General features: G+C 27.5%; 10 protein-coding genes across 17 annotated transcripts; 6 read left to right on the top strand and 4 right to left on the bottom strand.

Moving 5' to 3' along the window:
* Nucleotides 1-1,409: 1,409 nt before the first annotated feature.
* On the bottom strand, nt 1,410-31,449 carry LOC129968594 (tetratricopeptide repeat protein 28-like). The gene is made up of 23 exons (XM_056082651.1): nt 31,433-31,449; nt 30,974-31,067; nt 28,712-28,963; nt 26,522-26,669; nt 24,365-24,637; nt 22,979-23,137; nt 20,298-20,740; nt 19,225-19,773; nt 18,294-18,473; nt 15,601-15,804; nt 14,668-14,928; nt 14,132-14,344; nt 13,610-14,048; nt 12,807-13,084; nt 12,441-12,681; nt 11,477-11,712; nt 9,376-10,401; nt 8,632-8,841; nt 7,554-7,785; nt 6,799-6,875; nt 5,694-5,811; nt 5,501-5,608; nt 1,410-3,655 (listed from the first exon to the last, which is right to left on the bottom strand). Exons 2-23 carry the CDS (start codon nt 31,004-31,006, stop codon nt 1,638-1,640), a joined length of 7,698 nt encoding a protein of 2,565 aa, XP_055938626.1. The 5' UTR covers nt 31,007-31,067; nt 31,433-31,449; the 3' UTR covers nt 1,410-1,637.
* A 255-nt stretch (nt 31,450-31,704) lies between these two features.
* LOC129969054 (TBC1 domain family member 10A-like) lies at nt 31,705-49,096 on the top strand. Of its 3 annotated transcripts, none has more exons than XM_056083463.1 (10): nt 31,705-31,788; nt 34,527-34,735; nt 37,004-37,103; nt 37,199-37,306; nt 37,856-37,962; nt 40,437-40,617; nt 42,683-42,757; nt 42,964-43,078; nt 45,440-45,594; nt 47,673-49,096. In XM_056083463.1, the coding sequence occupies exons 2-10, from the start codon at nt 34,593-34,595 to the stop codon at nt 47,820-47,822; spliced, it is 1,134 nt and encodes a 377-aa protein (XP_055939438.1). In that variant the 5' UTR covers nt 31,705-31,788; nt 34,527-34,592; the 3' UTR covers nt 47,823-49,096. The 3 variants fall into 3 exon arrangements, with proteins under 3 accessions (XP_055939438.1, XP_055939437.1, XP_055939436.1); XM_056083462.1 differs by lacking the exon at nt 31,705-31,788 and adding an exon at nt 31,795-31,883; XM_056083461.1 differs by lacking the exon at nt 31,705-31,788 and adding an exon at nt 31,824-31,942.
* A 10,824-nt stretch (nt 49,097-59,920) lies between these two features.
* LOC129969158 (uncharacterized) lies at nt 59,921-62,687 on the bottom strand. Of its 6 annotated transcripts, none has more exons than XM_056083587.1 (3): nt 62,531-62,687; nt 60,758-60,914; nt 59,921-60,491 (listed from the first exon to the last, which is right to left on the bottom strand). In XM_056083587.1, exons 1-3 carry the CDS (start codon nt 62,584-62,586, stop codon nt 60,336-60,338), a joined length of 369 nt encoding a protein of 122 aa, XP_055939562.1. In that variant the 5' UTR covers nt 62,587-62,687; the 3' UTR covers nt 59,921-60,335. The 6 variants fall into 6 exon arrangements, with proteins under 6 accessions (XP_055939562.1, XP_055939568.1, XP_055939565.1 ...); XM_056083593.1 differs by lacking the exon at nt 62,531-62,687 and adding an exon at nt 62,020-62,107 and having other exon boundaries at nt 59,922-60,491; XM_056083590.1 differs by lacking the exon at nt 62,531-62,687 and adding an exon at nt 62,020-62,101 and having other exon boundaries at nt 59,922-60,491; nt 60,758-60,976.
* Nucleotides 62,688-62,890: 203 nt separating this feature from the next.
* On the top strand, nt 62,891-63,969 carry LOC129969080 (peroxisome biogenesis factor 2-like). The gene has a single exon (XM_056083490.1). The coding sequence runs from the start codon at nt 63,050-63,052 to the stop codon at nt 63,932-63,934; it is 885 nt and encodes a 294-aa protein (XP_055939465.1). The 5' UTR covers nt 62,891-63,049; the 3' UTR covers nt 63,935-63,969.
* Nucleotides 63,970-68,351: 4,382 nt separating this feature from the next.
* Nucleotides 68,352-69,725, bottom strand: LOC129968245 (uncharacterized). Its single transcript, XM_056082100.1, has one exon. The coding sequence runs from the start codon at nt 69,723-69,725 to the stop codon at nt 68,352-68,354; it is 1,374 nt and encodes a 457-aa protein (XP_055938075.1).
* A 3,310-nt stretch (nt 69,726-73,035) lies between these two features.
* Nucleotides 73,036-74,090, top strand: LOC129968244 (uncharacterized). Its single transcript, XM_056082098.1, has 2 exons — nt 73,036-73,963; nt 74,080-74,090. The coding sequence occupies exons 1-2, from the start codon at nt 73,036-73,038 to the stop codon at nt 74,088-74,090; spliced, it is 939 nt and encodes a 312-aa protein (XP_055938073.1).
* A 46-nt stretch (nt 74,091-74,136) lies between these two features.
* On the top strand, nt 74,137-75,885 carry LOC129968243 (uncharacterized). Its single transcript, XM_056082097.1, has one exon. The coding sequence runs from the start codon at nt 74,137-74,139 to the stop codon at nt 75,883-75,885; it is 1,749 nt and encodes a 582-aa protein (XP_055938072.1).
* A 567-nt stretch (nt 75,886-76,452) lies between these two features.
* On the top strand, nt 76,453-77,327 carry LOC129968125 (uncharacterized). The gene has a single exon (XM_056081946.1). It carries the CDS (start codon nt 76,488-76,490, stop codon nt 77,268-77,270), a length of 783 nt encoding a protein of 260 aa, XP_055937921.1. The 5' UTR covers nt 76,453-76,487; the 3' UTR covers nt 77,271-77,327.
* An 11,606-nt stretch (nt 77,328-88,933) lies between these two features.
* LOC129968142 (NADH dehydrogenase [ubiquinone] 1 beta subcomplex subunit 8, mitochondrial-like) lies at nt 88,934-94,682 on the bottom strand. The gene is made up of 5 exons (XM_056081963.1): nt 94,450-94,682; nt 91,921-92,138; nt 91,449-91,516; nt 91,276-91,366; nt 88,934-89,059 (listed from the first exon to the last, which is right to left on the bottom strand). Exons 1-5 carry the CDS (start codon nt 94,553-94,555, stop codon nt 89,000-89,002), a joined length of 543 nt encoding a protein of 180 aa, XP_055937938.1. The 5' UTR covers nt 94,556-94,682; the 3' UTR covers nt 88,934-88,999.
* Nucleotides 94,683-94,905: 223 nt separating this feature from the next.
* LOC129968523 (cold shock domain-containing protein E1-like) lies at nt 94,906-113,325 on the top strand. The gene is made up of 16 exons (XM_056082503.1): nt 94,906-95,034; nt 95,376-95,627; nt 98,921-99,076; nt 99,655-99,751; nt 100,194-100,342; nt 101,078-101,326; nt 101,415-101,498; nt 101,871-102,037; nt 103,111-103,279; nt 106,813-106,956; nt 108,289-108,621; nt 109,528-109,703; nt 110,075-110,304; nt 110,964-111,130; nt 111,602-111,792; nt 112,177-113,325. The coding sequence occupies exons 2-16, from the start codon at nt 95,607-95,609 to the stop codon at nt 112,439-112,441; spliced, it is 2,598 nt and encodes an 865-aa protein (XP_055938478.1). The 5' UTR covers nt 94,906-95,034; nt 95,376-95,606; the 3' UTR covers nt 112,442-113,325.
* Nucleotides 113,326-118,376: the final 5,051 nt, after the last annotated feature.

Here is a 118,376-nt window from a genome sequence, read left to right as displayed (position 1 = left end):
AAATCAGTAACATTAAAGCCTTATTGAGTAGAACAGTTAAGAAATAACTAGATCTATTCAAATATAAACAATACTTTTGAGTTGAGTGCAGAAGATATAAAATATTTTAATTTCTATACAATTGCAAAGTTATAAAACTTATCTAACTGTATGTATTTTAGAGAATCAAGTCATTATTACCAATGTCTAAGTTATGTTTTTAAAAAATTCATCTGAAATTATTTTTTCAGTTAACTTAAAATAAACACACTGTTTACAAATATCATATGTTTTGCTATTTCCAATATTAAATGAAAAAGTATTAGTTTTAAATTCTTGAAATGAATATCACTTCAGGATAATTTTATCCAACAAAGAAATGATGCACATATTTCCTTGCCAGGCTTTGATCATCTAATCATTCAATGCATTTTTGATCAGTTATTTTTCTTCCGATGGTCAATTTGAAATATTTTAATTGAAAATATTATTATTGTTTATATGGCTATGTCAATTTTGCAGATTATTTGTGGTGGTTATGTCACCTAAATCTATTAATAATTATTATTAAATAAAAGGTTAATCCTATTGGTTGAAATTAATGAACCTCCCTATTTCATTGCCAGAAATTTCTGTATTTCAGAATAGACATTTACATCTGTATTTCTATTTGAATGAAACAAAAAATGTTCAAGGCATTCTGAGTATATAAAGATGTCACAGATTTGGCAGAAGAAATGAATTGCTGGCTTTGGGCAATATGTACAATCTTCTATGTAAAACAAATTGGATTGAACATTTTTTTTATTATATTATGCTGCCTTTAATATATTAAATTGCTTTTATTTACACGAATATATATTCTTTTTCAAGAAAAATGCACATTCCTTCTAATCACATCAAAATATTTACCTAAAAAATTCTACAAAACGTTTCCCACGAAATTTGCAAGAATCATCATATTTAAAGTAATATATATTTATAATCTTATATTAACTGACATAAATGGGAAAGCATTTTCAAGAATCTAATTGCCAATTGAATTGTATGCTTCAATCATGAGTGCAACTGTTTTAGATTTCAAAATGACTAATTAATAAAACAAAATCCCAACTTAATAATTAGTGAATTATCCTAAAGGAAGCAGACTTTCAATTTAGGTCTATAATGATAACTATTAGGATAATGGACCTGTTTCAACACTTGCATAAAAAACACTAAGGGATAAAGCATCCTTCAAATTAAATGTAAAAAATTTCTCAATTATAAAAGCTTGCTGCATGAAATCAAAATATCTGGTTGGTTGAAGGATTAAACTACATATTCCTCTATAAATTAGGCTGGAAAAAGGGAAAGAAATGGAAGAAAAAGGTGTAAAAATAACAAGTTTAATAAATATAAAAATTCAATTTACAAAAATTTAGCTTCGATATTAAATGGATGGAATCGCTACTGTCTTCAGTCACAATGAGAGTAAATAGTTATAAAAATACAAAAATGCTTTGTGTATAGTACAGTATAAGCTTTAAAAAAATTAATACATGTAAAAAAAATGCTTGTAAAAGAGCTTGATTAAAAATTCACATAATGTACACATATTTATAATTGTATACACTTATTTAACAAAAAACAATAAAATCACAGGATGTGATGCAATGTTAACAAGTTGAAGGTTTGCAGGAAGAATTTTCAGGAACTTTACTACGAGACGACAATATATGCTTTGGGTTCCTTTTGACAGTGGATATATTTTTAGGGGAATTATCCATATCACTGCCTTCAGTATCAGATGTTGTGGAACTTGTACAAAGATTTCGATTGGTATCCAGTGTCCACCCATCTTTTTGCTTACCAACAGGATCTGCAGATAAAATTTCAGGACCAGAATCTCTGTTTTCAAAATCATTATTATAATATGAAAAAGCTTTACTACCATCAGATTTACGGAGAGATTCCATAGATGAACAATCATGAGAATTTATCACATTAGATTTAAAAGGTATACCTAAACTGTCTGTGACTAAATCTGATTTCAATTTCTTCCCAGTTTCTTTGCTATGGCCATTTGAACTTTGATTATCAATATTGTTCAAGAAAGAAGAGAATACCTTTAAGGATGGAGGAAATAAGTCTTGATTTTGACTGGGGCAACTTAAATCTGTAAATGAGCCCCCATCACCTTGATCTCTAATATCACAGTTCACTGAGCTGATGGGATTTTCAACAGAAGCACAGTTCATTGTTTCCCCCTGGGAATCATCAGTGGAAGTCCTATGATCACTATGAGAATGATTATATGGTATTGGAATACGCTTAGGTGGTAATGGAGGCTTTGGGCGTGATGGGAGATGCTTTTGATTGTTGTTGATGTTAGAGGGTCTTGAATGAAGGTTATTTTCAGGAGAATGTTGATCTTCTGTAAGACCACTAATATTATCTGCAGCTAAAATTGTAGACAAAGATGGAGCTAAACCTAAACCTACATTTCTATCATGATAAACATCTGGTAATTCTTGACTTAAATGCCTGAGCTGTGTATTAAGCATGTGCTTTCCAATGTGGTCCTTTTTCCCCATTAAACTGTTATGAAAAGCTTGTGGCACATACAATGATTTTTCACGAGGATTGCAACCAATGGTTGATGGCACTCGAATTTCATGAATGTCAATATTTTCTTGGGTTTTGCCTTCCAGACAAGGAGCATATATACCAGTTTCACTTGAAGGATAATGTTTGCTAATAGTTTCAACTTGGTGTACCTGAGCTTTTGTTTCTACTGTATGACCCAGAGTGGCCGATCTTTTATAATAGCTCCTATCTTGATCCAATTTAGATATACCTTTTCTACTGAATTCCTTACCCATTGTCTTATTTACAACAGTTGAAAATAAACAGGATTTCTTTTTCATATCACCCTTAACATTAGATGATGATAAATTAAAATTTGATATTTGAGAAGAAAGGTTTCCTAAATCAGAATTACTTCCACAAAAATCGAATTCTGAATTATTTTGAGATAAATCATTATTGTCCACCAAAGAGCCAGTAGATGATTGCTTAGTGTGATTTTCATGAAGAGGTAGTCCATAAGCATTCTTTTTCAAGCCAGTATAAGGATGTAAAGTATTTGAAACATTCAACTGATCATTTAATGGCTCCATGTCTCTAGATATGGTTTGTCTTCTCACAGTTGATTGTCCAGAATCCCAATCAGTTGCAGAACTAGCAGAAGAGGAACTATCAGGGCGAGCACCATTATTGTCACTTGGTGGACTATCATTATACATACATCTAATTTTGCTTTGGTGGGATAAATTAATAGCTAGATGTGGACTTGGTTGAGGAGATTGTTTTTGAATTTTATTAGCAATTATTGGCTTCATAGTATCCACTGGACTTGGTGTAAAGGTGTCACTTTCTCTACCCTTTTGATCACTTCCCATGGTAGCTGTTCGCCCATCGGGTTCACCTCGAGTTCGTGCGTATGTGCTAAAAGCACCAGTGCTGCTCCTACCCAAAATCTGATTTCCAATCACTGGCCGCCAAGTTGGATAAGACAATGTTGGAGTAGCAGCTGGAGGTGGCGAAACAGTTCTAGTATCACTTTGTTCACTGTCAAGACTTTCTAATGAACTAGAATTTTCCAGAGTAAGGCTCTTTGGAGCTTCTTGGGTATCTAAGGAAATAATTATTAAATGTATTTAATTTACTAAAATGAAAAAATCTGAGTTATTAAGAATTAGAAATACTACAAACTAACATTAGCTAAAAGTTATTTGAAACTATACTTAACATAAAAATGTTCATTAGCAGATGTTTTTTGAAGAAATTATCAAATGATCACAAAGATTAGTTTGAATATCAACATTATCCATTTTTACTACAAAATTTTGTCAAAAATTGAATATTTACTTATATATCTAGGTCATTTTAATATTTTCTTCATATTAAAAATAGAAAAAAGTTCAAATAAAAAAAATAGAAGAAATATTTTTTAATTTAACTAATTTACAATATTCATCACAATTAAAATTCACAATATTTTATGCTAGTAATAAATATAAATATTTTATACATTTGAATTTTTTTTTTAAATATAAATCATAAACAATCTGTGATACTAATAAAGATGAAGTATGTCTATGAATATATTCTACCTGCAGAACAAAATATTGTACTTAAAGCATATTGGATGCTGAAGATGTATATTTCTAAACCCCCTTCCTTTTTAAAAAAATATTTATAAAAATTATATCAAAATTAAGCCAGATTTCAGTGTTCTCAGTCACATTTTTGACAATAATTTTTAAAAGAATTATTGTATGAAAATGATTTTTAAATAATTTTAAAGTGCAAACAATTATCTTTCCAATGGTGTATAGATTTAATTATCATTATGTACGATCTAGGTCCCTAAAGTGGATTGTAAAGCATTACTACTGAAGAAAGGGAGAACATGATAGAATTTAGAGACCAACAAGTGGAAATTTTATAGTTTTCTGCTGGAAACACTCACTGCCCCCCCCACTAAAAATTATCAAAATTTTAAATGGCTGTTAAGCAAATGTTGACTTTTATAAAAATTTTCAAATGCTTTCATGGATTCTAACCATATTTTCAGCATAAAGCACTTTCTATACAATTTTAAAAAACACAAATGCAAATTAACCTTTAGATTGATAATAATTTTAAAAAATTTTTTTAACCATTTTAACAATTTTTTATTTTGATTCAAATTTTACATAAATTAATCTATTATATCATCTAAATCTATAATTATATAAATTCTCTAAGAATAGTACAAAAAGAATGGAAGAGATAAAATAAGCAATAAATTAAAAATGCAATTAAATAGTCTTCTGCTTTGTGATTGCACATAATTATCTTTGAATATTTTCTAATATAAGCTCGAGAAAAGCAATTACTGTATTTACTACTTTAAACAAATTTTTTTATACCAAATATCAATACAATTTTTTTAAACAATACCAAATTAAGTGGCAATTAAAATACATTTAAAATTATTTCAATAATGTACCAAGAAATTCAAATCAATATTTGAGAAATGACAGCAAATAATTGCATTCATTTATAATTCTATTAGTATTAGATTTTTAATTTACCAACACACAAACTGTGAACTGCCTGGATTGATATAACTGAAAATAAACTATTTTTACTATTTAATTGAGGATACATTTAAATTACATCTTTAATTACAGATTAATATCACTGAAAAAAGCATAATTTTAAACATTTTACCAGTTATGTGTTGGAATTTTCATAACAAACTTATTATATGGTCAGAAATTACAATTGAAATTATTTCATCAGATATTTTAATTAATGATTTGGAATTAAAACTAAAACTATCAATTAAAAATAAAAATGTTATTGAGGTTGTTGCTGCTCTATTTTTAAGCTCAGTGAAGGCAGGTAAAGTTAATAAAAAAATATAATTAATAATGTCAATTTAGTTATACATTTGACACATTTATAATATTGAAATAATGTTTATTACCAAAAACAGCAAGAAGTGCTTGTAAAGCAAACTGAATTGTTCTTCTATTTGCTTGCTTTCCCATTCTTAACATAACTTCATCACGCCCAACTTCCATTAAATCAAAACCTGCAAAAAGATAGGGAATTATGTATTGAAAAAAGTCTTTAAGCTTAAGTAAAAAGTGAGGTCAAATCAAGAAAGAAATTATTACCTAATGAAGCAAGAAGCTCATGACATCCAGGAATGCTCCAGAGCCTAACACTAACAGAACATTCAATATTATCTGCATCCTGATCTTTGTGAAGAAACTGAGACATCACCTGACGAATCTACATTTAGAAAAAGAAAAGTAAAAAAAAGATTGCCTTCTTTTATTCAAATACAATAACAATACATTCCAAACCATTGTAAGTAAAATCTATTTTTCTATGATAGAAATTCAGCAAGTTAATTATAAAAGTTAAATTTGAAAAAAAATCAACTTTTTTTAATCTTTTACTTTAAAAAAATATTGTCAGCTTGAAAGTTATATTTCAAACCATATCTTTGTTACACTGCATTACTAATTTAACACATGTAAACAGCTCATATATATTAATTTATATTCAGTTCACGACTCAAAGGAAATGTGTAGTTTCAAAGAATAAAATGCTTTTATTTTGTGAGGAAAATTAACATTTACAAATTTATTTACTGGATAATTGGTTCAAATCAATTTGTAACATAAACCTAATTAAAGAAAATACTTTGAAACTTATTTGCTCAAATGTGGTAAATCTAAAAAAGTAGCAAAAGAAATGCACTTTAATTTGAAAATCATTTTGATATTTAGAATATGTTAAAAGACATGGAAGTTTCTCACTATTCATAGAATATAGGAATAAAATGCAGTTCTGGTGAGAAAAAAATGTTTATAAAGATTCCAATTGAAATCTCAAAGATCAAATCAATAGTTAATATAATTTATAAGATATAATTTATTTCTACTTGAACCAATGCAAAGAATATACAAAGCTACTAAATTAAAATTCTTTACCTTACTAAATCACTTTAAAGAATGTCTCTTTTTAACATTAAATAAAGGCATTTATTAAAATGATATTAAAAGAGCTACAAGATTTACAATTCTGATCAAGAAGTTATTTTTATTCTTCAAGAAGTTATATTATCAGGAATAAAATTGGTAATGAATAAAATGTTATTCCATATCATTAAAATGCTTCAAAATCATTACCATAAACACTTATTGAATTTCTACACTTTTTCATATTTTGCTTGATATGAATTGTAAAAACTTAATTTGAAATAAGACTTACCAATTGTATAATATCATCTGCATATTCTGGACTACACAGTAGTTTTGTGATTGCACTTAATGAAACAGGAGACAAACCTTAGGAATAAATTAATAATTAAAAGTTTGGTCACATTTATGAAGAAATTTCATAATAAAAGTTCTATCTCAAATCAATAAAATAAATAATATCAAAATAAAAGTTCTAGTTTAAAATAATTAATAGATAACATAAACAAAATGCATACTAATCCTTAATAACATGTGAATTGATTTTTTTGATATTCAACTTTCGTTAAAAGAAAAAAAAAAAAAAAAACGTATTATCCTATGTTTTCTTAAAAATCTCCAAATTAAAAACTATGAAAATTATTATTAGTCTATTAATTTGTCATTAGAGCCAATTTGGTAACTATTGTTTATTAAACAATTTATTTTCAAAATGAAATCAAAAGAAGTGAATATACAAATTATTAACAAAAAAATTTAAAACAATTTGAACAATTAACACAGATTAATATTTTCAACATTTATTTGAAAAATTATGGGACTATTTATTTTAAATCTTCTGTAAATTTTTTATTGAGCAGTTTTTGAGAGAAAAATAAATTCCTTCTTGAATATGAATATAATTAAGACAATTGCTAAAATCTTTCATTATGTGAGAATAAAGAAAGGTTACAAGAAAATAAAATAATAAAAAGGAAGAAATGTTAAATAATTAACACCATATAAATAATCAGAAAAATATTTTTGAATATTAATAGAAATATATACCTAAGAGAGCTTGCAAGCTAGCACTACACTGTGTCAATCTTTCTCCTGGATCTGACTGTGGGAAAAACACAGATGCTGGCAGTCCATTTGAGGCAGGCTCAAAACGAAAGCCAACAGATATTAACAATTCTTTCCAACCATTAACAGGGCCAACTTTATTTTCAATACTCTTCTGTGTTGTATACATAGCATTTTTATGTCCACGATGTATTCTTTGCAATGACTTTTCAACCTGTAATAATTCACACATCTAAATAATTTATTCAACAAATGCAATAAATAAATCAAAAGGGATAAACATTAAAAATAATCCATAAGATATTTGTCAGTCTTAAACACATTCTACAGATTTTTAGAATTTTTATTATTCTGTCAAAAGATTCTCTTGCATTAAATATGAAGTTCCATTGCTTTCTTCAATATACTTTAATAATCTACAGAACATTAATTAGCATTTATGAATTCTGTTGATTTATCATCATCAGCTAAATAATACAATTTCTAATTTAAATTCTCTTTAGTTTTACCAATAATAATGTAAAAGAAAAAAAGTTTTATTTTAAAAGACATGATGCCAGGAATCAAAATTAGGAGGTACTTTTTTAAGAACTTCTTTCTAAATGGTAAAATGAAGGGCAATAGTTGATTATTTAATCATGACACCAAAAATTTTAATTCTAGAATGCACTATTTCAAATGTTTTCAATTATATAGTTAGAGAAGCAAGTAACACAAATGCAACACTGTCTCTCTGATGAAAATATGTATTAATAAATTAATTTTAATCGAAACTGACTGAAAAAAATAATAAACTACTTTACAGATTTACAGTTATTGCAAATTTTATAGACAACAAAGAAACTGAGATCACAGCACTAACATATTAAACCACAATATATTAAAAATATTAATGACAAAAATACAAGTACCTTAATTTTTACAGGACAATAATATAAGGCAAAGGAAAAAAAAACTGATAAAAACTCTACTACTTGAATTTTATAATAACAAAAAATAAATGGGAACAAAGAAAACAAAATTGAAGAAATAAACAATAATATATAAAAAATAAAATTACCAAATGCAAAACCACACGCAAGGCAGCAGTGCACTTATCAGGAGTCTTTAAGAGATCTGACAAAGCTTGTCCCATCAATGCAACTTGATTACTCAAATGAACATCACTCCCTACCAAAACAAAGCTTGCCCAGTTAGCAGGATGGGCAAAATGTTTTGTTGTTTGAATAGTTCTCATAGCTTCAGCCAAAGCTAAACTTACTTTACTCCCCTGAAATTATAAAAGTTTAAAAACATAAATAACTTAGCAAAATAATAAAAACTAACAGACTACATTTATAAATAAGTAAACCAGATTTAAAAGAATTTTCACATTGAATTTAGAAAAGAAAAGTTCTTAAATACACAAAATTATCAGTTGATCTACGGTAATGTTGGAAGCATGTTTATTCATGATATAAACATGGGAACATTATCAAGTTTTTTAATAGAATTGTTTATATTTTCTATGAAAAAATTCAATTTTCTAATATTTTTCAATTATATCTGATAGAAAAGAATGTAATCATCATGCAGCAATAAAATCTAAATATTTATATTAAAAAGCAAAATTGCAAACAAAAAAACAAAAAATCATTTTATCAATTTTCAAAGTTCCTTACTATATATTTTTTCAAAATTTCAAACCAGAAATTTAAAATTTTTCTTCTTTTTAATTAAAATAAGAATTTTGTTTTCAAAAATATATTAAAAGAATTAAAAATACTGTTATGAAAAATTACTGAAACTGTTATGGAAAACATACCTGTAAAAGTGCTGAGTAAAATGTTCGCAACAATATTTTTACAGCTGCATCTGGGACAGGCCAAAGTGAAACCAAAACACACTGTGCACCTGCTGCTAAAAGTGCACGAGTAAGTCCTACAACTCCATCAGAATGAGCTCGACCATGATGATTTCTAGTATGGCAAGAACTGATAACAACTAAACGAGCAGACAATCGAAGATTTAAAATATCAGCAGCAGTAAGAAGGAACTCTGACAATGGTGGCAAATCTGTTGAAGATAGTTCTGATGTTGGTTCTTCAGAGTAATCATTGTTCTCATGACCCGTTTCTGATTGTGAACTATGTGCATAATGGCGGGAGGATTCCATGAATTCTCCAGGAGATAAAACAACAGCAGACAATTTCCAAGATATATGTGTGGCAAAATGTATACATTCTGCCTGTGAAAGTTGGCTAAGAATATTTTCTTTAGTAGCAGCACTTCCACATATGGCTTTTGTTGAGAGGATTTCACCTACTAATGTAGCTTCCTGTTCTGCATGTGGAATATCATTCCAGCCCCACTGTTCAGAGACAATAGCAGGAATTTTGGGATTGCCAACAACCAAAGCAGAAGCTATATCCTTGCTATTATTTTGTCTTATAATTTTAGACCTCTGGCTTGCTTTTAAGGCACTTATGGAAGGTAAAACAGTTAGACTAAATCGTTCACACAAATATTCATCACAGCTACTATTTTTCAGTATTGCAAAAGGAACTAAATAAAGATCTCCATCAAGAACAAGTAACAGTTCTTGTAAATCAGGATCTCTAGGTAAGTATTCTTCAATAGGAGCAATCAACAGGTCGTATAATGCATGTAGAGGTGCTGGTCCTTGCCATTGAGAGCGACGAGATCTTATGCTACCAGGTCGACTAGTTAACCCACTAGCAATGCTTCCACCTAAACTTCCTACACTGAAAAGACTACTTAAACTGTAGTTGCTGCTGTTGAAAAGATGATTTCTATTTACCATTCTCAAGAAACCAGTTCTGTCATTTTCCTAATGTATGAAAAAGAATGACATTAATCACATTGAAAAATATCAAAATAAAATTGAAAATTCTTTGAAAAATACAAAAATATAATTATTTATAATGAAATTCTATGCCAAATGGAATCAAAATGTAGAAGTCTTATAAATACTCACTAATACAAAGAAAAAGAAAAAAAGAACATGTCTTTACTTAAAACTGTAAGCAAGTCTTTAATAATCTAAGTAAATTTAATAATATTTTAAGTGATACAACATTTTACTTAGAGACATAATATAGGTATCAAAAAATAAATTCTCATTACTATCCTGTTTAATCATATGATTTATAACTGTTAAGAACTAATCAATGAAACTAGAAACAGATTATCAAATAAACAACTTTCGAAATGGGATTTTTTTTTTTTTTTTTGCATCATTTTTAGAGCAATTTAATTGTGTACTTTCATATAGCAAAATTCACATAACTTAATTATAAATAACTTAAACTTATTTACATTCCATTCATGTATTGCTCAAATTTCACAGTATTATTCTATGGGTCTTTTTTCCATTTCTTCAAGTTTGTCTAAACATGGTTAAACTCCCCTCCCCTTTTGTAATTGCAGTTGGCCAACTGACTCAGAATTCAACAATTTTTACAAACTTCAGAATATTTAAACTATGATAAAATGGTTTGTAATAGTTTCCGTTTTTCATTTCAGATTACTTTTATTTATTTATTTATTTCATATGAAGGATACAAAGGCCATCTTTTTTTTTTAAAGCAACCTACCTGCAATTAAAAATTTTAATATTTTTTTCATAAAATTTGATACTTCAGTATTCATAAATGGATCAATTTAAAATTTTTTTTTTAAAGGAAATTCCGCGAATTGTGAAAGTTCTCAAAATAAAGTGCAAGTTATGGAAGTTCGAATCTTGTCTATCTACTGGTCAATACAGAATTTAACCTGGCCTGAGTGAAATCAAATTATTTTCCAAAATTACTTTGAATATAACAATTAGAAACACTTATAAACAATTTTTTGAATGAATAATTTCTACAATAACTTAAACATATGAGAAATCAAAAATAATTCACCTGATTAAGCCGATCTCCCAATTCTTCAAGTTGTTGATTCCACAAATCTCCAGCCTCACTTTCAGTTTCACTAAGAGTACCATTCTGAGATGTGGGTATATCAACACCTAGAGCTTCCCTTACATGCATAATGTACTGTTCTAAAAGAGAACTAGCTGATGGTACTGCTGCATTGGCATCTCCATTACTATCATTATCCATATCAGAAATATTACTTTCATGAAATTTTACTATTCCTGAAACAAACAAATAATACATTGTTTAAATAAGTAAGTAAAATTAACTTAAGAAGATAAGAATGAAATTTTATTTTAATTTTATGAAAATTTGGAATTATATTTTATGCATATAATATCCTATCTTCAATATTACTTTTTTTATAGCTTTGTGTAATGTTTTACACATCTGACATCATTAGATTTAATTGCTCTAAAATTATGAGCTACAAATAATCAATTCAAGAGATACTAATTTCTTTTCAGTATGAAAACAAAGTACGTCTATTTTCTGATGGTATACATATGAATAAATGCCATTGTATACATAAAATAAAATAAACTATATATCATTACTTAACCATAACACATTACCATTATTTACTGCTAAAACAAAAATTAAGAATTTGAATATCTAATTATAAATCATTTTATAAGGTATACTTCTCAAAAGTTTTTGTGCTTAAATATTTTATTTAAAAATGTTTATACATTTGTATTTCAATATATACATTATGACTGCAATAGAATATTTAGAGGAAAATAATTTAAACAAAAAATAAAAATTATAGCGAGCATAAGTTATGCATACAGCAAGTAACATTATCTATTTCACTCCAAAAAGGCAGATTCATCCACTACAGTACAAATATTAGTAATAATAAACTAGCAATGATAGTTAGTTTGGTGGCATTACAATTGCTTAATAGTATATCTCCTTTATTATAAAATATGTGACTTAAACATACCTTTATTTGGTACAATCAGCCAAGTGTACAAATATCCAGCAGCAATACTATAATATAATACTGTAGCCTTTTGCCTACTAACAATATCATAGATTTGATCTACATTAGCTGGATTGAAATTTAAGATACTGTGAGAACTGCTAGTTTGTCGTTCAAGCAATAAATCAACAAAGGCTCTTGTGCGTCCTCTTTCTGCAACAACTAAAGCTTCCTGATATCTGCCCAAGCCTACTAGTACTCTCTACAAAGATTTTTAAAAAAAATGAATTAAAAATTTGTTTTTTGAATATGTACATTTAAAAGTACCATAAAAAGACAAAAATGTATATAATTTCAAAAACAGATTTAAAAAAAAAAAAAACTTACCTGTAAAGCTTGATAAGATGCAGTTTGCAGGTCAAAGAGTGATAACTTATAATCACTTGTTCCTCTGGCCTCTCTCCTGATGGTTTCGAACAAGTCTGTTGCTCTATACAATTGCTGCTGAGCACCTTCTAAATCATCATTACCCCACAATGCAAGTCCCAGTCTGTGTCTTATTCTAGCTTCATCTTCCCGCCTTCCCAATTGTTCAGCAATAAGTAATCCTTGTTGTAAGTAAGCTACAGCTTGAGGAGTATTGCCTAGGGCATGATGAACTCGGCCTATAACAATGAGATAATTAATGTTTAGGAATTATTTTTGGATGTGATTAATTGAAATATTATTCAAAACTTACAAATTATAAAAATTTTGAACTTATATGTATATTTTTTTTAATTTCAAGCGAGTAAATCTAAGAAATATTATTAAATATATAATATGTAGAATGAATAATTTTCACAAGAATCATCAATGAAATATTAAATCCATGTAAACACTTCATAAACATAAAAAATTATGAATTATATGTTTTTGTTTCATTTTAAAAGAAATATCATAGACAAGCTAATGATCAAATAAATAATTACATATATGCAGTTAATATTAATTTATGACAAACAAGAGGAAACTATGAATACATTTCACAAAGATTAAAATGACAAATCTTCAAAACTATAAAACAAAAATGAGTATATCAACTGCATGTAAATCAAGGAAGAAAATCAGATATATAAATCATAGAAAATTCTAATATTTTCATTAAAAAGTATATATATTTATTAAAACACACAAAAAAAAATTCTTACCAAGACTACTATAAGCAAAAGTTTTTGCAACTTTGTCATTAATTTGTGCAGCTATACTTAAGTGTTGTTCTTGATATAAAATAGCTTGTTCAAAGCTTCCTAAAGACTCATGGGCTACTCCAAGATTGCCATAAGCTCGCCCTTGAGCAGCCATATTATTTGTTTCTTCAGCAATGTCCAAGTCCATTTGATGATATTTTAATGCTCTTTGTTGATCACCCATTTGTTGATAAACTGTACCAAGTCCACAAGCAGCATCAGCTTCAGCTGCTCTATCATTCATTTCTCTAGCTAAGTTTAACTGATGTTCCAGGCAAGCTATTGCTTGTTCAAAGTTGCCTAAGCTGCTATGAATGCCTCCCAATTCACCATAAGCAGCAGCTTTAGCACTGATATTTCCAAGTTCATGGGAAACTACCAGGCGCTTCTCAAAACATACCTATTAAATGAAATAATTAGAATAAATATCCATGACTCATTAATAAAATAAAATTATTTATTAAGATTAAGAAAAATACAAACCAAAGCTTGCTGCAAATTCCCTATGCAACGATGAGAATTTCCTAAACCTCGGTAAGCTCGCTCTTGATCTCTTAAAGATTGCCCTTTCAAAGCAATTGCCAAATACTGCTCATGACATTTAACTGCTTCTTCAAAGTCTCCAAGAGCATCATAACAATCACCCAGATTTCCATAAGCTCTTCCTTTATCAATCAAAGCATTGTTGTTTCCCAACTATAAGAAAATATTTTTAAAAAAGATTTATTCATATGGAAGTGCATAAAATCAATATTCGGAAGTATAGAATTATACCTAATTTATGGCATTTATGTTTTGTATAAAGTAGTGATAATAATTATTATTAAACTAAAAATAAGATCTTGTCAAACTAAGCAACTTTATTTTGATTCAAATTTATAAGAATTCCAATTTTTTTGAAATGCATAACTTGACTTAAACCATTTTATTGATGATATATATAATTACATTCAAATTTACAGAAATTTGAGTTCTAATAATTAAAAATAAATTTTATTGCAAGAAATAAAATAATATACCTGTTCTAAAAGAGCAAGCTGCTGTTCAAAATAACCTATTGCATCTTCAAAATGACCCATATTCAATCTGGATATACCTAAATTACCAAGAGCTTGTGTTTCTAAAGCACAATCGCGAAGTTCTTTTGCACGTTCTAATTGTTCCTCGTAACATTTCATTGCATTAGTATAATTTCCCAAGGAAATATGTACAGCTCCTAGATGTCCATGAGCTTTACATTCTCCTCTTACATCACATAATTCTTGCCTTAAAGTTAATTCCTAAAAAGAATGAAAGTTATTCAAAGTCATTTCTCAGTTACATACAAAAATATTGCAGAGCTTTTAAAAACTACCTTTCTTCAACATTTCTTTCAGGTTAAGATGCATAAATAACTCAGATAATAATTAAAAAGAAAAACAAGATATTTATCTTTGACAATTTTTTTTCTTTAAAAGATGTATAGGATAACATTCAAATCTTTCTTCTTTAAATCACTTTTTATATTGCTACTTTAATAAAAAATCAAGTTGCTGCACTAAATATAAACCCATGATTCAAGAAACCTAATTAGAGATGATAGTTTCAATAAGATTAAATTTCAAAAATAAGTATAACCATAATTATTTCAAAATTGTCATAACTTTTTAATTATTTTCATACATGCTTCTAGTGTCAATATTAGTGCAATTTCAAAATCTTTTATTTTTCATTTATAATTTTGTTCATAATGAGAAGGCTTATTATAACATTTAACAAAAATATTTATTTTTATTTGCTAATCTTCCAAAAAATTTTTTAAATTGTCTTTAAAAAGAGAAATGTCAAAATTGTGAATGTTTCAAAGAACAGAATTAGAATTTATTAACAGTCAAAATAAATTTTTATATAGCATATTTCATGAATTAGGAATGAAATATTAACACAACATAAAAACTAAGATTATCACTCACTTGAGTATGATATCCCAAAGCTTTATCAAAACACTGCATTTGTCTATGACAAAGGCCAAGAGCTCCATATGCAACAGCTTCTAAAGATCTGTCTCCACTTTGCTTAGCTAGAATCAACTGTTTTTGATATACTTTCACAGCTTGGTTAGGATCTTTCATTTTCATTAAAACATCTCCTAAATTTCCAAGAGCACGAAATTTCCCCTGTAACATTGTTGAAGACATATAGTAAGTAGTAAAGAATGGATATCAGTTAAGAGTATCAAAGCTGTTAATGTAACAGGCTTATGGTACAAATCTATAAATTGAATCATACATGATAAATACAATAATTAAAAATTGCTATTAAATTAAACCTGCAGTTGCTTCTTGGGTAGTAGACTTTAATTAATCAGAGTTTCGACATTTTTCCTTAATAAAAGTATTGTAACATAAAAATTACACCAGCCTGCAAAAAAAAAAAGAATTTTTTTTTTGTTTGTAAAATTTTAATTGTTTTATATCAGCAATGATGATGTCATGCCAAAATGCAAACTAAATTTTATGTAACACGTAAGGATTTTTTACAAATGACGATGAAAAAATTAACAAAATGCAGTATAATGCATACAATTGCAACTGTAGTTACTATTAACTAAACACAATAATGCTGTTCATTTACAATATTATGATAACTTTTGTGTTTTTCTTGAAGTCAAGAAGCTTCTTTTTTGAGTTTTTTCATTTATGGTCCACATCACTGTCTCTTTTTAAACACCAACGGTAATCGGCCATCATGTTAACATCCCACCATCCTTGATATCTGTGTTCCATCTCCTTTATATCCTGGTAGAATCTTTCACCTTGCTCGTCACTCATTTTTCCTAAATTGTCTGGGAAGTATTCCAAATGTGAGTGAAGGAAATGAATTTTAATGCTCATATTGCACCCCAAAATATGATAAGCACGTAATAACTCAGTTACAAATTCTTTGCAATTTTCTTTTCTCTCATTTCCCAAAAAACCTTCTACGACATCTTTAAATGCAACCCAAGCCTGCTTCTCTCTATTTTTCATACATTGTTCAAAATTGGAATCTTTAATTTCTTTATTTGTGTTCCATCAAATACACCTTCTTTAATTTTAGCGCTAGACAATTTTGGGAACTTCGATATAAGATACTCAAAACATTTTCCACCTTTATCCAAAGCTTTCACAAACTGCTTTATGAGTCCCAATTTTATGTGAAGTGGGGACAATAGAATATTTTATGGGTCTATTAAATATTCATTTAAAATATTCTTCTTACCAGGAATCCATTCTTGTCTTTTCGACCATATCATTTTTATCCAATGACTTTCTGTGTCCCTGCTATCCCATTCACAAATAAAGAACGGAAATTTAGTAAATCCACTTTGTTGCCCGAGAAGCAGACCTATAACCTTTAAGTCACCACATATTGCCCACTTGTGTTCAGTGTATCTTATTTTAGTGAGAAGCATCTCCATACTTTCATATGTTTCTTTCATGAAAACGGAATGTGCAACTGGAACTGATGCAAGTTTAGATTCGTTATGCAATAAAACTGCTTTTAGACTCCTCTTTGAGGAATCTATAAATAGTTGCCAATCATGCGGATTATAAGGAATATTATCTTCTAATTCATGTAACAAACCAGGTATGTCAGCAGAATAAACCAAGAAGTTATCAGATTTGAAAAATGATAAAAATTGCTTTTCTCGATTCCTGTACCAATTAAACGGCGTATGTGTCATTAATAAATTTTTCTCTTTTAACCGAGAGCCTAATAATTTTGCATTTTCTTTAGTTAAACCTAAATCACGAATTAAGACATTTAATTCGGCTTTATTAAATTTTTCAGGTACTTCATTTTTCACGGTGAAATTCAACTGCCATCAATGTTTTAAATTTTAAAATAAAAGGTTTTTTTTTTTTTTTTAAATACAATTATAAGTATTTATTCAATATAAATGTATTATTTACTTTCAATGAAGTAAGAGGTTTTCAGAATTTATTTAAACAAATAAACATACATACTTTATTAATTTACCCTATCCAAATCACAAAAAATCTGTGTATTTTTACTTATTTAAAAAATTTACTTTTCAAAAAAACTGTACGTGATACGTAAAAACTGATATTATTTTTGAAATAAGCATGCAAAAATACATAAAAAACAACTATTACTTTTAAAACAAGAAATTGTTGCAGGCTGGTGTTATTTTTATGTTATTTAAAATTCAAAAAGAAAGTTTTACAAAGATACCAATTTTATTCCCATGCTATCTTATTTCCTAATTTTAATAACTATTTATGAATATGCTTAAGTAAATTTTAAGTTAATGGATTTATATTTATAGGCTGCAACAAGTAATAAGTAACTTTTTTGTATGTCAATGTTCTACAATTCAGAAAATTTTAAAAATATAAACCATGCCTAACACATTATCATGCTATAGTGAATCTTCTTTAAAAAATAGCATATTTTATGAAAAAATTTATAATAATATAAATTAGAAATAAATATACAATTCAAAATATCAAGAACAAATAAAAATATAAATTTAAAAATTTAAGCAATCATCCATATAAAAATTGTTAAATTTCAAAGAATTATTAAATACATTAATTAATCCTAACAAGGTTTGTAATACGAATATTACTGTATAAGAAAAGAAAGAAAGAAAACTCACCTGTAAATGCTTCATCATTTGAGCAACAGCAAGAAAATATCTTTGACATTCTAGTGCAGCTTGGAAATCACCCAATGCTAAATGTGACAAACCTAGATTGCAATAAGCTCTACCCATACTTAAGCGGTCTTGTAAGCCTTTGGCCAATTCAAGGTCTTGTTCATAATAATGTATAGCATCCTATTACAATTAAATATTAATTAGAAGAATAAAACCTTTAAATTTTGAAAAAGAAATGTGCATATAATGCATAGCCTCCTATTACAATTAAATATTGATTAAAAGAATAAAACCTTTAAATTTTGAAAAAAAAAAAATGTGCATATAATGTACAGCCTTCTATTACAATTAAATATTGATTAGAAGAATAAAACCTTTAAATTTTGGAAAAAAAATTTGCATATAATGTATAGCCTCCTATTACAATTAAATATTGATTAGAAGAATAAAACTTGAAAAAGAAATGAGCATAAACTAATATCTCTCTACCTGAATTATAAAATACCACAGAACACTCTTTGAAATTTAAATAAGGAAAAAGGAAATTTTTATGTCATATCAAAGTTGGAAAAGAAATGTCTGTGATAACTTTTTAAAATTAAACTAGTACAATATTTTATGTATTTAAACAATAGCGTTATAAAATTTTCAAATAATCCACAATTTCTGAATTAACAAAATAATTCAACTACATAAATTTAAATTTTATGGTATCCTTTGAAAGAAGCCCTGGAACTAACCTATATAGATTGAAATTTCTGTTATAAACTAAGAAACTAAAACTAATATTGAAAAAAAAAATTACAAAAAAAAAGAAAATTTAAAATTAGTAATGGAAAATTTTTAAAAGTAAACTATTCACTTTCTGTTAAAATTGAAATGTAGGGATCAGAGAACATTAAAATTTGCACAATAACAATTTAAAACTTACTTTGTAGTTTCCTAGACAATAGTGAGCATATCCTAAAAAATGGCACGCTTTGGCTTCACCTTCAACATCACTTATTTCCTGACAAAGACGTAAAAAGCTTTCATAATATGGCACTGCTTGAGAAAATTCCCCTCTGGAACTGTGACAGTTACCTAAATTGCACAATGCACAAGCTTCACCAGCAGTGTCTTTTAATTCTTGTGCAATATTTAAATGACTGTGATAATGTAAAAGAGCCATTTCATGCATTCCTAATGCTTGATAGGCTACAGCTAAGTTGCCATGAGTTGAAGCTTCAGCACTTCTATCATTCACTTCCTTAGAAATTGTAAGTTCCTGCTTATGAAATTTTATGGCTTGCTCATAACGTCCCATAGCACTGTAAGCATTGCCAATATTACCATAGGCACGTCCCATGCCTGCTTTATCACCTAAGGCACGAGCAATATTTAGATGAGCCTGATGCAATTTGTGAGCAGCATCAAAATCACCAAGAAGCTGATATACAATACCCAAGTTTGAGCAGGCTCGTCCTTCTGACACTTTATCCTAGAAAAATATGCAATAAAAATTATTAACAAAATGTACTCCATTTTTACAACATTAAGTAATATATTATAGAAAATTGATCATCTTAAACCTGACAGCAGATGCTTTTTTAAAGAGTTATATACAATAAAATTTTGACAGTTTTATCTAATATTAATGCTTTCACCTCACCTACCCTAATATTCTAAATGCAAAGAACTTGTTTGTCTACAAATGACGACAATCAATTTTAAGCAATCATTAACAGTCAATAATTACTTTCTATTGTCAGGAATATCCTCAGTGGATAAAAATGCTACCAAAAAGAATTTAAAAAAAAAAAAAAAACATCTTATTCAACTTCATAATAGAACGGTAGGTAAAAAAATTTGCATGTAAAATACCCAAATGAAAACTATTACATTTAGTTACACAAAATATAGAATTATAATATTTAATATATAAAAAATTTAATAATGTAATCAAAAACATACTGATATGTTTTTGATATTACAATTAAGTTTCAGATTATTAATATAACTCACCTTAGTACTTAAAGCCATATCAAGTTGCTTTTCATGCCATTTTTTAGCTTGTGGATAATCACCTATACATCTGGCAGCATGGCCTAAACCTGCATATGCTCTAGCTTCAATAGTTTTATCTCCTAATTCTTGAGCAAGTCTTAGTACATGGTTATGAAAAGTTATAGCTTGTTCAAAGTTCCTTCTGTAATGATGTGAAGATCCAAGATTGCTATATGCTCTTGCTTCTTCCACTTTATTTCCTAACTGTTTGGCTAATCGAAGATGTTCTAAATGGCACTCAACAGCCTGATCAAAATCTCCCATTGCTAAATAGACTGCTCCAACATTGCCAATTTCACGAGCTTCTTGCAGTCCATCACCAATCTGTCTAACTAATTGAACACATTGCTTATGGCTAGCCAAAGCATTTGGATAGTCGCCAATTGCTGTATAAACATGCCCTAAAAATGAAAATGCATATATATAATCCCATTAATAATACATTCTATGTTTCAAATAATGTCAATCCCTTCTTTACATACATTGGTTTTATTTGTTGTGAAAATAATGCAGTCAATTTCTATCAACATGCATCTTAGAATGTATAGATAAACAATATTTGAATTTGTAATGATATTAGGGGGGGGGGAAACCCTCATAATTCTGAACAATGACAAAAAGTCCAGATGACAACTCATTTACAAAATTTCTATACAAAATGATTTTGATGTTAATATGTTGTAAACAAATGAATTTTTGTAGCAGTGACTTCATTGATTTTTGTAAATCTACAGTGTTATCTAATCCTTCAAGTAGCAATAAAACTCTCGTGCTTTTTGACTCAATGTCTAAAATTCCGTCATTTTCTTTACCGTCATTACTATGGTAAACCAAAATTCCTTCATATCATGAATTTAATTGCCATGAAATATAATTCTATTAATATTGTTTGAGTGTAAAACTGAAAATGCATGTACATTTATTCCCTCCTTCAGATTCACTCCCTTTGCTAAAAACACAACTCAGTAACACTGAATGATTTTACAAATTGATTAGGATCACTTAAAAATTTGTAACTCTTAACTGAAACATTACATAGTAATTAAAATATTATTGGAATGTGACTGTGCAGATTAAAAGGTGTGCATCATACAAAATAAGAGTGGAGCTAAAAATTAGAATTAATGTTTAAAGAGAAAAAACTACAAGGGCAAAAATAAAGAAGCAAAAATTTAAATAAAAGTATAAAATTTATTTGAATTTAATTGCAAATATTAATTTTGAAAATATTAATCAATTTTTTTACTAGCAAAACTGCAAGAAACTATACAGAAATTGAATTAGTATCATTAAAAAGATAGCTATTTGCTCTTTAAGATGGAATATAAAACATGTGATAATTTTAAGAAACCATGGGTGAAAAACCAAGCAAAGATGCCAAAATTTCACTTAATTCAAATAAAGCAATTAATATCTTAAAAGGTAATAAACCTTGTAAGTTGAAAATAAAATAATTCATTTTAAAAAAATAGATTCTAGAATGGACATCAGTAAATTTCATGCTGCTACTGCTTATCATTTTGAAATTCTTGTAACGAACAAACAGATATGTGTATGTTCTGCTTTATAGATTTAAAATCAAAATCAGTATAATTACTTTCATACCTCTTTTGGGATATATTTTTTTATCTTTCATTTTGATAAATATTTCTTTAAAAGGAATATGTGAAATACAAGATAACGAACAAACAGTGCTAAGTAAATCAAATAACTTTTTTTTCAGGAATTTTTTAATATAATCTATGTTCAAATTATAATTGGTACAAAAAAATGTTATATTAATATTATAATATAATATACAATAATTATATGATAGTTATTTAATATTAAACTAATAATATTTGATACTACAATTAACATAATATTTATTAAAAATCCATTGAGAATTTAATTGATTATACAGAGTAAAGTCACAGTTATCTCACATAAATAAGAGATTACTGATGTTGCATAAATGAAAATGATAGCGACAGGAAAAGAGAGAACTTTATGTAAAATTCTCTAGATCCATCTTATTATAAAAAAGTTTAAAAATAAATCAATAAAAAAAAATTAATTTGAGATAAAACTTTCTTTTAAATTAACATCTTATATCTGCCATCTCAAGTACTGATATATGTCTTTATTTCATCTTTTTTCAATCTATTGAAAGTTTCTTTATTAGTCTCTTCTCCCCTCTAAATGAATCATTTTAATATTACTGACTTCACTTTTTGTGTGCGCTCTTTTTCCAGCCAATCCAATGAAGCCAGCCACAACCTCCTCATTTTTTTTGTTGTCATAATAAAAAGGATAATAGAAAAATACAGATGATACTAAATTATTAAAACATTAAAAAATGTATAAAATTAACAATAAATTAACTATAAAACTTGTGTGATCTTATTTGCTTGGAGTCTAGCAAATAATTGCTGCCCAGCTGTATCTATATATGCTTAATCTCAACAGTCTATGAATTGTATAATAAATATCTACCTTACAATAAGGGGGAAAAAAATTGTGGCATTTTATCATTAATTTATTTACAACTGAAGTTGGTTTAATAAATTTCAAATAACAAGATTTTATTTGCCATTTGATATGTATTTGTTTATGTACTTAGAATTTACATTTGTAATTTTAAAAAAAAAAATTCATACCAAGACTAGTAAGAGCAGATGCAGCTGCATATGTATCTTTGCACTTCATTGCAAGCACTAATTGATATCTATGGCTAGTTAAAGCTTCTTTATAGTTGCCTTTTGAAAAGTACGCTGATCCCAAATTTCCATGTGCACGACATTCACCAGCTTGATCTCCTGAAAAATAAGAATTATAGAATGTTACATAATTTATAAACAGAACGAATTCATTGAAAATAATTAACAAACAGAAAAAATTGAGCAATTATTTGAACAGCAAATATTAGAGAAATCGTTTATTTAATCTAAGATTTGAAGTTAATTACATCAATTGTCAAACAACAATTGCACATTAAACTGCATGAAAGCCCTTTCAGAATAAATTAAAGGAACAGTTATTACATTAAAAGCAATAATTATTGATATATAAAAATATTTCAGATTGAAAAGACTAATTGATTAAGAAAAAAAATAACGATCACAAAATGGGATTTTAGTGTAATCATTTTAGGATCCTAAATAATAATTTTTGAAACCGTTAGCCTAATTAATTATAAAGATCTCATTATCAATGAAAAATTTACTTAGGAAACATTTGTTGTTATAAAGCTAGACCTTGGTTCCCCGGTCTTTTATTCAACACTTCTCAGTACTTTTCTACAAATTTTTCACAAATTGCATAATAAAAATATTCCAAAAGATAATACTAAAGTTAATCTGTTTAATAAAAGAAAAAAGTTTTAAAGAATCAAATTCATGCACTTTTTCATAAACTGCATAATAAAAAAATTCCAAAAGATAGTATTAGAGTTAATCTGTTTAATAAAAGTAAAAAAGTTTTAAAGAATCAAATTCATGCACGGTTATGTATCACAATAAGAAAACAGGTGCAAAAAGAAATTAATTTTAGATTTAATATCTCTGTAGAAGAAGTAATTAATTTTTTTTCTATTAGATATAAAATAAACTTGCATATATATTTCTTTTTTCTTAATTTCAATTATTTTTTCTGAATAAGAAAAATGATGAAATTTCCATGAATAAAAAAAATCTAGGACATTTAAATGGAAATTTAGCATCTTTCCCACACTTATGACAGAAATCAAAATTCTATATTGCGATTTTAGTAATTTTTGACATATAAATGCTCAAAGCATTCCTTTCTTAGCAATACCCATTCAAGTTTTATTCTATCCATCAGAAACCATAATCCTCTACAATTTTATCTATAAAGAATTTTTTTAAAAAAATTAGCAAGAAAAGGAACTAATTTCAAGAAAAATTTTTTAATAATATGACAAAAAAAAAAGTTATTGTTTATGTCTATAAATAAACATTAAAAATTACACAAATTCAAAAACTGAACATTTAGTAGAAAATTTATAAATAAATCAAATTGCATACCTAATGACTTGGCTACAGCTAGATCTTGTTGCATGTATGCAATGGCACGATCTAAAGTGTTAAGAGCCCAATATGCACTACTCAAAGCAGAGAACACTGAACCCCTTAATTTTAGACTACATGTTCCAATACGAAGTGCAGACTCTAAAACCACTACGGCAGCAGCATGATGTCCTGTAGCTAGAAGCTCTTGACCCACAACAGAAGTAATAACAAATGGTGATTTATCCAAACGCATTGCTTGGAGTTGCCTGTATGTTGGTTCTAAAGTAGCTAAGAGATAATAAAAAAAAGCAGCTCCAATTACCTCTGGAAATCATATCAATAATAAAATTACTGGCACAAATGACAAAATAAATATTCCATTTCTTAAACATGCAAAACAATAATTTGACTATATAATTAGACAAAAAGATAAGTTAAAACTAAGACAGATATAAAGGTATTTAATATTTAACAGTATTTCATTTTTAGCTATAATATTATTTGAACACATATGGTTAAAGTCTGAAATCACACTACATAAAGAAAAATTTAAAATTTAAAATTATATATTTGAAGAAGTAAAAGAACACATATATAAAAAATACAGAGAACATAATTTTTACACACAAAATATTTTTTAATTTTAATATAAATAAAAGTCAATATGACTATTTATGTATGTATGTATATACTTCATTTTAAGTCATTTTAAAAGAGATGTTGCATATCTCCTTTGGAATGACTAAGCCAGTTTCAAGAAAATTTTTCATGCTTATTCATTAAGACAAGAGAAAGAATACTGTCAAGTTTTGAAAGTGCAAAAGTTAATTAAAAATTTAATTCATTAAAAATTAACAGAAATTTTATAATTTTTCTGCAGTAACATCGAAACAAATAATCTTGAAGAAATATTTTAATACTATCTTTAAAAAATCAAAATTTTACAATTTCAGCGATATCAATTTCATTTTTTTTTTCATTTATTTCAATTTCTATAATTTTCTAAAAAATTTAAATACAAAATTAATGTTAACCTTCAATTATTCTACAACTATTTCTTAGTTCCCATTTTATTTTAAAAAGAACCTTCTTGCCAGATTTTTATTTGTTTCAGTACATTGATTTAACAATTAAGCAAACAATTCAATAAATTCAATCACTGAATTGAAGGCAAGAAATGTAGACTTTGAAAGAAAATAAAACAGACAAAAGTCGATCATAATTGTATGAGGTGAGGCAGTGAGAAATTAAATATTTTGCTTTCATTATACAGATTTTTCAAAGGACATTAATTTGAAATATATTTAGTGTTATAAAATTTTGCAAATTTACCTTTCCAGTAATGCCAATTTTATTTTTGAGAAATTTTTCTTCAATTTTTATTAATTCTTTAGAAAATTCAATGCAACTAATTTTGAAATAAATAAATTTGCAGGTATGTACTGCTTTGCTGGACATCGTTCAAACTTTGAACCAAACCACTATCATTATTTTCTTAATTATATGTACTTCAATACATGTATCATTAAAAAGAATTTATATATTATAATACTTAATACAAAAGTTTCTGTATTAAAAACATTCTGCATGAAAGGATTTTAATCTCAAGCATAGCATATTTTATTATTTACTAGGTATATCAGCTAGTAAATAGTAAAATCTATTTCTTCTTATTAATATATTGTTAAAAAAAATCCAATAATATATCATAAAATAAGCCTAAGACCTTGATAAAAAAAAATATTTTCTAATAAAGTATATCAACATGGTAATTTTTTTGGTTGATAAACTAAAATTTGGTAAATTGTATGATATAAAAATCATTTGTGAAAAAAAAAGGAAGAAATTAGTACTATAAAGAGTTGTTATAATGCACATACACAGAAAATCAGGTATTTTTCTGTATATTAAGAGAAATAAAAATCATTGAATGTAACAGCAGACATAATTAAACTGATGAATCAAACCAAAAACACTACTTGGTTACAATGATTCTGACTATATATTAAGATAGTTTTAAATATAAGTTCGGCTATTAATATTCTCAACTACATATTTATTATTAAGTATTAATTACATATTAAACATTAATTACAAATTACTAAAATAAGTCTTCTTTCATATATGACAAGAGAATTTATTAAAAAAAGTAAAGAAGAAAAATAAATTTACCTCTAAGAGGAGATTTCATAGCTGCTTCAACAAGACCAGCTAAAAGATGAACGTTTTTGGAATCCTGAGCTAACCCGGAGGCAAAAGCTGCCAAGGAATCTGCATGGCGCCCCAAGCATTGCAATGCCACACCTTGTCGATAATAGGCCTTAAAATAATTGAATATGATATTTCAAAACATCAGAAGTAAAAAAAATCAACTGAATAGAGGTATTAAAAACAATGCCAATTCTTTAAAAAAATAAAAACACTTTGTCTTTATATGGTTTTAAAAAGTTAACAAAATTGTGGTCAATGAATTCAATCTACATTCTTTTTTATGAGCAAGATTTTTAATATATTCAATCTGAATGAAAAAGGGGGAAAAAAGAAGCAGCATAACTAAAAACATTTTTAAGTCATTTATGCAAATAAATTTCAAATTCACTAGACTTATTATATCAGAAAACAAACTTTGAAATACAAATTCAGAAAAAATTTATAATTATCAACATTTCAACAGAGGATAGACACCTTTCAAATGCTTATAAAAGTAATTTTTGCAGACATCCAACATCCATAATCAAGTACAGTACACTCCCGATTATCTGCGGAATTGGGTGGCGCGGCCGCCGCGGATAACAAAAATCGCGGATAATCCGAAAAAAGCTAAAAACAGGTATAGCAAAAGAGAAAACAGTCATTTTAACTTTTAAAAATCGTTTTATGTACAGTAAAACGTAAAATAAACAGCAGGAAATGTTTAACTAACGCTCAATATTTTAGTATATCACTAAAAACTAACCTAAAATGCATTTTGTTAATGAAAACAGAAAAGTTCTTTGTACTTACGAGAGGCGTCAAGGATACACAGAAAAATTAATACATATGTATTGTTTTAATACTGTAATGTATTATGTAATTCCAAAAGCGTAACTGTAAAACTACACCTTTTTGAAGAAATCAGTCATTTGCATTTGCTTCTTGCTTTGGAAGCATTTTCTCTTTGCGTGGAAGCAAAATAAAAACTTAGTGCGGCAGGCGCGGATAAACCGCCCGCGGATAATCGGGAGTCTACTGTATGCAAAATTTTTATATCAATGAAATAGAAAAAGTAATAAATATCACCAATTTATTATTTAAAAAAGAAGGGGGCGGGGGTAAATACACATTAGGATGTTTTCAATAACTAATAAAATTTTACCAAATAACAATTAATAAGAAGTATCCATGAGTGATGTTTCAAGCCAACAGGATTCTGATATTTATTAAGAAATTAATATGCACCTCTAATCTCCTAAGAGATTTCCCATGCATCAGCCAGATTTTGAAATCAAAGTACCATCATTTTGATTTTTTTTATTATATGTTTGTATCGTTGTATTATATGTATGTTGTATTTTATGTAGTTATATGTTATATATGTTAATTTAATTTTAAAGTAAAAGTTATATTTTTTAAAAATTTTTATTGCATATTGATGAAATAATCTTGAAAATAAATTTTAGCGTTTTAAATAAATTTTCTTTAAAAAAATTTAATTCATGATTTAATTTTAATACACAATTATCTTGGTGGAATATAGTTTAAAGGAAAATTATAGAACTTTATGCTTTAAATTGAACAATTTTCAAGTTCTAAAATTTTTTTAAGAAAGACCACATGTCACTTAAAAAAAATTTTTTACATAATACTAGCAATGCATCATTACAGAACAGTTTTATATTGTGATCTGTATATGCCAAATTCTATTATTATAAAATAAATTTTGGCACGGGTCTTTTTATAATAAATTATATGCAAGCAATAAATCTTTGTCAAATTGTTTCACACAATGAATATATTTGGTTTAAACTTTACAACAAATATCTCAACACACATTGAATTTGGAAATTATTCCACTAAAAGAGCTCCAGAAAGATTCTGCCAACTCTTAGAAATAACTCATTAAATGATCATTGCCAACATTTAAACTTGATAAAACTGGAATTCTGCTCATGGATTAATACCCTTTATCATATGCCAAATAAATAAAAAGAATCCCAGAATTGGGACATTGATATTCCATACTGAGAGCAGTGACAGATGAATTTATCTTTTTAAGGCATCTTATTTGCAGATAAAGTACATAATCCTCAATACAAATAGTTTTTTTAAATAATTTTATATTCTGGTAGATATTATCCAACAGAGAAGGGAAAGAAATTTTACCTTCGGCCATTTGGAATGTAATTCCCGAGCTTTAATGGCATCTTGTAAAGCACGACCATACTTCCCAACTTTGATGTATGCTGCAGAGCGATTGCTATACAGCACATGGTTGCCAGGATCAAGAACAATTGCATCAGTATACAGCCTAATGGCAGTATTAAAATCTCCACTTTGGCAGGCAGCATTAGATTGGCGAACTTTCTCTAAGAATAGTGATTTATTTGAAGGTTCTGACTCAAAGTTTACCTCAACCTATATGAAAGAATAGTAAATTATATTAAAAATTTCACATAAAAACTATTCATAAACATTAATATTAAAATATTTTACTGATTTATAGTGAAATCTGCTAATACAAAATATATCCCACAATAGTCATTATAATATATTTAAATAAAAATATGTTTATACAGGGAAATACAACCGAAGTTTATGAAGTCTGAATTGACATTTTTAATACTTAATTTTAAAGATAACCAGTTCATTTATTTTCATAAGACTGGGGGCATATTTTTATAAAAACAAATTTTAAATCCTAATTATAAATGTTTTTATTAATTACTTATTTATAAATGTATAAAAGAACTGTATAAATGAAATGTATAAAAGAAAATGTAAAGAAGAAGAATGTATAAAAGAAAGCATTTCTTTAAATACAAACATTTAAATAGAAGCAGGATTAAGAAAAAGAGTTATTTCCAACACATATAATATCTATTGCTAATTGTATATAATTATTTATAACTCTTTGCAATGGATTAAAACATACATCTTATTATTACATTCATAAATTCTATATTTATTTATTTTAGAATCTAAGAATTTAGTTTGCTAAATGTTATGCACTCAAGGGCATTTCATAAAGGAAACTTTCATAAACTTCCAGAAAGAAATGCCAGAATTCAAAATTACTTTAGAAAAAATATATAAATACTTTAAAAATTATAAATCTTGATTAGTATTAAAATAAAAACCATAAAATCAATATAAAAAATAATTCAATCCATTTAACTTAAAACATAAGTTGTTAATCACAACATAAACGTTTTTGTTGTTTCTACTGAATGTTTTGTTGATATAAGAAAAACTGTGAACTAATTACTATTCTCTCAATTTCTCGCTCGCAATCTGTGCTAATAGGTCTCAATTCCCATACTTTAGAAACATATTAAGTGTTTTTATCATGCAAGAGTTTATTATTCCTCATTAAAAAGAGACCTAATTAAAAAAATACCAAAAATACATACTGCTCAGCTATCACATTCATTTTATGCTTGTCTACAAGAATATACTAAAAAAGATAAGTCATAAGAAGAATGAGCAGGGAAAAAAATCTCACAATGGAATTTTTAAAAAAAACAAAAAAATATGTAATGAAAAAATTCACACTTTTCAAGGATTTTATAAGAAAGATTTTTTATCAATACAATTAATTGACTTTGAATCTCAAATTATTTAAATTCTATAAATTAATTTTGTTATAGAAAATACTAAACACAGAATATCACATCAACTGAGTTTTTAGGATTAGTTTCAAAGAACTTTATCAAATTTTTAGGAGGATCATCGTTTGAAAAAATAAGAAGCTTAACTTAATACATGAATGTAACATTCAAAGCTTTATGAATTTACAACAGTTTTAACTAGAAAAGAATATCAAGAATTCTGCATTACAAGATAAATAAAATTATCAAAACTTAAAACTATCAAAACTCAAACTAAACTAAATTTCAAAACATATCATATATTTTCCATCTTAGACATAATTATAAATAATTTCAATTGATAATTCTTTAATTAATTTTCTATTACTTCATTACATTATGATTCTAATAAAATTATTATTAAGTACAATTTATATGAGTGGCAAAAATGCACCTATTAATTAAGAGGAATTTTCAATTATAAAGCTGTGCTTATATTACTATATTATAATTAATATCATGAATTATAGTTCCTTGTTAATTTTAGCTTCCAACTGAACATTAAAATTTTAAATATTCTAAACAAATTGTGGAAACTTACAGAATGAAAGTTTTCTAAGAGATAACTATAATAAGATAAAAAAAAAGGTAACATTTTGCATTAAATACTTTTTAACACTTATTTAAAATATACATGAAATAATGCAAGTATATAAACATTTTAAAATTTCAAAAAGACTGCTTTCTTAGTAAGAATTTTATGCACAAAAAGGTAAACAATAAAAGCGTGCAACGAAATAACTTAAAATAAATTTTTAGAAATAGATATATAACTCACTTCTTCGGGATCTCTCTGATTTGATAGTTCCATTCGTCGATTTGTTGTAGGCAGCAATATTACGTTTCATTGCTTCACTTTTAAAAATTGCCAACTATTAAGAAATTTAAATTTCCTCTTTAACAAAACAATCCAAAATTTCACTAAAATAAAATATATGTTTTTCACCTGTTATTAAATTTATCCACATTATCATTCGAAGTCGAAACTCATTAATACTCTCTGTTCATTCATTACAATAAAAAACAAAAACCGCAAGCAATAGTACTAAACACAGACGGCAATGGAATGTCTGGAATGACATTACACATTAAACTCACAATTTGGCAAATCAGATAGAGAGTTCACAATCAAACAGGCAAATCGCAAACAGCAACTTGCAATATAACTACCTTTCTGTACAAAAAAATAACATAAAAAAAATTAAAACTTATAAAATTACAAAAGAAAATAAATTACAATGCTAAATAATAGAAATGATTATAGGTTTCTGTCAGCTACGGTTAGTGAAAGGTTAAGTTTTTTTTTCTATATAGTGGTTAGAAAGGGAATAGCCTAAAGCATTTCAAAAGGAATTTCGAACAATTAATAATTATAATATCCAATAAATAATTTTTGATTATTCAGAGATATTCATTCTCAAAATAATTTAATTACTGATTCCTTATTTTATATGTTTATGTTTTTCAAACATTCTTATCTAACTGTAAAAGAGCATTGAATGCTTATGCAAGGCCTTCAGAATTTTTTTCTTTTTCTTGCTATATTTTTGACAGAGTGTTCATTTCAAGTTAACGGTAAACCGCAGATATGAGGTAAATATGTTTCAATTTAATTGTAAGCGAGGTAGTAAATGCTTTAAATAGATCTGATGATGAGTTAATTTGTTTTTAAAAATTATTGTCCTTGGGTAAGAATCTCGTTTCTTTAAAAATAGGCGGGTTTGCATTATTTACTGTAAAAGAATTGGTTTGTACCTTGTATATCGTAATGTACCTCTTGTTTTATGAAAATAATTTTGTGTTTACTTTTTTGTTATTTTATAATTAGAAATTAAATGCATAATTGTGGATAAAACATAAGAAATGTGCTCATATTTTTATATATAATTATAATTAAATTTGCTTATGCATATTAACTTGCATAATAATGAAGAGAAATGCTTCTTTGATCATTTTTCCGCATATATGTTAAGTGGTGCTTCGTATACAAAAATATTACCATTTTATTTGCACAAACTAGTTTCTTTTGCTTTTCTGCCGTCGTTTATTTTTCAGTAATTTGTGAGGTCAGATTTACACACATTATTGTATTTATATAATTTTTAATATTTTTTAGTCTTTATGTAAATTGGTTTTGTTGTGAAAATTTCATTTCTTATGAAGATATTTCTTTGCTGTTCCCCACACATATATTTATTACTAAAACTGATTCGTTTGCAAAGAATTCATCAATTAATTGCTAATATTTTCTGCTTATCATAGAAATCTGAAATATGCTGATCAATATATATTATTGAATGTATTTTAATCAGATTATTGCAATAATTTGACAACTGCTGTTTAAGTACAAATGGCTTAATATTATACTTATGACTTAAAAGTTTATTTGATAGCTTCTAATCATGTGTCATAAAAAATTATTAGAATAATTTTTTTTTATTTATTTATAAGTTTTACATGAAACATTCTATTAAAATATGTTGAAAAGCAGGAAATGAAAAGTTGAAATTTTTGTACTTGCTGATTTCTTCAACACTATTTTTGATTTCATACCTTATAAAATCAATAAACAAAAAGTGAATAGCCTTATGATGTAAGAATTGCAAAATTCATTTTAAATTCTTAAAATATTCCTTGATTCACAATTTATCCTGTCTTTATTAATTTAATAATAAATCTGAAAATGAAATCAAGATTTTGTTATAAAAAATATGAAAAAGTTTTTTATTGGTGAAATTTATATGCATGTATAAGAGATATTTTCACTTTCTTCAACTTTAGAAACTTTTTATTTGCAATAATTTCAGGGTTATTATTTAGCATTTCCATTTATGTATTTTTTATTGAATGACAGCTGATTAAATGCAGTATATATATATATATATATATATATATATATATATATATATTTTATGGAATAACAGATGGTTAAATGTAGGTAGCTTCCATTTTAGTTAAAAATTTGTATAAAATAAAAATGTAATATGAAAGCATTTTAAAAATATCAAACATTGCAAACTAATAACTCTCACTGTACAACATTTGTGAAACAATTCGTTTTAAAATATTCATCTTTAATTTTTATACTTTTACTTTATAAAATGGGTAGCTTAAGAAAAGTATCATTTTACTAAAAGTATATTACATGATATGTCGCTAGACTTGCAGTTGAGATAGGGGGGAGCAAATCCTCTAATCCAGAAGAATAAAACGAGTTAAGTTAATTAGATGATATTAGTTATATGTCTCGTTACTTTTCCTACACTCTCTAATTCCCTATATATAATAATACTAGCATTTGTAATACCTCTGTTTATAAAGATTATAACATTGTTATGTCATCAAAAAAAATTGACGGAGAAGGTAGAAAAAAAATTTTAAATATCTTATATAAAATAAGGATGGATGTTTTTAATTGCAAATTACTTCTTATGATTATCTTATATTTATTATGATTATTTTATTAATTAGTCAGCATTTGCATGATATGGATAATAAAAACTTCCATCTGTCTGTCATAATTAAATTTCCTGCCAGTCATGTGTAATCAAATTAGCATAAATTAACATAACTTGGCATATCTATTGTTGAAAAATATTTCTTGAGCCAAGTTCCAGATAATACCTGTCAAATCTCAACAATAAGCTGCTAACAGAATAGTGTTTCTGTTTAAACTTGGCAATAATTAAGGATCTGCAAACAGAATAGAATATGCAATATTATTATTTACTGAAGTTTTTTAATTTGCATTGAGTGCTATTAAATTTTAGAACAATATTTAACATTTGGATATGGAGTTCGTTTAACTTATAACTAATTATTAACCTTTATAATTCATGAATAATACTTGTGTAATATTATTCTTTGCTATTTTAAACTGTATTTTTATGAAGTCGTCAGGTTATAATTTCTCAACTAAAACAGCCATATTAAATGTCTATGAAATTGTACTAATATTATGTTATTACTTAAACTTCAATATACAAAACATCTTGGCTGAAGATATCCAAACATAATAAGTTATATCAAGAGAATTACACTTAATTATGAATTTATGAAAAGTTAAATTCTTCAGTCTTCCAACTCAGCATATGTACAAAAGATAATCAGTTTGCTACTAAGTATATCATTTAAAATGTTGTTAAATCATCTGCTATAGATAATTGTTTCAATCCTTTTAAGTAATTAGTATTTTCATGATGGACAATCATTTCAATGATCAATCAAATAGTCTTTTACTCAAGACAAGATATTGATATTCACCTTTATATTCTCCTTTTTTTCAACTAATTATATATATATATATATATTCCTGATTTTTTACTTTATAGGATGTAGAGAAAATGAATGAAATTTTGCTAATTCTGTAAGTGAAGTTAAGGCTAAAGATATGTGTTATGGCCAGTTCTTCTAATGTTTCTATTGACGAAAGTGATTGTGATACTACATATAACAGTATTACTCCTGAGCAAAATGGTGTAACTGCTACTGATGGAGTTGTTGATCGATTTGGTTTTATTGGAAACAAAAATCCAAATTAGTAAGTTAATAAATATTTTTATTTGTAATAATTTATTTTATTAATATATTAAATTTTTATAATAAAGATAATTTTTGTCTTCAGAATCAATTATTATTGTAGTTATTAGTAATTATTTTAGACATTGCTATACTTATAAGAAAAATTACAATGCAGTAAAGATTATTCTATCAATAGATATCTGTATAACTTTCCAGTAGTACAGATCTAATAGGGTAAAACATTTTTTTTAATGAAAACAGTCTGTATATGTTAATTTTACTATATACAAAACATTCCAAAACGATAGAATACTTTTCAATTTTTAACCTTTTGGGGAAAAAATAAATGCTGTTTATTGCAAAAACAATCTAGATTAGGTTTAGGAATACAGTTATGCTAAAGAAATATTTGCTACTGCTATCTAAAAGGTTGTGTTTTTAAAATTTTTGCTCAGCCTTCCTTGGTAAGATTGGTCAATTTTTCCTTTGTTGACCATCTATAACATTAAACTAAACTACATATGCTGTTATGTTTAATTGAAAATCACTTCTATGAAATGGGACTGTTTGTCAAATTAGAAACAATAAAGTATAACAAGGAAAACAAATATTAATACCGGTGGAAAATTTGCATAGTTGATTAAATACGTGCTTGTATTTAATAAGTGTATTTTTAAAGGGTGATTTTATATGTGAATTTTTCTTTTGAATGCAATAAAGTCAATGTACCTGATCAATATAAATGTACCTGATCAATAAAATGTTTTGGACTAATTTGTTGTGAAGATACACTCATAGCAAAAAAATATATGCAATGTATTGTAAGTGGTCCTCTAATGTTTTTTCTCTGGTTGATGTGTGTGTATATATCTGGTTGATGTGTGTTTGTTTGTTTGTTAAACTGGCTAAATAAAAACTTAAAAAAATAAAACATTGTGTTAATCTGAAACATAGAATAATTTTTAGGCCTCCTGATTTAATACTGCTTTATTTTTACATAAGAATGGGTTTGGTTCAAAATCATTTCGTACTATTCACAAAGTAATTGTAGTTAACTTTAAATCAAATGTACTGATGTTTTCTGCAATATTAGTAACAATTGTCTCTGAAATATATAGATTCTTTATTAGGCAAATTTTACTGCATCTATCACATGTTATGTATAATTTTTTTTAGTTAAATATGTTAATATTTGCTCACATTTTTTTTCTATCTAAAGACTATTATTATCAATTTATATAAACTTTTTATTTTCATTAGTGGAAGAGCAAATTAAATTTTAAATTATAAGGAAAAAATGGTATGTGTAGGTGTTTTCCTTTATAATATCAACAATTCTAAAAATCTGGATAAACAGTTTTTTTTTTTTTTTTTTTTTTTTTTATTGTTGCAGTAAAATGAAAATTTTCTAATTTACCAATTTTGTCTTTGAGGTCTCATATAATTTTAATGAAATGCTTCTGTCATTAACATCATTTTATTTCTTGCTGTATTTAGAATACTTTTGCAATTTATAGCATCTACTTATCTTCAATAAATAAGAGATTAATATTAATTTAACCTTTGTGAGATATCCTCAATAGAAAGGAATATAATAAGAATTCAGGATGAAATGTCAACAGATGAATTATCTTTCATTTATTTGAAATGATGTAAATGAAATTTTTTAAAAAATGTTTCACATTTGATTAAATTTTATTTGTTTTTTGGGGTCTCAAACTTCTCTTTATTTGTAAAAAATAAAAATTTCAGTTTTATAATCATATATATTTATTTTATTTTTGTTAGATTGAAAATCTTTATATCCAAATGAGATAGGCTGATCGAACATTGCAAACTATCCATATATGCACTTTGATTTGGTTGGATAACATTTCAAAATATTCTACATTGATGAATTTGATTTTACCAGTTCTGAACAGTACATATTTTCTTATGAAATGAAATTATTAAATATTGCTGAAATTAAGTCTTTTTTTCTTCTTTTTTTTTCATGGATTTGTCTTTGTATACATGCATGTAGGTTTAGATAACTTTTCCTACATTTGTTCCAAAAGAGATTTAATAAAGTTCATTTCTCCAATTTATGCTTGTGAAGTAATTAAGTAATAACTGTCCATTTTTGTGATTGATATAATTAGGTTGTTAATTACTTCAGTAGTTTTGATAAATTAAAGGGAATTTTAATATTTATGATATCTAAAAGATAAACTTTTTAAAGACATCTTTTCGATTTTTATATTATATTTAACAAAATTTATTTATTTGTTATTTTTTTCTTTTCCAGTTCCACTATTTTGCCAGTAGAAGTTCTAAGGCATAGAGAACTGAAATGGCTAGAAATGTTAGAAAATTGGGACCTTTTTATGACAAAAAAGTATAAAAAGGTGAAATACATTTTCAAAGTGGTTTCTAAAATAAATAAACTAGATTGAATGTATCTAATATATTTAAGTATAATATGTAATTCTATTTGCTCCAGGTGAGGGAACGTTGTAGAAAAGGAATTCCTCCTGCTATTAGAGCTAGAGCATGGCAATATCTATGTGGAGCGAAATTCTATATGGATAATTATAGACACAAATTTACTGTGAGTATCACATTGACTTCTAAATTCATTTTTATGTCAGTTTAGTACTGAAATTATCTTTTAATGTATTAGGCTTTATCTTTCAAATATTCAACGATAAATCTTAAAATCCTATGATAACATATGAAGCATATTAATTCATGCAAATATAGAAATTCAAAAAAATATAGAAAAATTCTCTATATGAAAGCAGTAAAAATTTCCCATTTATTTTTAAAAAATTGTCTTGTTTCCTTGGATTATCAAACTGATCCAAGGAAATTAGTATATCACCATTGTGTGTGTATTTTTGTTGAATATGTTATTATTTGGACCTCTACAATACATTTTCCAACATGAAAATTTCATAAAAATTAATAATAAATATCTAACCAAAATGAAGTATAGTTTTAATAAATAAAAAAAATTTAATTTTAATTTCTTTTTAATGGAATTGTGTCTTTTCACTTTGTAGCCAATTTCAAAGAAAAATAGTATTCTAATAAATTAATAAAATTAGTGTATTCATTACAAAATAGAACTAAAACTTTTTTTTTCTGTATGTATTAGGAATTAGATAGTGCTGCAGGAGACCCAAGATGTGTTGATGATATCAAGAAAGATCTTCATCGTCAGTTTCCATCTCATGAAATTTTTGTTAAATCCCAAGGTCATGGGTAAGCTCAATTTTCTGTGATTTTAAATGCTTGGCTAATTTCTTAAATAATTATATATATAATACACATTTTGACATTTATATATATATGTATGTGTTATTATGTATAACACATTTATATATGTATATGGAATACAGTGTATAATTTTGTTTGTCTTGAAATGTTGCAATCATGTTTTGAAAGTAACTATGAATGTAAAAACAATCAAATGCAAACAAATAAACTCTGTAAAATACATGGATTGTTTTACAGATAAAAAATTATGTGCAATAAATAAGATTTAGAAAGGGAAAAAGAAAGAAAAAACGTTTGCTAAAAACAGTCACGTGCCTTTTCCATATGATGAGAAATATTCTTTATACATTCAATCAAAAATAATCATTTGCTTGCAATTTTGAAATATAAATTTGTTAACATTGCTAATTTAAGGGGGGGGGGAAGGGTCAGTATTTGACTTTACAGAGGGACATAAAACAAAATTCTGAAGAACCATTTTCTAATATGCCAAAAATTGAGTTTTTATATAAAATCTAAATATCCCCAAATGCTGCAAAGAAATTTATTATACATCTGAATATTATATGCATCATTAAAATAATGAATATTTTTTATTAAAAAAGAATTGGATTTCTTCATATCTTACCTAGATATTACAAAATAAAAGTTTAAATGCATTTTTTAATGAACATCATTTAAAAAGAAATAAGTATTAATAAATAAATGCTGTATTTGAAAAATGATATTCATTATAGCTTTATCACAAGTATGTTAAAAAAAATGATATGTTCACTTTTATATCTATTGATAATTATAAATGAAATATTCAAAAGGGCTACACATAAGATCTTAATTCCAATATTAATTAAGAAAAGCAAATCATGTATCTCCCTCAAAGTAATTGAAAAATCAAATGATAAATTCTTATTCTCTCTTTTTAATCAAATGAAGAATGACTGTAAGCAGTAATTAATTTCTTCAAGTGTTTTTTAAAATGTTCATGGTAATGTTTTAGTTCTTGCTGGTTGATGCAGTCTTATGGCATTTGTTTATAAACTTCAAAGTTTTTCAATAATATATTTTGAACTTTGGAATAAAAGTTATTCTGCTATAATAATCTTTTTATCTATAATTGCTTTAATGTGCATTATTTCATCATTTTTGTCTAAAGTGTGAAAGGAATTCGAATACATTAACTTAGATTACAAGGACTTTTCTTTGTTTCCCAGTTTGCTGAGATTTTTTCTCCATAAATCATGTACGGTTATGTAAGGCTTTTGAGAATTCTTCCAAAATTTGAAATTGGTGGGGAGCAGGCACTCATTAATGATGTAGCTAGAGGGCTTGAGCTTTCATATAAAAAAATGTCAAAAATAAATCTTTTAAGGGAACTGAGAACTGCTTCATTGGTTTTCTAATTATTTTAAATATTCAATAGATTTCTGTCATAACAAGTAAATATCTATACTTTGAAATCAAACTTTGTATTTCTATAAAAAGCTGCTATAAAATATGTTATATTTAGTCATGTTCCTTGCCCTTCCTAAATATATCTCTTATAAACCCTTGTGCCTTTCAAATATAAAATAAAAATTAAGGCTTATGCAGAATACTTTGTCTAGCCTAAGAAAGAATTAACAAAAAAGATTCTGCTGTGCTCATATTTTTCCAAAATGCCTCATTTTCTTGGAAATGAAGTTGTAATATGATAGTCCAAAGTAAAGGTTTCTAAATAAAGTGCATTAGTAAACCAAATGCCCACCTTATGTAATTTTATATTATGTGAAAAGCATTTGAGAAATGTGTTGGAACCTTCTTTGAAGATCAATGGTATTTTTTTATATGTATTTTAACATATATTTGTGATTATCATTTTTATTATTTCCAAATTAATAAAATCTTTCTCTCCCCCCCCCCATCAGAAAATTCTGTCAGTGTTAAACATGAATAACAAATTGGTCTTTACTTTTTCCCATCAAAATGAGTTTCTAGAACTAATTTAGTATTTTAAATAATCTAGCTTATATTTGATTCAAATCTTTGAAATTATCTGTATGTTACTTGTTTTACATGAAAAATAATTTTCCAGATTTATGAACTGTTACTGTGTATTAAATGATTAACTAAAGTTAAGAGAAGAATTAAATTTAGTTTTTATTGAATTTGAGATTAATTTTAGTAGCAGCCAAAATTAAAAGACAAAGTTTAACAAACTATGTTCCCAAGTGAGATAAATATGAAGGAAAATATTTAATTGAAAATTTTTCATTGTTACACTGATAGAATGCAGTTAAAGTTTTAAATCCACATTAAAGCAAAGCAAGAATAAAAAACAGTATACCATCTTGCTCTGAAAAGCATATTTTAATTTACTGCTGATTAGAGTTTTCTCATTTACATTAATTAACTAATGTGATCTTTCATATTTTGCATGAAATATTTATCTTGGACTTATTATAGTATATTTATTTTTACAGCCAGGCTGATTTGTTCAGGATATTGAAAGCATATTCTTTGTTTAATCCTACTGTTGGATATTGCCAAGCACAAGCGCCAATTGCTGCTGCCTTATTAATGCATATGCCAGCAGAGCAAGCATTTTGGTGTCTAGTAGCCATATGTGAAAAATATCTGCCTGGTTATTATAGCCCTGGTTTGGTAAGCTTGATTTTATTGATGTTAATCTGTTCAGAGTTTTTAAATCATTTATACTGTATAGGTTTGGTGCAAAATTGAAGTGTTCATTCAAATAAATTTGTTCCGGTTTATCAGAATACTTTTCATGTGAAAGGAAAAATATGAAGTTCTGAAAAGGAATGGACAATATTTAAATGTTCAGATTAGGAGATGTGTCATTACATTATCATTAATCTATATGATAGATTTTATTTATTATCCTCATTAGAAAGTAAAAAATGATATTTATCTATGCTGAATAATAAATATCATACTTAATAAATAAATTCATATAGATGTTCTGAACTTCCAGCTAAAGAATAATAAAGTACATACAAAAAGAATTGATGCAATTAATTTTCTATTTAATTTTGAAAATAGTTAATGTGATCTGAAGAACTAATTACTTAAGAATCCAGGTAGAAAAATTTTATTTCCAATTTATATAGTTACCCTTATAATATTAATGCAGCAAAATAAGTCATATCACTTCATTAAGATACATATTTAATTGCAGTTAAGTGGATGCAGAAGTAAAAACTTTCAAATATGCTAATTTATTGTGCAGTGTTTCTGATGATCATTTGTTGTATTCTGTTTTTGATTTGTTCTGGATATAAACTTAAGGATCAAATTCTTTATCCAATCTTGGTTTTACTTCATTGTAATAAAATGCGTATTAAAAATGAAATTTTTAAGAATATTACAGCTAAGTAAATATATTAATAAAAATCATTTTGCATTATCACATGCTTTATTAACTTTAATAATATTTAGTTTTCAACTTAAATTAACCTTTTCTGAGTATTGCATATTCTCTATTTTGCTGAAGTCTGTATTAGATATGTTTTGAAAACATTTAAGGAATGGATTACTTAGTGTCAGCTGAATTTTTAACTTTATAGATATACATAGTTTCTCAATATATTTTATAGAATACTTCTGAATATTTAAAAAAGAATTTAATATACGTCACATCGATATTATTTAAAAATAGCTTTACAAACTGCATTTTTATCATTATGAATGTGAATTGTAGTAATCTTGTGCAATTCTAAAATATTTTTATTTTATTTGTTGAAACTAAGTAAGTAATGTTTTTTATGCAATTGTGCCTAATTTGTTTTGTACTTTTTAACAATTCTTTTACAGAAGTAGTGAAGTATTTTAAGTAAAGAACAAAATATAAAGCATTTTTATAATGAATGTTAGAGGGAGAAATTCTACTTTTGAATTAACTGAAGCTTTGTCTGTAATTATCTAATTCTTGTGTCTTCTTTTTTCTTCGTATGTTAGTTTTTTGGCTGTTGGACAATAGGCTGCTGGTAATGATCCAATTCTTGATGGGTTATTAATACATTATTTGAAGAAAGTTCTTTGACTTCTGAGTGAACCTAAATTTGGCTCAGATGAAGATTTTTCTTCTCCTGTACACAATCTAAAATGCATTTAATAGACAATTCCTTCCATCTTTTTTCCCCCATACTAAGGCTCAGTTTGCTGTTTTCCAACATTAATTAATTTTTTTAAAAATTGTTAATAATGTTCCATAATTTGATTATATGTCCTTTATTTTATTATTATTATTATTAATAGTAAGTGGTGAATAATATTTCCATATACCAGCAAAAAAGAGAGAGGAGAAAAGAAACTTGCAGTCTATGAATAAAATAACTACTTTAACAAAAAACAAGCTTGCATAAATTTTTAAAAAAAATTAATTTGAGAATTCTTTGTATTATCCCTTAGCTGATATGAACATTGTCAAATTATTTTTAAACCTTACTTTACACTAAGGAAATAATAGTTGTTCCATAATTAATAATAGAAATTACTTCTGCAATGCATGACATGGGACTTCATTTTATTTATTAAAATAGATTATAGTTAGGAAGGCTATTGGATGTTAATGTTTGGCTGAATTTCACTTTCAACAGTATGCATTTGTATTTTTTTTAATTCTAAATTCATTTTTATTGCTTTAAATTTTTTAAAAAATGTTTTTAAGTACTCTAATTAGTGTTGATTGTTTTTGTTTCATTTCTAGGAAGCTATCCAAATTGATGGTGAAATTCTGTTTGGCCTTATGAAAAAAGTTTCTCCCACTATCTACAAACATTTGGTAAAACTTATTTATAAACATGTGTTTGTTATTTTAAAAAGTATTTTAAAATTTTTAAATGATCAAATAAACTTGTAAATTAGTTCTGCTTCAAATATCCAAATTATCTTCAATAATATGCTTTAATTGTTTTATGCTGTAAATCTGAAAATTAATCTTTCTTTCTTAATTAAAACATAATTAATTACAAGAAAAAATTCTCATAGAAAAAGCAAAGGGTGGAGCCTATTCTCTACATGACAGAATGGTTCATGTGTGCTTTTTCAAGAACGTTACCATGGTCTACAGTGTTAAGAGTGTGGGATATGTTCTTATGTGAAGGTAAATTGTTTATGCTTGATATTATTTTTTCTACTGTAAAATCTTTAGTTTTTTTATTAAAAAATGTCATAATATGAATTAATCTATAGCAAAAACAATTTATTATGTTCATATTATAAAAATTAACATTATCTATATTTGAGTTTAATTGTATTGATTTGTATTAATATTAGTAATATTTATTTAAAAATAAAGTCCTTGCTTAGTTTGTTTTAAACAGAAACATTTGAAACTTTTTCTTAAGAATACATTTTTTTTTCTTTGAAATGATTGCAAATGATTTAGCATATCTTATTCATAAGATTCCCCAATTATAAGATATTTCAAAAGATACCCTGCCTGTTTGATGATGGAAATTAAGATCCAAAATCTGATGGTATCATAGAATTTGCTGTAAAATTCTTATTCAAACAGTAATTTCATTACGATCTAAATTTTCTGTTAGAAATTTGAAAACATAAATAATTTTCACTGTGCTTTTAAATGAAGATGTAATTTAGAGTTATGGGACACTGGATAAATATAGTAACCATAAAATAATGTATGAACACAGTTTCATTAAGCTGAATTGAGGCCTTTAAATTCTAAATTTGGACTCTTCACTAAAGTTAGACTGACATAAGAATAAGAAGAACTCTTTATTGAACATATTAAAACTAAGTATTTTGATTTCAAATAAATAATGATTTTATTTAACCATTAATACACTATTATTCCAGTTAAAATTAACAAAGTTAAGAATTTTGGTTTGTTCTGATGAGAAGTAGAACTTTTCTTTATATATCAAAAAAATGATCTAAAATATCTATTGAGGTGTGTTTCCAATTCACGTGTTGAATGCTGAGGTTACAAAATAATAAAGAATTAAACTTATTGAGATTCAGCCAAATTGAAGGAAGCTACATGGGATTTACGATTATCTTTTTCAGTTATCAGGTTATTTTCAGCAAGGTTACTGCATACTTACCATCTCCTGGGACCTATTCAATTTCTGTTGTTCATTCCATCCTCTTCAGATCTCTCATCTCCCTTTGTTAAAAAAAAATCCTCACTTTCCAAAGCAATCCCTTTGGCCAAATGTATTCTTACCTGTTCACTGTTTTTCACATAACCCCTTAAACAAGATAGATTACTTTCTAAAATCGACTGGCCCTCCTAAGGGGACTAAAGAACAATCTCATATTAATTTTACAACTGAGATCAGATGTATTGCCTATAGAAGGAATTTTCTGATTTGTGCCTCTGAATTCTTCAATTTTTCTTTCGCTGCCTATTTTGACAAAATAGAGTATGAACTTTAAAATGGACAAAAGTTTTGGTACTTAAATATTTTATGCAATGCAAGTCTTGCCATTTAAATTTCCAAACTCAAATTTCTTTTTTATTTTATTAATTTTAATATCTATGTAAACAGCTTTTAAGTAGCAGATATCACAATGAACTGAACTAACAAAGACTTTATTATAGACCATTTACAAAATTGTTGGTTTTAGCATCAAGTGCATTAAAAAATTTTATGGGAAGGGTAATTTTTAATAAAAGGGCAAATATTTTTTACCAATACAAAAATATACTTAAGTTTGCTATTAATTTAAACAAAATATACTGATCTGCAAATGTATTTAAAACTATAAAAAATATGCTAAAAATAGTATTTTTAAATTTAAACAATACTTGTTTTTAGATAAAAATCTAAACACTAGATTAAATTATCTTGTAAATATTTCTTCTTGTAAATATTTCTATAAAAATCTAAATACTAGATTAAATTATCTTGTAAATATTTCTTCTTGTAAATATTTCTATAAAAATCTAAATACTAGATTAAATTATCTTGTAAATATTTCAAAACAGATTTCAAAATTTTGGAGCTCTTTAAAATTGTTCTACTGAGTCCTACTCTACCTGTTTGATAACTTGGCTTTATATGAACAAAGCATTAATACTGCCACATAAGTTATACTGTTATATAACAGGCAGTAATATCTCATAGCTGAGAAGAGATGCACTATCATAATATTAGTGAGGAAATGAGAAATGTACCTCTCTAGAGTTCTCATAAGAGTCTCTCAAGAATATTTTTAATTACTTTATGCAAAATATGAACATTGCATTCAATTACTATTGATAAATTAAAAAAATATATGAAAATTAAATTAATACACTAAATAGAACTGAATATTACAATATTTGAGTTCTACCAATTGCTTTTGTAATGTTAGAAATTTATTTATACCAATAACAACAATTTTGAGTATTTACTTTGAGTGTAATGTGAAAATATTTAAGTATATATGGTTTTCCTTTTTGTAATAACTTTTATATTTTACTAATGAGTAATTATTATTATTCTCTTTCCAGGAGTCAAAATATTGTTCAAAGTAGCTTTAGTTATTTTGAAGACAGTTTTTGCAAGAGCAGAAACTTTAAAAAATTGTCCTTCTATGTATGAAACTCTTGAGTGCCTAAGACATATTCCTGTTGAATATTTACAAGATGATTATCTTATCTATCAGGTATTGTATTGCATAAAATTATTATTTATAGAATGCTTAGAAAATATCTGGCAAAATTTTAAAGAGAGGGTAGTGGGGGACTATAAGGGTATGACTAAAAGGGTCGTGGGGGACAATAAGCATTTAGTGTTGTAGAATATGGAACTGGTAATGGCATATTTAAGGATCAGTGAATAGGGCAATTTATGGCTATTGATATCATCTGGAAGTAAAGAAGCATTTACTCTTTGGCATTTAGAATATCATGTATTGCTTTTCATATGCAGACTTGCAGATATAAAAATCGGTATAGAGGCAGTGGATGGAAGCAAACTATGATTAGAGGCTGAACAGAAAATTATTTCTGAATATTCAGCTGTCGAATAAACAAACTTCTGAGGATGCTAACCACTAGCTCTGTGAAAATAAATCTTTCATTGCTAGCAGACATGATGTGGGATATAGAAAAACTACAAGAACTCTTGTTCTGGAAGAAATTGTTTCACTGAACTGAATCCTTCTACAAGCATATGAGGTATCACAACCTGAATTTAAGGTGTTTGCGTGTATGAGAGAGTTTGCATGTCGAAGGCATGCATCCATTTCACCTTCAGAAATCTGTTACATGCAAAATTTACTAGCTGGTACTTTTAACAGAATTCATTTCAGTCGATCTTCTCCACATACTTTGCATACATTCTATTCACCAATGAAACAAACATCATTAGACAAGAAGGATTGTTTAAGGACCACTGTGCATGTTTGAATGCTTAGAAATCCACATCAACAAGCCAGCTTACATTCCAACAGAGGTACCAATAACAATACCAATGTTTGGACTAGTATGATGCATGATTATCCGATTGAACCTCCTCATTACTTGTATGGATACAACTTCCTGCAAATTGCATTCTTGCTTTAATCCTGCCTTAATGGCTAACTTTAATTCCTGTTTCAATTCGAAGCAGAATCTGGTTGCAACATGACGGTGCCCTCATATTTTATATTTAATGTCTAGAATTATCTAGATGAGACATATGCAAACTGCTGAATAAATGGAGGTGAACCAGTTTGTTGACCATCATGATCACCAAATTTGTCATATTTAGATTTCTATTTGTAAGGCATTTAAGAAACATCATTTTCAATACCCCATTGATTCCTTAAAAGATGCTGGAGACTGTTGCTGATAGACCATGAACTATCTCTCTATTTATTATTTGCTCAATTCATATGATAGCTTCTATTATTTTTACTTTTATCATATATATATATATAGAGAGAGAGGGAGGGAGAAGTAATAAAATCCATTTTATTATTTCAGTGTAATAAATGTGTATATATTTTTTTTATTTCTGTGTAATAAATGTGTTTTCATATTCATTCGTTATTAAAAAATTATTTAATGAAGAGGAATTATAAAATACTTCCATATTAATATGTTTCTTTGCTAATATTAAAGATTTTGCAATTCCATTCAATATTTCACATTGTTAAAACTGCTCATCACATTATTTTTCTCAGTTACAGTATAAAAATATAGACTAGATGATTTGACATAAATATATATGTCATGATTAATTTTCTTCTTTTTCTTAAATAATTATTAATTTTTTTCCTTGTCAGATAAATTGCATTTAAATACTAAATAAAAAAATTGCTCCACAAATTTAGAAATCAAATTTATTTGAAGAAAAAAAAAGCAATCTTTAATTGGAAAAAGAAACTTTAAAAATCACATTCGCTAATCTTAATTTTTAATTTACTATAATTTTTTAACTATATTATTTCTGATTAGTTTCTTAAATTCAAAACAGATTTTGCAGATAGCTGCAATCATGAATTTGCTGCATTATAAATATATGATTTAAATAAAATAGTATATCCTTTGTCATGTGATTCTAGTTTATAACACACAAAAGTTTTGTTTTGAAATATTATGCATTTTTTGTTATTACCTGGCTCTTTTGTTTGTGTTACCTATCTTTTTTTTTTTTTTTTCTTTTATAATTCTTTAGTTTTTCAAGAATCTTCATTATAATTTTCTATTTTGTTTTACAAAATTTAATCTTAGATTTTTTTTTTTTTCTTTCTTTAAGGTTTTAAAACTGAATATAACTGAGCATGATATGGAAAAAGAACATCAAAAACAAATAGCTAAAAGACGTGCTTTGAGAGAACAGCAAATGATGCAAGAAAGTTTGAATGGAACTTCTAAGAAATCAAAAGTGCCCCACAGTAAAGATTAAGTCACCTCATTATGCATTTTTAATGAAAATAATATTGCGACTATTTTTTAAAAATCATTTCTCTTATTTTCACTCCATATTTTATATTTTCTATTTCTCAGCAATATATGGTTTACAACAGGGCTTCTTAAACTTTTTTCACTTTTGTGCTTTTGCCTATCAGAAAAATTTTGCAGTAATTTCATTACTAGAATATTATAGAATAAAATATTAAATGATAATTAAAATCTTATTTAAATATAAAAATGTTTCATTTTTACTGAATTATTTTCAAAAACGATGATTTTTTAATGTATTCGTACTTCAAAATGTAGTAGAATCAGAAAAAAGATCCATGAAAATTTTTGTGACCATCATAGTTTTTTAAATGACTACATTTGGCAACATTATTCATAGTTTAAGGAGCCCTAGTTATGAAATAATTATTAGGTGTAAAGACAAAGAAAATGTCTGTTCTCCTAATAATAATAATTGTAAATTTTCGAATAATGTATAAATATTCAGATTTATATTGTTTTTATTTGTAACAAATATGATGAATTTCAAGCAGCGTTTTCTTCTTAGAACTCTTGGCATAAAGCTGTTGTAATTTATGATTTTTTAAAAAAATCTTTTTCTATAAATATCACTGGTGATTTTTTTTCAATGATTTTAATCTAGTCTAAGTTATGTTTTTGTTACACATTTTTATATTTATGGTGAGCACAATTTGTGTACTGGTTTGTTTTCTAAATAATTTTTTCTGCAAAAGTTAGGGTGTATATGTTTTTTTTTTATTATTATTATTATTATTTAATTCATTTTTTGAAAATCATTCTAAAACTCTTGTTTGATTATTATTAGAATCAGGACTTTGAATTAAGACAAATCAATTACTTCTCTTTTATATTCTTCAAGATTTTTATGCCATTAATTATCTTTTTAAAAAGTTCTTTGCTATTTTTTTTTCAATCTTTATAATAAGAAAAATAAGTCAGTGACAACTCAACTTGGACTGTTTGAAGAAAGCTACTAAGTTTATCCAGGTACCTAAAAATAACTTACATATTTGAACAGAATTTATTTTCAACTCTAGCAATTAATATTCTAGATGTTGTAGATAAAACTTTATATTTAAAATGAAAATTTTTTTTAATTTCCTGGACTTTTTTTGTTAACATGAGTAGAAACATTCCCATCAACTTTTACTAATGATGCATTGATTTATAACTTTCTATATACTGACAAATTGTGTTGTCACAACTCTACAAACTCAGTTATTATTTTTATTTTTTTAACTAGATTGTATATTTTGTAAATCAGAAACTGTTTTCGTTTATTTTATGTACAATAAATTCTATTGAAAGTTGGATTTTTTAAAAAAGAATATGATTATCATATTTAATAATAATGTGTTATGATTGTAACTGAGTAATTTTGTTGCTTTTTTTTTTACTGTAATATTCTTAATTTTTCTTCTGTTTTCTGTATCTGATAAAATTTTTGATATTTTGAGAAACATGATTCAAAGGTAAAAGCTTTAATGTGGTTCTAACTTTAAAAGTAATATTGAAAGTAATAGAATTGAATTGAAATTTTTAGAATAGTAGGTTTTTACTTTATTTAAAAACTGAAAATTTTATTTTTATTTGCTGTTTTCTAACAAGAAAAGAAAACTGATTATTAAATTGCAGTACTGTACAATTCCAAAATTGTCTTATTTGCTTGTGAATTGTGTCCTTCATATGCTTTTATACACTATTTCATAAAATTAGCTGTGTAACTATGAATTATATCTTTTTGTATTAGGAATTTTGTACCAGATTTAAGCACTTAAACAGTATTTTCAGTTTTATATAGTAATTATTCCTCACTTTTACCATAAATTGGTATTGATAATTTTTTTTAATTTTCTGAGTTTTTTTGTTTTTTTCCCTTGTATATTTTTAAGCATAGTGTTTGAAGAAACTTAAAAACACGTGACAATTTAACTTCACACATCAAAATTTAAATGAAATTGCTCTCTGAGAGTAAATATTTAATTAATTATCCAGATCATTTTCTTTTCTCAAATACTTGGCTATGAAATTTTGTACTGAAGTATAATTTTTTTACAATTTTTTTTAACATCATTTATTATAATGTCTACTTACACATTCCAAAAAATTAGTCTATTTATATTGCATAATAGTTGTGTTAAGGATAAGTAAACAAATGGCACTGTATAATTGTAGATATGCTGTATTTAAAATGATTATATTTTATAATTCTTAAAATGAATGATTATATGCAACAAATGGTTCTAAAGTTGATTTCCATTATTTTTTAATGTAAATATTTCATAGCAGAAGTTTAAAATTTTGTACTAATATTCTTTATCTTGATTTAAATGTTATGAAATCTTTATATGTATTGATATAAACTGTTTTAATAGTTGCACTTTAGTAGTAAGTTATAAAAAAAACAGTATTTCTTTAAGTGTGAATATGCTTCATGATAATAAGGCATTTCTAACTTACATTAAGCATCTTGTTGAGTAATACAGCAAATATGAATAGTTATTTCAAGTAACAGTATAATATAAGTTAGAGAATTCGAACATGCAACTTTTTAAATATTGCCTGAAATCAAAATACACCTTAATTTATGACGGCTGTAGGGAAAATGGAGTTTTGTTTTGGAGTACAGAACATTTGTTATGTGGTTATAAAATCTTTGTTACATTCTAAGAAGTCAATCTAAATTTTAAATGCATGTGTTATCTTTATTACTGTTGCTGCTGTTATTAAAAATAGTGTATAAAAAATGTTTATCTAAGTGTAATTAAAGTAGAAAAAAATTATACATTACATTATGAGCTATTTTAATTGTATTATGTGCATACACAAAACTTTATTAGTCTAAAAGTGCGCAAAGTGCTGTGTTTTCTAAATAAGTAGGAAAATTTTGTTATAAAGATATTTGAGAAAAGGGAATATTTATCCAGATTCTACTGGAATTAGGAAGATTCTACTGGATTTTAGGAAGTTTAAATAGAAAATATTTTTAAATAGGATTTCTTAAAAGTATTTAGAGCTTAAAATGTACTATTGAAGTGGCTAAAATCAAACATTAATACATCATATTGATTGGGGGGTTGATATTCTCTTGAGATTCAAGAAAAATTTGAAAGATTTTGAAATGTTTATATTTGGGATAAAATGAGCTTAATTATCCTCTCCTAAAAGTCCATTTTTTTGTTTTCAAATTATGATTTTAATGACAAAATAAGCAATATGTAGTTTTATTTTGCATCTTTTTCAAGAAAAATTATTTTAATTAAGTTGCTTACTTACCATATGACTGAAATAGTTTTTTTTTTTTTAAGTATCTTTTTTACAAATATTGTTGTTTGCATATAATTCTTAATCACTTTAGTTAGTTCATTTTTATTATTGAAGTTTGTATTTTTCTTATAAATTAGCTTATTTCATTTTTGAGTTATTTTTATAACTTTTTTTAATGTCATTTGGTTGGAATGGCATTCTGGATAAAGAACCTCAAAAAGCATTGCACATATGTCACTAAATATTGGAGGTAAAAAACTTATTTATTTGCACAAGCAATAAATATTGAAAAATTGACATATATGCAATTATAATACTAATATAATTCGTTATCATGAGACAATCATATTAATTACTTGTAATTTTATATTTTTATTGGTTTATCCTTTAGGCATTTTTTAAGTTGCTTTCATATCATAATCTTATTTTTAATTTGTGTATAAGAACCATTCAATAATCTGTATAGTAGTGTAATAATTATTGCCTTAAACAAATTATATTGCAATGTGGATTCTATTTCAAAATTGGCATTTTGAAACCTTTTAATGTATAAAATAATCAATTAGAAATGTTATTTGTTGAGGGTAATTTCTATATATAAAATAATTTTGTTGTAGACATATGCTTTTTTTATATTAATATCTTATTTTCTTTCCTTTTTGTAATTTTCTCTTTTTTTTTTTTTTTTCTTTGTAAACGTTTAGAGGGCACATACCTATTTTAGCATGTTTCCATTCCATTTTTAAATACATTTAATACTGTAATTTGATTTTTTTTTAAATTTATTTATTTGAAGTATTTTATGGTATTTCTTACGATCCAGAAGATTAATAGTATTACTTCTTAAGTTTTCCTATGATCTCTTTTTGAATGACTCATAGTAAATTAATTCTTGTTGAATCCAATTACTATTACTGTTATTAATTCATATTTTTTTATGTATATCATTGTGAAATAATTTGATATTTTTTGTCTATTAGCAATATTTTTAAAGTCATTATTTTAGTAATTGAAATAGTATCTGTGGAATCTGGTTGTTAAGTGCAGTCGTTAAACATCCCATCTCTATAAAATATCCATTTTGTTTATTATTCAAGCATTCATATTAAATTTTAGTTCTCTATTTATTTTTGTTCAACAATTTGAAGTTGACTTTTTTTCTTTTTTTTTTTTTCATTCTATGTATTTAAAATGAGATTGTATATAATGTTTCAGATTAATTTGCATTTATAAACTCATTTTTGTTGCCTAAAATAGAAATTTTTTAGTTTTTACTGTTACTTGTCATTGGCATGCACCATTTTTTTAATTGCCATTCTTCTCAGGAAGTGTTTCTGATTGTGTATTGTTAATTTTTTTCAATGGATAATATATTAGAAGGATTTTAAGGTGGCATGCAGATTTTTGAGAATTCTGTCAACTTGACTATTCTGTTCTCTAATTTGATAATGTATTTTGTTTGGGGAATGAGTTGTTGCAATTTATCAGTGAATTTGTAATATGCTTGAGATATTTATGTTTTTGATATAAATTTTATATCAAATTACCCCTATGGTTAGGAATTTTAGTTTGTAATTTAAAAAATAATTTTTGCATGATGCTTTAACAAATCAGTTGAGTTTTTAAAGATAGGTCTAGCTAAAATTTCAGCTTATTGTAATCTTTTTTTCTTCTTCAAAATAGAATAAATTGCTTAATAATATTTATAGTTTGATAACCTGATTTTATTTCAAAAAGTAAACATTTAAAATTCTGGTTTTTCTTTTATATTTTAAACATCTAGCTTTTGCCATAAAATTTCATTTTTATGCAAAAAAAATTAAATAAATAACCCACCTATATTCGTACCCACCTTTTCGCTATTTGGTTAAAGAATGCTTGGTCATGGTGTTTAATGCTTATTCCAAGGAAATCAGCATTGTCTTTTTTTGTGTGATATTTATTTTTCTTTTTAAAAATCAATGTTGATTTGTAACAAAATCATTAAATATCTTTTTTTTTTTTTTTTTTTCTTTCCTTGTCCTTTGAAATTTGTTTTGTCTGCTGAAACTCTTTCTCTCTTTTTGAGTACTGAAATTCAGTGCATTAAAAAAAAAAAAAAGAATATTGATGCTTCTGAAAAATGTTTCTCACCTAACCAACATATTGTTTCAAGTAACAAAGATAGTTACTATTTCATGTTGCATTGATGAAAAATTTTTAGGATGAATTTAATAAGATTATACCATTATTTGTAGAATAAGTATATATCATTGTCAAATATTTTTATTTTGGCAGCTTTCAAGACTTTAACTCATGGTGTTTGAAGTCTGGTAAAATTTTGCAGCTGTTTAATTGTTCTCATTGCTGAAGTGCCTACATTTCTTTTTGGCTTAGTATTAATAGTAGTAATAAGAAATAAAAAGTATAGCTCTATATATATGTGTGTGTATATATATATTAAAGTTATGCTGAAATATATGTAAGAATATTTTTGATAAGTTAACTTTTGAAATTAATGCTGTTACTATGGTAAAATATATATATGTGAAGTCAAAATACTCCAAATATGAAGTCAATGATACAATTATTCAAAATCCATAGTTCTTATATATTAAGATGTATCTGAAATATATTATTATTTGTTTATAATTTTTCATATAATGTTCTAAAAAATAAATTTTCTTTAATTTTCAGAGCTATCTGAATATCAATTTCTTTTCATATGAATAGTTAAAAATTAATTTTAAAGCCAATTATCTTGGATCAAAGTACTTTTTAATAAAGTTAAATAGTATCTTACTTTAAACTGAAAAATTTGAGTTACAAATATATTTGTTATTCACTACATGATTGTAGTTGAAAAAGTGTTGTGAATTATCTTACAGTATTCTATTTTGAAATGTCCATATTTGCCATGTACAGATTTTTTTTCTTTGCTCTTATTACCTTTTTTTGTTGTTGTTGAAAATATATATATCATGGCGACTTGAAGTGGAGTATTTTGTAGTGATAAACTTCATTGCTTGCCTTGATATTTGTAGATTGATACATAGCAAATTTTAGTAAAGTATTAAGCACTGTTCCTGTTTTCATTGTCCAACATTTATAAATGTACATATCATGCTACCATGAATAAAATATTGTACTGAAAATCCATGATTCTCTTATTGTATCAATCAATAACACATGAAAAACTAATTTAGTAGTTCAAATGTAAGAAATACATCACTATGATCTTCTTACTATATAAAAGATTTAAGTAAATTTTCATCTATTCAATTTCTTTTCTTTAAAAGATGATTGAAAATGCTCATTTATATTATATCAAAAATAATAATATAGGCTCATCTATATCAAACTTTGCAAATAATTCTTCCCAAATAGATATATCCTGGCAAGTACACAAAAGATTGTTTAATCTTTAGAAATTAAGTTTACAAATATTCTATGTTTATTAAGGAACTAACCACCATTGGCGACCTGCTTGCTCGCCGGGATTAATGGTTGCTAAAAATTAAAAGTTTTGTGGAACTATGTCTTAATGAATTCCTTAACAAGTACTTTTACATTATTAAACATTTACAACATGAAATTTGCACATGCCATTCTGAGATCCATTTTCTAGGAAACTGTGATATTTCTGCTATTTATTATTTTTAATTAATTATTTCTTAAAACATTTAATTAAATAATCGAAATATTGTCAAACTTTAGTACTTTTGCTCGACTTTAAATTTATTTCATCTTACAACTTATGAAATAATTATTGCAAAAAAGTATTTTATATGCCAGCTTAAAGTGTAAATACTTATCTTTTAAAGGACTTTGGTTTCAATATTGCACGATGCATCGTTGATTTTTAAATCGACCTTTTTAATGTAAGGTCATGTTACATTTCTGAATTCTTCTCTTACCAATAAGGGAAATCTAGTGGGCTCTGATGACCAGTTGGTTCTCTGGCGATATTTGCCATATTTAATTTCGGTTAAATCATTAGATACAACTTTTATGTTTTATAATTCTCTCAAATGTGTCAAATATTAAAAGATTGTTTTTTCGAAGATGCTGGTTTATATACTATAGGCTGTATCGTTTCATAGAGTTTTAGATCTTATTAGTGAAAAGTTATGTGACATTAGTGAGTCCTTCCCTACCAATAAAGGAGATCTAGTCGCCTTTGTCGATCAACTGGTGTGTAAGAATTATTGGTTACACTTAATTTTAATTAAATCATTAAGCATTATTTTATGTTCTTGATTCTGGAAAATTATCAGACATTAAAGTCGTGTTATTTTATTTATCTTACATATTTTCCGCTTTATGTGTATATAATTTTTAATTAAGATCAATCCCATGACATCATTGCACTGTTAAAAAAGTAAATGTCCTGTCACCTGTTTTCTAAATTTCACAGTATTGCACCTTCAATTTTTTTTTCAAACCCTTCTCCTAAACTATATAGATATTAAGCAAAATGTTTCTTTAGCTTTCAATAATGGATGAAAATCGAGCGATGTGATGGTTGAAGAAACAATGTAAATGATTTGTATACCAAGACAGAAATGTAATTTATTGTTGGAAATTAGGCACACAAAAAAAAAAAAAAAAAAAAAAAAAAAAAAAAAACCCTGGAAAAAAAATTGTACGTTTATTAAAAAGGCATTTTTAATAAAATTTTGAAATGGTGTTAAATTTATTTTGTAAAAAGTGTATTTTTATGTGTAATAATATATTCAGAAACTCCAAAACTCAGTTTTAAATTAACTAAAAATTCAATAAAAATCGTTACAAAGTGCACATTTCCTCCTCCATATATGTACCAAATTTAGTAGCTATAGGCGAAATATTCTGGCCTGTAGAGCATCAAGTATACGCCACACAAATTCATCATTATTATTAGTACAGATACGCTTCAAAATACTAAAACCATGTTAAATGAAATAGTGTGAGTTTTAGCTCTCGAGAAAGTGGATCATTACCTCGGTTACACAATTTGAGGCATATATTTTTAGAATTATTCTAAAGTATTTATTGGAACTTATTCTAATTGTTTTTTCATTGATTTAAATAAAACTACAATGGTCTTTTAGGTTTTATGTCAATGAGTTTCAAAGAGAATATCACCTGAAACTTATTTTTGCACATGAAAAAAAGCTATTTTCAGAGGTATCAACTTCATTTGTGATGCATATTTGAGATTCCGTCTGCACATTATGATAGTCATTCAAATTCTTATTTTATTATTTATTTTGTATATGTGTAATATCAATTTTTTAACAGTTGCCTTGCTTATAATAATTATCATTTCTATTACACATAATTAGAGCAATCAAAATCCTACATAAATTCAGCACAATATATTTATAAATTTTTATGACTGATCTTATTATTCAGCAAATGAAACATTCCAACAAGAATAATTAATAAATTTATGAAAAAAATTAATAATGCAGTGTATAAATTTCTGAAGATTAATATTACTAATATTGTATTTTACCATTTGTTGAATTAATTACCTGCTTAGTATAATTCAAATACTAAATTTTTATGTATCTTATTTGGATTATTTTGAAAATGTGTCCACAGTTGAGATTATGAATCCTTCCAAAATCTACATTTTAAAACTTAAATTATATTTAATCCTCTAAATGTTATTTTAAGAAAAAAAAATTGCTATTAAAAAATAATATTAAATATTTTTCAATCAAGATTTTAATTAAAATTTATGAATGGAAAAAAATGTTTTGATTGATATCAACATTCTCTTTAAATGCTTCTTTTATTTTTTCTACTGAATGCAAGTAATGAAATTTGGATCATCAGAAATGTAAATCCATTTACTGAAGGTCAGATCTTTTACAATACTTTAAAAAATGAAAGTTTATTTATTTCAAAATGATTAATGATATTTAAACATTATTTCATTTAGTTTGTAAGATAAGCAGCAAATTGCTACAAAAGTATAATTTCTTTCAACATATACTATGGATCATCACTATCTACAAATTTTACAAAACAGATGTTACTCACCTAATGACTAATTAGAATGATAAATAAATAAGAATATTATTTCTTTGAAATTGAATTTTCTAAGAAAGTCAACTCTACAAAAATCCAAATTTAATATTATTAATCATACCTTTATAGTGTCAAAAAAGAAATATGAAAAGCATAAAATGTAATTTCAGGGTTGTTGAGAAATCTCTAGAATCAGTTCTAAAAATGTCGAAAAATATAATTGTAGTAGCATTAATTAAGTGTACAGCATTGATTAAATTGTCTCAATGATAAGATAGGAATTGAAGCCTTTGTAATTTGTACCAAGTTTTTTTTAAGCAAAATATGTTTTAATAGTGATATGCATGAATTTAGCATAAATTTTCTGTTTAAAAAAATTGTTATAATAGCAATTTACATTTATTTATGCTCTAAATTCTCTTTATATTAAATAATTAGCCATTAAATTTAATTTATTTTTTGTTAGGCATATTACTAGTTCAGATAAAATAATTTTTTAATAATAATATTTTTATAGATTAAAAATGTGGAATGTAGTCCTACAATATGTATAATATATATTTTCGTTCCTATTAAAAAGATATCATTTTTATTTACTTTTTAGCATAAAATGTAGTTTTGGGGTGATTCATTCAATCCATGCTCATAACCAGCCACAATTACTTTTCACCTTATTGAGAGGTACATTCTTGGAATAGTTATTACAGAAAGATACCCTGTAATCATACAATATGCCTCAACTATTTTTAAATATGTGCTTATTAACTAATGGTTGAAATTTCTTCCTTTCAAAATTTAAGGAAATGTAGTCAGTTTCTCATTTCCCAAAGATGTAGGGTTATTCAACTATTATTACTGAAAGAAATGGGGATATTAAATATTTTTAATTCTAATTTGAAAAATGATCACTTTAAAAATTGTGATTTCAAATATCACTTAGATTTATTTCTGAAGTTTCCAAAATCTTAATATATAAAATTTTAAAAAGTATAAATTTTATAGACCTATATAGAAACATAAACATATAAGTATTGGACATTATGAATTAAGATTCTTGCTAAAACCATAACATAAAATAAACAAATTACAGATTAACAAAGAATTGATTAAATGTTGTCTGAAATAAGTATTTCATACACAAGAATATATTTTATAAAAGAATACTTTTTCTAATATAGCTTTTTACCTGTTTTGTGTATTCGGTATAGGGATCTTCCTAAAGGAATCATGATACTATTAAATAACTGGCCCAATCATCTAATTTCAAATTGCAATTTATTTATTTATTTATTTTGCATACTGTAATTTTATTTTTCTCTTGTAAACTATGTACATAAAAAATAGTCTTTCTTTATTACTTAGTTTTCAATAATGAAAGAAAATCAGATGATTAAATATTTGATAAAAGAATAAAAATTACACAAACATATATTTAAAAGAAAATTATGCAAATATATATATATTTTTTAAAAATTCAGAAGAAAAAAATTGCATAGCTGTATTCATTAAGGAGACAATTTCAAGGTGATGTAAAAATCATTTTTATACTATAATATTTTTTGAAAGTTGCTGTAGAAAATGCGAAAATTTTGACTAATTAAAACACACACACATTCTGAAGTGCATATTCCAACCCTCCAAAATAGATTGTGCCAAGTCAGATGATCTGGCCTTAAAATACCAAATAACAAAACAAAAAAAAAATCTCCTTTATTATTGACACAGATAAAAATAGGCATTTTATGCCAAAATATATTAAATTAAATATCCTAAATCAGGCGATGAATAATCTCACAGACATTCTTTAATCTTTTAAAATGACAAGCAATTCATCCAGAATTTATTAATTTAATTCAGTTGCGCAGTTAAAGTCCAGTTCTCTTCCAGATACTTAACATTGCTTGATGTAAAATAGGAAAATAAAGTTGATATTAAAATGTAATTTGGCAAAAAAAAAAAAAAAAAAACTTGCAAATATATTATTTTTACTAGTTTATTCAGATTTTAATTTGAATTGTTCTCTTGTTACTAAATTTCCAGTTTGTGATTTTAAAAAATAAGAGAATAAAAACTCAATTTTTAGATTACTTTTTTTTCCTTATTATTTCCTTTTTCCTCATTTTTAATGACTTTAAAATTTCTCATCATTTAACAAAGATAAATAAAGTTATATGCTCATACATTAAATCTTGCATCTATCTTTAATAACATTTGATCTTAAATACATTCTAACTTTTATAAAATATACATTATAACAGTAAACATGTTCAAGTGTATAATACATTATAACAGCAAACATGATCAGGTATATAATCCATTTTCTTAATTTCAGAAGTATTAGAAACTTTATTAATAATTATGTAAATTATTAATAAAATTATGTAAATGGAATTTAGATTATTGTTCAATCAATAACTGTCAGAAAATAATTTTTACTTTTTGCTTATTTGAAATTTTTTTTTATTTTCTCTTCTGCTATACACATACAGTAGAACATCTATAACCAAAAGGAGATGAATAAGCAATCAAACCGCATTATTATAGTTTCAAAATAAGAAAATATTTTGGGAGGCAGAATCAAAGTAAAAAGAATAAGAAATCATAGAAATCTTTTTTTTTTTTTTAGAGAGATTTACAATCTACATGTTATGGAGATTCTACTGCATTGAATATGTAATGAAATGATAACTTCATTGATTTTAAGTGTATATATGTCCTTATTTTAAAATATTTTTCATAAAATAAAACATTTAGATAAAAACAAATGTGAAAATTTTTATTGCAATAACATAATTATTTTAAATACATAACACTACATACAAAAACTGTTAGAAAAGTTAACAGACATTTTGTTTCATAAATAACATGGACACAACATTAAATACTTTCTAGTGAGCAACAACTTTAACTATATATCTTAAAAATTAGTCTTTAAATGACTAGTACATGGCACATTGCACATTTTAGAAGGAAAATCTAAGCATTTGTTCATTGCATAAATCTCTTAAAACATAAGAAAGATTGTCAAAGAGCCATATATATCATTTTGTTATAATATATATGATTGCAAAACTACATATCTTCAACAAATGACAAAGAATATTTGGATGTCTGATGCTTGTGAAAATAAATAATCTTATATGTATAAGTAAAACATGAGCATTTTTTGCATGGAAAGACAGTAAATGGAGTTTATAATGAGCTTGTACTATTCTTGACGGGGTCTTGCAATACTCTCACTAAAACTTTTCCATTCATTTTCAAAATCACATGCTGAATCATAAATTAATTCAGCATTGAGTCTTGTTTTTACACCTTTCAAAGTAGCAGCAATAGCTAAGGCACTCTTCAAACTAGAAGCATGCTATGATTAAAAATATATATATAAAAATCAAGAAGAAAATTTTACAGTATTTCTAAATAATAAATTACTTCATGAAATCTGTTTCGATTAAATAATATTATAGTTAGATTTTCTTTTTGGAAAATTTTTATACTAAATGTCAAAACAAATATGCGACTATAAGCGTCAAAAGAAAAACATCTTTTAATATTTTATATCAGTTTCACTTCTACATGCATCAACTTTCATTTATTTTAAATGAGAATATTAATTTGAATTTAACTTACATGCTCCAAAGCAATAAGATGCTCTAATTTACCAGAACCAGGTTTGCTGCCCAAAAGACCTGGTCCTGCACCTGGAGGACCAACATATGGAAACATTATAGTTTGCTCTGTATTATAAGAAAATGATGGCATTTGATCATCGCTAGAGTTTTCTTGGCTGGAGGATAAATTTTGCTTTTCAGTTTCATCTTTGAGAAACATGATTAATTTTTAAATCAGCTTCATCAGCCCAAATAAAAAAAGAACATTTAATTAAAAAAACATAGTTTTAACATAGCAAAAAACATTCTTAAAGACAAATTATTAATAAATAAAGGTATAGAAAAATATGCTCTTAACAAGAAAGTAAAGGTTTCTTAAGTTTGCATAAAAGTTAAGATCATGTGAATGAATCAATAATTCATCAATTATAGAATCAAACAAAGAGAAACAAAACAATTAATATTTCTATAGAAATTCTGGAAAATTTGAATAAATGTATTACTCTAAGTATTTATCTATGAAAATTAATAAAACAAATATAGAATCCACAAAATAAGAAGCTTAGCATTATATCATGATCAATTCATCCATATATATCTTAAAATGAATCTTACTTTCTTTCATCTAAATATGGCAAAACCCATTACATTGTAGCGACATTAAATATGAAAATTCTTAAAATATCCTATACAGTAAAAATTATAAATCCAAGCATTAAAAAGTACAAAATATAAATGTTTCTATCACATAACTCTGTTCATCAAAGAATAATTAGTTTTCAAATAAAACATAGTATAAACAAATACACTTGCAAATTTTAAAACAAAAAAAAAATAGATTAAAACAGTAGTGAGTTGGCACAAATTGAATAGTATGTTTGTACTATAAATGATTATTACATCTACTTTGATAATTTTTATAAATAATTTAATTGCTATAAGTTAAAAAAAAATTTAAGCAAAACAATGAAAATAAATTATATGATTCTTAGTATATAAAATTTGAAGGACAAACTACACAATTTAAAAGAATACCAGTAGTTAATTCAAATTAAATTAACATTTTATATATTTGATATTTAAGCAATAATCCTAGATGGTGTTTCATTTATTTACTTGAATTTTGGCACATAAGAATATATATATATATACTAACTAATCTGGCAGTTCTTAAACAATTCAACTTAGTTACAAGCTTTCCACCTTGATATATAAAATTATCACTACATTATTCTGCAAAAGAATTTTGAAAATTGGTATAATCAAAGTAAAAATAATTACTTAGACTATGATTTTGAAACAACTTTTCCAATATAAGTATTTAGATTTCAGGTTATCAAGATACACATGAAAAATGGCATTAATTATTTTGCATCAGAAAAAAGAATGCATTAGAATCTATTTCATTTTAGATTAAAATATTTCAACTTAATCAACGAAAATTCAGAGATAAAAAATATAATTATAATGGTTTAAGTAAATTTATAATTCGAATACATCAGAAACTGAAATTGGTTAAAAATCATATTGAACAAAATTTTATATTAATTGTGAAATAACATTTCAACATTAAATTTTTACAAATACCAACAATATAATGGAAAAGAATTTTTTTTTATGAAATGACTGCAATTCTATAAAACAAAACATTAAATAAATGTAATTTTTTTAAATTGAATTTATTAATTTATATAATCAATTCTTTTTAATTTAAAAAGAATGAATAAAATCTTGATTTTTATAATCAACTTTTTTAATAAAATAACACTAAAAAATTGCAATGTTGCCTTACTTTAGCACCGATAAAATATTAACTGTTATAGTATTTGTAGTTAAAAAGTCTTTCATTCCCAACTTTCGAGCTGAGGCTCAAAAATCGAAAAAAAATCTGCTGCAACTGAAAAAACAAAACAAACGAACAAACGGGGTGAAGTTATTATGAATGTCATTGATATATATATTTAATCTTCCTCGTTTATTTTATTTCAATGTCTCATAAATGCTATCAGTTATTAACCAAATCTAATTTCATTTTATTTTTTATTTGAAACTAGACCTCGTAACTTAAAAAAAGAAAAAAGTATTAATTATTGTCCTTTTACATTCAGCAATAACTGTAATATTGTAACTGTAACCATTATAAGATGTAAAAGTTTTGTTTTCCCCATTAAAAACAAAACATTTCAATTTCTAATCTAATTTAATTTAATTTATGTTCTTCGTAATTTTCGAATTTAAAGTGTGCTATTAGCAATATTGAATCCACTTCTTTGTTATATCATCGCAGCAATTAGATAAAAACATTTTAATTATGGCAAGTAATTTTGTGCGAAGAGTCGATCAACTCGATGCTAATGTTTTGGATGAAGAGTTACTTCATCTTCTTAATACGCAGTATAGAAAGGCTTTCATATATTTACCGAATTCAATTTTAGCCCGTTTAGGACCAGAATTGGATGTTTTATTCAAGTTTCTTTTCAAGTACTTGCCGTTGAGTGTATTGAAATGTACATTCGGCCAAAACCTATTTCAGTTACAATATCATCGGAGTGGTTCGCATCAGTTAGCTTCAAATAATAGATTATGTACATTAGCTTTTATTAGTGTATGTGTTCCATGGTTGTGGGATAGAATTGTTCGTAAAATTATTCTAACATGGCCAAACAATGAACTGTCAAATAAGACACTTGATGCATCATATGTTTTGGAACGTAAATTTTCTGCAGCACACCAGCTTTTTGCTTTGATTAATTTCTGCATATTTTTACAAAAATCTACTTATTTGACATTATATGAGCGTCTTCTAAAGGTGAGACCTTTGTATTCTGTACAGCAGAATATTCGATCTGTTCAAAATGATAATATAGATAGAGAATTATTATGGCATGGATTGTCGGAATTTTTAGGCTTTGCCTTACCCCTGATCAATGTCACTAAAATAAAAGGATTCTTTAAGAGAACTTTCATGCCGAAATCTTACAAAAGCCATTACAAGAAATATTTCATTCATAATAATTTATGTTCAATTTGTGGTGACATTCCGAATTTCCCTCATACATTTGGTTGTTCTCATGTGTTTTGTTATTATTGTATATCTAGTATTGTTTTAGCTGACCCTGCATATCTTTGTTTAGATTGTGATATTAAAGCTAATGGTATAGAAAATCTAAAACCATTAGATTCTGCTAAAATGTAAATAATTTACTTTCAAAATAAAGGTTTTTATGTGAATATATACATATTAAGTTTATATATTTTAAATGTTATGCTTTTCTGCTAAGTCTACAGAATTTTAACTTTCTTACCAATATTTTTCTAGCAATATTTCATTATTTAGTATAAAATGTAAATTCAAATTGCCTTGATTATTGTTTCATATTTTTTCGCATTTCATTATATTACTTAAAAGTGTATTGTGACATGTCATATTTTCTCATTTTTTCAATGTTCCATTATTTTATTTAAAAGTTTTGCTGGGGAATACTTTAAAATCTGAATAGTTACTCTTCATTATATTGGTAACATTGCTGTATAATTTTTTATTAATAAAATATTTATTTTCTGTAAAACATGCAAACGCTATTTCAATGTACTTACATACCATAGCATCAGAGGCTGCAGTAGTGTAGGCTATGGCAATTTCTATATACAGTAAGAAATTGGGAGTTTCATTGACAAAAATCTGTACTGCATTAGAATAGTGGTGTGGCATGCTGGATATGGTACAGATATGATAACTTAAAATCCATCTTATAATTAATATACTGTAAATAATATATATTTTTTTAATCCTTGAAATCAGCAGAATGACTACATTTGATAAAATAACTGACACAGCAGCAAATGAATGACATGCATGTCATATTTTGCTGACTGTGTTTGGCTTTTCAGCTATTATCATTATGTATGAAAAATTCAGTTTTTACTTTCATCCATTATTTCAATTTCCTGTTTGTGAAATTATTAAGAAAATTAGATCATATATATTATACATGAATAATAGGGAATACAATAGGTTTTTTTTTTTTTTTTTTTTTTTTTTACTGATTAAGATTTCATTGAATAATTCAGTTATGAAATGACATTTTATCCATTCCATTGCTATTTCCTCTTCAATAAATCTGCAAGATTTTCAATTTATTTTACTTTATTTCATTATCATAATTCTTTGATTAAAATGAATTTTGTAAACAATAATTTATTAAGATTTTACTAGTTTTCTTTGCAAATGACAATTTTGCTACTTTGAAGTATAACTAAGCATCCAGAATCCTTATTGTATAATATTTGCTTTTATTATTGCAACTATACTTTATTATATTTTTGTCAAAAAATATAGTTCATCAAATTTGACTGACATGACTAAATTATTAATACTATCCTTATTAGTAACATTCATATAGTCATATTGATGAAGTTGATAAAATGCTTCTTATCCATACAAATGAAAATGCCGTTATGATTGTATTATAATAACAAAATATTCTAATTGGTTATCTGTGCTAACAAAGTGGCATGAAAATTTGAAATCAGTCCGATTGAAATTGAAACCTCTTTTTATTTTATATTTTCAGTATTAATATTCTATAATATTGATAATTCTATTCTATAATACATATAGAATTTTGAAGTCAAAAGGATGACCTTTAATGACCATTTAGGAATTGTGAGCTTTCGTATGAAATCAAAAGTGGCAAATTTGATACATTAGATATTTTATTTAGTGATTGTAATTGGTGAATTCTGTCAAGGATTTTCCCCCACTGAAAACGGTTCAATGAAGTAATGCTTTTGAAATATTTCTCAAAAATGATATAAAAATAGAAAATGATACTTATTTGATATGAAATTCATATAACCATTGATGGCATTAATTTCATCTCTACCAATAATGAACATGAATATGCGTGTATGTGTTGGTACCCTTTATGTTAGACCGTTTGACCTGCAGCTATCCAATTTGGAATATTTATACCTTGGAGGGTGGAAATGTGCACTTCAGAGTAATTTTTTTAAATTTAATTAATTTAAATAAAGTTGAATTATGGTATTTTTTGGTAATAACTCCAAAAAATATTGCACGAAAAAAAATTGTACATCGTTTCAAAATTTTTGCTGGAAATTTATCACATTTTTTATTGTTTTTGTTTTGTTTAATTTTCAACAACAGATTAAACTGTTGACTTGAAATTCAAATTACTTTCATTGTTTTAACAATTATCTGATTGCATGATTTTCTTCTATTATTGAAAGTTAAAGAAGAAGGATTTTATTTGACATTTTTAGGACAAATTTTTAAAAAGTGAAATGATAACATTATGAAATTTAGAAGATAAATGAACTGCATAATTATGTTTTTATTAGTGCTACAATGTTATGGGACTGTATACGTTAAAAAGGCACATGCACACAATAAATGGAGTTTGAACATGCTTTAATAATGGACAATTTAGCAAAATCATGAAGTTATTCTAAACAATTTATCTAAAAACAAATGTGTAATTAATATTCCTGGCAAATCAGTTGGTTGATTAAGACAAGAGTGAAATAAAAATTGGCAAAATTTGTGACTGGAATATTTATTCTTTGGTTTTACCAATTATTTTAGATATAAATATGATGAGCAGATAGCACTAGCTGAAGGCAGTTAGTGCTATTTTAAATTGTATTTGCTGAATAAACATAGAACATTCTGGGTGATTAGCTATACTTGTGAAGAGATGAATAAGACTATTAGAATCAGGCCAGTTGTTAAACCTGGAAACTCTGTTTTGCCACAAATGAAGCTGAAGATGATACACAATCATTGATGACATATGTAAGAATCATAAATTTTAATATGAAATAAAAATCTGTGGAATCATTACAAATTTTATAGCCAGAGGGCTAAATCACCCCCCTTTTACTGAATAATATTTGTTTCTAGATCTCTAACAATAAAAGAGTATTGGAGTGCAAGTAACCACAGAAGACTAGGAATCGTGAGCTTGCATTAAAAAAAAGAAAAATAATGGCAAAATCGCAATGGTTTCGACAGGGCTGAATCTATGATTTCACTTTTTATTTTACAAATACTGATAAGATAATTCTTTTCTCCTGAAGAAAAAGATTAAATTAATTAGGAATTAATGAATAATATTTAACCTAAGCATGGCAAGAAATTAGAAATGCCAATCTCTATAAAGTTGATTGAATGATGCATCAATGTTTATTTTTAAATGCTTATCAAATATATATTTATGCTTGTTAGGTAGATTTGGTATAGGAGGATTACTGCTGTGACTTTCATATCATGATTTTATAAAAATTTCTGCACAGTTTCTCCAATTACAATTCCACCTACTCAAAATCACTCCACATTTAAAAGTTTCCCCTCTATCTTTATGTATATATATGATATCAGTATTTAATCATATACTAGTTGCCTCTGGCGACAAGCTAGTTCTACAGGAATTTCTTGATATCCCTGATACCATGAAATTGCCAGACATTAAAGATGTGTTATTTTAACTGTGTTGCATATGCGCTATTCATCATATACATAAATCTTTCTAAAAGACCCTAATCCCCTGATTTCACGGCATTATTAAAAATGCAAATATTTGATTCATCTGCCTTATAGATTTTGCGATATTGTAACTTCACTGTCTTATCCGTCTCTTAAACTACACAGATATTAAATAGAATCCTTTTTTTTTTTTTTTTTTTTTAAATTTTTGACAACAAAAAGAAATACAATGAGATAGTTGATGAAACAATGAAATTATTTGAGTTTCAAGGCAACAATGTAACCGATTGTTGGAAGTTAATCAAAAAAAATTCTTAAAAATTGCCAAAATTCAAGAAAAATGCGCATAACTATTAAATTTGATACCATAAAAAAAGATTAAAAATTTCGAAACGATATAAAATTTATTTTTTTGCAATATTTTCTGATATCGCGGAGAAACGCCAAATATTCAGCTCCATGTTTAGTTAATTAAAACGTCACCAAATAAAATCGTTCCGTGCATATTCCCACCCTTCAAGATGTATATATACCATATTTGGCTGTTGTAGGTCAAACGTCTGGATTGCAGAGTGCCAAGACACACACACATTCATTTTTATTATTAGTAGGAATATATATATATATATACTGTTTGTCTACCTGAAGAATAGCTCCCGCCAATATGTCTACGATAGTCTGTTGCCGTGGAAACAAGACCTGCTTTATTTTCAATAGGGGATTTAAAAAGAAAGGCATCCATGTTGGCTTACTGATCGCCTTGATGACGTATTGGCGATTTTTTTAATTGATTTATAAAGAGTGAAAAAATTGTTTAATATATTAATTATATAATAATATTTAAACTTTTAGACATAAAAATGAAATATTAATGAATATGCAATAAAGATGAAAATTATTACAATAAAGTAATTATTTAACTTTTTAATAATTGTTTAATATTTTCATAACTATCAATAATTATCAAGGACTTTAGATTATAAATACAATGACAGAACTTCGTTGATTATTAAACTTTCAGCATGTATTTTCCAACAATTTCTAAGGCAAAACAGTTTTAAAAGTAAAATAAAATAAAATACCGTCTAAATTTCGAAAATAATGTTCATTCAAGCATTTTAAAATCCTCTAAATCACTCTCACAAGTTTCGGTTTCTTCTGAATCAGAATCATCATTGGTGTCAATTTGAAATGACAGTTCGTCCACTAAATCTTCTAACAGTCCATCTTTCTCCCAATAATTATTTTCAAGCTTTTCTACGTGTTTGCAATGCGCTGCCCATTCTGCCGAAGTAACTTCAGTGATAGCTGTTTGAAGAAGAGATTTCAGATTGTCCAAACTTAAATCGCCAGTAACATTTCGTTCCTTTATTATTCTTTTTACAGATGACCACACAAATTCGATTGCGTTCAAATCGCAATGATAAGGGGGTAGTCGGATAACTTCGTGTCCTTCTTTCTCTATTAAATTATCAATTTTATAGACAATTTTCTTTGGACGATTACTGTCTATAAGAGAGAACAGTTCCGCTTTTCGCATTTTTTGATCGCAGGGTATTCTGTTGTTTTTCAACCAGTCTATCATAACTTTTTTTGTAGAATACTTCGTTGGAGTGGGGTTTTCGACAGTCGTATGATACGGTGCATTATCCATGCATACGACACTGTTTGGTTGCAAATTTGGAAGAAGTTTTTCCAACACCCATTTTTTAATGTTTTCATAGTTCATTTGCCCGTGATAGTCGCCGCTTTTTGTTGATGCTTTATATACTAGTAAAGCACCCGTAAGGAAACCCGTTGATGACCCAGCATGAACAACTATAAGTCTATTTTTCGAATTAACATTTGCTGTAACTCCCAAAACTGTGTCATCTTGCCAACATTTCTTAAATGTCAAATTGCTGTCTACCCAAGTTTCATCAATATAGACAATCGGTCGTCCAGCTTTCCTGTGACATCTCATTTCTCTCAAATATCTGTGTCTCCAAAAAACAATATCTGGTCTTTCCATGAGTACTTTTCTATTATTCACGCACTTCTTCCATCGGAAATTCATTGAATGTAAGACTTTGCACAATGTGTCTTTTTGCCACGAAAATCCAATTTTTTCTTTCAACACGGGTAGTAATTTTCTGAGGGATGGTACTTTCCTTTCTTTTATGTAAAAGTCTTGAATTGTTTGCCGTATAACACACTTGTCAAAGTCGTCTATTTCACAGTTTCGCTCACTAGGTCTTTTACGGTGTTTACCGGGTGATTTTAAAACTGTCGATGAGCCGGATGATGAAACTTCCTTTCTTATTTTTTTTATTGTAGCTTCAGAAATTCCAGTTGCTTGAGAAGCCCTTTTCAGAGCTTGTGGGAGTGGAATTAACGCAGATTTCGATGAAGCTTCATTGGAACAAAATTCCGCAACATTATATACAATTTTACGTGCCTGCGATTTCAAAATTTCACCCTTCCTTAACTTAAAGGCCATCTTGCAAGTTTAGCAAATTAGCAAAATCAATTAAACCAGTAAGGAATAAATAATTTTAAAAGCAAAAGCAAAATAAACACAAGGATAAGATAACGCGTGCAACTCTTTTAAATCCGAGAAGACGAATGACCGTGATGTAACCTTTAATTCCGCCAATTCCCTACACGCTTAATCCCCATTAGAAATGAACTAGTCTTGTTACTACAGCGACCGCCACTAGACAGACTTCTTGGCGGGAGCTATTCTTGTGATCGACAGACAGTATATATATTGCTTGTTGCCTTTGGTGACCATCTGGTTCGACTGAATTAATATTCGCTTAAATAGTAAATTAAATATTTTATGTAGCTTGATTTTTTCATAACTTCTTCAGCAAAATATTTTTCACGCATCAAATTTTTATAATCAAATACTCATGCTATTATAGAAGCCTTAAGCCGTTCTGTTCCAATGTACTGGGTGTCTCTCTAATTTTTTGTCAGCTCCTGTAAAATTTGAATTTCCACCTTAACTGAAAGTGATTAAACTTCAATTAATACAAAAACTTTTTTTTTCTAAACCAAGCATGTTTAAAAAAAAAAAAAAAACAGAAAATTTTTTTTTGCCGTTGAAGTTTTTTTTTTTTTTTTTTTGTCCAACACTGAACAATTTTCTTAATGAATGCAATATTTCAATGAATTTTTCAATAATAATTCAGTTTTTAGTTTTACCTTCAAAAGGATTTAATGACGCTAATAATAATATTTTATTTTGTTTCAATCAATAAATATAGATCTAAAAATATTTTGAAATCTAAATTTTATATAATCGTTTGGTCTCAAGGAAACAGTAGTATTAGTATGATCACAGCTGTATCAGCATTTCTCGTACATGGTATCAGAAGTGAGGCACGGTCAAGATATTCAATTTTAGTATATCTTTTTTCTATATATTCCAATTTGAATTTTCTGATTAAATTTTCAAAAATGAAAGAATTTGAAAGACTAAACAGGCTTAAAGTCTGTATTTGGATATGCCGAGGATTCTTATCATTTCGATGAACTGCAATGCAGTTTTATCATTTAGACACTATTCATTTCATAACTAGTGCTAAGTTGACGTGGAAAGCGAGTTTAAAAATTAGTAAAGTTGCTTCTAGGTAATGTAAACGAGTATCTATGGTTTAAAAGCAGTATACGAAGAGGTGTTTGTTTGTCATGACAGAGACATACAATAGCAAACAATCCTTATGTGCCAGAAACCTAGAATGAAAAGTTACTATCTAATTATATTTTGGAATTCGATGCTAATAATCTGCATGGATTTGCAATGAGCCAATCTCTTCCTGTTGGACAATTTCGCTGGCTCGATTCTGATCAAGTATCTAAATTTAATGTTTCTCAACTCGGTTAAAGATTTAGGCATAAGCTACATATTAAGAAGTAGATCTTCTTTATCCAACGCATTTACATATTATACATAACGATCTTTTACTGGTCTCGAAATATGTACTAATAACATATGATATGTTATTGAATTACTCTATAGAACTTAGTCCTGAATTTGGTTTAAAGAGTACTCTTCCTAATAAAAAGTTAACTCTTAATTTTTACCTCAAAACAAATTATATAACTTATCACATAAAATTAAAATGTTATCTAGAGCAAGGTAGGATTTTTGACTAAAATACAGAGAATTCTAGCGTTCAGACAAGAACCTTGACTGAAAAGTTATATAGATTTTAACAGTCGAAAGATAATAGAAGCAAATAAATAATTTCAAAAATCGCTTTGTAAGAAAATGAATAATTCGTTTTTCGGACGAACTGTGATAAATATTTGTCGTAAAACTTCTATTAAAGGTAGTTTAGCAGTTGAGAAATGAAGAAAAAAATTCTAGACCCTTGTTAGTTTATTTTGAACCTATGAATGATAATCTCGCATTTTTCAAAATGAAAGAAACTAACTTGGTTTTAGATAAACCAATTTATATTGGTTTTTGTGTTTTAGAGTTATCGAAGCTGCAAAAGTTTGAACTTTATTATTCACACTTTAAACATCATTATGTTCGAAAATGTATGTTTTTGTTCACGGATACTGATCCTCTATATCTAAATATCCAAACCGAAGTCTTGTACAAACATCTAAAAATGAATTTTTGATGATTCAAATAAGGGAAAATTAGGACTTTGAAAGAGCGAAACCACATTATCTATTAATCAGACTAAAATGTAAGATGTATGTATGTATTTAGTTATGGTAATACCTTAAAAAAAAGTGCTGAATGTGTTTAAAAAAAGCTACAGGAGCTTTTAGAACATCTCCAATTCAATTCAGCCCTTCTTGGAACTCAGATTGAAAGACTTTGTTTATCGTACTTTTATAAATTAAAAGTGTTGAATACCATCCACTGTGCAACAGGGTTCTCAATCCTATAAACGGATCGTTATTCTCTGTAAAATTTACTTTTTTACGCCAACTTTGGATTCCTCATAGGAGAGATTTTGCGATCATTCAAAACTGAAGACTTCCCGATTGTTGTAAATATTTGTGGTCCACCTCCAAAGCAGGAAACATCCTTTAATTTTATAGAGGATTTTATACACTTCTTGAAACCATCAACTTCAGATGTGATATTTCAGAAATTTTTTTATGAACATAGACAACAGTATCGTTCTTTTCTACCTGTTAATACAGATGGGTCAAAATGTGGTAATCATGTCAACTGAACAAATGTAATGTAAACGTGAAGTTTATCGGATTTCTAAATTTAACTTCATTTTTATCCATTCTATAAACTGTACACATATAAATCAAAAACCCTTCTGTTTTGTAGCTTTTGTAGCGATCGTTCTAATTCTCTCAGAGAAAGCGCGCCAAAAGTTTGATGTACGTTTCATCTCCATTAATCATAAATTGGCTGTAGCGTGAATCCGCAATCTTCGACGAAGCGAGTAACAACTCAACTCCGTATTAAAAACAACAACAACTTGGAATCAAACTTGAAAAACGGAACAGCGTTGTGATCAGCAGCTGAAAAGATTCTGAACTGTTTACTTTCGGAAATGCAGTCATTTTAACTTAATATGTATATAGAATAGCTTGTCTTGTCGTAGAAATAAATGTTATAGTTATTTTTTCAAGGAGAGTAGTTTTTTTTCAATCACAGTAAAAGAACCCGTGTACCATAGGCGAGTACACGACATGGCGTCCGCGACAGGACTGTGATTTGAAATCAACGATTCGAAAGGCAAGTGAATTTTTTTGACGATAAATTATTTGTTATTAGAAATTTGTCGATACTTTGAAGAATAACTGTTTCAGAAAAAATTATGGAAGCTTTAAAGCTTAAACGAAAAACAGTTAGATCTGCATTTACTAGATTGTTTAATCATTTAGATGAGTCAGCGAAAACGGAAGTAAACATTGCAGATGATTTAGATTGTTTGGCAACTTTCCAGCTGCTTGGCGAGAAAAATAATGAACTTTTGCAATTAAATGAAGATATTTTGAATCGTTTGTTGATGTCTGAAGAAATAAATGAAGACGATATTGAAAAGGAATCTCGTTCAGCAGATGAGTATTCACTCAATTTTAAAAGAATGAGTTTATTAGTGGATCGAAAAACTAATCCCGCTGTTAACGCTGATACATCATCTTCAGTTGGCGGTGAAAAGCGGAAATTCAAGCTGCCTCGTTTGGAACTGAAGAAATTTGGCGGGGAAATTAAAGATTGGCTGCCATTTTGGGGACAATTCAGAAAAATTGATGAAGACAACGATATCGATGAAACCGACAAGTTTCAATATTTAGTCCAAGCAACTATCCCGAATTCCAGAGCGAGGGAATTAGTTGAAAGTTTTCCCCCTACCTCCGGAAATTATTGCAAGGCGATTGATTGTCTGAAATCTAGATTCGGCAGAGATGATTTATTGGTTGAATATTACGTTAGAGAATTGTTAAAATTGACACTCGCATTTAATCTTAAAGAGAAACATGTTGAATTATCAACTGTTTATGATAGACTTGAAACCCAGCTGAGATCATTAGAAACTCTTGGCGTTACTACAGCAAAGTATGCGGCCATGTTGTTTCCCTTGGTTGAGTCTTGTTTAAGTGAAGAAGTTTTAAGAGCCTGGCGGAGAAATGATAGAGGATTGGATAGAAAAGATGACACAAAAGAATCTCGATTGGAAAGTTTGATGAAATTTTTGAAGAACGAAGTTGAAAATGAGGACAGGATAGCTCTTGCTATGGAAGGCTTCTCTTTGAAAGAAAATAACAAAAATATCAAGATTAAAAGAGACTTGCCGACAGCTGCGGGACTTTTTTCAGGAAACAAAAAATCTGTTTTGAAGTGTGTATTTTGTGACAAGAACAATCATGAATCCAAAGAATGTCATGTTGCTCGAAATTTGGATTTAAATGAGAAAATGAAACAATTGAAGAAAAGAGGTTGCTGTTTCAGATGTCTAAGTAACGGTCACGTGTCAAAGCTATGCAGGGTCCAAGTGAATTGTGGAATTTGTGGTCAAAGACATCATGCTGTGATGTGCCCTGATAGAAAGAACGTTGAGTCTTCTAAATCTCAAGAAGCAACGGAGAGTTCAATCAATTTTGGACAGTTCAATACATTGGCCAATCCCACATGTTCTACGAGTGTGTTTCTACAAACCCTGGTAGTGGTTCTTCGGGGAGAAACACAGGATTTTGCTGTGAGGGCCCTCATAGACACTGGAAGTCAGAAATCTTATATTACGAAAGAAGCTGCTAAGAAAATGCAGTATCATGCATTAAAAGAAACAACTCTTGTTCATACTTTGTTTGGAGGGATGCAAAATCTCCAGAAACATTCAGAATACAAGATTTTTGTAAGTGATTTTAACAAAAATTATCATTGCACTTTTAACGCATTTGACCAAGAGAAAATCTGTGCCGAAATTTGTCAGATACCAACCGGATTTTGGTCAAAGGAACTAGAGGATAATGGAATCCATCTAACGGATCAAGAATGTTTACCATCTTGTTCTTCATCAACAATCCATTTGCTTATTGGTGCTGACATAGCAGGAAAATTGATGACTGGAAAAATCCTCAATGTAACTTGTGGATTAACTGCCACTGAGACTTTGCTTGGTTGGACACTTATGGGAAGAGCACCAAGCAATTTAGACTCTATAAACATGACAGTGACAAACTTACTTATAAAAGATTGTAATATAAGTGACTTATGTAAGTTAGAAGCCATTGGAATTACTGATCCTACTGAATCTAAAAAGAAGACTGAAATGCATCAAAGTACTTTAGATTATTTTCGAAACACTCTGACGATTAATGAGGAAGGGAGGTACGAAGTCGCCTTACCTTGGGTGTTAGAATCTTCCCGGCTCCCTGACAACAGACAAATGGCCGAGAAACGACTTTCTTCTGTTTATAAAATACTTGTAGAATCCGAGAGAGTTGGAGTATATGCAGATATCTTTAAAAAATGGATTACTGACGGTGTCATTGAAGAAATCGAAGATAAAAAGGAATTGAATGTATACTATCTCCCGCACAGGCCTGTATTTAAAGAGAACAGCATTACTAAGAAAGTGAGGCCAGTTTTCGATGCATCCGCACTTATAAAGGGTACACCCTCACTGAATGCCTACTTAGAAAGTGGTCCTAATTTAATTGAACTTGTTCCTTCCCTACTGAATCGTCTCCGGAAATTTCCTGCTGGAATAGCATCAGACATTGAGAAGGCATTTCTTCAGATCGGAATCAGAGAGAGGTACAAGGATTACCTGCGATTTTTATGGAAAACCAAAGACAAGGGAATGAAAATCTACAGACATCGTAGAGTTGTGTTTGGTGTCACCTGCAGTCCATCCCTTTTAGCGGCAACTTTGAATTGCCATCTGGAAAAAGCACCTGAAGAGCTCTTGGATACTGCGGAAATTTTGAAGAATTCATTTTATGTGGATAATTGTGTCTGCAGTTTGAAGAATATAGATGAAGCAGATAAATTTATAGCTGAATCGCAAGCGTTGATGTCTTTAGGAAAATTCAATCTACGAGGCTGGGAATCAAATGCTTCACTTGAAATTATCGATCAACCCGACAAATACCATGAAAACCCGTTTCGGCCGAAAGATTCAAGTTCCCAATCGGCTGGACCTGTGAACTGTTTGGATTAAAGAACATTTTGAGTTTTCTTGAAAAGAAAAACCCCAAAGGTGGGAGTGTAGCGTGAATCCGCAATCTTCGACGAAGCGAGTAACAACTCAACTCCGTATTAAAAACAACAACAACTTGGAATCAAACTTGAAAAACGGAACAGCGTTGTGATCAGCAGCTGAAAAGATTCTGAACTGTTTACTTTCGGAAATGCAGTCATTTTAACTTAATATGTATATAGAATAGCTTGTCTTGTCGTAGAAATAAATGTTATAGTTATTTTTTCAAGGAGAGTAGTTTTTTTTCAATCACAGTAAAAGAACCCGTGTACCATAGGCGAGTACACGACATTGGCCTTGAATGCGCAGCACGACTCAGTTTCCCGCCCCTCGGGGAGCGGAGAAATACATAACGAGAGTAGCTCCGAGGGACAGAGCGTGCGATGTGGTTGTGTGTCTAATAAAGATATATTTTTGATATAACCGAAGAGTGATTGCTTCCAAACCCTTACATGGAGTCAGATCATGACAAATAACATTATGGACTAATCGATCTTCCTCAGTGGTGACCACGGACTTTAATTTAAATCTATTTCGTTGAGAATTTAAATTTCCTTATCAATATGGCTACAGCTGAAACAGCGGCGGTAGTAATCCCGCCATTCATAAAGCCGGATCCTGCACTTTGGTTTCATATGCTCGACTCCACTTTCGAATTGGCTTCTCCGAAAGCCATTACTGAAAGCAAGACGAAATACAATTACGTCGTGGCTCACTTACCTCCCGAAATTGCCACTGTTGTGCGGGATGTAATAATTCAACCGGATTCCACGGATCCATATTCGAATCTCAAAACGAAAGTTATCGAACGCTGTTCCGAATCAAAGACGCAGGAAATTCGACGACTTTTGGCTGGTGAAAGCTTAGGTGATCGGAAGCCCAGTGAATTGCTTCGTATCATGAAAAGGCGAGCCGAAAGCCATAACATCGATGATTCCTTGCTGTTTGAATTATTCAATCAAGCAATGCCAGTACCTGTGCAAACTATTTTGGCCTCCATTTCACCGATTTCTTCAGACAAGGCAGCAGATGTAGCTGATAGAATTCTGGACATCAATTCCACCTCAGTTAGCACTATTTCTTCCGGAAGTGAACGCAACTCTTCATCTGTGAAAGAGCTTAAATCGGACATGGATTTGCTTCAAAACGAAATCAAGGAATTGCGCAAGGAAGTGGCTGATCTCCGACGTTCTCGCCGTCGATTTCGGTCTCCTAGCCGTACTCGTCGTGCTCGCTCAAAATCAGGGGGCAATAGATACTGCTGGTATCACTTTCGATTCCACGAGAAAGCTACAAGGTGCATTCCGCCTTGCTCTTTTAAGGGAAACCCTGTTCCGGAAGAGTAGCGGCGGCGGACTCTTCCTCTGAATATACTTCTCGTCGTCTCTTTCTACGTGAACATAACACAGGTATTTCTTTTTTGATTGATTCCGGCAGTGACGCCAGTTTAATTGTTGCTTCTAAAAGAGACAGACAAATGCCTGTTATGCAAATCTTTCGTGCCGCAAATGGTACTACAATAAATGTTTATGGCAGAAAGTCTATAACTGTAAATTTTGGTTTACGTAGAAATTTCACATATTCATTTTATATTTGTAATGTTTCTTGTGCTATTAGTGGTGCCGATTTTTTGTACCATTTTAATTTATCACCAGATTTAAGAAATAAACGTTTAATTGATAATGTTACTAATTTAAAAGTGCATGCTAAACTACATCTATGTTCAATTTTTTCTGTAAAATCTGTATTTGTAAATAATGTTTATGGAAAATTGTTAATGAAATATCCTGCAATTACTAAATTGCCAGACCCTAATCAGTCTGTTAAGCATAATACCGTGCATTATATCAATACCAAAGGTCCTCCTGTCTCAGCTAAACCTAGAAGGTTAGCTCCAGACAGGCTAAAAATAGCCAAAGCTGAATTTCAGCGCATGATCCATCTCGGTCATATGAGACCTTCTAAAAGTGCATATTCTTCTCCTTTGCACATGGTGCCTAAAAAGGGGTCTGTTGAATGGCGACCTGTTGGTGACTATTGTACACTTAATGCACAAACCATCAAAGACAAATATCCTATTCCTTGTATTGCTGATTTTACATCTGAATTGCATGGTAAACAAATGTTCAGTCACATCGATCTCGTCAAAGCATACCATCAAATTCCTATCAACCCTGATGATGTGCATAAAACTGCAATATGCACTCCATTTGGTCTTTTTGAGAGCTTGCGAATGCAGTTTTTTCTTTGTAATGCCTCATCAACCTTCCAGCGCTTTATTGACGAGGTCACTAGGGACTTACCATTTGTTTACGCTTTTGTTGATGACCTACTGGTTGCTTCTGAAAATGCAAATGATCACTTACAACATTTAGATATCTTATTTAAAAAATTAAATGAATATGGTTTGTGTATAAATGTTGAAAAATGTCAATTTGGGCAGTCTACAATTGAATTTCTGGGATTCAAGTTATCAGGGGAAGGAATTGAACCTTTGTCTGATTGTGTAAAATGTATTCTAGAATTTCCCCAGCCCACAACCTTGACTCAATTGCGCCGTTATTTAGGACTTTTCAATTTTTATCGCCGTTGCATTCCTAAAGCTGCTGATATTCTAGAACCCATTGTAAAATTTCTTGAAGGGCACAAAAATAAAAAGAAGCACCCTCGTTCCAAAGCTCCCAATTCGACTGAGCAATTACAATGGAACGATGCAGCAACAATTTCCTTTAATGCTTCTAAAGAAGCAGTTGCTAAAGCAACGCTTTTGAGGCATCCCATACCTGGTGCTCAATTAAGCTTGTGAGTAGATGCTTCAAACGCAGCTGTTGGCGGCTCTTTAATGCAACTGCCAAATAATCAGTGGGAACCAATAGCATTTTATTCTTCAAAATTGAGTAAATCTCAAAAGAATTGGTCTACTTACGACCGTGAACTATTTGCTATATATTCCTCTGTCAAAAAATTCCGCCATATGCTTGAAGGTAGAACTTTTGTCATTTACACTGAACAGAAACCTTTAACATATGCCTTCCATCAAAATACTGAAAAATGTAGTCCTCGCCAATTACGCCATTTGGATTTCATATCCCAATTTTCTACTGATATTAGATACACAAAAGGCTCTGAAAATACTGTTGCAGATGCACTCTCACGAATTGAAATAGATGAAATATCCCCTACTGTAATTGATTTTAAGGAATTCGCTTCTGCTCAATCAACTGATGTGGAACTACAACAACTTTTAAAGTCCAATAATTCATCCTTAAGAATTGAGGAACAGTATTTCCCTCTTGAGGACGTTCATCTGTACTGTGATGTATCTCAAAAACAACCCCGACCTTTTGTTCCTAAAAACATGCGGCAACTAATTTTTAAAACGCTCCATTTTTTCTCTCACCCAGGAATTGCAGCCTCAATAGAATTAATCGCTAAGCGATTCGTATGGCCTGGCATGCGCAAAGATATAAAATCTATGGTTCGCAGCTGTGTTAAATGCCAACGAGCTAAAGTGACGCGGCATACAAAATCTTCCATTGGCACATTTGCCCTACCAGATGCCCGCTTTTCACACATACATATAGATTTTATAGGTCCTCTCCCTTCTTCCGAAGGCAATCAATATTGCATGACTATCATTGATAGATTTACTAGATGGCCTGAAGTAATCCCAACGCCTGATATGACAGCGGAAACAACGGCTCGTGCCTTGGTGAATGGTTGGATTTCCAGATTTGGATGCCCAGTCACAATTACAACTGACCAAGGTACAAATTTCCAATCGAATCTGTTCAGAGAACTCACTCGCATATTGGGCTGCAACAGAATTCGCAGCGCTTCCTATCATCCTCAGGCGAACGGGATAATTGAAAGACTTCATAGGCATCTTAAGAGTGCTCTTAAGGCACATAACAATAGGAAATGGACCGAAATACTTCCAATAGTATTATTAGGTTTGCGCTCAGCTCTTAAGGTAGATATTAAAGCTACCTGTGCACAACTTGTTTATGGCACTACCTTACGATTACCTTCTGATCTAGTGACAAGCGGTTCTATAAATCAAACCATTAACACCACTTATGTGACTAATTTAATAAACACAATGAGGTCTTTGAATCCTGTTTCCACTGCCCTTCATGGCATCCTAAAAGTTTATGTCAATCCCTCATTGAAAAATTGTTCGCATATTTTCTTAAGATCAGATAAGGTAAATCCTCCACTGACACCACCTTATACTGGACGCCACTTGGTTCTTACCAGAAATGATAAGAATTTCATTATTGATTTAAATGGAAAACACATTACAGTGTCAATTGATCGAGTAAAACCTGCCTATCTACTCGCAGACGATACTGATCAACCAGAACCTTCTCAATCTCAACCAATCCTTGAGAAGCCTACTGTTCCACCAAACCCTACTAAACCGTCCACTATAACTAGATATGGCCGTACAGTCAGATTTCCTAAGCATCTAGTTACTTATATTGTATAAATGCCACCTGTATTTTATTATTATATATTTTTACATATTCATGTGAATTTTGCATACATTATTGTTCTCTATATTCTTGCATATATTATTATTCTAAATACATTGCATATATTATTTTTATTCATTTTGCATATCCTACACATATTTCTAAGTTGTACCTATGTCAATTTCGCAATGTTTATAATTGTTTTTCATACATTGGCATTGTATCCTGGTTTGTATATATTGTATATATGTTATCGTGACTTTGTCACTGGGGGCATACTCTGTAGCGATCGTTCTAATTCTCTCAGAGAAAGCGTGCCAAAAGTTTGATGTACGTTTCATCTCCATTAATCATAAATTGGCCTTGAATGCGCAGCACGACTCAGTTTCCCGCCTCTCGGGGAGCGGAGAAAAACATAACGAGAGTAGCTCCGAGGGACAGAGCGTGCGATGTGGTTGTGTGTCTAATAAAGATATATTTTTGATATAACCGAAGAGTGATTGCTTCCAAACCCTTACGTGGAGTCAGATCATGACAAATAACATTATGGACTAATCGATCTTCCTCACTTTCGATATTGGAATTTATTTTACAGAATAATGAATATATTGTTGAATATTAGAATATATAAACTAAAAAAATTGCGAAAACACTAGAAAAAATTGCACGACTTTTAAATATATATTTTTAAAAACAATTCTTTAAATTTCGAAACAGTGTAAAATTCCTATTTAGGCAATAACATTTTCGGAAATTACCGCAGAAAAACGTCAAAATTCTACTTAGTATTTTTAATCAATTAAAAATTTTTTTAAAAATATACCGAGGGGCACATTTCAACCCTCCAAAGAATTTATATCCAAAATTAAGTAACCATAGATCAAACAATATGATATGTAGAGAGCCAACACAGACACATTCATCTGAATTTTTAGATGAGAGAAATTTCACAACGCAGTCTTAATTTAAGAGATGAGTACACTTTTCGCTTTCTTACTTTATCATTTTTTCAAACATTCTGAAAAACCTAGATTATGAGCTATTTCGTTTTTTATTAAGCTCGGCACTGCACACTCTTACAGTAATACTATAATGAATTATTCCAACTTGTTTACTTTTCATTTTCAGATGATTTCAGTAATTGAATTTAATGTTTTGGGTTTCGATTGTACGTTATTAGTTTAAATAGTTGTTAGCGAAAAATTTCGCTACTTTTGGGAAAACGCGAAAATTATTTCGGTCGTACTCGTCACTCTCCCATCAGCGTTGCTACCACTTTAATATATTTCAGAATATTTAATTGAACAGTCTGATAAAAGCAGATTTAGCTCCCCTGTCTTTCTTTCTTTTTTTATTTATTTACACTCTTAGCAAGAGTTGTTTCGTATTTTAAGCAGTGACACTGTGTCATTTATTAATTTTCCTATTTCTTTAAACTTTAACAAAGTGATCTAAGTGCTGTGATAACACTTGATTGCGCAAAATAAGCAAGATAAATTCGCTATCCACAACAAAAAATTTTCCACTTAAAAGATGTAACAATATATTAAGAAAAGGGCTTTTTAAGAATTTATTACCTTAAAACTTTTTTTAAAGTTTATAATAATTATATATAATTATTAAGATATCATATAAAAAACAGTAAACAATTCATAATTCTAATGCTAACTTAAAATACATTCTTGTATATTTTAAATATTCATAAAACACAAAGAAAATGCAAGGTGAGCAGTCAAATTTTTTTAAAAAGCACTTTTTAAACATCTTTATAGAAAATATAAAAACAACAAAAATATAATAGATATGTGTTACGATGAAATTTACTAAGGTAGGCAAAAAAGCATCCAGTTTTTTTATACAAACATCGAATATCCACAGTAATTGAGGAATATTTTTCACAAATATTGAATATCACGCCGTCATTTCATTAATGTTTCAATCTCTTGAAAGAAACCAGCCGGAGTGATCATCCTTTAATTTTCGCGCATATCCTTCAATAAAGATCTTATCTCCTACCCCCTCTAAAAATTATGGACTTTGAGTAAGGCATGGCATTGGTGAACAATAGTTAAAAAATATAGATATTGTTTCAAATCTGTAATGTTGCTTCCCAGCACGGTTAGTTCAATCACTGGAAAGACCGTTTTACGATCAACTCTATTGGATGTTGATCGGATGCCGAATCAGTGATCTCAGGGCTAGAGATGCATAATCCACGATTTTTTGAATAACAAATAATTTTGCTATTGTTATTTTTAAACATTTGTTCCAAATATCTGTTATTTCAATCATATTATTAATTAAAAATTATTACTTAATATTAAATATTTGTTTGTTTGTTTGTTTCTTATGGCACTTGCCACTGACAAGCCCGCTGTTACGAAGACAGCGACTTAAGCCTAAGGGGAACGTCTCTTATTTTTTATAGCAGCGCCAACTAGGGCCAAGAGTACGATTTTGCCACTCACGCATCATTCATTCGCTTGCACAACCCCTTTTTACAGGAGGGCACATTCACACATCTCACAGATAGAACAACCATGCCCAAACCGGGACTCGAACCCGGGACGCCCAGATCACGGGGAAGACGCGCTACCCCTATGCCAGGACGCCGGCATTAAATATTTAATTTACTAATTTAAGTAAAGTGTGATTGAATTAATTTATCTATTTCAGCTTACTTCTTTAATTTGATTTTTTTAAAAAAAACTATTTATCTAATTTCTTTATTGGAGTAAACCATTTTCTAAAAAATTTGAATTAAATATATATGTCATTTCTTTCAAATGTTTACTTTAGTTCTCAATTCTACCAATAGATGGCGCCAGCAGTAACGGAATATATGCAAAGTCAAGTCACAAAGATTTGTATTGAACAGTGCATCATCAAATGTGAATATTGGAAAGTCAAGGTTACTCTCATGAAGTGGAGCGGCGACTTCACACTTCCAGTGAAGTCACCGCTCCGACAAATTTCAGTGATATGCAATTCAATGATACGATACGATAATTCCAATAACCGGTCCGTTCACTTTTCAATCCAATCACAGATTTCTTTCGAGAGCTTCCATTGGACAGATCGTATCGATTGTTACTTTCCAGTGAAGTCACCGCTCCGGCAAATTTCAGTGATATCGTATCGATTGTTAGTTTCTATCGTGATCCAAAACCTGCAATCGAAATATCATCAGTAAGATTGTATCAAGGATTTGAATCACACCCCTCTTTGAAAAGTATTGATCACTTGTATTTGTGACTTTTTGATATTGGTTACGTAATAACCGCTCTTAAAATATTCGTCATCCCTACTCAGAGCTTGGTGATGAATTTGGCGCCAAAATAGATAATACTGGAATATGCCAGAATTTTGACGATAGAGCCAATAGGAACCGAAATATGTCTAATTGGTCCAGAAAATTCTCTGCCCGGCTCCGGGAACTAAACAAGGCTGGCAGTCTTAGCTGACGTGTCATCGACGTGTATAGAGTCGTCGAGAGGTTTGGAGTCGTATAGCAAATCAACGGTGGAATAGTTGGTTTAGTCTAACGAAGCGCAAGAGTTTGAGTGGAGCTCAAGCGATTGCTGACATTTGGAGAGCCGTAGAGAGCCACTATGTAAATTCCCTCCTCCTGCTGAATTCTGTCTAACCGCTTTGTGTACTGTAGTTGTTATTCTAACGATTACTACTTGTAGGCTACTATTTGTTGCAAGTGTACAGTTGTGTGTGTACGTCTTGGCTGTGTATTCGTTGGTATTTGTTTAATAAAAGTCATCGTTGTTTGCCATTGAATCTTGTTGATTATGTTACACTCACTACAAGCGAACCCCCTGACATTATGGACTTAGTGGAGGATGCTCCATGGGTATGGGTGGGGTCTAGCACTTTTAGTGAATCTATCGTATGAATATGTATATCTCGTACGTCCTTTTTGCTAACTGATTGAAACCAAAATTTGACTCAGAACTACAGTTGTAGCCACAAGATAACATACCAAATTTCATTTATTTAAATTAAGTGCCTTTATGAAGTACTGCTTTTACAGGGATGTACAGCTCGAGACATGATCAACCTTTGGACTGATTTTGTTCAAAATTTGATAAGAACCGATATTTTAGATACTAAACTTACGCACCAAATTTTATCAATCTAGCTCTTTGCGTTTTGTGGTATTGAGTTCACATGCTCTCTAACAGAAAGACAGATTTCCTGTGAATGGATTTTGTTCAGAATTTAACAGAAATCTGCAAATTTGGTCTAAGTCCATAAACTAAAAAGTCAAAACCGAGGAGACTAGTCAAAATTTTGACTTCAAATTTTTTGATGATTATAAACACTTCATCTGTACTTCTTCAAGAAGAAAGTAAAAAGGTAAAGGTCATAAGTTGTTACCGCCTTGTTGGCGCCTTTGTAAGGAATGTAGCAAACCTACGCTGACTTGGCTTCAGCGATAAAATTATTGTAACCCTGCTGACATGGGATCAGCTTTCAGAAACAGTTTTCGTACTGAGTTCGTTGCGGGGTCGTCGAACCTCGATAAAATAAAAAGTTGGCTTTTGAATTGTCGTTTGATTTTGAATGAGAATACAGTCCACTTATTAAAAAATTGAAATGAACCAGCTTAACTTATGGTAAATTCGTACCATAAGTTATAAAATCTAGAATAAACAATTCTGTAAATTTTATTAATTGTGAAAGTAAAATTTCTTTCTTTAAAAAAAATTTATTTCCTAATTATTCAATTTTTTGACACAAAGCTTTTTGTAATACATTAGATTTTGTTATTGAAGAAAAGACCCCCGACTTGCTGAGCAAGTGCATTAGCTTTATATTAAATTTCTGGGATTTCCTTTACTAAAAGGGATTTGTTTAAATGCAAAAAGATCAAGAAATCAGTTTTTATGATTATTATTATTATTTCTTTGCGCCATTGGTAGCAATTTTTAAAGCTCAATTTCTCCAAAAATATAAGTTTGCTGATGTTTCTGATAGTTCAATTTATAATAATGCTTATTACTTACTTTTTTTTTTATTTTAGCAAGCCTTGTGTATTTACTTTTGTGTGTCCACAACGAATGAAATACCTATTTTTAAAGCAAAATATAAAAAGTATTTAAAATTTGCGAAAAAATTTCTACAGTAAAAATTCTTAAATAATTCACTTAATAATATCGAAATACAATAAAGAAATACTCTATAAAGAAATAATCACCTACAGAGGGGCAATAAAGAGCTGGAGTCCAAAGCTCGTGTCATTTCCTAGAAAACTTAAAATTATTCCTGAAAAGAAACGATTCTTCACCCCCCCCCACCATTATTATTCGTTCCAAAAGTGATGAAAGATTCAAGTCAGTGAAAGAGACATATTTTCTTCATATTATTGGTATTTTTTAAAACTGAAAGAATCTTTACACTGACCTTCAGACTCATTCGCATTTCGCCAGAGATGATTAATATCACAAGCAAAGTTTATCTAACTATATAATATATACAGGGTGTCTCAAAAATCTTGCCCGCTCCTTTTATTTCTTAAATATTGATCGTAGACATACACTGTAAACTACAAAGTTGCGTAAAAAAAAGTGCAAAATGTTATGAAATCGATTAAAATTTTCAGGGGATTAAACTTCAAAAAATATATGATTTAAATGTTTATACGGACCCCGTACAAAAAAAAAAACCCAGTGAGTATAATGTGCCCCATCCTCTAATAAGGTCATATACAAAATTTCAGAATTTTATCATGAAAATTCTCAGATATGTTAAAACGAAGTTGGAGAAGGATCAGCCACAAATTAAAATGCAAATATTTACAGCTTCAGTGCAGATGACGCGACGCAGGAATGCATCATAAGAAAATTAAATATTCTTAAATATCTTTTAAATACAAATTTTAAAATCTATTCTTCTTGAAAAATAACTTAAAATTTTATATAATGAATTACAGAATATAATTTAAAAATAGCACAATCAGTGAACTTATGTAATCTATCCTTTAAATTATTATTTCTACAAATTTTAATACCTTTGAACAAATAAATAGTAAAATTTTATTTATTTATTCAAGCATTACTTTCTTTGTTAATTTGTGTACGACCCCTAAATGAAGAATATCCGACATGATTTTTTCTCTTTGCTAACTTTTTCTCTATCCAGGCATCGAAAAGTGGTTTAAGTCAGCATTTATGTAGTTTCATATGTTTGAAAGTTTTTGTGATAAAATGGTGAAATTTCGTACATGAACTTATTAGAGGATGTGGCACATTTTACTCATTGCGAATTGTTTTGTATGAGGTCCGTATAAAAATTTAAATTTTGTATTTTTTGAAAGTAAAATCCCCTGAAAACTTTAATTGATTTCGTAGCAATTTGCACCTTTTTTACGCAACTTTGTAATTTACAGTATATCTCTACGATCAATATTTCAGGAATAAAAGCCGCAGTTAAGGTTTTTGAGATACTCTGTATACATACATACATATATTATATAATTAAATATTCAATTGTTTGAACCTTTTACAATTCCACACCATATGATAGATTCAAAGGAAATTTGATACACATTTTCCTTAGCATCTAGGATTTACAGCACTATTAAAATCTTCTAAACCCTTCTAATAGAAATGAAACGGAGGATGAAATATTTTACATTTTTGTCCCTAATTTCTGAATAGATCATTGCACACAAATCACTTTTACACCATATAATTTTTTTTAAAAAAATTAGCTTTTCAGCGATATAAATTTTATTTCTATATGGCTATTTCCCTAATTTTAATCAATTAAAAAATTAATTACACTTTATAACAATGTCCTTTCCCCTCATTAAAATATTAAGTCCATTTTATCTTTTAATTGCATCTTCCATTTCCGAACGTTTGATACTGTTGAAATAAAGTAATTTTCTTTTGCTTCTGTTATGCAGCTTTTTTTTTAGTTTGAGAAGAATTTTTTATAGAATACCTTTTGATATGTATTTTAAAGTTGTTGTAATTTTATTAGCAAACCAAGTCTTTTTTTAAATTGTTTTTTTTTTACTTGAATTTATTGACAATTCTATTAAAAAATAAATAATTATAGTATTTCCAAAATAGTTGTTCACATCTTATCACATAGAAATTATTAAGTGACGCATTATCTAAATTTTGTAATTACTGAAAATTCTCTTTTAGTAGTTGATATTAAGTCTCCTAATTAATATAATTAAAGATTTTGTAACAATCCTTCTTTTATTGCATCTATCCCATTAATTACATCTTTTGATGGCCCAAATAAAATAATAATACTATTACGAATCTGTAATGTTGCTTCTCAGAAACAGTTCCAAAGTAAGAAAGACATAAGCTACTTTTTTCTGCCTGCATACATTTATATTAACCACTGAATGTGGAAAATTAAATTACTAGTATCTTACATAATGTTTAAATGCCTATTACAGAATGTTTTTGGAAACAACTAACTAATAGATAAAAAATTCCATCCTTTTTAGCAAATATCCCAAGCATGTGCTATGTGCAAAGAGCTATCTTAGGTAGAATAATCAATTCCATTACGCCTCACATTCTTCTCACCAGGAATAATTGAAATCTGACTGGTACATTAAAAAGATGAAAATGGATGTCAGTGTGGATTTTTTTTAAAGGGGCACAAAATTTTAAAATATTTTTTTGGGGGAGAGGGGAATACATATATTTGTTCAATATTTTAGGTTTTCTTATTGCAGTCAATACAATTGTATCTAGAGAGTAAAACAAAATGAAATATTTCTTTTATACCTAAATTTAATCTAAAGAATTATTAGTTTTATCTGTGAATTAATATTTCACTTGAAATATATGAGTTGCCAATTGAAATTATAAAGCAAAAGCAACTGTTAATATTATTTCAAATTTATTTATTCTTTTCTTCATCAATCCTAAAAGATATTTTAAAGATTTTATGTAAGTACATGGCACAAGGATTTTGCACCCTTTTAGCAATATTGTACAATATTAAATAACATTGTATAATATTTTATATATTCTTCTTTTTGAAAATTATAGATAAAAAATAATTTTTAATCACAAATTGCTTACAGGAAACCTTATGTAAAATCTCATCAAGACTGCATGCTGTCATTCCTTTCCGCAGCTCAAAATTCAATTAGCCCATATATTAAAAATATGTTTAACTGAGAAAAATAGTGTTATTGGAATTGTAGTGACAAACAGCCTGTTTAAAAAAAAAAGCAGAATTTGATAGTTTTCTATCCTTTTATATTGTTTCCTTTGGCTTTGCTTTTTAAATATTTCCTTCCTAAATATTCACACAGCTTCCAACTTACTATGTTTGATTTAAATGTTTTATTTTTCTCCTGATTTAGATAATAATAAGTGTTTTTCAGTGAAGAAAATGAAAAATCTGATGCATATTTGAAACCAGCATTCCTACCTTAATGGGAATGGCAAAATAATATAGATATAATACTCGCTAAAATTTTTTAATAGCAAATAAAAAACAAACTGAACAACCTTTAATAGGAAACAACAACAACCTGAAATAATGTTTTAAATTTATTTTCCGTCTATCAATTATGCAATATATGTAATGTACTAAATTATTTACTCTGCAGCTTCAAAAGTATAATGTACTTGTCCAGAATAAGGAAATTGCTTTGGAATCTGAAAATAAACAAAATAGGATTTGTATTTTGAATGCATGCTATTCAATTTACTTAAATATATATTTAATAAAAGAAACATTTTTATTCCAAAATATTATAAAAATTTATAGAATCAAAATATGATCATGAAATTTTTAAAACTTTGAAACATTTTCCAATTACAAATTTAGAAAAAAATAAAGAAAAAGGAATTATAAATCCAAATTACAATTAAATAAAAACATTTAAATAGCATTAAAAATAAAAAAAAAATATTAAAGAAATATTTTATAATAAAGAAATAATCATACATATGAATAAAATTTAAATGAGTGATACAAATATCTTCAGTATTTTTTAATATAGCATGGCTTATATACAACAAAAACAATATATGATTCAATCTTATACACTTGGAACGTATGAAAATGTTTCAAATAAATTTCTATCCAAGATCAAGCATATACATTTATTTAATATGAAAATTGTTACAATTGTTTTTAACTGTATTGTAATTGCTTGCATATCTGGATTTTTGTGGCATAAGAGATTACTTGAAAAATAAAGCATTTAATACAGTTCTTAAATTCTATGCTTAGAAGCTACAATTTTGCTATTTAAGTATCTAAAAACGCAGTTTTGAAAATTTAGTAGTGCTAATAAAACCATTTATACTTTCCTTCTATTTGCAAAGAGAAAATAAAATTTAATGTAAAAAAAAATAGAAAATGTTTGCATGAATTTTAAATATTATTCAAAATGATTTTTTAATTTATCAAATTATTTTTTTCTCAGGATGTTTAAAAATTTTCTTCTATGTCGGAAGAGATTTTGATGAAGGTTTGATATTTGCATTTATAACCTTAGGTTGGTGAAATTAAAATATCATTTTGAACTTATACAAATGTAGATTATAAATTTGAATTGTGCTCGGATAATGAAGCTGATCATAATCGGCATCCCATTCTTCAAATTTTTGTGTGATGCTAATAAGAACCCCTCCACTGAAAAATGCAATGTGTGCCAGGATAAAAAAATATAATGGATCCTTGCTGAAATTAGATTCCAAACTAATGATTCTCTGGCCACACAATGCAGGGCATTGTAGCTCTATTGTTTTTTAGCAGATTTTTTAAATGGAATTTGAATTACTTCGTGATAATTAAAATTTGTTTCAGTCTTTTTGCATTTAGTTACTCAATATCATTTTGTAAAATAGTAATTCAATAAATCAATTCTGTTTTGATAACTTGTTACCTTTAATCATTTGTAAGAAATTATGACTGATATAAATTTTTAACAACAATAATAACAAAAAAAAAAACCCTTCATAAAATTTAATAATAATTAAAACGCTAAATAAAAAGCATTTAAAGAATTCAAAGTTTTTTAAAAACTAAAGCTTTTGTTTCTTTTAACCCTTTTGGGATGGGAGGCCTATATCCTAGATACATGCATGGGACGGAGCATACGTAAAAGGAATCATCCCACAAGATGGGGATTTTGCATCGCTAAGCATAACTTTGGGGGAAAAAAATCACAAAAAATAAAGTTTATGTCTTAATATCGTCATTTTTGCTACCTTTTTAGATTATTAGTTCATTCATATTACAAACACATTCTTCCTCTGATAAATAGTATTTTTTTTTTTTTTTTTTTTTTTTGCTATAACAAACCAAAACCAAAGCTTTCCATAATAAAAAGAGAAGCCTATGAAATGCATCCGGACGCTACGCAAAATACAACAGAGTTACAGTTATATATATATATATATATATAAAGAATTTGGAGAGAGACCAGAAATAATTATATCAAGTGGAAAGTTACACAACTCAGCTCGGTTTATTTACATTACCTTACTCCCAGCCCCACAACAGCTGATGAGTAAAATAACAAAGCAAGCCTGAATATGAGCAAACTGAAAATTAGTATGCTAAAATTATATTCATTTCAAAAGTAACAGACATAGGGAGTCATCTTGTGGAGTTTAAAGATTTTTCCAGTTTAAAATGCATATATGCATTGCTGTTCCAAGAGTTCGATTTTCAGAAATGCAAAGGTGGTACACCCGGCTGTGAAACATGTTCGTAGGCTATGCATATGTGATAAACCCATCATGAAAGGGTTAATAGATGCATTTAAAACAATTAAATGCAGAAGACTAAATTATACAATTTTTATTTTACCACAAGTTTCATATCTAATTTTGCCAGAATAAGGAAATAAGCATATTACCCTTCTAGGATCAACAGGGTTGTACTCTCCATATAAAATAAGAGAACAATATAGAGTAACTCCAGTCAAAACGTAAAGTAACTGTTTCCACCTATAATACAAAATAATAACTTAAATTTATAACAACAAAATTCTTTGAAAGTAAATGTTATTCTATTAAAATTGATACTTACGGAGGCGTCCAGTATTCAGTTTGAAAATTTACTTTATCTTCTAGACATATATCATAATCAGGATGAAGCTACAAACAAAAATTCAAAAACATTTAAAACAGATCTTAATTCATCAAAAAATTATTGTAATTTCAAAAATTGAATAAAGCATTACAAATATTTTAAATAATATATAAAGAACATTATAAGCTGTAATTTGACATCAAGAAAGCTACATTACAAGAATAAGGTATCAAATTTTTAGCATGAATAAATGTTATACAATTGATTTAAAAATCCTAAGTAAAATTAGAAGTTAAAGTGAAACTGCAAGATTGTATTTCAGTAAAGCCAAATAAGAAATACAGGTAAACATGAATTCATTCATACAATATTTTAATATTGCAACATCAGGAGTATTAATTTCCTATTTCAAATCGCATCAATTTGCTTAATGAAAAAAATTAACTCAAGATATTCAAATTCTACTTACAGGTTCACCATAATTTCTCTTTAATTCCGGATAGTCGTAAGGTTCAAATGGATTACGACTTTCCATGTGAAATTTTTTAAACATAGGATAATCTCCAAATCCTTCTTCTTCTGGATATGGTTCATAATCTTCTGGTAACATATTATATTTTTTAGCAGCAGCAATTCGTTCTTCTTTTGTTCTAGGATATGGGCCTGGTTTCCAATCTTTATTCCATGCTGAATGAAAAATTGAATTTTAACTAATTAAAAATGTACATTACATACATGAAGAAACAGACATGATTTTAATCAACTCATTTTTAATGTAACTCTTTCTCTACAAAGAATAATCAAACATGATGGCAGCTATTGTAATAATATATCATAGTTACATAGGAGGAATAATGATTCAAAATACAAACTGCGAGAGAAGGTAGAAAACAACAAATTTAATAAAAACAATTCTTAAAAGCATGCTTTATTAAAGGACTGAAAAAAGAGAATTTTTATAACAAACACTTTTTAATTTTTAGTCTTCATTTATAATTAATTCTTTGTAATAAATATTATGGAATTTAAAAATTAAATATTTTTAAATTTACTACCAGATTGCAACACTCAAATGACATGAAATTTAAATAAAACCGAGCAATGAATTAATGATTAAGTTCTGAAAACATTATAATAGTGTATTACTTTTAGGTACACATTGATATAAAAATTTCAGAACTCTAAAAACATTGAGAGATGAGTAAAAAAAATATCTATTAAAAAATTTCATATTTCCAAACAAGTTAAATAGAAGTATTTTAAAAACCTGCCAGACTGACATAAAGATGTATTGTTTGAAATATCACATATGAACTAAAGACAACTTGAAAATATAAAAATGAAAAGCAAATAGTTAAATGATAGTTAAATGTTAAATGAAAATATATAACTGAGTTAAAATATTTTATTTGATAATAATTTAAATTAGATAGTATGAGTACAGATAACTGTTGTAGAATGTACAACAGTTAAATTTACAGATCCATACTGTAAATTTAAAAACATTTAATGATGCAATATTCATGTCTTTAGGTACCTTTTCAGATACAATCATGCACTGCACTTTTTGTAACCATCAACTATCCACATAAAAGATATATGTCCACTTTCTCAACAACTGTAAAGTGTTTCTCATTTGAATTTAAAATAGCTAACACCAAAATTTAATCATAAAATTGGTGAACATACTCTCTGGCACTGTTGACTGATGTTTCTAGTTGTGTTTTTCTTATATATTATTGATCTGCTTTTCAGTTTTCTACCTCTACAAGTTGATATAAGACTTGTATCTATTAATAAATGTAGAATAGACAATAATAGATGTAATAAATAATGTTTATCATAGCAATGTAACATTTCAGTAAAATTTTAACTCTCCCTACATTTCCTATTTCAACTGTTAGTATCAATGAAATAGTGCTTGTGACAAGAAAAACGTTATAGTAAAGAATTCAATATACTATAATATTGTACTTAGGACAATTTATACTTTGATTTTCTTTTCTTTCTTTTTTTTTTTTTTAACAATAACAGCTACAAACAAACAGACAAAAAAAGCAACTTTTAGTAAAGACACATTATTTAAAAATATATGGAAAGCTAAATAAAGTTTATTTATGAAGATACCTAATTTCTTCATTTATTAAATTATTCTCATTGCAATACTTTTCGGCCACCTGGACAGTAACGTATTTGCACTATTCATTTTAATTTGAAATTGCTTTTATGTTTGTGCAGCCAGAAACATCAATCTTATCATAAAAAATATTTTTATAATTTTCTACCCAATTAGCTACACAAAGATAATTTTTTGACACAAAATGGCTGATATCCAGCAAAAGTAATATTTCCAGTCCATTTTTTCTGTTTTCAATGAGGTTGAATAAAGATGTAATTATAAAAGCATTAATATGTTAAATGAATCTTGCTTTTTCAATGAATGATGTAAAAGGATTAACTGTTCAACAAGATTTCAATAAGATTATATCTTGCTGATACAAAGTGAAGTATTACAAAGAGGAATTGATAAATTCACTTAAAGTTTTAAACTCAATCAGAAAATAACTGACAAAGAGCAATGCAAAAAAATATATAAAATTCAATAGCATCATTGTCATAAACAATATTTCAAATTTACAATAAAACGTAATATATATAACTCAAGAAAACTAAATAAAATAATGTACAGCAAAAATGAAAAGGTGCCTATATGTGAATCAAGTTAAAGGTGATATTGTTAATCATATTTTATAATTAAAAATTAGACTATAATATAAAAGTTTAAATATTTTCTAAAAAAATAAATACCTATATTGTTTTTCTAATGTAGAAAAAAATGTATTAATCTATACTAAGGAAATGCAATAAAGGAAAATAACATAAAAGAATTAAATTCAGAAAAAGAAAGATCACCGATAAAAACACACAGTATAAAATTAAGAATATTTAAAACAAATTCCCCGTTAATGGAACTGATTAAATTTAAACAAAAACTAACTTGTTATGCTGGAGTTGCGAACTACTACTTTCGTAGCATTAAAAATAGTAGGCTTTGATTTTAAATTGCTAATTGCGGCCCGCAAAACTTTTGCGGAACGAAACATTTTTAAAAGAAAATTTTGAATGTATAAGATACCAATTAAATACTACAATAACTTAGTTTCAATGCTCAAAGTTAGAGGACACGGACATTTGTTTTGTTAATACATCGTCTTAATCACTTCGACTCCTTCTGTACATGTCCCCTGATTTTATTTTAAATCAATGTCGCACTAGAACATTAAATTTCTAAATTTTCGCTTTATTCATTAAAAGATTTTTAAATATAGATTTTTTTATTTTATAAGCTTTATTTCCAAACTTTGAGACATATTTTTGGATTAAGATCAAATGTGAATAATAACATACTACGTATAAGTAGTTTGGACTAATAACCTATAGTTTATGTTTAGTGCGACTTCATATGAAATGAAACGAAAACCGAAATGTAATCCCCAGAAAAGCAGGAAGATGTTTTTCAACTCCATACTTTAAATTCCCTCTAAAAGATGGCGGCATGTCTACGGTGATGTGCATTGTCGAGGTTTGTGTTGGCTTTTATTTTGTAAATAAATATTTTATATTCATATCAGTGCGGTTTTGAAGTTATTTTACTGTTATGAATTTCCATGCTTTTATAACTACGTGTATTAGATTCTGTTTCTATGTATTTATTGAACTGCGTTATCAAGTGCTTACATGTACAAACGTAAATAAATTGTTTTCGATAAAAAAAAGAGAAAGTTTTCTTGTAGCTTGTAAATTTATCCTTTACGTGCGTATCTTATATAATAGTCTTATCTCATAGTATAAATAACTTGTGGTGATATCTTTTTTGCTTTTGTTTACTTAATTATAAATTAATTTAAATATATTTTATTGTAGCATGACTTATTAAAAGGGACAAATTAATCAACAGCTCAGGAACAAAAAGTAAATAAAGGTCTCGTCAGCTCGGACACATCCACACTCACTGTTAAACATCTGAGGCACTTCCATCTACAAAATTTTCTCCCTACTTATTTGGCCTCATCAAAATCAAGATCTTCTAATCAAGTGAAACTAATATTGCTGCCTTTAGCCCCAGGATATTTTTTTAATTAGGAATCAATCAAAATGGCAAGCCCTCAGTGGAAGGTAATTACTTGAATTTCTTTTTATTTTATGTGACATGTGTTCACGCATAGTTTATATAGCTGTTTATCTGGAAGGTGCTAGTTGTTTGCTTGTTTTTAAATTGCACTAAGGGTGAAATTGTTAACTTCCTTTGATTAAGATGATCTACATCATATGTTATGATTTTGAAATTTATTTTTGGAAATGTTTAGAGTAAGATGTTTTTTTTATGTAGAAAGCAAATTTAATGAGAACAATAAAAATACTGTAATTTTTCATGTACCTATGGGAAAATAAAATTAATTTACTTTCCTCAATTTATATGGATAAAGTATTTACAAATAAATAATGAATGTGAAATTTATAATATATACATTTGTCGATATGGTATATTTTTGATTTACTTATATAAAATACTATATATATTTTATATAGAATATTTAGCTGTCATAGATATTAATGTGTTTATTTTATTTATTTTTTGTAAAGATAATGATGAAAATTATTCTTTTAGACTATATTCATTATGTGTGGTTTTCCATCATTAAAAATTTTTTTAATGGGAATTTTTTAAAAATATCAGTATTATTTCTTTTTTTGCTCTTTAAGAAGTGAACATTATCTTATAAAATGTGTGTTCTTCAATTTTATTAATTTTATTTTTCAAAAATCAAATTATTAATGACTGAGTAAAGTAGACATAAGTCTTATTTTGAATCAAAATGTTGGTTTTTATAGATTTATTTACAAATTTTTGAACTTAAATTTTAGTATATTTCAGACTTGTTTCGTTCATTTTGAATAAAGTGCATTTACTGTTATTTATTTTATGCTTAAACTAGCTATTGTTAACAATTTATCTGTGTGTGGAATATATATGTATTTATATTGCATGCAGATGAGTAGTACAATGACAAATTTAAAGTCATTCTTTAGGCCACTAAAGAAAGTAAAAAATTCATTTAAATTGCTCTATTAAATTACCATCTACCATTAGAAATGTGCAATCGAGGTTTTTAAAAAAAATTATAAAATGAAAAATTATTTTGATCCCTATATAATTTATTGATCCTATGTTTTTTACTTAATTTTAAACATGCTAAAAATTAGACAACATTCCAGTGGATAAATCCTTATAAAATTGATGACTGATAAGAAAAAGATAATTGTTAAGTGAAGATTCTTCGTTTCAGAATTACAAATTTTTGAAAATAAGTTTTCAGGACTTTTGATATTTTAAAATAAATTTTAAGCAGCTGAAACTGTAAAACTGAAAGAATGTGTCATTTTTGGGTTTTCATGGTGTTTTTCATAAGCTATATAGATGTCCAAGTAACTTAAAAATCAATTTATGCTACAGAAATGTGTAATTTTTTTTTAAATTCAAAAATGGATTTTTTTTAAAAAAAGAAATTAAATTTAAGTGCAGGAAATAGCTAATTTAATTTTTCAGTTAATATTTTTTTCATGCAGATTAGAAGATTTTAACAGGCATATATACTGAAGTAGCAACTTTTTTTTATTGTTATGGAAGAATGTTTAAGGGTGCGTATTTTAACAGGTTATAAAGTGTGTTGCTGCTTGTAACTCATTATGACTGAAAAATCTTCTATTTTATCAATCTGACCTGTATGGATAAAAAATATATTTTAAGACACAAATAGCCATTCTTCTTGAAGTGATACTTCAAAAGTTCAGACAATGTTTTATAGAAATTGTACCTAATCTTTGTTTCAGGATTCTGAGATTAGTACTTTTCAAAGTTTGCAATCCGCTAATGCATAGTATGAAGAAAGATGGCTTTTATTCCCCTTCCTAATTCCATGATAATCTGAGTTGATCTTATTGCTAATTCTAAACACCTCCTTTCATGTTTCTCTCATCATTTTTCCGATAAAATAAGCATCTCCTAATTCTTAAAAGCTTGGAGAATTTCCCCCTCTCCTTTTTTTCTAATACCATAGGAATGTTATCGTGAAATGCGATATAAATGTTGTTGTAATGAATAAAAATGTTTTAGAAATTTTAAATAAAATGTACTTTTTTCAAAAAATAGAAGCAATTTTAATTGTTTTTTTTAATGATTTTTTTTATTCCATGTGTTTCCGAGCATAAATTGTTCTCCAAAATCTTACCAATTAAACATTATAAAATATTCAAAATTTGAAAATTTATTTTTCTGTATGATAGCAGAGTATTACATTTTGATAAAATGTAAGCAAAATCTAAAGCTTTGAAGTTTTGATCATTGGTTAATTTTTTGTGGAAAGACTCTTTAATTACCTAATTAAGCATTAGTAAAGATATATTGTTTACAAAACTGATGAATTATGAAGAAAAATTTTGAAAAAGGAAATAAAATGCAAATAGAAAGCAAAACAATGAGAAATAAAATACAAATAGAATTCTGTTGAGGCATTTAAAATATAGAGGACAAAAAAGAAAGAAAAGGAAAAAAATATATAACAACCAGGTATTTTCAACATCCTGCTAATTCAACTATCTGATTACAAAATTTAGACGTTTGGAATTGTCATTATTATTATTGTGGTTAATATTAATTATTTGAAATTAAAACTTTTGTATGAAGTTATCTTCAATTGAAATTCTAAACATAATTAACTATTATTTTTGAGCAAGCAATTTATAATATAGATAAAATTGAAAATTTAAGCAAACGACTATGACTGGTCAAATAAAGTGTATTAAAAGAATATGAATTTTTAGAAGATTTTTTTTAGATGAAATACTTCTAAATCAAAGAAAAATAATCAATCTTTTTCATACATTAAGAATCAAAAATAGATAATCTTCAGGGCTGTATGCCTTCACATTTCAATATTTAAACAGTAGGTAAATCAAATTTATTGTTAGCAGATCTGTAAATGAATATTATATACTAACATTTCTTAAAGAATGATTTAAATTTCTTGTTTCATTATTAAAACTATTTAAAATGCATAAAATTTCAAGTATAATAAGATAACATTTTAAAAAGAGGTATTGTTTGAAATTTTAGAAAATGAGGTAAGTTTTTAAAATCAAATCAATATTAAAGTATGTAAATTATCATTTAAATGCTCTATCAGAAAAGGTTAATTAGGCATATCTTTTCATTATTATTTATTCTTATGTCTTCTGTTAATATTGCTTCTGGTTCATTATGTTTTATTAGGGTTTGGAAAATATATTTATTAAATTTAGAACAGTATTCTTAAAAGAGAGCATTTTAACATTTATTTGATTGTAATGATGTTTTCCTTGAAAAATATGAAATGCTAAAAAAATGTATTTTATATGCATAATTTTACTAGAATTTCCAGCCGTCAGCTCAAGATCCTGCAACGCCTAGCTGCCAACGCTCTCCCACTTACAACAAAACATCGAATGATGACTGCCCACGTAACAGCAATAGCTCTAGTCCTAGTGGCGTTACTCCCAGAGAGACGGGAATTGTTGAAAAGTTGCTGGTATGAATTTTTTTTTCTATTCATGTTATTTATTATCATGTAATTTTTATAACTCTTTTAACATTCCGTTTGTTGCATCTTATCTAATAGATACACTACTTCTTTTTTCAAGCTATGTTTAAGAGACAATCTTCTTTTGCGGTCTTCTTAATCGGTTTTAGAAAAAAAATCAATTGTGTCTTGTTTGTGTCTGTTTCAAATTTTGTTTATATATCTATATTATTCTATTACTAAGCTATATTGTGTACTAATATTAACAATATGTACTTATTTATCTGAAAGATGCCGCATGGCCTTTTTAAAAAATTTTTTTAAACACGCTACTAACGAGACATTAAGAGTTAAAGAATTCTTAAAGTTATTAAAAGAGTTGTTAAATTCTCTTTTAAAAAAAACTGGTTTTTAATTTTAAACTCAAAATTAAAGGAATTAAATATTCATTAATTAATGTTTAAAAGTTGTTCTGTTAAATATTTATTTAAATTTTAATATACTCCTGATTTTCTGGATAAGAACTAAATGACATAATTTGCAATAAATTTCTTCTTTTATTTGATATTTAACCTTTTTACTTCTAGCATTCATATGGTTTCATCCAGTGTTGTGAGAGACAAGCACGACTTTTTTTCCATTATAGTCAGTTTTCTGGCAATATTGAACATTTGAAGCTTGGTGGTAAGTTTTAAAAGAAAGTTTTGATTTTAAAAACTTTTAATCTATATCTAAATGTATATAATATACAATAAATCAGTATTAAAAAGTAGAAACAGTAAAATTTGCAAAATAACACAATTTTTTAACGTCTGTTTTTTGCTAGTTTATCATTTTGTCTATATTACTATTATATTCATTTAAGGATTATATGTTTGTTATTCTTCATTTCTTATATTTTTTATAAGCTATATTTATGTTTACAGAGTGAAATAATAAAAACCTTCAAATTATATAGACTTATAAATTTCATGCTAATAATATGGGCCTAATGTTTTTCATTTGTTTAATTCATTTTTAATTAAAGCCCATTCTAGAGAATATATAATCTATTCAAAGAGAAATTTTTAATCATGTCTCATTCCCTATATGTATACTAGTTTATATTATTTTTATCTCTTAAAAGATGCTGTTGAATTTGAAATGACCTATGATCGACGAACTGGAAAGCCAATTGCTAGTTCTGTTTGCAAAATTACATTTGATGTTGGTGAAGTTATGTGTGAAGAAAGAGTTCCAGGTTTTGTTACTACTGAAATCAAAGATAATACTGAAGTAAGTCTCAGTTATATCTTTTTTTATTATAGTAAATTATATAATACATAAAAAAAAATCTGATTTTGCTATAATTTTTATTAATTTTTGTTTTGTAAAATGAGTAGAGAAAGTGGTTAACAGGGTCAGGCTTTTCCCACTGTTTTGAAATGCTTGCTTAATTTATCATATCTGATCATTCTCTTCATGCATTGAAATATCTGATATTTAATGTGGCACATAGGCATCAAGAAAAATCCTTTTTATCTTTCATAATAATATATTTCTTTTAACCAAACACTAAATGTATTAACTAAACCTATTAGATAGATATCAATAAAATAATCAAAACATTTTATCAGCTTCTGATTAGCTTTGATTCAATTGTCATTATAGTTTGTTTTAAATACATTGGTTTGCATTTCCCTCATTGCCAGTTGCAAATAAGAAAGCTGTAAAATATGAATCAAATTGTGTTTGTTAATGTCATACTCTGTTGATCATGGTTGGCTTATCTTTTATCAGGTTCAAACTGGAATACAATCAGGTTTAAATTTTCTAACTTTCTTATCATTATACAGAAATGAGAAAAACACAGGAACATTACAAGATAAACAGACATGTATGCTCCTAACTTAAATGTTTATTGATATTTAAATAGACAAAATAAAAATGTTAATACGTATATCTTTTAGGTTTTTGTTATAATATATTTTCAGTAATTAGAAACTTAATACTTTAAAATTTCTGTTGTAGGGTAGAATTGCCTATGAAAATCGTGGGGAATGCTTTTTCCTGCCTTATTCTGCTGATGATGTAGATTGTGCTGCAGAACTACATCCTCATGATAAAGTTACATTTAGAATTGCTACTGATAAAAATACTGGAAACTTGAGAGCTCGTAACATTCGATTAGAAAAGCCATTGCCAACTCGTTACCAAGGTGTAATATGCGCTCTCAAAGAAACATTTGGATTTATTGAAAGAGCAGATGTTGTTAAAGAAGTAGGTTGAGTGTTTTTTTTAACAAAAGAATTTCTAACATTTTTTATATATTAAATAATTTACATATAAAACAATGTTTCTTTTTCAGATATTTTTCCATTCTAGTGAATGTAAAGCTTTTAGAAATCTTAACTTGGGTGATGATGTTGAGTTCAGCATTCAAACACGAAATGTAAGTGTATTTTATCTTTGAAAGTTTGTCTTAAAATATTTCTATTAATTTGGTATTTTTAAATTGTTTTCAAAATGTCTTTTTTATTTAATTTTTAAGGGAATTTAATATTAATAAAAAATTTAATGTGATGAAATTAAAGCTTTTGATTTTTAAAATTGAATATTTTATATTAAATTTATAAAATTGAAATAAATATCTGATTGTTTCAAATTTATCTCAATATAAATCGATTTATGGTGAAAAAATCCCGCATATTATTATTTTAGAATCAGATTCATTATCAGAAATTTTGTCTCTGGGAAATAGATTCCAATTATTGCCTTTTTTGAGAGAGAGAGAAGTTTATAATTATTATTATTTGAACAATAGGGAAAAGAAGTTGCTGTTAATGTAGTTACATTAACTCCTGGCACTGTGATATTTGAAGATATTAGCACTGAACCTTTATCTGGGGAAATAATTGAAGCATTGGAAAAAGGTAGATCTCGCTCAACTGATGCAATGCCTGGAAAGATTCGATGTCATCAGCATGAAGAGTAAGTATATAATTATACCGTGTTTATGGTCTTCTTATAGTGATTAAGACTTTCAAGAAGTCTTAGAAATGCAGAAATATTTATAATCAGCAGTTTAAATATTACAATAACTACAAAGGAATGGAGAGAGAAAAAAATAAATCAAGCTATCTGTGAAATTTTGTCTGGAATTTTCAAATTATTGTTTAGTATTTTCAAAATGCTGTTGATTTTCATATTAAGTTGTTAATGCTTATTGTTAAAAAAGATATTGAAACTGATTGAAAATGCACTGATTTTTTTTATTTTTTGGAATTCTCACCTTATGATGGTAAAAATTCAAAAATAAAAAATGGGGCTGCGCAGACATTAATCTATTATCAAGATTAATGAATTTTTCAAATATTCCTTAGCTTTTTAATTATTAAATTAATGTTTGTTTAAAAAATGTTTGTTCTGTGTTTAAAGAGAAACAAATTAGAATGTCGAAATTAAAGAAACCAAACTTTTTTTTAAGCTGTAAAATATATATTAAGTGTTTAATGTGAAATAACTTTTGGAATTCTTGTTCAACCTGTTTGGTGTTATTAAAATTGTATAATTAATCATTGAAAGAAAGTTTTAATCAATTGTTTCCTATTCTTTGTCTTTAGTAAGTCATAAATAATGCAACTAATGAACTGGCATTTTTATCACATGTTATAGTAGAACCTTGTTTAATGAGTATCATTTTTTCCTGAATGTGACTGAAGCAAGACATGCAAAACACTAAAGTGATGCAACTTTTCCCATAAATAGAATTCCATTACAAACAAACTTGTAATTTATTATTTATAAAATTTTTAATTATGTAATTTTTAATGTGTTTATATTGTGTAACTTTTTTAGTTGACATCTTGATTTCTTAAAGTCTGTATGCTAATTATAATATAATCTTAATTTAATTTCAAGGTTATTAATTGTTGTTTTTTTTAATCAGTATAATAGTGATTTGTCTGTCTCTTAAGAAGAAAAGAAAAAGTTACTTCTGAGCTTGATATTATGGAATTAATTTGTGTATTTCTTTTACCATTTTCATTTTTTTTTTAATATAGTGTTATATACCCTTTTGGAGAACGTGACCCAAAAGTTGAATACACTCTTCAAGTTGGTGACTTGGTTCAATTTAATGTGGCAACTGATCGAAGAGACAATCTACAGCGAGCTACTAACATTGAGCTTCTTGAAGACAGTCTGAACTTTACAAAAGAAAAACGGGAACAAGTAAATTACTTTTTTTGTATAATTCAACCTGAAATCCCAATAACTTTTTGATTTCTTCATCATAGATAGGCCCATTCCATGGATTTTGAAACCAAGGGGCAAATTTTTTTTTAATCTATTATCATGGTTATAACACATAATTTTAATGAAAAATATCTGATTTTGCTTGTTGTTGACTTGATTTTTGTGTAAAAATATTAGATCTCATCAAAAATTGCATTTTTTAAAACCTTGGCTGAGAATTTGTAAATGGCCTGTTTCATTATTATATTTTTTAAAGGTTTCTATAATTATTTCACCTTTCATAAGGTGCCTATAGAATTTTAATTTTCAATTGTTAATATGTTTTTAGTAATACTATATCAAAAAATTACAAATTAATGTCTATTTTGGCTTTGTTTTAACAATCAAAGCTAATGAAGATTGTGGAGTGTCACATACATGACCATTAAAACTTTTTTTTTATTTTTTGCATCATTAAATTAATAGAAAGTTCTAAATTTTTATTTTCTAAATATAATCATACTATTTGATGAAACTGCATTTAAAAATTTAAAAAATATTATAATTAATTTATAATTTTCAATGGTCAGGTATGTGACTTCAAGCAGTTATGTATGTGACATTGAATTATAAAATCCAAAGCAGTTATTTTAAATTCATCTCACCAGATGGCAGTACATTCCTTTACTTCTCCAGCTATAACCTAATGTTTGTTTTTAAGCAAAGGTTCACAGCACACTGTGTTTGAAGTATGCTGCAAGTCAGATTTTGCTATCTTTAAGCATCTTAGTCTTATTTTGCTATTTTAAGCTTAAAATATGGATGATGAACAAAGAATAAAAAATGCTACTAAACAAAAGAGATATTATGAGAAAAAAAGAAATGATCCTGATTTTAAAGAGAAAGAAAAGCTAAGGCAGAAAAAAATAAGAGATTTAAAAGCAGCAACTATGACAAAAAAGGAGAAAAAGAAACAAAAGCAAGCAGCTAGAGAAAGGCAGAGGAAATGCAGAGCAGCCAAAAAGATAAGTAATTCTACAAAAATTTCAAGTTTGAATTCTTCTATTGCGACTACCCCAGAATGTTCTCCTTATACAGTTCCCCAGACACTTGGCAAAGCAGTTAAAAAAACTTTGAAAGCCTTACCAACCTCACCTCGAAAACGAATGGCTGTAGTCAGCAATTTAGTGGAAAAGGTAGGTTTAAAACTGCAAAAGGAAAGAGAGTCCAATATCAGTGATAATAATCAAAACAAAGAACTTGTGGCAGACTTCTTGTGCCGAGCAGACATAGTCTACACTGCTCCAGGAATGCATGATGAAATGATAATTTGGGAAAATGGCATTAAAAAACGTGTTCGTAAACATTTTCTTACAATGTATATGAAAGAAGCACATGCTTTGTTTAAGGAAGAAAATCCAAGCATTAATATTGGATATTCAAAATTTTGCAGTTTAAGACCTAAAAATGTTCTTCTTCTTAAAGACACACCTAGTGATCAGTGTAAATGCAAGAGTCATGAGAATTTCATTCTTTTGTTAAAAGGATTAAATATTGATTATAACAATGATTTTTGGAAAGAAGTGCTGTGCAATTCAGACTTGGAATCAAAGTGTTGGGAAACAAAATGTGATAAATGTAATGCTGGAAAATTGCTTTTAGATTTTATTGGCAAAAAAGGATTAAATAATGCTTCTAATGTACAATGGCACCAATGGGTTAAGTCAGAAAATAAGCGCTTCTATAAAGAAACCAATGAAGGTTGCATAGCTGAATTAACTGATAATGTTTTAGAAAATTTTCAAAGTTTTAAGCAGCATGTAAAAATTAAACGAATCCAAGCTGCTGCCTTTCAATCTGATATAAAGCAAAGCAATACTGTTGTATTGCAAGTAGATTTTGCTATGAGTTATTCATGTGAGTGGCAAAGTGAAATACAGTCTGCACTATGGAGCCGGGAAAACGTAACTTTGTTTACAGCTGCATTATTTGAAAAGAATCATAAAACACAGAGTTATCTTATTGTAAGTGATACTAAAGATAAATCTAAGCTATCTGTGTCTGCTTTCATTTTGAAGCTTTTGGAAATTATTAAATTTCAGGCAAATAAACCAAAATTAATAATTTGGAGCGATGGACCATCCAGCGAGTTTAAAAACAAATTTATTTGTTACTTCCTCTTTATTTTATTCAAAACACAAAAGCATTTTTCTAGTTTCGAATGGAAATATTCAGCAACTTCCCATGGAAAGGGAGTTGTTGATGGGATAGGAGGTACTGCAAAGTCCCGAGTCTATGCGGAAGTAAAGGCAAGAAGAGCTATAGTACAGAATGCAGTTGATTTTGCTACAGTTGCTGCAAAAGTAGTACAAAATATCACTGTCATTCCTATGCTGCAAAAGGATATAGATAAAACTCAAATTGATTGGAATTTAGCTAAGGATGTTCCAGGAATTAAAAAAGCCCACATAATTAAATGTTTGGATGAACACATTTGTTTATTTACAAGTCAGCAAAATTTGGATACAACTGTGCAAGAGCTATGCTTTTGTAAAAATACAGAACAGTGTTTGAAAAGAACTCCATTACTTGCACAAAATCACACTTCTGCATATATTTCACTTGGCAAGTTTTTACTTGTAAAAGTGTTTGGAAAAAAGTCCTGGAAGCCTTATGTAGCACAGGTGTCTGCATTAGATAACACCGAAATCAATGTTATTTTCCTAAAGCAGGTATCCGTATGCAACTTCATTTATCAAGAGAATGATATAGGAGTTATTCAGCGGGATGACATAATTAGAGTATTGCCAACACCTATAATTAACGGTCGCAATACTGTAATATTTCAAAATGCAGTTATGTGAAATTGAACGATGTCACATACATGACTACTTGTCACATACATGACCTGTAAAGTTACATTTTTTTTTTAATTGAAAAATTAAAGAAATATTTAATGCATTTATTAGTTTGTCTTCATTAAACCTTTTTCTTATGGGAAACTTTTTTTAAGCACGTTTCATGCATATAATTCACTGATTTTTTTAAAGAAAGTTGGTGTTATCAAATCACAGTTCCAATTTTTGTCACATACGTGACTATCTAAAAAAAATTTTAAAAGGTCTCTCAAAATTTAAATACAAATATATTTTTCATTACCATTTATTAAAACTCTTTTTTAATTGTCTAACAAAATTAAATTTTTGACTTTCACTACATTTGTACATAAATTTATCAGATATTTATGCATATCTTTTAGTCCGATTGTCACATACATTACCGTGGAATGGGCCGATAGAAGTTAATTTAACAGCTATTAGGTTTCAGTTTAAAATATCATTTATTATAGTACACATTTTATATGCTTTGTAAAAAATTAAAAATTAGTGCTGAATCTGAGATTAAAAATTTTTATTCATTAACATAATAGAATGAAAATTTTTTATTCATAACACAAATTCATAACATATCATACATTCATATATAAATTATAATGTTGGTGCTTTTAGTTTGTAATTAATTTTTTTTAGGGCTTTGTATCAGCTTTGAAAGAAACTTTTGGTTTCATTACTTATGGCCACAGAGATGTCCGTTTATATTTTCGTTTATGTGAAGTGATAAATCCTGAAAGCACAATCAAAATTCATGATGAAGTCGAATTTACTGTTGTCCAGGTAATTCATTTTGTTTAAGTATGAAGATTTATAAAGAAGTATACTTGCAAATATTTGTGTGGGTGTTTGAAAGAAAGAGGGGAGGGAGGGAATAATTTTGTATACCAATTTTTGAAGATTTAAATTTTTTTCACACTTTTTTTTAAAAGGTGCAGTTTTTTTGAAAATGTATTTGTTGCAGTTAGAAATTGCATGAAATCGCTAAAGAACTAGCTTATACATTTAATTGATCACCTAATTTCTTGATTTATTATTTATGATTCATTAAAAGTTTAAAAAATACCCACCAAGAAATATTTATGAAAAATTTAGTTTTATACTTTTATGTTTACTTGGCCATAAGGCTGAATGGTGTGGGCTGCATGTCTGAAATGCTTGACTTAAGCTCTTAAAACTTTGTTACAAATTGATAGATATTTCTTAATAACTTTAAAAGAATATTTTTCAAAATCATTAAGCTGTTTAAATGGTACCCAAATAGTGTACTTCAATCTACATGTTATTATAGTTGCATTTGCAATTTAAAAATAGTTCATAATTTTACGGATAAATAGATGTTACATTTTATACATCTTGAATGAAATATTCCCTTCTCCTTGGAATACAACATTTCATTTGATTAGGCAATTTTTCATGTTCAAGGAAATGCTTGATGCTATAAATATGGCTGTCTCTCAAAAAACAGCTAAACAGTTTTTCTCCCAAATGGATCTGAGTATTAGTAACTGATATCTTTTAATTTAGCATTATTTTACAAAAGTACTCTATTGTATATTGAAAATTCTAAGAGATTAAACTAATTTTCATCAGAAGTAGAACTCTAAAAAGAACAGTGTTATCTTTAAGCAATCTACTTTTGTGACGTTTTCAAAACAGAAAGTAATATGTTAAAAGAACTGCAAAGCAGTTAATCAAAGATTCATATCGATAGGTTTGTAATTTCAGATAATGAATTATAGAATTCTTCAGAATGAACTAGTTTATGTCTCATATTTTCAAAAATTTTATAATTGAAATTCAAGCAAATCATTGTAAAATTGCTCATTTCTTTCTTTCTTTCCTTTTTATAATAAAAAGAGAAATGTGTGCAAAATTTGTTTCAATTTTAGAATAATTTTTGCCTATTCTTTTATTACATTACTAAAAATATTCAAAAGTCAAGGATCTTTATGGGATATAAATATTGAATTATATTGTGCAGTATATTATTAACTTAGTTCCAGAATATGCATTGGTTGTTTAGTGTAACTCATTCTATGTAATTGTAAAATTTTGGAAATGAACACTAACATTAATGAAATATTTGGTATTTAATTAAGAATTTATTTACAGGATCCTACATCACCTGGTCGAAGCCATGCAATTAGAGTTAGAATTTTGCCACCTGGAACTATACAAAATAGTCCTACAATGAATGGTTCAGCAAAATCTGATCAGCATTATAATGATGATTATACCTTATTTGGGATTGTGGAGAAAGAAGCTCATTCTCGTTGGAACAATGATAGTCCACAAAAACCTAACAGAAAATCTACATTTGAAGAAAATGGGGATGAAAATGTCAATGATGGCATCATTGTTTGCAATAGAAATGGAATGAAAGAAAAAATTTATTTTTCTAATGTTGATTGTGAATCACGAGGCTATCCACGTATAGGTGATAAAGTAAGTTTTAATTTGAAATACTTTGCAAACTGTTATAACATATTAGAATTAGGAATTCCAATTTTTTATTTTTTATTTAGTAATATAAATCAGTTTGGCATATTCATAATTTAATTTAAACATATTTTTGTGATGTGAGATTTTTAAGTATGTGAATATTTGAGACCTTTCTATAAAAAGCTTTTTGAAAGCCCATGGTTTATTTGCAAAAGAAATACTGTATTATTATTTAATATTTAACTAAGTTTAAATAGGATTATTGCTATATTATTATGCATATGGGGAAATGCTAGCTTATAGAAGATTTTGAAATGCATTCAAATATATATATATATATATATATATATATATATTTAGTAATGTTAAAAAAAAAAAAGTGTAATCATTTACTATTTAAATCTTCAAAAAAAAAAAAAAAAAAAAAAAAACCTTTTTTGCAAATGAACATGTACCTATTCTTAATAGGACTTTTTAAAAATAAATAATGCATTTGATTAATGTAGAAAATTTTGGAAACATAATAATGATAATATATTTCTGAAAAAAATTCTGTTTTTATATAAATCAAGCTAATCATATTACATTCATTGAAAAAACATTTACATGATATTTAAAACATATTACAATGCGATGTTAATTTTGATCATATGTTGTACATAAGCATTGAAATTATATTCTCAGTTGGTGTTTGAGTTAAATGAGATTTTTTCTTGTTATTCAATTTAAATTCTTCCTAATTTGTTTGGCACAGTTCATCAGCTTTTAATAGAACAATTAATATTTAACATTGTATGATTTACTTAACTTAGTTTTAAATTTTTCTATCAAGCAGAAATGCAAGAAACATTCTTTTGTTTTACTTTGTTTGGTAAAAATTCAATTGATTGAAGTCAATTTTATTTTTAGGTTGAATTTTTTATTATCAATAAAGATGAAAAATTGTATGCCACTCATATTAAAATCGTACCTAAAGTTAGAAATGGCTTCAAATTCACACACAGAGGTTTCGTGGCAGCTCTGAAAGATACATTTGGATTTATTGAAACAGAAGAACATGATAAAGAAGTATTTTTCCATTATAGGTATGTTATTATTATTTGTTGTTGATTTCCACCTCTTTCAAATGATAACTGAAATTTTTGCTGCTGAAAATACTATAAACATTATTAAATTTTCAGGAGTAAACTATATAATATAGAAGTCATATTTATTGCTCTAAATTTTTTCCTTTGTCTAAGAAAGATAAATGAATAAAGAGTATGTGGATAGGTAATGTATATATGTGTAATTTTTAATTGTGTAATTTCGAAATTTGAGCAATAATTATATTGTTACTTTTATGGTTAACTGAATGTTGCAGCTCTTTAATGAATAAATCATTTAAATGGTACAGGTATGAACAAATTCTTAATTTATTTTTGTCATTTAAATTTTATCCTTTGAAATTTTTTAGTGTGTTTGATGGAAATGCTTCTTCATTGGAAGTTGGACAAGAAGTAGAATATGGTGTGACCCACAAAGGCAATAAATATAGTGCGGAATGTGTTCGAAAATTACCACCTAATACCATACCAAGGGAAGATGTTCAACCAGAAATCTTAAATGGTGTTGTTATTCATCCACTTCGGTGCTTTAATCCTGATCAAGACCTTTATCCAGGAAAAGTTCGTTTAGCGTCTCATGGTTAGTATGTTTTAATACAATTTATTCTTTATTTTTTATTAAATGATATTCTATATTAAATTTCAAACTAAAGGCTTGCAAAAGCTACTTTTTTTCATATTCTAAAGCCTTTGTAGCTATTATTGTCATGGATTTTAGCTTTAATTTCAGGATAAACTTGAAGAAATATTTTGGTCAACTTAAAAATTATGCATCATTATACTGTCATATTAAATCATATGATTATAAAAAAATCATTTATATAAATGTCATTTTTTAAAAATAAGACTGTATTTGGAGCTGGTATTTACAAAACTTTTTAATTTCTTTTTTCAATAATTTTTTTCTCTCCCTCCACCTTACATTTATACACTCCTAGAGTTGATAGTTATTTAACATTCATAGGAAAGTTCATGGACTACTTTTGAAATGAAGTTATAAAAGATGAAATAAAATGCATGTTCAAGATAAATTATACCCTAAATAAAATTTTCCCCATATCTATTTTTTTGCATCAGCAACCTATAGAATTTATTTGTAGATATTATGGATTAAAAATTATATTTATCTGCAGAATTATGTGAAATTTAGAATAAAATTATAATTAGTTTTAATTATTTAAAAAATATTAAAAACTTCAAATTTTAATTGCCTTTTGCTCATACTGCTTTATCTTACAGCCGAGAACATGGATGAAGATTTGGCTGAATATGAGTTTGGCATTACTGGCTTGGATGACAAACATGAATTTTTGCAAAAAGGTGATGTAGTTCAATTTCAGATTGGCATCACTAAAGATGGAAAAGAACGTGCTGTTAATATCAAAGCCATTCGAACAAGAATCCAGGTAATATATGTATATATGTGTAACTTCTAAAAATTCCTATAGTCTATGAATGCTGTGAATTAATATTATGTGTTTGTAAAGCCTGATTGGTGTTTACTTATTTATAGAACACTACAAGACATTGAAATAATACAAAATAAGTTCTTATTTTGTAGCATAAATATTTAGCTGCATAATAATTTCTGAGGAATAAATGAAAGAAAGATTATAAGCAAAATTCTTTTTCTAAATCGTGTTAAAAACATTTTTTAATATTAAGTTGAGATTTTTACTCACAACATGAAATATTTATTTATTTTATATGTATATGTTTAGCTATTGTACATTAAAAAGAAGTAACTTATTTTTAAATTCCAAAGGAAAATTTATACATAATTGAAAGATGTCAGTTAATCATATATGACATTTATTGTAACATCTGTCTTAACATTTTATTTTATTACTACTCTGTTTGTTTTGTTACTTTTGAAGGCTACCGTTGATACCATCAAAGGCAATTTTGGATTCTTGTCTTATGAAGCTGAAGAAGGTAAAAAATTGTTCTTTCATATGTCTGAAGTGAAAGGCGATGGCATTATTCAATCTGGAGACAAAGTGGAGTTCATTGTTGTTCATCATCAGCGTACAGGAAAATATTCTGCATGCAGCGTTGTGAAAGTTGGGTATGATGATTTTTGTATTTTTCTCTCTTTCTATCCTTTTTTTTAATTATTATTAATACAGTTTTATAATAGAATAATTAAAATTGTTGCTTTTCAATTATAAACATGAAACAAATGAAATAAACATAGATTTATTCTGTATTAAAAGACAAAAAATATATTTCTTGAACTATGAATAGGTTTGCTTTTCAGGTTTCACCAAAAATCATCAGAAGATAATGAAATTGTTTCCCAATTGTATAATTTTTATTTAGTTTTAATTTATCATTTTTTTTCCCTTCAGTTACTGTTATTTGAGAGTTGTTCAGTATTGAATAATAAGTAGAATTTTATGTTGCTAAAATCAGCAGATTGTCTCTAATTGTTTGTGTATTTTATTTTCAGAGAGAGTCAGCCAATGCAGCGACCTGAGAGATTGAATCGCTTGCGTACCATTTCAGCTGAAGGTGGTGGACCACGAATTATCCTTATTCGACAACCAAAAGGACCAGATGGTTCAAATGGTTTTAAATTGCTCAGAACCGTGGAGAAAATTGTTGAAGAAAATCATATGAATCCTATCAAAGATCTGATTAATGAAACATGCTCAGCAAACAACGAATTACGTATAAATGTAGAGTCAAACCCTATTGTTTGCTCTCAGGGATGAAAGCTTTTCTCCCTATCATTAAATTACCAGTAATACCAAACTTCTAATTATGTAATATTCCCTTCTATTCAACCACACTATGGGTAGAATCAAACTTAAAGAAGAAACTACCTTTAGAGCTAATCATGAAACTTACATTCCTTTTAAAGAAATTAGATTTCCTTTTCACTTGTTTTCGTGCTCCAATTACAATTTTGCATTTCATTTTGTAACTATTTATTACACACCTCTTGTTATTGTAAAAATAAGAGAAAAAAAATTGCAGGTTGTGCATTTGACAACAAGAGCAAGACATAATTTACTGTTGGTATTCTGTCTTTGGACAAACTTAATATTCTTTTTCATTTTGCCTTTCAAACACTTGTTAAACCAACATCAATTGCTGCCACCAACAAGTTTGAACAAAGGCAATTCTGAGATAATTCCAATTGGAGGAACAAAGTAACTAAGCATTGCAGGGCCAGCACGCTTGAGCTTGACGCATGTTTATGGGCTTCTTGCCTATTCACAATCTGCTATTCAAGTGAATTGCAGTTAGATTTTATACCTACCTTTTTTTTTTTCTTTTCTTTTTTTTTAGACCATGCATTTATAAGAGAAGCTTATCTTTATCTGTCTATGCATAAAGCAGTTCAAAAAATCACCCTTAATCATGAGAACCTTTCCAGTAATTCTTTTTTTACGACTTAACTGGAAATGGTCTAATTTTATTCAAGATGTTGTGATCTTAAGTACTGGTATGTGTTTGTAGGAAGATGATTTTAATAAGCTAAGAAGCCACTAAACATGTGCCTTATATTATGTGAATAATTATGAAATATTTCAACTACTTTGTATTGATGAACAACTAAATTTTTGAGAGGAATAAAAGATAAGTGCTGGTATTTTAGCCTTGATTCTTTATTTCACATTATTGTGCTTTTGTGTATGTTAAACGATACAATTTTTACTTAGAATTAAATTTGGCGAGACAAATATTATTAAATCATCATTAAAAGTATTTATTCAAAATATTTTATTAAATCATGTTTGCTTTATTTCTTACTAATTTTAATTAATCTGTTAAAAAATTAGAAAATAAGAGTTTTTCCATTGATATTGTATTGATTTAATTTTCATATATTTAAAAAAATACATGGCAAGAGATTGATTTTATTTTATAGCATTTTATTTAATTGATTTGTTTAAAAATGAAGTAAAGAAAATCGTTTTTACCACTGAAATTTTAATACTGTTCTTTATTTAAAGGTAACAAATGAAATAATTTCCTAAATAAATGCTTTCATTTTTTAGACATGTGAGAATCTATTAATGCAGCATCAATATTCCAGAAATCCATATAATGCAAGAAATAATGAAATTAAATTTTGAAGTGACAATAAACTAAACTGATTAATGAACACCATATGTAAAAGCCCTGGTTATTATTTTTATTTTATGCAAATATATTTATGTTGTCTGAGAATGGAAAAAATATGTACTTATAAAATTAGCCCCTTTAGAGATCAGTTGTTTCGCTGGAATAATGACTACTAAAAATTTAATTTGTTTCTTTGTAAAATATATTTTTGAATATCAAATTTTGGTAGACATGTAACTCATATTATTTCAAAAGCCTTACACTGTTCTATTCATTGTGCTTTGCATTTCCCTAATTTTCTCTCTACATTAAATTATATCACAGAAAAAAGCAGCAGTATTTTAAAATGGATGTACTTAAAAAAATTTCAATTATTGCTTGATACTTAAACCTTAATTTTAAGTGCAGTAAAATATCCAAAATTTTATTAAAAATATGCCTTATACTGATATCTTTACAACATGGAAAAATAAGCCAAATCTTCATATGCTGATCACAACAATGGAAAACTAGCCAGTTGATCTTCTCAAAATTTTCTGACATCATCTCTAATAATCCTCCTTACTCCACATAAAAGTTTGGACTTAAGTAAGACCACAAATACTTTGCATGGCATTGACGAACAATAGTTAAGCAATATCAATTTGTATTTAGCATTTTTACTGAATCTATCGTGTTATCTTTTATGATTAATCCCTGATAAATAATTAATAGTACTCTAAAATCAAATTTGCGTGTTGGACCCTTTTTTTCTAACCCAATGAAAATTGAAATTTGACATAGAATTTATAATTATAGTCACAAAACCACATAATAAATTTTGTTTTATATTTATTTTTCTCAATATTTAAGTCATTGCATTTTTGAGTTATGCTTATAAAAGTACAGAATGACAGGAAATCAATCCCTTGATGAATTTGGTTCAAAATTTGCTAGTTATCTACATTTTAAATGTTTAATCAGGGTATCAAAAATTATCCATTCTGGCCCTCTTCATTTTATACTTATCGTGTTAACTTGCATTTGGAGAGAGAAATTTCCTATGACTGGATTTTTCTCAAAATTTGATAGAAATCTCTAAATTTGGTGCAAAGACCATAAACCAAATTTCACCCATCTTGTTCAAAGGGTTTTTGAGTTATCTTTGTCACAGACAGACATAATGCCAAAAATGTGTTTTTAGAACTCAGGGAAGTCTAAAACAGGGATATTCGTCAAAATATATAGTTCGAAGTTTATGATGATTACAATACTTTTTCCAAAGTTCATATACAAATAAGTAAAAAAGTTAAGATGTAAGAGAGAAATATTAAGAGCAACTGTGGGAGTAGTTTGAGTTCAGCAATGAAATGCAATAAAAAATATGCTTAAAATATTGTATAAAAAATTCTGAAAAATTAAATGTCTAAAAAGTGGGCATAAAACTGAAAAGATAATTTTTTTGAATTTTAGGATGCTGTAAAAAAAACATTTTCCTCTGTAATATCTTCGGAAGTTATTACAAATAAGCGCCAAAATTTCGCCTAATTCTGAATTATTATTATTTTTAATCGCTACAAAGTATTAGGGTTGATAACTCGGGATCGAACGATTTGGTCTTACTCATCACTAGAACACGCGCACACTTTATTATTAGTAGAGATAAATGTTGAACTTTGTCTTAGTGCACACTTCCTCCATATAATCAGCATAGCGATTTTGGTCTAACTTCAAAACCAGACCAAAGTTTGTTTAAAGAAAGCAATTTTGCATTTTCACTAAATTTCAAAAAGCCTGCTTCATTTAATGCTGCACTAAACCCTTGAGTTTAGTGCAGCATTAACGGAGATTCGTCATGCATTTGTTTTACCTAAATAATGAATGACGAGTCTAATTCGTTACTCAAGCTAGGCTAAACTTTTACATTCTTGTTCATGGTATGAGTGAGTGGTATCAAATATAAAAGGGCGTTTCTTTACAATTCTAATTAATATGTATATCATATCTCAAATTTAAGAGCTCTCACACAAAATTTGCCTTTAGATATTATTCCGAGTATCAACAATTTAAACCAGTTCAATTTCAAGAATTTTTTCAAATAAAGTTGTATCTAAGGGATTCATTCTTGACCTCCGAGAGATCTTCGGGGGAGGGGGGTCACGATTCATTATGCCATTCTTTCTTGCTTATCGACGATTCGTTTATCTTCTATTTAATTGTTTTCTCGTTAACGAAGTATTAATGGAGAAAACATGGTAATTAAGGCTGGATTAACAAATAGCTACAGTAGACAATTGCTTAGCAGCTAAGAATTTTTTTTGTGTGTGTGGTACAAGAACATTTTTGTTTATTTTGAATTACAAGGAAATTGCACTCATATTCTAATTACAATCAGTATTCATTAAAATTTAGAATACTTTTCTCAGGATTTATTTCAAGTTTCCGAACTCGCTTGTTGATCAGTGAGATCTTGTTTGGTTTAGTTGACTGAAAGATTCCAACAATTTCTCTACTATCAAAAAATAAAGAGAGAGAGAGAGAAAAGAACTTTCCCTGCTATCACAAAATATAGAAGAGAAAATATTGATACAGCAATTAGGAAGTTAGGGTTTGCCAATTTCATAAAAAACATCTCTGACATTCCTTCCACAGAAAAAAGGGAATGACCTTGAACCCCTTTGACTTTATACCTAAGAATGGACATTATTTTAGAAATGTCTGCATATTTTCATTTCATTCTGGCTACATTAATTAAACCCTAGCTTATATAAACGGCATTGCGTGGAATCAAAATACTTTCAGGAGAAACATTTTTAAAGTAAAAAAATAATTATTTATAAAATTTTATCGTCTGAACATATAACTTTTATCGAAAGTGGCATTATTGAAAGAGGGAAAGTTTGAATTTTAAACAATTATAAAAATATATTTTATGAAATAATTTACTCCAAAGCAGGAAAACTGTAAAATTTCGGATAATTTCTAATTAATTAAATATATAATTAACTTTTTAACTCTGAAAAGATGCTCTTTTAAGGAAGATGCTCTCTGTTTTCTTTTAAGAAAAATGTGCACTTTCGTCGGGAAAATATTTCACAACTGCTGGACGAAAATAAATGAAACAATTGATGCCCAATGCAGAATTAGCGTGTATAATGCAGAATTTGCGACGATGTATAAAGAAATGTAAAGCATTTTGAAGACGGTATTAGGGGAGACATTGTACGTACTTAGAAGAGAAAAAAAGGCTGAGTCGAAACATATTTGTTTGCGTTGGATATGTTTTGCTCAGAATTTTCTTACAGTCTGTACTTTCTCATGTAAAAACAACAACAAAACACCATACAAATAAATAAAATTTAGCGTGTGATTTTGATACTACATTTGTAGTTTGTCAAATCTTAATTTCAGAAAGTTGGAAAAAGGTGTCCACCAAACTGCACATTCACTTTCCTGTACTTGTGAATTAATGGTATGTGAGAGATTAATCGCCAAGTTACTTTAGTTTAGTTAGATTAATGCAATGTTTGAAATTAATACTAGGCTATTTTAGGGCAGCCCTCGTAATTTTGAGCCCCAGTCAGATGATGAGAACGACACCTGAGTTGGCACCTTTCTTTCCAAACTTTCGTATCACAGCAATGGTGGATATTTGGCTCACAATATTGGATTTAATGTACCTTTGATTTTTAGTGGGACCAGTTTTTGAATCTGCAGTCTCCAGCCTCGAAGCCGAAACCTTGCCACTAAGCCACTGAGTATCCGATTAATCACTGAAGGTCCCACGTTAGTTTAGTAAAAACTATAAAATAAAAGCTTTATTCCCACCAAAGATCGATATTTATTAACTATTGGTTACCACTTGCACAACTAATGCCAAATTTCATTTATGGAAGTAAAAATTTGAGCTTTCATGGCTTTCAACTCTTGTTCGAGGTTCAAAACCCTATGTGAAGGAGGAAAATAAAATCTTTATTGAATAGTATACCAGAAAATTTTGGAGAGATAATCTTTGCTAGTTTATATTTTAATTTTTTACTTTTATTTGTACTTGCTCCTGATAACGAAACAAAAAAATGTTGTATATCAGAAGGTGCTTGACTCGAGAGAATAAACCCGATTGTATATATAGACTGAATAAAGAAAAAATATTTTTGACAAGCTATTGTAATACTTATTTTTGTAGTTTTATTGAATTTTTTTCCTTATATTATTATAACAAATCAAATATGATTAAAATTGGAACAGCCATTTTGAGTTATAAAGTGCAACTAAACTGTTCATTGATTGTTAGGTATATGAAGTTCGCCAGGTCATCTGGTATGGTATATTTTTAACGTTTTTCAGAGGGTTTATTAAAAAAATTATACTTAGTCATCTTAAACATTTGATAGTACATGTATGTTCTTATTACCTTTAAAGAATTGAATGGTTTTATAGAAGAATATTTCATATATGAGTAGTAGTATTGATTAACACTATTTATAATTAAAATTATATTTAGGTTCAAATCATTTTTTGATAAGAATGAGTAGTTTGTTTTAAAAGTAAATTAATTTTAATTCTTTTGTTAATTTTCTATAATTTTACTTTCTT

The sequence above is a fragment of the Argiope bruennichi genome, chromosome 5 (genome assembly GCF_947563725.1).
Source record: "Argiope bruennichi chromosome 5, qqArgBrue1.1, whole genome shotgun sequence".
In the NCBI taxonomy this organism is placed as follows: domain Eukaryota; kingdom Metazoa; phylum Arthropoda; class Arachnida; order Araneae; family Araneidae; genus Argiope; species Argiope bruennichi.
Note: the sequence above shows the minus strand (reverse complement) of the source record. Positions and strands in the feature narration are given on the sequence as shown.

What these genes read in the sequence shown, in the direction of transcription:
- LOC129968594 (XM_056082651.1), bottom strand. Translation starts at nt 31,006, where the DNA reads ATGGAACTATCAAATCAGAGAGATCCCGAAGAA. An exon ending in TATGAAATCTCCTCTTAGAG is followed by an intron (nt 24,638 to 26,521) that starts GTAAATTTATTT and finishes ATTATCTCTTAG; the next exon opens with CTACTTTAGAACCAACATAC. An exon ending in GCTGATTGTACCAAATAAAG is followed by an intron (nt 11,713 to 12,440) that starts GTATGTTTAAGT and finishes TGTTTGTTTCAG; the next exon opens with GAATAGTAAAATTTCATGAA.
- LOC129969054 (XM_056083463.1), top strand. Translation starts at nt 34,593, where the DNA reads ATGGCCAGTTCTTCTAATGTTTCTATTGACGAAAGTGATTGTGATACT. An exon ending in GTTATTATAGCCCTGGTTTG is followed by an intron (nt 40,618 to 42,682) that starts GTAAGCTTGATT and finishes TTTCATTTCTAG; the next exon opens with GAAGCTATCCAAATTGATGG. An exon ending in GGATATGTTCTTATGTGAAG is followed by an intron (nt 43,079 to 45,439) that starts GTAAATTGTTTA and finishes TTCTCTTTCCAG; the next exon opens with GAGTCAAAATATTGTTCAAA.
- LOC129969158 (XM_056083587.1), bottom strand. Translation starts at nt 62,586, where the DNA reads ATGAAAGACTTTTTAACTACAAATACTATAACAGTTAATATTTTATCG. An exon ending in AATATTTTATCGGTGCTAAA is followed by an intron (nt 60,915 to 62,530) that starts GTAAGGCAACAT and finishes TTTATCCTCCAG; the next exon opens with CCAAGAAAACTCTAGCGATG. An exon ending in ATCTTATTGCTTTGGAGCAT is followed by an intron (nt 60,492 to 60,757) that starts GTAAGTTAAATT and finishes TTTTAATCATAG; the next exon opens with CATGCTTCTAGTTTGAAGAG.
- LOC129969080 (XM_056083490.1), top strand. Translation starts at nt 63,050, where the DNA reads ATGGCAAGTAATTTTGTGCGAAGAGTCGATCAACTCGATGCTAATGTT.
- LOC129968245 (XM_056082100.1), bottom strand. Translation starts at nt 69,725, where the DNA reads ATGGCCTTTAAGTTAAGGAAGGGTGAAATTTTGAAATCGCAGGCACGT.
- LOC129968244 (XM_056082098.1), top strand. Translation starts at nt 73,036, where the DNA reads ATGGAAGCTTTAAAGCTTAAACGAAAAACAGTTAGATCTGCATTTACT.
- LOC129968243 (XM_056082097.1), top strand. Translation starts at nt 74,137, where the DNA reads ATGAAACAATTGAAGAAAAGAGGTTGCTGTTTCAGATGTCTAAGTAAC.
- LOC129968125 (XM_056081946.1), top strand. Translation starts at nt 76,488, where the DNA reads ATGGCTACAGCTGAAACAGCGGCGGTAGTAATCCCGCCATTCATAAAG.
- LOC129968142 (XM_056081963.1), bottom strand. Translation starts at nt 94,555, where the DNA reads ATGTTTCGTTCCGCAAAAGTTTTGCGGGCCGCAATTAGCAATTTAAAA. An exon ending in AGAGAAATTATGGTGAACCT is followed by an intron (nt 91,517 to 91,920) that starts GTAAGTAGAATT and finishes TTTTGTTTGTAG; the next exon opens with CTTCATCCTGATTATGATAT. An exon ending in ACTGAATACTGGACGCCTCC is followed by an intron (nt 91,367 to 91,448) that starts GTAAGTATCAAT and finishes TTTGTATTATAG; the next exon opens with GTGGAAACAGTTACTTTACG.
- LOC129968523 (XM_056082503.1), top strand. Translation starts at nt 95,607, where the DNA reads ATGGCAAGCCCTCAGTGGAAG. An exon ending in GAATTGTTGAAAAGTTGCTG is followed by an intron (nt 99,077 to 99,654) that starts GTATGAATTTTT and finishes TTTTACTTCTAG; the next exon opens with CATTCATATGGTTTCATCCA. An exon ending in CCATTCGAACAAGAATCCAG is followed by an intron (nt 111,131 to 111,601) that starts GTAATATATGTA and finishes TTACTTTTGAAG; the next exon opens with GCTACCGTTGATACCATCAA.